We start from the raw sequence: 130,872 nt of genomic DNA on the forward strand, positions 1-130,872 counted from the left end.
ATACAGATCCACTGGATGCTTCAGGTAAGTTCCACCTTTAACATTTATATTTTCTTCTAATGAAGCCTTCTGGTGCAAAATGCAGTGAAATGCAATTCAGCACACATAAAATGTCAAATGATGAAATTCACAGTGTGTTTTAAGCTCATGTTGAGATTGCAAACAACAGCATTGAGAAGGCTGAGTTTGGTGCTGAAGCCAATTATTTCAAACCTGGTGAGGCTCAGGTCAAAATGCATGCTTTAAAAAAAAAATAAAAATTTTTTTTACTGTGCACAGTTTATCCAAGTTTTAGACGTAAGGCAGTAGAAAGTTGTGCAAACACAACATGGGAAATGTAGAGTCACTAATATTTAAAATCATGTCTAGTTTTGTACTTTCTGTATCATATTTCTATTTTATGCAACGCAATATGTTTTCTTCACAATGTTGCATGAAGCTATAGTGCTCAGGGAAAACCCACACAAGCACAGGGAGAACATGCAAGCTCCTCAAAGAATGCGCCCCCCCTGAGGGGAGGGGGGGGGGGGGTCTACCACAGCAGCCTGGAAGTGAGAGAGGCTTTAGAGAATGTTTCCAGGTATTTTTTATTATTATTTTATAATTGTACTCATACTTGCATAAATGACTGAAACTGAAAACTTGATCAAACTGAGTTAACATGTATTTTTTTATGTGCATTGTTGTAGACAAGAACTCCTGTTTTAACAGAGAAAAATCCACATTTTGTATTTACATTTGTTCCACAATATTCATCATTTTGATATAATTTATTATTTGGGGAATGTGCTTTAAATGTAGGTGTTTTAGAAAGGTCGTTTAGATATTTTGCATCCAATTATTAAATAACTTTCTAATACCATGAAAAATAGCATTATTAGTTGGTGGATTTGGAGATATGGCCTATTTTAGTTCTGTTTTGACAATAGGACTTTTGCCAGTAAATGATAACTATTCAAGCCACGTAACGTAATTAAACAATAAGCTGTCGCTTTATACCCCAAAACCAATTTACAATAAGAACACAAACAAACAAAATAACAATAAAGAGGCCAAAACAGCGACTCTCACTTTGATCAGTTTTTAACATGATATGTATTATTCTATTACTTCTCACAAACTAACTAATGTGTCTTGTGGTTTCATTATAAAAACAAACAGCACCAACTCGTGGCCCGGCATGCTCACTGCATCGTTTTTTGGTATGTTTGCCTGTCAGTGTCAAAGGTCATTTTTGTTTCTGCAACCCCGAAACACTACTTTTCACTTGAAACATAATGTAAACGGAGGTTTTAGTTTCAAGTAAAGAAAGGCTTTCAAAGGATGGGCAGGTGGGATATCAACTGGCCGGAAAGGGTTTGGAGGATCTTTATTAAAGAATAGAATTTTATCTTATTATTTTAAAAATTATTTTATTTTATTATTTTAAAAATTACATAACAGCTCCTGTCCTGTCATGAGTCAATACCCAAGTGGAATGACGCTCTCTCTCTCTCTCTCTCTCTCTCTCTCTCTCTCTCTCTCTCTCTCTCTCTCTCTCTCTCTCTCTCTCATGCCAAGACTTTCCCGTCGGACGCGCACGCCGGCTTTTTTTTTTCCCCTTTTTTTTTTGCGTCTCCTTCTCCTCTTATCAAACAGCGTCTGCGGAAACTTCCTCCTGCAGACGCGGAATAAATTACTCGCACCTCCGGGGAGGAATGACCTGAGAGATGTAGTGATGGTCACCGGGAGCCGCGGCTGAGGCGGGGAGTTGGCGGGTGAGCGCCGGCGGGGCCGTGCGTAACGCCGCGGGGAGCAGGTGGATGAAAGGAGGGATGCAGCTTCCCAGCGCCTCAGCGCCGCGTCGGAGCGGCTGGACGCTTCTCTCTCTCTCAACACGTCGCCTCTGTGGACGTGATTTAAGGATGGAGTTTTCGTTGTGAGAGTAAGTGAGAGAGTTTCTAGCTTTTTTTTTTTTTTTTTTCTGTCTGTCGGCATTTCTGTGTGGACTTTGGTTTGTGCTTTGTGCGCACTGAAGCCAAACGCGTTCCTTTCACGTTCACGTCTACAGACATCAGGTTATAAGTTTTATTTTATTTCATCCGACATCAATTTGCCCTGCAGGTGAGATTGTGGCGCGTGGCTTTTCAGCTTTTTGCTCCCATAATTCGTGCCAACATGCGCAAAAACGCGCGGTCCTCGGTGTATTGGGTGTCCTACGGCAGGTGCGCAGCGCAGATATGGAGCAGGTGGAGCGGAAACAGCAGGGAATAATATGACTTGTTTGTAGAAATTCGAAGTAATCTAAGTTTTTTTTTAAAGGATTAGTCACGCCAAAGTGTCCTTGAGAGATAAGGTCTAAGCCTGTGGGAGAGTGCGTCCACAGTAGTGTTGTGTGTGTGTGTGAGGCTGCATCCAGCCATCCAGTCATCCAGTCAGGTGTCTGCTGCTGCTGCTTCCCTGGCATCCCCTCATCCACTCACACAGGCACTGCTGACAGCTGCAGCACTCAATTTAGGATTTTCTCCGAAGAAACCCTGTCTGTTCTTGGTGGAAATGCAGCACTGATTTGCAATTACAATAAACTGAAGCACACAGCTGCCACTCATCCAGCCTGTATCTGTGACACGCTCATCCTTTGATTTCCCTCACTCATTCATCCCACAGTGGTTAGTCCTCCACTGATGTCTGCAGCTCAGAATGTTGTGGATTCAATTGTTTCGTTGATTAAATTTGCAAACTTTGCATTTTTTTAATGACATTTCTTCATTTTTCCCATCTTTCATTTGCAATAGTGCATTGCAGATGTTCTCAGATAAACCCAATCTGAAAAAATAGGTTGTATTTAGGGTAATTTATTCATACTTAAGTGCAATTTACAACATTTTCATGGTTAAAATCATGAATTGCTCTTGAGTTCACCAACATTTTTTAGTGGGAAATTCATGTTTTATATCGATATTACTTTTTTTTTTTTTTTTTTTACTAAATAAAGTAAATTGAATACTTACTGGTGACAATGCCACCTAATGTGGTGAAAACGAAGCTAATATGTCCAGTGGATATTGATTTTTTCTCAACTTCATGACTTTCAACTAAATGTAATTTAAGTAATGTAAATTAGCTTACATTTGAGATGGTATGTGTGTGTGTGTGTGTGTGTGGGGGGGGGGGGTATTTGCGTCAAAGTTGTCAAAATTAAATTTTAATGCATCAAATAGAACCACAATGAGACACTTTTTTTATCTGGAGCTTACTTGCAGAGATGATTTTTTTTTTTTTTTAAGGCTGTATGTTGATTGGAGTGGGTGGGGTAATAAGGGTGGAGGGGGCTCCAGGGAAACACAGGCTGGGAGCTTATGATCTCGTACATATTGGACGGTGGGTTTCAGTGTTGGGATCCGATATTCCTCAATGATCGTACAAGCAGGAGCCAGAGGTGGCGATGACCAGCTGGCATCAAGATTCAAAGCGTACATTTAAGATTCAAGCAAACACACTGGACCAGGATGTTATAAAGGACGGAACAATATTATATTCATTCATAATTGAGCTGTATATGTTAAATAAGTGAGCAGCTTTTGAAAGTTGAGTGACAGATGGTGTTTGCTTCAGTCTGTCTGAGCGTCACACAGCCCTGATGGATGGATGTCATGCGGAGCTGCACGGAATCGAACTGCAGTTTTTATTGGTTTAGTCATTTGCAGAATTCATAAAAAGACAAACGCTGATCATAAACACGACTCGTGTTGTCCTTGAAATACTTTCACTCGACCATTTCCGACCAGCTTCTGTCCCTTGACCACGTAAATCAGACAAACAACAAAAAACTGAGCTGGACTGCTGAAGCCAGAGCTCGGTTGTCACCGCAGGGTGGAAGAGAAAAGTGAGCGGTCCTGCTCCCGTGTCAGAGCTGTTTGTCCCCAAGATCAATTGAATAAACATTTGTCTTCAGTAGCGCGTTGCCCTCATCGTTCTGTGGCTCAGGCTTACCCTGCTGAATGCATGTAGAGGTGGGGGAGGAGTATGCGTGAACCTGGACCGCTGCTGCCGGAGGATTCATGATCTCTGCTACCAGTTGAGAAAGTGAAATGGCATGCAGTGTAAGCATGAACAAAATGGGGATTTTGACTGATTTTAATCAGAAAAGTGTACTAAGTAGAATTTCAGCATTGTATTCAACAAGAGATTGAAGTCAGTCCTTCTCAAACCTGGTCTTGCAGCTCTCTTCTGTGGATGCTCTGGATGTCTCCCTCCTCTGGGATTCAAGAAAATGGTTTGTTATCAGGCTTCTGCAGAGCTGCAGTGAGTTTTTTTGAAGCAGGGAAACCTCTAAAGAGTTCAGGGAGGAGGGCACTGCCAGACCGGGTTTGAGAAAGAATCATTGAAGGTATCCTCTTTCTGTTTCCAGTGAGTCGGTGTTTTATACATCTCCTACAATCCCCCTGGACTCAGTTCTCGCTGAGTTGATCATCTGCCTCTACCACCTGTACTACCTTCCCGGTGGGGTATTTTCCATGTTTTTCAGGTTGAAGGTGTGAAAGCAGTTCAGTACAATAACCTTGGGACTGTTGCCATGGATCTCAGAAGACAGTAATTGCTTTTCCAAGGACCAGTTCCTGGTTTCTTGGCCAAACATGCCATGTTCTTACTCTGTTGTCTCTCTGTCTCCATAGAACTGCTGCTTCATGTTTCTGCTGCTGGGATGTGATAATTGGGAGATTCCTTGTTTATGGAAATCCTCAGACAGTCCAATCCCCTGAGACACAAGATCTATACACCTCAAAGTGTCGAGTTCCTCCCTTGATCCTATGTTGTATCATGAAGAAAAGCCCCTGGAGTCCCTTCAACCTGACTTCTATAGATTTGTGTGTCAAGATCAATGTGTTAATTTACCTTCACTGGCCTACTGCTTGACCACTTTGGCCTGATCCTCTTTAACTATTCAATTCCCTCAACTGCCAGTGAAATACTCAGCAGCCATGGCCTTAGATCAGTGGCCCTACCTCCCAGCTTCCCCAAACATCTCCATCCCCGAGCCCCTCTTGTACGACAGCTACATCCAGGGCAACGAGTCCGATCTCGACCCCAACATCACCAAAGCAAGCGAGCCTCACCAGGACAAGACGAGCTCCGTGGTCATCACGTTCATCTACTTCGTGGTGTGCGCGGTGGGACTGTGCGGGAACACCCTGGTCATCTACGTCATCCTGCGCTACGCCAAAATGAAGACGGTGACCAACATCTACATCCTGAACCTGGCGGTGGCGGACGTGCTGTGCATGATGAGCCTGCCGTTCATCGCCCTGCAGCTGGCGCTGGTGCACTGGCCTTTTGGAGAGGCTCTCTGCAGGGTGATCATGACTGTAGGTGAGTCAAACGCGAAGTGGTTTATTGTGGAAACTAAACAATTCTATTTGACATTGAGGACCTTTGATGTTCCTCAAAGAGGAAATTCAACTTGATTCATTATCTTCTGTAATTAAAAAAACAAAAACACAACCTGACTTTCTACTTTTATGCTTTCTCCACCACTTTCCTCCCTCTCCTTTAACCTGCCCTAGACTCTCTGAATCAGTTCACCAGTATCTTCTGTCTGATGGTGATGAGCATCGATCGATACCTGGCTGTGGTCCACCCTATTAAATCCACAAAATGGCGAAAGCCCCGTGTAGCCAAACTCATTAACCTCACGGTATGGGGCGTGTCGCTGTTAGTCATCCTGCCAACTCTGATCTTCAGCGGCTTGAACAAGGTGCCAGTGTGTGGGATCGTGTGGCCGGAGCCCCAGGACGTCTACTACACTGCCTTCATATTCTACACCTTCTTCATTGGATTCTTCCTGCCTCTGGCAGTCATATGCCTGTGCTACCTGCTCATTATAGTCAAGGTGAGATTCTGCTGCTTTAATTATCATCTCACACCGGTAGGTTCAGGCTAAAGCTGGACCGTCTTTTTCTATGAAATTTGCCTGAATGAATATTCTCCTGGTTATCCATCTTGATTAAACATTCAAGATGGGCAAAATATGTGGATATTTGAGTGCATTTTTCTGTTGTTTTTTTTTTTTTTTTACTTTTCCTTTATGCCTGAGCAAAACCAATTTTACTATATAAGGTAAATTCCTGCTAATGCAGAACCAGGTGTATGATAACATCCCCATGGCAGGATTTTAGAACATGGCTTCCTGAGGAGGCCACCACCTTCATCTGTCCACAGCAAAGTATATATGAAGCCTCAACAAGGGAAATCAGTCTAAATACAATAAAATACTGACTTCAGGTGGTTGATTCAGTGGCGGACGGACGGATGGATGGAAGGACTACATGACTGACTGACAAAAAAAAGACTTTTCACTCCTCATAGGTTGATTATATAACTTGTATATGTTTCAGATTTCTCAGTTTTTTCATAAAATTTTTAGATTGGGGTGCAAATATAATTGGTGTGTAAATGTTTGTTATTCAACCTATATTTCTCGATGTTTACATTGTTTACTTAGTATTCTTTTCATAGAACCACAGCAGTGATATTTTCCTCGATCATTCAGTTAATGATAACCTCCTTTCTCGCAGGTGAAGTCATCTGGGATGCGAGTGGGTTCGACCAAGCGTAAGCGTTCGGAGCGGAAGGTGACGCGGATGGTGTCCATCGTGGTGGCGGTGTTTGTCCTCTGCTGGCTGCCCTTCTACGTCTTCAACGTGACCTCGGTCACCAGCTCCATCAACCCCACCTCGGCCGTGAAGAGCACGTTCGACTTCGTCGTCGTGCTCGGCTACGCCAACAGCTGCGCCAACCCCATCCTGTACGCCTTCCTGTCTGACAATTTCAAGAAGAGCTTTCAGAACGTGCTGTGCTTGAAGAAGGTGGCGGGCCTGGACGAGATCGAGCGCAGCGACAGCAGGGCGGACAGGAGCAGGATGGTCAACGAGGCCATGATCATCTCCGCCAACCTGGAGGCGCACAACGCCGCCCTGCTCAACGGGGAGCTGCAGACCAGCATCTGAAGCGTAAAGAGGCGGCGGTAACTCAGCCGGGACGGAGGGAGAGATTGAGCAACGGCGCTTGGAGCTTCCATGCTGATCGGCTGCCAAGCGCCCCGCCGGTGACCCCTGCTGCAAAAGGCAGAGGCGAAAGGATGATGTAACATCGTACGCGGACAGATGAGCAAAGTCTACGTGAAAAATAAACAATTTTAAATGGTTTGCAAAGGTCAGGAAAAGTCCACTGATTGAAGCTAAAATCTCTTTATAATTGGGTTAATGAAGCATTTTAAGCCAGTTAACCCCGAGGCAGAGCGTATACGACATTTATTTTGACTGATTTTCAGCACCATTGAGACGAGCGATGTCAAAACCAAACATTCATAATTGTTGTTTGCGCTTGCCAGCTTGAGGCTTATTATTGAGCCCTTCTGAAGCGGCCCTGACAAAAGCAAAATCAAAACAAGACGCAACATCTGAGAGCGGACTGCTGTGAGCGGAACAAAGAGATAATAGGACGAGTCTACCTTTGGCAGCAAGCCGTCTGAGAGACTTTGGACCCTCCCCACTCCACTCGACAAAGGTTCTTTAAGCTGAAAAAGGTTTGCCATTGATTTCTCTCAGTGTGGAAGTGCTTGGCCAAATATGTCAGTGGCCAGCAGCCAGCGCTACATTGTCCTTGAGTCTTTCAAAGATAGCAATATCCACAATCAGAGATAAATAGCATCCGACTTACATTTAATCAGATGATTAGACAGCATAACAGCAGAGCTCTTGTTTTCACTGATAAGCACAGGATGGTCCTTTTCCTCTGGAGCAGGCACTTTCAAAGGAGAAGCTGCATTGATCCGCAAACTCTCGCATTTAACATCCTGGATTATTGATCGAGTGTGAGAATGGGAAATCATCTGTGCAGATGCTCTATAACCTTGCTCCTTCGAAACAGCTCGACTTTGTATATAGGAAATGTTTTCCGTCAGCCTCTTGGGGAGAGAACCGCACATGGATGGCACAAATCGAAGCAAATTTGTGAGGCGTACCCTGCCACGGCATTGGGTAAATTTGGGTCAGGGATGTGAAACCCACTGTAAGTACTTTATACTGTGTTCTGATTTTATGACAGCTGCCCCCCCTATTGTGCTGGTGTAAAGAGCCAATACATGCTTGTAAAGTTCTGCATCTTGTGTTTTCATCGTGAAGTGCGCGCCTGAGATTCGCATTCGGTTCAGCCGGCGTGCGCTTGAAGAAAGACGGAAATATCACAAAAGGCAGGAACATGTGTCGTGTTGTCAAACGGGGAGGAGGTGAGGAAGTAGGACGTCGAAGTCAGGCTCAGGCACATGAAACCACGGTATGAGTGAAGATACAGCTTTTAAAATCAGAGTGGGCTGCATCAATACAGGAAAGGTAATAACAGCACGGTGTCTGTGCGAGTGGGTAAATGATAGGGAGGCACAGAAAAATACAAAGTAATCAACCTGCATTTGAGAGTCTCTGCAGTTTAGATGAATAAATCAGGAATCTACAAGCTCTAATGCGGTGTGCTTGAGTTCCCAATGACAAAACTCCAGTAGTCAACACCCCGTGTATAGATCAAAAATAAAGATCATTTTTGTCTATCTTTGCTTTCCCTCATATGGTGGATTCCCTCTGGACTTGCTGTTCCATGGTTTTGGAAAAAAAAAATTAATTTATTATACCACTCTTATGTCACCCAGTGTCTGAAACGAAGTCTCCACAGCCTCTGTGTCTGTGATGTTCGCTGGACTGTGGCTTACTTCTGATTGGTCGGCTTCCAGACACACGAGTCCTTGTAATTTCACGCCTGCTTTATCAAAGTGCAGCTAGTCCTTGTCCACATTTAATACTGTAGGCCCTAGCAGTGCCCAAATATAAATATAGTAATTTATCAGATCCAAACACAGCAGCGTTTCACGAGAAGAAACCTTAAGAAGAACTGACCTTCTAACATGGGTTAATCTTAAAAATATTATCTAACTCGGAGAAAAAAAATGCACATTCATACATTGAAAATGAGATGTTTACATCTCCAACGGGGAGCAAATAGGTGTTCAGCATCTAATTTGTCTTTCATGCTTTAGAAGGACTTTCCCACCAAGGTCACTCTTTGTCCAAATGAAAACAGCTTCCTCCCACACACAGAACTGCCATGCTCAATAAAGTCATACACAAAATGTAGATGTTGCCATTGGCCACTGCTGACCCAGTTACGTTGCTGCTATGGATGACCAACGCATCTTTTCTTAGATCGTGATTAATGCAACTATTTTAAATAGAAAATTCTGTAAATGCAATCATGACTCAAAGCTTCTGGACCGAATCCAATGACCTGGAGGCTGAAAACAGTAAGCAGGAAAACGTAGTTCAGCATCAAACTAACTGCATTGCAATAAGATACTAGATTTAAAATTTCCATTTATCGTTATCTGGTCAGGTTTTCTGATGTATCAGTATATGATTGAAAATTTGGAGGACAGAAGGTATACTTGTCAAACTTGTTCATTTGAAACGTGTTCCAATTCAGTGTTGTCATTTTAAATGTTGAAGAGTTCAGTGCCAGGGATCAGGAAGTTTCCTGTATGGGTCAGAGATTTCATCCAAGACAAGATGACCTTTGATGCTTGTTTATTTCCTGTCTGGGAGAAACGATCAATCAGTTGTAGAAGTGAAATAGAAAGTGCCTCATCCTCTCAGCTCAGACCTCAGCAGATGGTCAATTCACCAAATATTGAACTGCAGCTCACAAGGTCATCAATTTAGTAAGCAATTTGAGCTTTTTAGAAAATCCACTCAACATTGGTAGGTTTAGTTTTATTTCCACTTGAACACTGGCTCTGCACTGTGCGTTAGGAGTTTACATTGTTATTTAATTATGTTTCATTTTATGTAGTTTACTTTTAAATCTGTGTGAGGACAACAAACCTTGACCCACACAATATTCTCTCTAAAATGACACTACTCTTTCTTCATGCCAGCAGATTAACATGCTGAAAACTGATGATAAACAGGAAACAAGTGAAAAATATAGTAGAGACTCATTAGCATGTTGGATAAAAGTGTGAATCCACGAACAGCAAATGGTGCAAACATGCACTGCCCCATTAATGAAGCATCAATTACCTCAATAATTTGAACAGAAAATGGAAAACTTATTTGTGACTTTACTCGTTGACATATGCTAACATGAAGATGGCAGCATTTACAATTTGCGTTGCAACAAGCCACCAGAGGGCAATGACTTGTTTACTGGAAATGCAAATGAAAACAGAAAACTTTTGATGCGTTTTGGATGTCCATCTCCAAGTAAACGGGGAAAAAAATTAATATCAAACTTCATTGTCCATATGAATGTCTGTGCACTCATTGTTCATTTTTATCACGTATAGTTTTCTGTTTATGCGGTTTCATTACAAAATCGACCGACAGCGTGAACTCGTAGCTAACTACATTGTTTTGAGCGTTTCTGCCATTACCTCAGTCATCACCTCCAGAAAAATGTGGTCCATATTTATTTACAGTCATGGTTAAAGCTAGGGTTGGCGATCTGAATGAGATACATTTTTTTAAATACTGGTTAAAATGATTTTTATGACCCGATGGGAAGCAATTCATAGCGTGTTTTTAAATTAGTTTGGAAAATATCCGCTGTCTACAGCAGGAGTAAAACGGGAAAAACAACAACCAATAGTCTTGAGGGGACACCTTTTTTTAAACCAATCAAATTCCTTCGCCGTTCGACCTGCCCCCTGCGCGCACATGTCAATGGCGTGCACTGACCCTGGTTCAGTGCGCGCGTAGAAGGATGGAGCGTTGTTGCAGAATGGCGGAGAAGAATGTTTTAGGGGTTTACTTACCGTTGAGTGCGCCATAACTTGGCGTAGTGCAAATAAAGAAAAACGAAAAAAACGAAGCGCTGCGGACAGGTTACGCCAGGAACGCACTGGATGCGGAAGCGCCCCGCGCACAGCGCGTCTCCGCTCCCAACGGGAGCCCCTCCAATGGGGTGGGAGCTGGGCGGAGCCTTGGGGAGATGCTACATTCGTGCTACATGCTAGTTTTCCAAGATTGCCAACCCTAGCTTTAAGCAATGGCATTTAAAAAAATAAATCAATACTTGTGCCAATAATTTAACACACGTAGAAAGCAATGTATGAACAAACACCCCTTTCAAACAACCGTTTGTTATATTTGTATTAGTTTTTAATTTTCCAAAGTAGCTACTGCCTAAACTCAACTATCCGATGGTGCCATTAGCTTTCTAAGTGAGCTTGTGAGTGATGATCTTGCTGAACTAGACGTTAATGTCTTGTCAAAAGCACCCGCTCCAATAACAGTGCTCTAGTGAAAAAAAAAAAAGGCTTCAATAAAAGACCACATTAACCAGAACTTTTTCGACTTTATCACTCCATAAACGCTGACAGACGGACTGATCAACCGCTTCCGTTTCAGCTGTCAGTCTCTCGCTGCACAGCAACTTCTCTCCGACTCCCTGTTGCTGGGAGGTTCGTCAAACAACCACCGAGGCCCGCGCGGCAAGGCGGCCGGCCATATGCTGCGGCTTCACATCGATTCGGTCCCAGTGCATCAGCCGCGTCAGAAGCCATCAATCTGTGCAATCAAAAGAAATGAGGAAGCATGACAGCGCGTGCCCTGAGAGGTTGCTGCTGACAACCGTTATATCAGACCGCACACACGCACACACACACAAACCAGCAGGGTAGAACCGCTCCTGTTTTCATGCGACGCAGAAAGACACAGCGACTGTTGCAGCGACTTCAGCTGATAGTTCCAGGCTCTGTGTAGGAGCGGGTCCATATGATCGTTGCTCACAGTGTGTCACGCAGACGTCAGCTGTTTTTTTATCATTGTCTTAGTAACGCATAAGATGATGAGGGCGATCAGCGCCGCGCGAGGGGAGTCACTGTGACCCACATGGCTGATGCCCACGAGCAGAGAGATCATTTCTGAGTCGCGGCGGAACGCGCCGCGTCTTTCCGTATGCTCCCGTGTTTGCGTTTGTGCCAAAGTGAAGAACGCGTTGCCACGTCACAGTGGAGGTATTTAGCGCCTTCCAGCCCGCAGTGTGGGAGCGCTCCTCTCCTCATCCACAGTTAATTACTTTTGTTCTGCGTGGTTCCATCCTGCCTCCTCCCTCCCCCTGTTGGTGCGTGCACGGCCGACTGAGGAGTAATATGAGCTGACGTGGGTTTTTACACCCACCCAAACTGAGCCGAGTGGAGACGTACTGAACCATGCTGAGAGAACACGCACTTTGCCTATTGTTGCCGCCGCCGGCTGTTTGGACGGGCATAACGGACTCAATGTACTTAATGGGCCATTCTGATGTTTAATAGATGTCGATAAAATACGGTTTGTGCCAAAGTCAGTGGAAATGTAGCGCTAAGAAGACCGCCCAGGAGATGAAGTATCTGCTTTCTTTTTCATTGTGTGAACTCTCTTCAAAATGAGCTTGTTGTGGAGGTGGGGGGAGAAAAATCTGATCTCGTATGTATCGTACGTCCATGAGGGGCATTTATCTGGACTTCTGGCCAGATCCCACCGCTGTATAGTGTACAGATGGGAGGCGGAAGGCGATGAGGAAATTCCTCTGCCTTCCTGCTCTCTCGATCTCCGAGACGTGCGTTTATTTGTGAAGGGCTACAACGTGCACTCTTGAGGATGCACCGTTTAATATAAACTCATATTTATGGTATCCTCTGTTTGTTCTTGCATGGGGGGAAAGGACTCCCGCCATCTGTGTCTCCTCGCCAACCAAAAACCAGAGTTACACACGTTTTACTGGGTGGATACGCTGGACACACTTCTCAGAAAGCGAAGGTGCAGCTTGTACACTTCAGCGTGGCTTCAGACTCATCAGCAAGGGGTACAACTCTGTAGCGTTTCTTTTTTTTTTTTTTTTTTTTAAGGTGAAATCAGCAGGTTGAGCTTAAACCGACGAATTCGGCGAGCTGGTCATACCTTTGTCTCTGGAAGTGTACAGCCGAGGATATGTACTTTTCTGTGCTGTTACTTTGATCTATGTGCCTTGAAAACCTAAATGAAGTCATGTACAGCAAACCAACATTGTAACATGTTCCCCCCCCCCCCCCCCCCCCCCCGAAAAGCCAACCAACCAAAGGCCTTTGTACACATTAATAACCAAATCACCTGTTGTAAATCACTTCTTCTCTTTCCCCTGCTTACGTAGCTTACGTTTGTGTAATCCAATGTTGGAAACAGATGTTTATTTGTGACTCTTTAATGTTGCATACTGTAGATGATTATGTGATCAATGATTGTAATGGGCAGACCGACGCCCTTGTCTCTGCGATTAAAATGCAGACCATGGTCAAACCTGTGTGTGTCAGTGAGCGAGGGTGTGTGTGGGGACGCCTTTTGACTGATGGCGGCTGCGTAACTTCGAAGGGTTCTTGGAACTGCAACTCAAAGGGGGCCCATCCTCTGTATATCATCCAGGCAAACATTCTTTGGAAGAACTCCAAGTATTTTTTTTTCTTTTTCCTCGATCCCCAAACACATGATGCAGAATACCCTGTGACACAGATGGCACCCAGTAAGCAACCGGTGGAGGTCGGCATTCCTCAACACAGAAATTCTTGAATCTCAATCAGAAAGATAGCACTTTTTTGGCAAATCATCATGTAATATACTACAAAAAAAATTAACTGGAAAAACAAATATGACTGAGCCCTGAATATAAACTGTCTTTATATTCACAGCTTTAGATTATGTGTTGCTTCCATCAACAATATGGTGTTTAGAACAAGACAGGTAGAATCTGTACGACAGTGAGTGTTCTGTAGTTGAAACAGACATTAGCATTCAGTTGTCACACATGAGTGAGATTAGAGTGGATCCAGGAAAAAAAAAAAATCCATGAATAATTTGAATTTATTCGTTTGTGGAGATTAGCGGAGCTGTCGTCAGCCTAATTGTCACTGATTTCTGAAACTGAGCTTCCTGGAGGTTTGAAGATGGACGAAATGCCAGTAGGTTCACATCTGTTGGAAGATGATATTAATTTGGACAAAAAAAGTAAAGTAAAATAGATGTTGGATGAAGAATAAATCCAGTTTACACACTTTATGTCAGTTGGATCCTGACTAACTGAGACCTCTGGTTTCGATGACGAGGCAAAATTATTTAATATCTTACAAAAGGAAGGATGGGCGGCAGGAAACTCGACATGTTAACTCAACATTTAACCACATGATAATGGACTGGAGAAATGCACTCCATTCAAACTATTCTTTTAAAAGTTGGATGGAATCTATGTATCGACACTTTAATCACTTGAGAAAGTACAGAATGCTTTGCAGTCTTGGTCACATCCACTTCCACACCACTCCCCAATGGGTCTGCGATTTAAGGTCTTCAACTGTGCCAGGAGTATCTCATCATTCTATGCCTTTCTCGAGGACATCTCCACACATGCTGGGAGTGATTGCGACCTTCTCGAGAGTATTGTAGTGACTCTGCTGAAGGCCGAGGCGTTTCAGACATGGAGATGGTAGACAGTGGGCAAAACAACAGTGAAGCGTTTTCCCATAGAAAAATACTTCTTTAAAATGAATTACAAGCAAGTTTTTATGCAAGTTTTCATATTATCAGACTTTTCAGTTTTGTAAATAACAGGAAACGTTCTGTTTTTATCCCTACGCTGTTTTCTGAGCAAAATGTTGAAAGAAAAATTTAATATTTCAACTCTGATTTTACAAATTCTGCAATTATTGCGATGACTTTGTAGCTTCAGGTCATTAAATCTTTGCCATCACCATATCTTTTTTTTTTTTTTTCACTGCGCATAAAGGATAAAGTGACTGCTATGGTCATTTTGTCCATAACTTTCTCTCAAGCTGTGATTAAAAATCATTTCAGTGAAGGGTATGTCGCATTGCTTCACCATGATTTTGCATATTTGGATCGAGGAATCAGCAAGTTATGGCACATGAGGCATCTGCAGCCAAGACAGTTCTGTTTAGCTTTACAACTGGCAATCCGTCATTCACTTCAATTCAATTACAGCACTTTACATAATAAGGTCAGGACCTTGCAGTATTACGCAGAGGCTCAGCAATCCTCCCTCCACCATTATCGCCTATAAAACTCCTCGCGTGTCAGTTCTCCACGGTTTATTGTGAATATATTTTAATGTTCCGCGATCTGCTCAATCTGATGCCTCCTGGCAGCGGCAGCAGCAGCATTCCCTCACATCAGTGGTTTCTCCTCCTGCTCACGTCGCCTCCGTGTGACTCACGGCGCCGCAACCGGGTGCCAATCTGCCCGGCTGAGGATCCGCTCCTGTAACGAGCGAATCGTGCACGGGGGCGTCTCTTCGCGGTGGCGAGCAGGTGAGACGATGGGAGGGATTGAGAGCCGAAAAGAAGAAAAAAGGGAGATCGTCACATTGTCCTCTGGGGAGATGAAACGAGGTGCAGGAAGGTCAGGTTTGAATTTCAGGGAACACATTGTCCATCATTTTAATTATAAAGCTGTCAGCGCTGCGGGGCTGTTATTTGAAAATTTCTGGCTGTATGATGATAACCTATCAATCTTGCATTGCCTGAACCAAGTCTTTACAAAGAAACACACCTTAAAAAAAAAAATACTAAAGATAAACGCTTTAAAATAAATTACTAATAATGGAGAGTGGGAGTGAAGCTCGAGACCTGAAGTAGACAAAGCTTTATTCAACTTTCCAGAGAAACTCATCCAAGATAAAAACTTTTTCAGCTGACTCTCTCGAAAAAAGTCTTCAAACACCAAATGAAGTGTGTTCTCAGCCAAGAACAGCACCGAGTTTCAGAGAAAATGTTCGTTTCAACCGTTTCGTCTTGTAAAGAATCCAAGCGTTTGTCCAGGAAGGTGTAAATTAAAATATGTTTGCCAAGCAATGTGAATTTAAATTCATAGTTAAGGTTTCTTGTTGGATAATGATTCAAAAAGCTACATAACAGCACCAAAAGAGTAAAAAGTTACTAAAAACAGGGAATATGTTGAGGAAAAGCAGCTCAATGACCTGAGTGTAGATCAGAAAATGTTATATTTGTACAGTTTGAAGAAGTTTACTGATCACACAGCAGCTAAAATTAGCTTCAGAAGGCTAAATGCTAACACGTTCCCACCTCGAGTACTTGAAAATGCTCTCAATGTCTCCAACAGTCACTCATGGTCACGAAAGCTTTGTTATATCCTCAAACTATTTACAACTGTAGCAGTGTTTTCAGAAAGTTGTGTTTTCAGTGTTGTCGTGTAAACAGACGCCCTAAACGCAACAAAAGTTTTCTGTTTTCACTTGAATACGCCGTTTAAAGGGGTCCTTGACGTGAGCCTTTAAAGTTCAAAGTCCTTGCTCTCGTCGTAAACATGAGGAGAAAATCCAGATCTCATAGGGAAGCACGTTTGTTTTGGTGGAACTACACAACAGCGCTGAAAGCAAACAGAGGTTCTTCCTTCTGCAGATTCTGCCGGCAGCGCTCTGCAAAGAAAGAGAACGTGGAAGCGCTCCGCCGCCTGTTTGATCTGACGATGACGCCCCTCGTGGCTGGAAACATTGTTCAGCGGTCTCGGCGGACGCCTCAGATGAGCTCGGCGCAGCGTGCGCGCCTTTTGTCCTTTGATCATACCTGTTCATACATTTGTCAATCTCTACTTTTTCCTATTACAAAGCCTCTTTTCATCCTCTCCACTCCTCCACCTGAGCACAGCAGCTACCGCAATTTTATCTTTCTGCTGTCTTGGCAACTCCGCCACTGCTGAATGGGAGCTGATGAGTGTTTCTTTGAGATAAAGATGGTCAAACTAAGAGGGGGAAATGGTGCGTGAACCCATGCAGTGAGCAGCTACAGCACAGCTACTGGGGAGGAAGTTAGGAGCAGTTGTGCACTGAGCATGGTGTTTTTATGCACTGAAGGCTGTCGCCCCCTGCTGGGTGTGGACTGAACATGCAGGACTTCAGGGGCAGTAAACTGTGCTTGGAAGGAAGTGCTTTTTTTTAAATTGTAAATTCAGTCCATTCAGACTTTTTTCAAGATTATTTTTTTTTAAGAAAAAAGCAGATTTCAGACACGAAACATTCAAAAGCAACTTTTTGCAACATCAGAAATTCATTTTAAACACTGTTAGTGAGAGGTCTCCAAAAAGACTTAACCTACAGCAGCCTCACCGGAAAGGGGTCCAGGTTGGCCTTTATTGAATAGAAAAGTCTTCAACCTAACCTTAACAACAGATACTGTGCTAACCTCCAAGACTGTATATATATGCACATATTTTATTTTCACAAAACTCCAGGTCATCTCACAACGGTCAGGACAAATGATTTGATACTTTTGTCTGGGAATATGATTGTATTTCCCCAAATTCACAAATTCAATGCAAATTTGTTTTACAATGAACAGGGCTGGTTACAAAACACCCAACAAGAATAAGAGCAGAAGAACAAAGTTTAATTCCTGATTTAAGCCAGCAGCAGAAAAAAATGTAGCTGTTTGGAGCTGAGGAGGAGGAAGATTTGGTATCGAGGCGAAGAAAAGGAGGGGGCATCCAATTTGGCCTGCGAGCCGGAAGAAAACAAGATAAATATCTGGCCAATCAGGCAAGAGTTCGAAGACTGCTCAAGTTGAAGCACAGAGAGACATGAAGACATGAAGGACTTCTGGAATAGAGTTGGTAAAAAAAAAAAAAAACCCACCAAATTAAAACTCTCTTTAGAAACAGATTAATTGTTATTCATGGAAACAGCAGGTGGCTTTTCAAACAGCTCAGAAAGAAAATCCTAGTTTTTCCTAATTAGTAATTAAAAAAGGAGGATTCTTAGATCATCAGGGAGGTAAATATCTAAAAAAAACAGCCATGATTAATATCTTAAAGTGACAGGAGTCCATATAATGACATATGGTCGAGGAAAAGGGCCGCACTGTGTCACAAACATGATGCCGGTTTCCAATTAATACATTATATTAAAAAAAAAAAAAATTTTAAAAGAAAAGAAAGGGCATGTTTTAATCATCTATGAGAATGGTCAAGGAAAACAAGAAAAAAATACATTGAAGACCAGCATGATGAAGGACATAATTAGTTTCTCTGCAGCGTAATTGAGACTGCAGCTCAGTTGTCAGTGAAGGTAATTTTGTGGCGACGGAGTTGTTAATATGAGTAGATGAGATGTTCTTCCTCCTGTCCTCAGGTTCCACTGAGGGGAAACAAGTCAGAGGCAGCTTTGATTTTAATTTAGTTTCTGAGATTAACTCCTCTGCTGGAAATGACTTTGTCTTAAATTAAACGGTGGAGGGTTAATGTCGTCGCTGTGGGATTTGTTGATGAAGGATAATTTAATTAGACTAATACAAACTGGAACCATTAGACCTATTTAGAATACAACGCTGCAATATTGTGTCCTTCATCATGTTTTTAATATAAAAAAAAATTCTCAATTATTGGATTTTATTGAAATAAATAATCTTTTACTCTATACATATTGCTTTTTTTGGAATTATTTTCTTAAAAATGTCACTGATGAACCTTCCGTCACTACAGCTCAGGTCTTTTAGCATCTGTACAACAGCTTGGATTATATTTTGTATTTCTTGAAAGAAGAGAAATTCTCTTTTCTGTTCACTGAAAGCTGCCTTCCTTTTCCTTTTGTTTTTTTGTTTTTTTTTCAGAATTTGACTACCCACCTGCAGTCAGTGTTTTCCGGATGAGCTCAGGTTTCTGTTCACACAAAAAGTTGGGGTTTTTTTTACCCTTTTCTGGATTCACACCTATTAAAAACCACCAACTGTAGAGCGCATTTCACATTCCCAGCATGCAGCAGTCTGTTGTTTTCAATGCTTTCTTTCACCTGCATGTTGAATAAAAAGGTAGACCCGTAAGGATATACTCCATTATTATAATCAATGATGAACGTGCAACTTCTCTGCAGACGCTGACAAACGCAGCGATGCATAACAAACTGTGTCTGCTACCTGCTGCTTTGAATGCTATCAACAACTGTATTTTGTTGTCTCTTTTTTTTTTTAACCTGCAGATCTCAGCCACCGTTTCCCATCAGATCTTGTAATGGCTTTTATTTTTTTCAATATTTCTTCGGGAAATTATTAAAGAACTGAAAGAGCTGAATCATGCTGAGGGTTAAGTAAAACAGATTGACATCTTTTAACTCAAATTTCTCCTTTAAACAAGCTTAAAGCAGGTTCTTATTTGACTCATTTCCCCATTTTCAGATACAGATCAGGGACCATCCGATGACTGATCTTTTGGTTTCACTGTGGCTCCACGTGGAGCCCAGTCATCTTCGTACCAGCTTCCTCAAATTGAGATTTTCAGTATTGTTCATTTTTGTTCATGCTGGAAACAAAATGAGTTTGTGTGATTTGCATGCAGGTGTAAGTAGGTGCCAGCTGATATATTCTAAAAATGTTGATTCATATTGGTCAAAGGAAATCTGAAAACTGAAGTGAACTGGAACACAGGGAATACAGCAACTCAGAAAACACAAAGAAACCGAGAACACAACACTGAACTCAATGTATAGTGGAGCCACCAGGTGAAGACAATCACACAATCAGGCACAGGTGAACGAAATCAGAGCAGAGAACGGCAATCAGACATGAGGCGCCTGGAATGAGAGACGGCGTGAAGCTGGAAGATAGCACAGGAAACAGATGACAGAAATCCTTTTTTCAAATAAGGATCACTCAATGTCCAGAGTGTAGCCTGCCCAAATGACCGTCTCTCATAACAGGTTGTTTGCAAGTTGCTTTTCAACCGTCTTCGACAGTTGTGTTGTCTTTTTAACCGTGCCTCCAAAACCTGCACAAGAATTCCGATATGTCTAAACTGTTGTTTATGTGTACAAATGACAGATAAAATCTTGATTTGTTGAAGAACAACTCGGTCTGATTTTCACTGATTCACCAATTCTACAGTAAATATCCAGAAGTGGCAAGAATGAAACTGTTTTTAATGATGTCCTGACCATAAATAATACCGTTGTCACCCGGTTGAGTTACTGAGGCGATCATGGGAGTTTCGAAATCCAACATCTTCTGAACTTATTCATCCTTACATGTTCAGATGTTTAAAGGTTGACAAACAATCAATATAATATTGAAAGGCTGTCCATCATTGTGCCCGATTACAGATATAAGTTTATTAAGTATTGTTTTTTTTTTTAAATAAATTTCTACAATGCAACATTGGTTGCCACCACACACACACACACACACACACACACACACACAAACTGAACAATCCACTATGAACCCTAACAATCGAGAGTCCACAGACATTTGTATGGACAGACGATGAAGTTGACTCTCACTTGAAAATGCCATACAAACAAGGTCCCGGTACGGTTTTGTAGTTTTCCCTGACAGAACAGATCTAAATGTGATAACCTCGAGCTGACAAAGCCTCAGAGTCAAAAGAAAAGTCATCAAATATCATGACAGAATTGAAGTTTTCAGGAGATGTTAAAGATTAGACGACCACCGATCTCTCCAACCACTCAGGAGAAAACTCCACCTGCTGTTTTCAGGAGCTGGTCGACTTCTCGTGATACCGGTCCCAAATTAGCGACATGTAAAACAAAAGCAACACCTTTTGACGAGTTCTCGGCCCCTCATTTCCATCCTCTCTGACAGCTGCGCTGAGAAGCTAAAGCAGGACTAGCCTCTTGGTTTCACGTGTGGCTGCACAGGTCCGGACGCACAGAGAAGTGAGGCCCGGGCGAAACATCAGAGTTCTGTTTTGTGCTCAGCGGAGGTTGAAGCACACGCAGCGGGAAAGCCCAGCAGTTTCATTCTGATGTGACTGCAGTGGGTCCAGTCACCGCCTTTATCAATCCTGACTTTGCTACAGAGCCAGAGCTGGCCACTGTGTCCATAAATCAGATTCTTTCATGCTAACCTTTTGTTTTATTTTCCGAGTATTAAAATAAACCAATTATTGTTCCAATTGATTAAAAATAGTTACATTCAATTACGAATTACTATGACAACTGCATGATGGTAGCGAATTAGATGCTCCCTAAAGCCCCAGCTGTCATTTGGTGTTTGCCGCCTTTATATTTTAGGTGCGAACACAGCAAATGGTGCGCGTTAGAAAAGGTGGGTGTGTTCTTACGAGGGGTCGTCCTCACATACGCGTGGGGGAAGTCCCAGATCGCACAGAGAGCTCACGTCCAAATCAGCTTCCAGGCTGAAACGGCAGCCTCTCGTCGCTCCGGCGTTCGAATGAAGAGTCCTCACGGCTCCCCTCTCATCGCCTGAGGTAAGTGGTGAACTCTCCGGACACACTCTCAACCCTCTGCAGGGTCTTCCTATTGGCAGGACAGCTGGGCTGATTCCCACCAACTAATCAGCAAAAAAATTCTCAAAGTTCAACCAGTTTCTTCTGCATATTGGCGACACTTACTTTAAGTTCGCATATTCATAACTGGAGTTAATCCACCATATAATCAGTTTGAAAGTGTGTATGATGGAGCTGCTGGGAGCTGCTCATCGAGGTGTGACAGATATACTTGCGAATAAGTCCGATAAGGCTCTTCCGCTCCATGAGTGACAGCAGTGGAGGGTGGAGGAGATTCAGATCTGTGTGTCTTTCACACTCCGCTGACTCAGCGCTCGCTGGAGCAGAGCAAACGGGTACAAAAGGCACGATCTCTGTGAGGAAGGGTGCATATATTATAATATGGAGCAGATGCTTTGATTTCTGAGATTTTACAGGGTTTGCACTGGGTTTATTTTAAGGAACCGTGTCTGAATAACTTCATCTATCTGTGTGTGTTTGTGTGTGTGTGTGTCAGTGATGGGTGGAGACTGCAGCGACACTCAGTTCTGGGATGCCTTGCTCAAAAAATGCGTTGCCTGTCAGACAGTGTGTCGGCAGCAGCACATCATCTCCAGATGCTCCAGTTACTGCGGTGAGTTTTCCAGGTTTTCCCGCTCTCACACTGAGTTTAGAGGAAGTTCAAACCTGAAACTGACCTCCTCTCTGCCTTCCTGTGTCAGTGTTGGCGCGCTGTAAGGCCATGCACGCTCACTACTACGATCCCCTGCTGAAGAAATGCATCAGCTGTACCAAGATCTGCGGCAGACATCCAGCAGACTGCTCCCAGCACTGCCCCGGTGAGCTCTGACAACTCTGGCCTCCATCGCAGGCTGAAATATTTATTCTCCTGCTGCTGTTCGGCTGGAGTTCAGCCTTTGCAGAGGTTTTCTTCCCTGTCACTCAACTTTTCTCCTGACCCTACCTCTGAAAACTTTCTCCACAAAGTTTGCGACGGCGTGTTCTTCCTCGCAGGTCTCTCCCCTGTCGTGACCACCCAGACGCCACGGCCTGAAGTCCCCTCTCGCCGACCCAGCAACAGAGGTCTGTAAAGTGCAGAAAATACAAAAAGAACAGTTCAGAGATTTTCAGAGACGACGGAGAGATTTAAAGTCGACTAAAAGAAGCTTATAAAGAATCAGTGCCTTCATCTTCACACTGCATTTCTGCTTCCTTTAATATCTGTGTGTGTTTGTGTGTGTGTGTCAGTGATGGGTGGAGACTGCAGCGACACTCAGTTCTGGGATGCCTTGCTCAAACAATGCACTGACTGTCAGTCAGTGTGCCGGCAGCAGCACGTCGTCCCCAGATGCTCCAGTTACTGCGGTGAGTGTCCAGGTGCTCAGAAAGTGTCACGCTTCGTGTTTGAGTGGGGTCGTTTGATGGATATCAGTCTGCAGCAGGGGTCTGAAACTCCCAGCTCTTGAGCAACATACGTATTAATTTGCCCACGAGGAATGAGAAACCACCGCCTGTCAAACTGAGATTCATCAACCGGATGAACAAAACGCCACTTTTGAAACAAGGACGCAAGCTGAGAGGAGCGAAATTTTTCATGAATGAAGCGAAGCAACCAAGTACAGTAGAATAACGTCACACAGTGCCAAGATCATGGATGATATCCATCGCCAACATCTCAGGGAATCATACCACCAGTGGCCTGTTTCTTCAGCATCACTGACAACTGTGATCTGAAGAAAATAAAAATTATATTAAAACTGTTTATTAATGAAAAACTGAAGAAACTATGAATGCTTTCAACAGTTGTCTAAAGTTCCAGGACTGGAGTTCAGTCTGGAGAATCAGACGTGGAAGGAGAATATGGAAACTTCTTAGATGGATTTATGTCCCTCTATAATGCACGAATGCTTGAAATAGATAAATACTATTATTATTATTAAAAATTTGAGGTGACTTAATTGATTTATCGGCAAGCTGTGGAGAGTTAGTTAAAAACAGACTAACGTTCCCGACTAGACGCGTGTCTAAAACACCAGGAGACGCTTCATCCTGGACTGTGTGCTGACCTCCTCTCTGCCCTCCTGTGTCAGTGTCGGCGCGCTGTAAGGCCATGCACGCTCACTACTACGATCCCCTGCTGAAGAAATGCATCAACTGTACCAAGATCTGCGGCAGACATCCAGCAGACTGCTCCCAGCACTGCCCCGGTGAGCTCTGACCCCTCTGGCCTCCATCGCAGGCTGAAATATTTATTCTCCTGCTGCTGTTTGGCTGGAGTTCAGCCTCTGCAGAGGTTTTCTTCCCTGTCACTCAACTTTTCTTCTTCTTCCTTTCTACCAAGGCGTGAGGAGTTCGTCCACAGAGAGCAACAGTCTTGGTAAGTTAGGTAACTTGGATGGGGAAGTACTAGGTTTTCTTAATTTTTTTTATTTACTTCTTTTTCTTTTTTTCCTGCTGACCATTTTGGGTTTACCCGCGCAGTTTAGGTCAACGTTGTTGAACTCTCCTTGGAGAAGAAAATTCTGCTCTTTACAGTTTACACAGTCATCTGTTCTGTGTTTTTACCTCTTCCTTTGTTTTGATATGACAGGCACACAGACTGTTAAGGGACTGACAGTTACAAGCTGGAACGTACCGGCCGGAATCAATCCTGTGAAAAGAGGTAAAATTATGAACCAATTAAAGTCATTATTCAGATAGGATCTTCCTGCAAGAGACACATTTAAATAAATAATTCTCATAACAGACTGGGATAAAAATGGAAATAAAAACGATGTATGTCACTCATCCTTTCCCGTTAAAGCGAGGGGCGTTTTGCTCAACTTTTCTTCTCGACCTTGGAAAACTTTGTGACGAGACGCTCTCCCTCGCAGCCCTCTCCCCCGTCGGGACCACCCAGACGGCCCTGCTCAGGGTTGCCCCTCACGTTCCCACCTCCGGGAGCCTGCTGCTGCTGGAAGGCTCGGCCGTCCTGCTCTACTCCCTCCTGGCCGTCTGCATGCTGCTGCTCTTTTCCAGCCTGTGTCTGGCCTTGGCCGTGCTGCTGAGAGGGAAGAAGGCGAAGAGTGCGGACCCGGCGCCGTCTGAGGGCGGGAGCCGCGAGGCGAAGTATGCCGTCCAGCCGAGGCAGGAGTTCGGGTTTCCGGGGATCCGAGAGGGGAGGAACACCAAAGGTCAGCGTGGAATCTGTACACCGGAAGAGCCCAGTGAGGGAATCACAGTGAAAGAATCATCCTATACAATATCTTACTCACTCCTTCCTTCTCCATTTACAGCTTCTCCAACACATCCGGCCTGCCGTACTGGCTCCGAGGCAGCGCACGACTCCATCCCGACTGAGACCTGCGTGTGCGTCCACTGCTTCCCTGACCTGAAGTCCCCGAGTCAGGCTAACGACAGACCGCCGGGGGCCAGGACCTCCTATCAGTCCTCCACCCCACAGAGAACCTACAACAGCGGCCCCCTCTGGACCGAGGGGAGCCCCCACAGCCAGACCCAAGGCCCAGTGGTTCAGGTGGATCCAGGAGCTGGTTGAGATTAACTTTCTCGCGCTATCTCGGCAACATCAGACAAGATTTTCGACATGTGGAACATGTCCTAGACTAGTACAACAAAACCAACTGTGAACATTTAGCAACATCAAAGCAGAGGTGGATTCACTGAAACACAAGCATGGGAAACAGATCTTCAGATTTCTAAGTCCAGGGTAGCAGGTTTGTAGACGGCTGGCACAACCAAGTGCAACTTTGGACTTTATTCTCTGAACGTGTCAGAAATCTGAATAATTCACGTGTACAGCAGCTACCTGCAGCTATGAACCAATCAATCGAAATTCCCTGGAAACTGGACGCATTGATGAGTATTCAAGTTGATGGATCACATCACTGCTTCTGCCATATTGAACCACGGAGGCAGTTTATTTCATTGTCGACAAATTCAGCAATATCAGCTTTTAGAACAGTGCTGCAGGCAGCAGGAAGACATAAAAAACTGCCAAGTGCATGAACAAATTATAGCTTGTGATGATGGCATTTGGGGGTGAATTTCCCATCAGCCACCTGCTATTCCACTGATCAGTTCTCCTGTAAATAATCAGTCAAGTGTCAAACAGCAGCTCCTCCTGGGCTGTAAATGCAATTAACTCCGACCACAGTTTCTTTTCAACTTCACCTGAAGCTCTGTGCAGTGAAAGGAGAAAATGGCATGTCATTATTAGCCACCCCCCCCCCCTCCCACCAGCGCCTAATTAATGCATATATAGTGCATATTAAAAGCCAGTCATAAAAAAGTATAATCTATACTTTATATTCAAGCCGACCTTCATTAAAAAACTTAATTTAATGTATATGATAGCCACTCTGCATGTAAAAACACGTCTTGCATGTTAAAAATACCATATTAAAGCATATGCGTAAGTTTTGTTTTTGTTGTCTGTTGTATAAGATGAACCATGTGTTCATGCCTTCTACTTACTTTGCAGAAAGTTGACTGTAAATCTTTGACGGACCGTCTGCATAAAGAAGACTACAAGTTTAAAGCAGGAAGTCTCATTTTAATCGATTTCCTTCACACAGTGGTAGTAGTTCCTACTTTTGACCACCAGATGGCGGAATTCCATTTCTCCACGGACAACCACAAAAAGCCACAAGACAAGTAAAGATCAGGTTCTTTTTATGTTAGTTCAGCAGAGGTGTGTTGTTTCCGTCTGACCCTCAATGTTGGCTTAAATGGCTGAGATCTGGCCATTAAACATCTGGAAATGTCCACTGTGAGTGCTTTATTTCTACAGTGAAAGGTCCTTTTAGAACCTCACATAACTGGGGTGTATAATGATAAAACTGAAGTACTGCTTGTGAACAATGGAAATAATGAAGCTGAATTAACTTTGTTCGAATGGAAAGTGAAGGAACATGCTTCTGAGCAATTCTTTATGATTAAATGAATTATTTTCTCCTGTCATTGTCTTGAAAACAATGACAATATATTTAGACTGAATTAAATTCAGTGCACTCAAGGTTCATTGCATTCTCTCTGGTCGGAAGACGCCATGTGAAGAACAGGCGATGGTTCCGGTCGGGGGGACAGTATTATCTGAGGGAACCAAACGATTGACATCAGAGCACATGCAAGCTGCGTTCACACCGAACGCGATGCAACGCGATTTTGCGTCAAAAGACAATTGAAAACAAACACTTGGACTATTTCAGCACTCTGACCAATATCAATGATTTTTAATATTTTCCACATTTCTGAAAAATATTCATTAAAATCATCGACCAACAACGTTTCACTTTCATTTCATTAAACTCCCTCAATCAAAATACTCCGTCAGAAAATATTGTCCCCGAAAACTCAATCTATTCTCCCTTTTCTGCTACGGCTTTTTGTTGTGTTGAGTAATTATTTTGTGTGTGTGTTTGTGTGTGTGTATGGGCCAATTTGACTCTAAGCCCTTTATGGTTCCTTCTTTCTGTATCAAGATGTCATTTAGAACTTTCCTGACTGAGGAATTTGCAGCAATGTATCGTTTTAAATGATGTCATCTAATTTGACCTAGATATGCAAATGAGCCTCTATTCAAATTAGAAGATGGCGTCATCTAGAACATTCCTAAGTGAGGAGTTGGCAACAATGTGTCAGTTTTAAAGCTCTTTTTTTTTTTTTGCAAAACGTAATGAAGTGCATCATATTTAATTTAATCATTAAGCATTTAATGTAAATATGAACATCTTTTCACATTATGCACTTTCAGTTAAATCATTTTGACACTGTAAAATGAAAAACACAACTCATCACAATTCAGCACCAATAAGGTTCCTTCTTTCTTTGCCCAAATTTCATATCAGCTCAGGTGGACTTCGCAGGAGGAAAAACCGGGCTGAAAGCCGGCAGCGACAGTTCCACAGCAGTGGCGCACCAGACACATTTACTGGTATTTTTTTTTCAGCGTGAGAAATACAATGTTTGGCGTCAGTGTGTGACAAAAGACTGAAATGCGTGAGACTTGAGAGCCCTGCGAGTCTGCATTTGGCCGACTAAGCCGGGGCCGAGATGGTCGGGGGGTCAGTTTAACATTTTACCAAAAACTACATTTGGATCAAGATGTTTGCCTGAAAATCAGTGTGATGGTCTGACATTCTCACTAAACCAGAACACACTCTCTCCCCCGTGATGACCACAACAGTCATCTGTTTTTGTGGAAGTTCACTTCCAGGATGGTGATCAGACATGTGAGGGGAATTATTAGACACAACCTGAGACTTTAACCTTTTTCGAAACATGATTATTAAAGAACACTTTGAGTTCTGTCATCATTAAGATGTTCACATCAGTAATGTCACACATGCGACTCACCTCAGTCTGTATGGGGGGTGTCCACCAAGGAGTCACACTTCACCACACTCACAGGGGAACCACGGTCTGAACCCCGTCTGTCAGGGAAGACGCCAGACGAAGAGGACAAACAGTAAAGTTTGTGGAACAAATGAGCAGAATCAACGAGTGAAACCGCACATGCACAAACAGCATTTGGTGGTCTATGGAAACCGATGCTGGACAACGACCCAAAACGCTGCTCCAAATCTCTGCAGTTATTCATGCAGAGGAAGCAGGACAATGCTGTGGAACAGCGTCCCAGTCTCCACACCTGAACATCATTGAAAATGTGTGGGTTGATTTGAAGTGGGCTGTCGGTGCTCTCTGACCAGCGAACCTCACTGACCTGGAGATAGAGGAGGGCCCAAACTACCTTCATGCAGACACTCACTGGAAGACACAGGAAGCATCTAGAGGCTTTTATTTTTGATAAAAGAGGCTCGGCGATATACTGATGAGATTTTTCAGCAAGAATACCAAAATCTCTACACCTGTCTAATTTTGTTTTGATGCGTATTTTCTGTTAATTCAATAAACCTCATTTCACTACTGAGACATTAATGTGTCCATCTGACAGATCAACATGAAACCAGTGAAATACGTCATTATTGATCAATGAAAATAATAGAAATTCTCAGGGGTGCCCAAACTTTCTCACACTACTACAACACCAGACGTTCAATGATGGTGGTCACCACTGCACAGTCACACAGTATTCTCAGTATTGTCAGTAAGATGAGCTGAAGTCCACAGTGCAGTCTGAAGAGACACACTTGGCTTAACATCTGTTTACAAGATGTGACCGAATTACCGAGCTGCAGAGAATGAAGACATATCGAATTTCTTTTGTCTAATTTACTTTCAGTAGTTTTTTGGGGGAATTTTGTCATTTTAACATTGAAAGTGACAGAAGAACCATTTGAGTGGTTATATAGGCTTATATTGCTGTTGAATGTTTAATGTGTGGGTGTTATAGATACTTGAGTATACCCTCTTCAAATGAAGTGCTTCAAATAAAGTGAACTTGAACCAATGAACTTCTCTTGATGGTTTGAGGTTGTTTTCATGAAGTAGTGATTTGTTGGAAAACTGGAGCAAGAGTCTCTCTTCTTTTTTCAAATGCAGCGTGTATAATATTGTCAGATTTTAATTATCTGTCAAGTTTACATGATCACTTTGACCCTGCTGAAAACGTAATAAATATATCTACACTATCAATGTCACAGGTTGTTCAGTTGTAAACCTGAACTTTGTTCTCTGTAAACTTTGACTCCTCACATGAGTAGAGTTGCCAACCGTTCCTTGAAAAACGGAATCGTTCCGTATTTGGATGTAAAAATGTGCGTTCCGTATTGAGCTGAAAAGGAACGCACTTTGTTCCGTATTTTTGTGAGAGTCAAAACGTGAGCAATGGAACATGCGCTTTTTTTTTGAAAACTTACGGTAAATTGTTCACCGGCTCTCTGACGTTCTGTGACCAATGAGCTGACAGAGATGGCTTGACAACGATCACTCTTATCTCATTGGTCAAAAAAAGGCCGTTCCTCGGAGGCTACGGCAGTTCATTGGCCAGTAGTCAGTCTCGTCACAGAGCGCGTGTGGGAGGAAGGAAATCAAAACATTACAGCAGCGCGCAGCATGGCTTCCAGAGACATGTAAGTTTGTGCCGTTTCCATATCGGATATATCATGTTTAGTTCATTGATTTGTGCCTGCTGCTGCAGACTGTGGAGTGTTTTCAGTTTAGAAACGAAACCTTGTTGGTTTTTTTGTTCAGAAGGTTTTTCAGTTTTGATTTTGCACTTTTTTAGTTGAAAATAAAAAAAAGAACTTGTTAAAATCCAGAAGAGACAGCAGCTGTTTGTTATTTTGCACATTTAGCAACAAATATAGAATAGAATAGGAATAGAAGACTTTATTAATCTCACAGTGGAGAAATTTACAGGTGTATAGGCTCATAGAACCCACAGCGGGGTGCAAAAGTAATGCACGGTGTAATAATTAACAAGTTATAGTGCAAATCATACTAGGATGGACAATAGAAGCTAAAGACAATGAAGATTTAACTGTATGTACAACCTGAATCTTAAAAATATAACAGGATATATATATATATATATATATATATATATATATATATATATATATATATATATATATATATATATATATATATATTATATACAATATATACAATACAATATGCAATATATGATGCAGTATGATATAATACGTACAATATGTTTTAGCAGAGTGAATGGATGATAAAGTGTCACTGAATTTCTGAAAGGGCGGGTGCAGGATATTATAATGTCCAGGATTAGGTTATATTCTGCACAGTAGAACTGTACAGTCTGACAGCGGTGGGGATGAGAGGCCTGTGGTAGCTCCTTCCTGCTCTGAGGGTCTCAGTCGCCTCTGACGGAGCTGCTGAGCTGCTCTGCCGTCCGGTGCAGTGGCTGAGAGCTGCTGTCCATCATGATGATGATACTTGAATGATAACTGTCTCACTGTAGGCCTCAAATACAAACAGATCAAGCTGATCATGAGTTATTGCAGTCTTGCCACTGTAGGTGTAATGCAGTAGCCTAATGTGTTTTTATAGTCTGTAATAGGTATAACTGTGGCAAAATGCTGTTATATGTGCGTTTTTCACCCCCAAAAAACCTTGTTTTTTTCAGCTGCCCGCGAGAGGCGTTCCTTATTTCAATCTCTGGGAGTTGGCAACCCTACACATAAGTCAGGTTGAAATGAAACAGCTCCAGCGGTTCCACAGAGTTCCTCCTCCCCTTCAGATCTCTCTTTGGAAGATGGGTGGAACCAACAGAGGTGAAGAGCAGCAGCTGATTGGCTCCATGCAAACACATGACGGGCTGATCACTTGTCAGAGCAGGTTCTCTTGTGAGGAAGTGAAAGTCACACAGTCGGAGCCACAGAGAGGAGACATGGCGCAGAAAGGAGTTGAGCTGGACAGAGAGAGCTTCTCTTGTTCCATCTGTCTGGATCTCCTGAAGGATCCGGTGACTATTCCCTGTGGACACAGCTACTGCATGGAGTGTATTCAAAGCTTCTGGGGTGAAGAGGATGAGGAGAAAATCCACAGCTGCCCTCAGTGCAGGCAGACGTTCACAGCCAGGCCTGTCCTGGTGAAAAACACCATGTTAGCAGCTCTGATGGAGGAGCTGAAGAGGAGCAGACTTCAAGCTGCTCCTGCTGATCACTGCTATGCTGGAGCTGAAGATGTGGCCTGTGATGTCTGCACTGGAAGAAAACTCAAAGCTTTCAAGTCCTGTGTGGTGTGTGTGGCCTCTTTCTGTGAGCAGCACCTTCAGCCTCACCGTGATGCAGCTCCACTAAAGAAGCACAAGCTGGTGGATCCCTCCAAGATGCTGCAGGACAACATGTGCTCTCGTCACGATGAGGTGATGAAGATGTTCTGCCGCACTGATCAGCAGTGCATCTGTTTCCTCTGCTCTGTGGACCAACACAAAGGCCACGACACAGTGTCAGCTGCAGCAGAGAGGACGGAGAGGCAGAGGGAGCTGGAGGAGAGTCGACAGATCATCCAGCAGAGGATCCAGGACGCAGAGAAAGACGTGAAGCTGCTGGAACAGGAGGCGAAGAACATCCATGTCTCTGCTGATCAGACAGTGGAGGACTGTGAGAAGACCTTCAGCCAGCTGATCCGTCTCCTCCAGGAAAGAAGCAGAGATGTTGAGCAGCAGGTCAGATCCCAGCAGCAAACAGAGGTGAGTCGAGTGCGAGAGCTTCAGGAGAAGCTGGAGCAGGAGATCGCTGAGCTGAAGAGGACAGACGGCCAGCTGGAGCAGCTCTCACACACAGAGGATCACACAGAGTTTCTGCTCAGCTTCCCCTCACTGTCAGCTCTCAGTGAGTCCACACACTCATCCAGCTTCCACACTGCTCCTCTCAGATACTTTGAGGATGTGACAGCAGCTGTGTCAGAGGCCCGAGACAAACTCCAGGACATCCTGACTGAAACATGGACAAACATCTCACTGAGAGTGACTGAAGTGGATGTTTTACTGCCACAACCAGAACCAACGACCAGAGCTGCTTTCTTCAGATACTCATGTGAACTCACACTGGATCCAAACACAGCAAACCAAAGGCTGTTATTATCAGAGGGAAACAGAAAAGTCACATTAATGAAGGATGGACAGCCTTATTCTGAACATCCAGACAGATTCACTAGGTGGAGGCAGGTTCTGAGTAGAGAGAGTCTGACTGGACGTTGTTACTGGGAGGTGGAGATCAGAGGAAACGTTTGTGTAGCAGTCGCATACAAGAATATCAGCAGAGGAGGAAAACATTGGACTGAAAGCAGTTTTGGTAATAATGACAAATCATGGGCTTCAGAGTTTTCCGACAACAGTTGTAGTTTTCGACACAACAAAGTTAAAACTCCAGTGTCAGGTCCTCCTTCCTCCAGAGTGGGAGTGTACCTGGATCACACAGCAGGTATTCTGTCCTTCTACAGCGTCTCTGAGACCATGACTCTCCTCCACAGAGTCCAGACCACATTCACTCAGCCACTCCTCGCTGGAGTCTGGTGTATGGGCAGCGTTGGAGCAAGTGCAGAGTTGATGAAGCTGAAATAGACTGAGGTCACATCAGGAGCAGTGATTTGGTTCCTTCCTGTAATTTGACTCATTGAGTCTCCGTCATGGTTGCTGAGAGCTCCTTGTTGTTTTCTTTCTCCGCTGCACACAGATCAGCTGTCAATCAAACAGCCTTTGTCAACACTTGTTCATCTTTTCTTCTTCTGCTGATGTTTGTTTCTGCAGCTTCTCCACTCTTATTTTGTCTCTCACAGCTTTGTCACAGAAACATGGACAGAGTTTGATGTCTTTGTATTCGGAAACGTTTCATCAACTTTCAATGAATCATTTGGTGTGAGGAATAATCTGTAAATCTGGAAACAGCCCCATGTGCAAATGTATGAAGAGGTGGTGTTTTTCACTGGGAGGGTGTTTGGCTTCATCTCTTTATTTGAAACATCACTAATTTGTTGTTTGATCTCTGGGTGAATTTGTTTTGCTTGTGTTATTTGTATGTAAGATATTTACATGTGAGTTTTTCTTTTGTTGCATCTTGGACTTCATCTCTTTTTTTTCTCCTCCAACGTAGTGTGTGAGCAGGTGTCATCCGTTTGTGTGGGATTGTGGTAATTGTTTGAAAATAGTAACAATAAATATTAGTTTTCAAAAGGGAATCACTTGTTGAGAGACCGAAACTGACTTTTTTCAAAAAGTTTCATAAATTTGATTTGTTCATCTTTGGAAACATTTTCCATCCTCTCATAGATCAATAAAGAAGATCTGATGATAAATAATGAAATGTAATTTTCTGTACATATTGATCAAACCCTGAATAAAAGTGATTAAAAAGAGCGGGCACCGTCCTCTCACCTTTTCACTTCACCATATGCACCTCAGACTTATATAATAAGGACAGCTGTCACCTCCAGAGGTTTTCTGATAACTCCACCATTGTGGGCTGACGCCGCCGTCTGCTGGGGCCCGGGCAGCACAGAGCGGGACAGGAAGAGACTCAACCAGCTGGTCAGGAGGGCCAACTCTGTCCTGGGCTGCACACTGGACTCTGTGGAGGATGTGGGGGAGAGGAGGATGTTGGCCAAGCTCACATCCATTATGGACAACAGCTCTCACCCACTGCACTGGACAGTAGAGGAGCTCAGCAGCTCCTTTAGTGGCCGACTGAGAGTTCGATTGCTGCTCATCCAATGGGACAAACACCTTTGGAGTTTCTGTCATCTCTGACACTGGCTGTGTTGTCAGATATATTAGGAACTCAAGCTTTGATTGTCAGATTTGCAAAACTCTGGAGAGTGTACGTCGTAGTTAAGGTCAGAAACTCTAGTTCCAGTTCAGAGTGGTAGGCTGTGAAACATCGTTGCAAAAGAAGTAAATTCACACTCAGTTTTTCCATCAGTAATTAAAAGTAGCACATTGTCTTGGACTTGGTCTGAGGATGCACTCAGCGGACTCCAGGACTGCTTCCAACACACAGACTGGAGCCTCTTTGAACACCAGGACCGGGAGACATATACAGCAACAATACTGGACTATATTAAGTTCTGTATGGGAACTGTGTCTGTGGACAAAGTCATCTGGGTTTTTCCAAATCAGAAACCCTGGATGAACGGCCAGGTCCACTCACTCCTGTGACTCCGCCTTCAGGTCAGGCGACAGAGCTCTGTCCAGCGTGGCTCGAGCTGACCTGACAAGGGGAATTAGAACAGCCGAAGCGGACAACGACAAGAGGATAGAGTCCCACCTCGCCAGCAACAAACCACAAGAGGTGTGACAGGGACTGCAGAACATCACAAACTTCAGAGGACGGGATGTGATGTCAGGAGACCTGAGCCTGTCACTGGCAGAGGAGCTCAACAGTTTCTTTGCCCACTTTGAAACACCGCAGCGACACTCATCTGCTCCAGCCCTGCCCCCACCCCCACCAGGCCCCGCCATCCCCCCGCTAACTGTAGGAGGGCACGATGAGAGGCGTGTGCTCCTAGCAATGAACCCCAGGAAGGCCCCGGGCCCTGACGGTGTACCTGGAAAAGTGCTCCGGGCATGTCCACACCAGCTGTCCGGAGTCTTCTGCAGGATCTTCAACCTCTCTCTGGCCCAAGCAGTTATCCCCACCTGCCTGAAATCTGCCACAATCATCCCCATCAGCTCGCAACATCATCAAGGACAGTTCACACCCCGGTGCCCAGCTGTTTGACCTGTTGCCCTCTGGCAGGCGCTACAGGTGCATTAAAACAAAATTGGAGAAGCTCTTCAATTTTGTTGTGCACTTGCAAAATGACAATAAAGGCTATTCTATTCTATTCAATGCTATTCTGAATATAAATAAACGAGGTGACAGCAGTGCAGTGTGTCATGGTGGGACGTGGCTCCTCAGACTCTCAGACTCTGTCGTCACTCGATTTGTCGCATATAATTGATTGTGAGAAATTCAGATTATTAACTTTCTACTTCCTTCTGCTCTTTTTCTTTCAGGACATTGGAAACTTCTGCTCTTGATTTCACTTTTCGTTTCTCAATGAATAAAATCATAAAGAAGGCCAGAAACAATATTCAGATGAAGACGAGCTGTTTGGATGAAGGTGACAGCACTCCAGAAAACTACATATAAGAAACAGAGTGGTGTAACTTGACCTTTGACCCTGAAGTAAAGCGACTGAATTTCACCTCCTGATTCCTGCTCGTCTTTTCACCACAAACTCCAGCCATGTGAATCCAGACCCGACACCACATCCATCGGTGCTCAGCAATACTCAGATTGGGGATACAGTCAAGTCGGCACCAATACAAGTCAGCACTGCCCAACTCGGCACCGCACCAAGGATACAGTCAAGTCGGCACCTAGTGAAGTCGGCACATCGTCAAGTCGGCCTCGCGGGGGGGCTCTCAAGTGGTCAAGTTGGTCTGTGCCAACTTGACTGTAAGCTGCTTACCAACTCGGCCAAAAGCCTCTTTTTAAAACGATTTGCACAGTTGTTTTTTGCCAGCTGCGCCACTGCTTCCCACGTAGTGGGCAGGTGGGCGGCCGGTCCAGGTTTTCAGCTCCATCACCTGCTGAGTGTTTACCAACACTTCTCCAGGACAGTTTGACCAATCAGCGAACTGGAGGATGCCAACATCCACCTGCAGCTGATCGTTCACCTCAACCACTAGCTTCTTCTACGATCCATCGCCCGCAACAGCAATCTACACCAACAATTCACACATCAGTTTGATGCTGAAAACTCCTGAGCACATCCAATAACATTCATTCTGGCTGCACATTCAATGAAATGCAAACAGACTGAAATGTCTGGCAGGAAAATGACAATGAGAAATTATGTGTACAGATGTTTTTCATACTAAAGAGGGACAAATTGTCACATCTGATACCGGCGCTGATCAGAGCATCATGCATGTGGCATTGTTGGTTTCCCTCTGAAGAAATGTCTTCAAATGATTCTGTTGTATTTGACAGTATAGAAATCCAACTGAACTGAAAAACCAAGAAATAAAATCAGCAACGAGCCCCTCAGTCAGATATGTTTGTTGTTGCTATTTCACAAAGTTCACATGTAGATCAGCTTCAGCTGATCCTGGAAGATTTTTCAGTTTATCAATTTACCAAAACTTGGATCAAGACGTTTGTGAACATGATTGTTGATTTCTGTCATAAATGAGACAACGTCAGTAATGTCAGAGATGGTGTCTGACTCTCTTCAGTCTGTATGGGGGGTGTCCACCAAGGACTCACATGTCACGACACTCACAGTGGAACCACAGTCTGAACCCCGTCTGTCAGGGAAGACGCCAGACGAAGAGGACAAACAGTTCAGTTGGTGGGACAAATGAGCATCAAGTTACAGCTCAGCGATAATAAGCACTAAAAAAACCCTCCGCTACAATTGGATCCAAGTAAAACACACCTGAAATCAAAGCCCAGTGTTTGATCAGGCAGGGTCAACAACATTTGGTGATCTGTGGAAACCTATGCTGGACAACGACCCAAAACGCTGCTCCAAATCTCCGCAGGTATTCATGCAGAGGAAGCAGGACAATGCTGTGGAACGGCGTCCCAGTCTCCACACCTGAATATCATTGTCTGGGATGATTTGAAGTGGGCTGTCTGTGCTCTGCGACCAGCGACCCTCACTGACCTGGAGATAGAGAAGGGTCCAAACTACCTTCATGCAGAATCAAGACACTCCTTGGAAGAAACAGTCAGGTTAAAATAAAGCAGCTCCACCGGTTCCACAGAGTTCCTCCTCCCCTTCAGATCTCTCTTTGGAAGATGGAACCAACAGAGGTGAAGAGCAGCAGCTGATTGGCTCCATGAAAACACATGACGGGCTGATCACTGGTCAGAGCAGTTTCTCTTGTGAGGAAGTGAAAGTCACACAGTCGGAGCCACAGAGAGGAGACATGGCGCAGAAAGGAGTTGAGCTGGACAGAGAGAGCTTCTCTTGTTCCATCTGTCTGGATCTCCTGAAGGATCCGGTGGCTATTCCCTGTGGACACAGCTACTGCATGAAGTGTATTCAAAGCTTCTGGGGTGAAGAGGATGAGGAGAAAATCCACAGCTGCCCTCAGTGCAGGCAGACGTTCACAGCCAGGCCTGTCCTGGTGAAAAACACCATGTTAGCAGCTCTGATGGAGGAGCTGAAGAGGAGCGGACTTCAAGCTGCTCCTGCTGATCACTGCTGTGCTGGAGCTGAAGATGTGGCCTGTGATGTCTGCACTGGAAGAAAACTCAAAGCTGTAAAGTCCTGTCTGTTCTGTGTGGCCTCTTTCTGTGAGCAGCACCTTCAGCCTCATTATGATTCAGCTGCTTTCAAGAAGCACAAGCTGGTGGATCCCTCCAAAACGCTGCAGGACAACATGTGCTCTCGTCACGATGAGGTGATGAAGATGTTCTGCCGCACCGATCAGCAGTGCATCTGTTTCCTCTGCTCTGTGGACCAACACAAAGGCCACGACACAGTGTCAGCTGCAGCAGAGAGGACAGAGAGGCAGAGGGAGCTGGAGGAGAGTCGACACATCATCCAGCAGAGGATCCAGGACGCAGAGAAAGACGTGAAGATGCTGGAACAGGAGGCGAAGAACATCCATGTCTCTGCTGATCAGACAGTGGAGGACTGTGAGAAGACCTTCAGCCAGCTGATCCGTCTCCTCCAGGAAAGAAGCAGAGATGTTGAGCAGCAGGTCAGATCCCAGCAGCAAACAGAGGTGAGTCGAGTGCGAGAGCTTCAGGAGAAGCTGGAGCAGGAGATCGCTGAGCTGAAGAGGACAGACGGCCAGCTGGAGCAGCTCTCACACACAGAGGATCACACAGAGTTTCTGCTCAGCTTCCCCTCACTGTCAGCTCTCAGTGAGTCCACACACTCATCCAGCTTCCACACTGCTCCTCTCAGATACTTTGAGGATGTGACAGCAGCTGTGTCAGAGGCCCGAGACAAACTCCAGGACATCCTGACTGAAACATGGACAAACATCTCACTGAGAGTGACTGAAGTGGATGTTTTACTGCCACAACCAGAACCAACGACCAGAGCGGCTTTCTTCAGATGCTCACGTGAACTCACACTGGATCCAAACACAGCAAACACATGGCTGTTATTATCAGAGGGAAACAGAAAAGTCACATTAATGAAGAAAGAACAGCCTTATTCTGAACATCCAGACAGATTCTCTATATGTTGGCAGGTTCTGAGTAGAGAGAGTCTGACTGGACGTTGTTACTGGGAGGTGGAGAGGAGAGGAGACGTTTGTGTAGCAGTCGCATACAAGAATATCAGCAGAGAAGGATTTTCGTATGAAAGCGGTTTTGGTAATAATGACAAATCATGGGTCTTACATTGTTCCGGCAACAGTTATAGTTTTCGACACAACAATGTTGAAACTCCAGTGTCAGGTCCTCCTTCCTCCAGAGTGGGAGTGTTCCTGGATCACACAGCAGGTATTCTGTCCTTCTACAGCGTCTCTGAGACCATGACTCTCCTCCACAGAGTCCAGACCACATTCACTCAGCCGCTCCTCGCTGGAGTCTGGTGTACGTGCCACACTGGAGGAAGTGCAGAGTTGATGAAGCTGAAATAGACTGAGGTCACATCAGGAGCAGTGATTTGGTTCCATCCTGTAATTTGACTCATTGAGTCTCCGTCATGGTTGCTGAGAGCTCCTTGTTGTTTTCTTTCTCCGCTGCACACAGATCAGCTGTCAATCAAAGAGTTTGATTTCTTTGTGTTCAAAACATTTCATCAACTTTTGGCATAACGAGTCATTTAGTTTGAGGAATAATCTTTTAATCTGGAAGCAGCAACATGTACAAATGTGGGAATAGGTGGTCTTTTTCACTGGGAGGCTTTTTGGCTTAATTTTGTTTTATTTGAAACATCATTTATTTGTATTTTGATGCAGATAGGAGCAGATATTTGTTGTTTGATCTCTGGGTGAATTTTTTTTCCTTGTTTTATTTGTCTGTAAGATGTTTACAAGAGATTATTTCTTTAGTTGCATCTTGTACTTCATGTGTTTTCCCTCCAATGTCGTGTGTGTGAGCGGGTGTCATCCGTTTTTGTGGGATTGTGGTAATTGTTTGAAAATCGCAACAATAAATATTAGTTGTCAAAAGGGAATCACTTGTTGAGAGACAAAAAACTGACTTTGTTCAAAAAGTTTCAAGAAGTTGATTTGTTCATCTTTTGAAACTTTCTCCATTCTCTCATAAAGACGATCGGATGATAAATAATGAAATGTAATTTTCTGTACAGATTGATCAAACCCTGAATAAAAGCTTTCCAGACAATGTGTCTTTTTTGAATAACGCTCTACATACTTTTACTGTTCAGATACTCAGATTAGAAAGATTCAATCTTCATCAAAAATCAAGGAGAAAGTGTAAAAAAAACAACAAACAAATCTTAGATTTTTTTCAAAGTTAATTTGTTGACCAGAGTGAAATTGAACAGAAACAGTGGAAGAGGAAGACACGCCGTGCCGACTCTCTCATTCACTGAGGCCACAGACTGCAGGTGTGTCTGTCTGAACTCACCTGTGAAGTTGATCTCTGGGAACTCGTTTCCTCCATCGCGTCATCTCTGCAGCTTGGTCACCTCGTCATTTCGATTCTTTTGGGCAACATCCACAATGCCAGCAGATGACCGAGGAGGAGTCCTGGAGACGGATGGAGAACGACGTTCGTAAGACAAGCAGAATATCGTAAGAAGTCCGACAACTGGAGTAAACCAAGCCTTAAACTCGTCTGGGGCTGAACTTTTTGAGGAAAACATCTAATTGTGATTCTCTCTATTGGCATATATTGCAATTTCAATTTGATTTGCAATATCTCTTTAAATCAAGCTTCAGTGCAACATTCACCAGGTACAGTAACAGATTTAAAATATGACAGTGACATTATACCACCAAAACATCACATGCTATATGCTTATATTCATCTCATAAGTGTTAAATTTGTGTATGCGTACACAGTATGTTATATTTAATGCGCACTGGTATACTCTTTGATTACACCACTCTTCCATTTAGGTGTTTTTTGTTTACACTGACATTTTGCAGTCCTTTAACATGTGAATATGTGTGTGTATATCGTATGCTGCTGCTGTCAACATTGAAGTTCTCCACCAGGTAAAGGCTTGGCTTGTCTTCAAAGGTCATTGCTTCCTAATCCGTGTATCATTCGTTCAATTGATATTCAATTAAGAATCAAAAAACAAAATACTGAAAAATGAGTCGTTTTTCCTTTTTTCATTTTTAAAATGAAAACAAATAAATGAAAATTGGTTTGTTTTTCGATATCCCGTTTGTTAAGACAGATCAAATAAAGGAAAGTTGAAATGCGGCCACAGAGCAGACTTTAATGTGATTTTTCAATTTCTTCGATCTCTGTGACCTGGAAGTTCTATCGTCTGTGTTTTGGTTTTTTCCCGGCGGGAAAGTGGGCGGGTCACGTCAACCTGTGGGCCAGTTTAAGCCCAGCACACACTACAGAATGATCAGGCCGAATTTTGCCCCGATCTTCTCCTCCTGACCGAAGCCGACAGGGTCCGACTGTGGGAGTATGATAATGAGTTCGGGTCCGATCTTCGTGTAGTGTGCGGGGGGTTCAGAGAGACTTTTTCCGGTCGGAGCCTCTCGGGAGGCGTCGGAAGGGGAGATCGTAGATAATGAACATGTTTAATATTTCTGATAGCAAATCCTATTGTGTGTGGTGCTCTGAGAGGGGCCGATCAGCTCCGAGCTGACCTGTCCACACCCTCGAAATAAAGATCCTGATTGGCTGGTGCCGCTGCTTAAAAAAAAAATCCCCTCTCAGCTGCCAGAGATGGGGACATGTTTGTGAAATATATTCTTGACATGACAGTGAAAGAGAAAAGTCAGAACTCCAAAACTTAGCAGTGCAGAAAGTGAGGGGTTAATCCTCAATAACTGGATCGCTCCTGGATCAACTGTATTTCCTCCATTCAGACCCAAACTCCGATCTGATTCATTCATCTGCATCACCAGTCCTGCAATAATTCCAAAGTAATAATTCATCTCCATTATTAACCATCACGGAAGAATGAGGAAAAAAATACATGAAAAAAAGTCAATGACTCCGTGACTTCAGAGCGACAGAGCAACGCATAATGAAACTTAAAGCTCAATGAGATTTTATTCTGATGTAAACTATCCAATCTGGGGACAATAAGAATGATTTAAGATATTTGCTGATTCAAAAAAGTACCACAGACTGCTACTAATAACTTTATTCTACTGCTCCACAAGTAAACAAAAAACAAAAAAACCGCACACATTAATAAGCTGAATTATTGTAAAATGCAGAGGTTAATTTATATGAAAATCATCTCAAACTATAATTCCCTCTTCAGTAGCCTACTAGAACATTTATTTACATTTTCTGACAAGTGATCTGTCCTCTGTTGTCTTCTCATGTGTGGTCTCTGAATCAGGGAAGATTGAAAAAAATCCTGTAGTGTGCCGAGTGGAGCAGTAGAATAAAGTTATTAGTAGCAGACTCTGACAAATGAAGCTACTTTTTTAAATCACCAAATATCTTAAATCATTCGTTTTGTCCCCAGATTGGATAGTTTACACCAGAATAAAAACTCGTTGAGCTTTGATTAGGTCAGTTTAATGATGCGTCGCTCTGTCTCTCTGAAGGCAGGGAAAGCTTTTTTTCTCCCTATTCTTCCGTGATGGTTAATGGTGGAGATGAATTCACACATTGGGATTATTGCAGGACTCTGGAGATGCAGATGGATGAATCAGATCGGAGTTTGGGTCTGAATGGAGGAAATACAGTTGATCCAGGAGCGATCCAGTTATTGAGGATTAACCCCTCACTTTCTGCACTGCTAATGTAGTGAAGGCTCATGTTAGTCTATGATGTTTGAAATAAATCAGTTAATAGTTTCTATGTGAGTCTTCTCTGCCCTTCATGGTGAAATGGTATCGCATGTTTCTGTTTATTTGTTAACTTATGTTCCTTGAATGTGAAATACCTGAAAGTTAATTTGTCCTACTTTCTGTGTTGTAATTGAATGCTTCCCGTGTATCTTTTTTATGTGCGTTCCGGGGCATTGTGGGGAAGTTTCTCATCCTACATGTGCGGATGTAACTCAGAGCACGGGAGCGGGTACTACCTTTTTTCGTTTTGTTGGCTGCTGGTGTGGACTTTAATGAAGCTGGAGCTGTAGCTGTATTGTGTGGACTTTCCAAGAAGAGATCTCGTGGCAGCGTCAGCGCGCTTGGTGTGCGTATATGAGGAGAGATGCTACCGGCTAATTAGCTGTAGCTCACATCGTCGGCTGATCGTCCATAAATACCAAGGTGGCGAGTAACAATCGGAGTTCGTTCGGACCTTGTCACTGCCAGTGGATTATTATCGTTCGGGACATCAGCACTTCGCCCCTCTGCTTCGTTTCGGCCCGCTGACGGGCTGTCTGCAGTGCCGCAACTATCGTCATCGTCATCATCGTCAGCTTCCAGGACCTTCGTCGTCAGCTTCCAGGACCTTCGTCGTCAACATCCAGGATCTTCGTCAGCTTCCAGGACCTTCATCCAAGTAACGAGCTCCACCCGGCCGCAACGGTATCATTTAATTAGAAAGAGAATTTGATTTGTTTAGTTAGTTAGGAATAAGACATTGTATTGTGGTATTACATTGTGTGTTTGATTCTGATCATTTTTTATATAAATATCTGTCTTCATAATTTTCATCCTGTCTCCCTCCCCAAGTTATTTAGTGGAGTGTCCTCTTTAAATTTCAAGTACATCGCGGTACGCCGGTGGCTGTACACAGCGCCATATTTTGGGTTTAGTGAAAATACAGTCCTTGATTTAATTTTAATAACCGCCAGTACAATTTTTGGTCCTTCGAGCCGGATTATGATTTAGTATAGCTACTATGGCTAGTAATGGACACTCCAGAGACAGATCAGACAAAGCCCCAGTACGCCCCAAACGAACCCTGAATAAGCCCAGATATCTAAATGAGTATGTCACAGGTCCCCTTCCCAGTCATGGTTCAATGGGTCAGCGCACCCATAGCTCTGCCAGTCTAGCCTGTCGTAAGATGAGCACGCGAGCTGACTTGCCCATCAGCAGGAGTGCAGATAATGTAGCCAGACTGCCAGCTCGGTTCGATGCACCTGACTACCCTGACAATGACCTTGTAGACGACCAGGACCACAACCAGTGTAGTGTGGTTCAATCCAGACCTGACAGCCCGAACTCAGACAGCTCAGTTGGGTCAAGGAGAAGTGAAGCCAGACTGTTTGACATAGTCAGACGTCAAGAGGAGGCTGCTCTGGAGAGAGAGCGCCGCCAGGATGAAGCAGCTCTGGAAAGAGAGCGCCGCCAGGATGAAGCAGCTCTGGAGAGGGAGCGCATACAAGCTCAAGTTATGACCCAGCAGGCTGAAATCGCACTGGAAAGGGAACGCATACAGGCTCAAGTTACATCGCAGCAGACCCAGGCCATGTTCCAGGCAATGAAGGAGCTAACAAAGCAGAGTGAAAACACCATGAAGCAGTCTATGCAGTTTATTGGTGAAGTCATTCAGAGCCTCACGCCACGGTCTTCAGCCCAACCCTCGAGGAGGACTTCACAGAGGCCTTCTAGGGAACATTCTCCAGATCATCAGGGTGAAGCAGAGTACAGCAGAGAGAGACATGCACTGGACCAGATTCAGGAGGAACCAGATGGAAACGGACTGCTGAGCCGCCGCCTAGAGGGACTGGCAGTCGAGCAACAGAAGTGGACGGTGCCCCCACTCTCAGCCCATAACCTCAACTCCTCAGACTCAGCCTCAACCCCCATCAACTTTACAGTCCCTCAGAGAGAGCAGCAGCAGCCCCCAAACCCAGCACCCCCCTCAGTGGCCCACCAGTGGTCAGGACCTATACAGGCTGACATCATAACACCTCCACCCAAGAACAGCCAAACTCCAGTGACCCCCACTTCGCCTAACCACCAGCCTGCGCTCTCGTATGTCACCCTGCCCACTTTCCCCAACTTCGAAGTAGAAGATAGAGCCCAGTACCTGGAACTGCGTATGTGCCTAGACTCCCTCCTCGCTGACACCTATGATGAGAGGTACAAATACACGATCCTGCTGCAACACGTCAAAGTCCCCAGAGCCCGCATGATGATCTCAGCATTCGGCTGGTCTGACAAACCCTACTCAGAATCCATCGCAGCCCTAGATGACCGCTACGGCCGCCCTTGGGACTTCATCCTCACAGAGATCTCCATCATCGAGAAATTACCCCCAATCCGTGACAACCAAGCACTGGAGGACCTGTTCGTTAAGGTGCAAAACCTTGTGGGGATGCTGAGGTGCCAGGGTGAGGAGGGATTCTGTGAGCTCAACAGCAGCTCAAGCGTAAAGCGCATCCTGGAGAAGCTCCCTCCATTCAGACAGGAGAGGTTCCGACGCCTGCAGAATCGACTCCACCCTAACAAACCAGGATCCTCCCTGATCGATCTTGCAACCTTTCTAAAGGATGAGGTCCGCAGTCTCAGCCTGGATGTGCTCCTTCCAAGTCCGTCCCTAAGAGAAAAGAGGGACAGCAAAGCAAAGGGTCAATGGAGAACTGCTACTGTAATGCACACAGTCGGAGAACCAGAACGAGAACAGTCACACGCCACCAGCAAGGGAGGAGTCTCAAAACAGACTAAAGACAAGAAGAGTCCACATTGTCACTACTGCGACAAAGAACACTGGCTCTCGAGCTGCGAGGCGTTTAAAAGACTGAGCACTGAACAAGCAAGAGACTGGATCCAGAAAGATCAAAGGTGTTGGAGGTGTGCTCGTAAGGGTCACAGAGCTTCAGAGTGCACCCTGAAAAGGAAATGTGGTCGTTGTTCTGCTGTGCACTGGGACGTCCTGCATGATGTCAACCAACGGACCAAGGAGAGGGTTGCTGACAGTGAGTCCAAGATCATGTATGTGGACCCAGCTAAGAGTGGGAGCTCGAAAGTCATGTTGAAGATAGTGCAAGTCCACCTACATTACCAAGGACGGATGTTGGACACCTATGCTGTTTTGGATGATGGTTCGGAGAAAACCCTGCTCCTCCATTCAGCAGCTCTTCAGTTGGGTGTCCGGGGACCAAGAGAAGTGCTAACCATCCGCACGATTCGTCGAGACGTCAAAGAGATCAGCGGTGAGCAGGTCGCCCTCACCATCTCACCAGCTGGTCAACCAGACAGACAGTACACCATCAGTAACGTATTCACCAGTCAGCAGATTGCACTCTCTCAGTATGACTACCCCATCTCACAGCTCAAAGAGAAGCACCAGCACCTTCGCAACCTGCCCATACCACCGATCAGTGGAGCAACACCAACGATCCTGATTGGCTCAGACCACATCGACCTCATCAACCCAGTAGACACCGTCTACCTGGGACCCAGAGGATGTCCTGCCGCCATCAAAACCAGACTGGGATGGACCCTACAAGGTCCATTTCACATCTCCAACCAGAGACCTGCCCCGACCCAGTGCCTCTACAGTAAAGCAACTTCAGCAGACGCAGCCCTCCTCAGTCACGTGGAACGGCTCTGGCAGTTAGACATCCTGCCATTCAAGAATGAGAAGGAGATGGTGCGATCGAAGGAGGATAAGTACGCTGTTTCTCTCCTTGAGAAGAAGACCGTCAGACTAAACATCGAGGGAGTGCAGAGGTACGCCACCCCACTCCTGAGAAGAGAGGACATGCCCACCTTACACGTCCAAAAGGAGGTGGTCAGCAACTACCTCAAGAGCACCGAGAGAAGGCTGGCCAGAGATCCTCACCAAGCTGAGATCTACAGAGAGGAGATGAACAAGTTGGTGGTCGCTGGTTATGTCAAGAAACTCGACAGCAGGGCTGAAATCTCAAAGGAGGCCTGGTACCTGCCGCACCACAAAGTTAGCCACAATGGAAAGAACCGGCTGGTTTTCAACTGCAGCTTCCAGGTCGGCAATCAGTGTCTCAACAAATGTCTGCTCCCAGGTCCCACCCTAGGACCATCCCTTCTTGGAGTCCTCCTGCGATTTTGCCAGGACCGCGTGGCCATCAGCGGGGACATAAAGGGGATGTTCCACCAGGTCCGGCTTCTGGAGGAGGACAAGCCCCTACTGAGGTTCCTGTGGAGAGATGACCCTACTGACGAACACCCATCAACCTACCAGTGGGAGGTGCTACCTTTCGGGACGACGTGTAGCCCATGCTGCGCGACGTTCGCGCTACAGCGTCATGTCCTGGAAGACCCTGAGGCAACAGAGGAGGCTCGTCACAGTGTGGAAAGGTGCTTCTACGTAGACAACTGTCTACAAAGTGTCGCCACAGAAGGAAAGGCCAAGAAGCTGGTCATGGAGTTGAGAACCCTACTGGCCAAGGGGGGTTTCGACTTACGCCAGTGGGCGAGTAGCAATCCTACCGTCCTTAGTCAGCTCCCACCTGATGCCAAGGCAACAAGCAGCGAGACCTGGGTGGCACAGGGCCCCGGGGAAGCGCATGAGATGACCCTGGGCCTCATTTGGCGCTTCAAGTCGGACACTCTGCACTATCGGAGCACCCCCACAGAGACACAACCGACCACCAGAAGAAGCATCTATCGCACGCTCGCCAGTCAGTATGATCCGTTAGGGTACATCCTGCCTTTCACCACCAGAGCCAAGGTCTTGGTGCGGGAACTGTGGACAAAAGAGCAAGGCTGGGATGACATTGTGCCTGGTGATCTCGCCAGAAAGTGGAGAGAATGGGAGGAGGAGCTTTCGATGCTTCACAAGGTTACCCTCCCCAGGAGTTACTTCCCTTCGACCGTCGACATGGACAATAGCAAGATCGATCTGCATGTGTTCAGCGATGCATCCGAGACTGCCTACGGGTCAGTAGCGTACCTCAGAATGACCGATGGAGCTGGCAACGTTCAAGTAGCCTTTGTCTTGGCACGTTCCAGAGTTGCCCCCCGGAAACAGCAGTCCATTCCCCGGCTAGAACTCTGCGCAGCACTCGTCGGAGCCCAGCTGGCCAAGATGGTCCGGGAGGAACTCACTCTGCCACTACGTGAGACCGTGATGTGGTCAGACTCGACAACAGTGATCACCTGGCTCCAGTCCCAATCCTGCAGATACAAGGTCTTTGTGGGAACACGGATTTCAGAAATCCAAGACTTGGTGGGGGTGAAATGCTGGAGATACGTCGACACAGGACGGAATCCGGCAGATGTCATTACGAGAGGAGCAACCCTCTCTACCCTGTCGCAAGTAAACCTCTACAGCAATGGTCCAGACTTCCTCCTGCAGTCCGAAGAGGAATGGCCGAGCCAGCCGGTTGTGACGGAGGTGCAAGATGAACCAGAGTTGAAGCAAACCCCTTTCTGTGGGCTAAGTCAGGCCCCGGTCTCTGAGGGTCCCGACTTGGAGGACTGCCCCTCATTGGAGGACCTGGAGAGGAAGACATTTTTCTGGCATCATAAAGACCTCCCCAACACTACAAATCTCAGTGCTGCTGACCATGCCGAAGCAGAACTGCTCGTGTTGCGGAGAGCACAGTTGGACTCTTTCCCCGAGGATCTTGAGTGTCTGCAGAAAGGGAAGCCTGTCCCGTCCGACAGCAGACTTCTGACGCTCGCTCCAGAACTTGACTCTCAGGGCCTGATCAGAGTGGGGGGTAGATTGCGTCGTGCAACTGATCTGCCTGATGATGTGAAGCACCCCATCGTCCTAGGAGCCAAACACAGAGTCACTGAACTGATAATCCAGAAGTACGACAGAGCAGTGTTCCATGCAGGATCAGAGAGGGTTTTCGCAGAGATACGGCGAAGATATTGGATTCTTCAGGGAAGAGAGGCGGTCCGTCGATTTCAGAGAACCTGCGCTGACTGCCAAAAATGGAGAGCCCAACCTACGATACCACAGATGGCAGATCTACCACCCTGTCGCCTCAAAGTAGGAGAGAAGGCATTTCACTCCACAGGAGTAGACTGCTTCGGGCCATTCTTGGTCAAGAGAGGAAGAGGCACCGAGAAAAGATGGGGGATAGTCTACAAATGTATGACAACCAGGGCGGTGCACCTCGAGGTGTTGCACAGCATGACCACCGACTCATTTCTGATGTCGTTTCGGCGTTTCCAGTCAAGAAGAGGGACGCCACACACCCTCCTGTCAGACCAAGGGACGAATTTTCGGGGAGGAGAGGCAGAGCTGAGAGAGAGTTTCGGAGCCATGGCAGAAGAACTGAAGCGCCAACTGGCCTCCAGTCAAGTCCACTTTCAGTTTAACCCGCCAAACGCCCCACACTTCGGCGGGACATGGGAGAGGGAAGTGAGGTCCATCAAGACGGCGCTGTACACCATCCTGGGTGCACAGACTGTAAGCGACGAGGTCTTCGCCACAGTACTTACCGAGGTCGAGGGAGTACTCAACTCAAAGCCCCTGGGCTATGTGTCCACTGATGTCGCCGACGTTGACCCTGTGACGCCGAATTACCTCCTCATGGGGCGGCTTGACCCCACCCTCCCTCAGACTGTCTACCACCCTTCAGAGGTTCAGGGCCGGAGGATGTGGAGATACAGCCAGGTGTTGGCAGATCAATTCTGGTCCCACTTCCTACTATACTACTTACCCTCCCTGCAGGCAAGACAGAAGTGGACTAAGGACAGAGAAGGCCTAGTCACAGGAACAGTGGTGATGATAGTCGACCAGTCACTGCCGAGAGCAATGTGGCCGGTGGGCCGTGTGGAAAAGACCATCCCAGGAGCAGACGGAAGAGTGAGGGCAGCTGAGGTCTCCGTCAGGGGGAAAACCTACACCAGGCCAGTGGCTCGGCTGATTGAGCTGCCAGCCTTTCCTGACTCACCTCCAGACGAATAAGACTCCTGACTCGATCCCTGATGTACTCATTCGCCTTCATTTAGTTTGCTAATTCCCACAGAGAATTAGGGGGCGGCTGTAGTGAAGGCTCATGTTAGTCTATGATGTTTGAAATAAATCAGTTAATAGTTTCTATGTGAGTCTTCTCTGCCCTTCATGGTGAAATGGTATCGCATGTTTCTGTTTATTTGTTAACTTATGTTCCTTGAATGTGAAATACCTGAAAGTTAATTTGTCCTACTTTCTGTGTTGTAATTGAATGCTTCCCGTGTATCTTTTTTATGTGCGTTCCGGGGCATTGTGGGGAAGTTTCTCATCCTACATGTGCGGATGTAACTCAGAGCACGGGAGCGGGTACTACCTTTTTTCGTTTTGTTGGCTGCTGGTGTGGACTTTAATGAAGCTGGAGCTGTAGCTGTATTGTGTGGACTTTCCAAGAAGAGATCTCGTGGCAGCGTCAGCGCGCTTGGTGTGCGTATATGAGGAGAGATGCTACCGGCTAATTAGCTGTAGCTCACATCGTCGGCTGATCGTCCATAAATACCAAGGTGGCGAGTAACAATCGGAGTTCGTTCGGACCTTGTCACTGCCAGTGGATTATTATCGTTCGGGACATCAGCACTTCGCCCCTCTGCTTCGTTTCGGCCCGCTGACGGGCTGTCTGCAGTGCCGCAACTATCGTCATCGTCATCATCGTCAGCTTCCAGGACCTTCGTCGTCAGCTTCCAGGACCTTCGTCGTCAACATCCAGGATCTTCGTCAGCTTCCAGGACCTTCATCCAAGTAACGAGCTCCACCCGGCCGCAACGGTATCATTTAATTAGAAAGAGAATTTGATTTGTTTAGTTAGTTAGGAATAAGACATTGTATTGTGGTATTACATTGTGTGTTTGATTCTGATCATTTTTTATATAAATATCTGTCTTCATAATTTTCATCCTGTCTCCCTCCCCAAGTTATTTAGTGGAGTGTCCTCTTTAAATTTCAAGTACATCGCGGTACGCCGGTGGCTGTACACAGCGCCATATTTTGGGTTTAGTGAAAATACAGTCCTTGATTTAATTTTAATAACCGCCAGTACAGCTAAGTTTAGGAGTTCTGACTTTTCTCTTTCATTGTCATGTAGAGAATATATTTCACATATGTCTCCATCTCTGACAGCTGAGAGGGGATTTTTTTAAGCAGCAGCACCAGCCAATCAGGGAGCTTTATTTCGAGGGTGTGGACAGCTCTACTCGGAGCTGATCAGCGCCTCTCAGAGCTCCACACACCACAGGATTTGCGATCAGAAATATTAAACATGTTCATTATCGATGATCTCCCCTTCTGACGCCTCCCGAGAGGCTCCGACTGGAAAAAATCTCTCGGAACGCACCGCACACTATACGAAGATCGGAGCCGAACTCATTTGTATACTCCCGACAGTCGGACCTTGTCGGCTTCGGCCGGGAGGAGAAGATCGGGATTCTGCAGTGTGCTGGCCTTAAACTGACCCACAGGTTGACGTGACCCGCCCACTTTCCCGCCGGGAAAAAAACCAAAACACAGATGATAGAACTTCCGGGTCACGGAGATCGAAGAAATTGAAAAATCACGTGAAAGTCTGCTCTGTGGCCGTATTTCAAATGTCCTGTATTTGATCTGTCTTAACAAACGGGATATTGAAAAACAAACCAATTTTCATTTATTTGTTTTCATTTTAAAAATGAAAAAAGGAAAAACGACTCATTTTTCAATATTTTGTTTTTCGATTCTTAATTGAATATCAATTGAACGAATGATACACGGATTCTTCCTCCGTGGAATTATTACAAAGAAATGCACATTCTCTAAAGCCCTTGAACAAGATACTAAAAGAGCCTTCTAGACTGTCTTCATTTTCAAAACCCTTAAATTGTAAGAACCACCCCCCAACCTTGCACGCTATCCCCTCACGTCTTGTCTCCTCCCACTAATCAACCATTTTCATCTTTGGCTAAGCCACGCCCCCAAATGCGAACCAACCAATAACATTCAAGTACTAATTTCCTGGAAATGTCAGACACACACACACTTCTTCTGTTTTCAGGGATATTAAAGTAATTTCACTCAAAGAAAATGGCCAAAGCACTTGCCTGGGCCACATTCAACAGCAATATACGAAAAGATAAATCACCAATTCAATCACCAAAGCCTCCTTTTCACTGTTTGAATTGGCTCACTAGCCGAGCTTAGCATGAGCATCAGCGATGGCTCCCCTGTCCTCCTCAATGTCCTGATATGTTCTCAGTACTCTGCCTCCTTCAGTGATAATGGTATCTGTATTTAGTGCAGACCTTCTTCGCTGGCTCTTGGAGGAGGCGGACGCTTTTTCTATCGCTCCTGCTTGTTTCTCTCCCTCCCTACTGTCTCTGCTGCAGCACTCTGTCTCGTCTGTTGGACTGGAACAACCACCTGTCTTGATTTTCTTCGAAGAATCAAAACATGTCCAAAATGATCAGCTGGTCTCTCAATGCAATTGATACGATTTTCTCACAAAGAAGTGCAGGAGTGGGGGAGCCTGTCTACCCTGATGGAACTCGGCATGCTGGGTATTTGATGGTATGCCACGGAAGTTGGACAGCCATCATCTGTCTGGCAAATCTGAGCGTCGAGGATGCAGAAGATGTTTACATTTTCGGATGTATGATGATCGGTCTGCTGCTGATTGGCCTGGTCAGTGGTCTGATCCTCTGGAGGATTCAGAAGACTGCCACGTCAAAAGACCGTCCAAGGGTGGACGGTCTTTTCAAATCAACGGGCAAAAGCTGAGGCTGACCGAGTTTGCAAACTCTTTCGAAGGATGGACAATTTTGCTGGGATTATGGACGATCTGAGGCGCAAGACGGATTTGACCACGGGAGGGTACAACTCAGCTTTGGTCTGAAATGGTTGAGAACCAGCGATAACGGGAAGGTCACAACGGCTCCTCAGTGTTTTGTCGGCTCCTCCCCTTTCTGGACTGCTTCTTTGGAGGACATCCCCATGGCAACGCACACCACACACGCATACACGGAATGATGAACTAATAGCAACACCCCCCCCCCACCCCAAACTCGGACTAGTTCAAAATGAAACCTTAAATTAGTCCAAAATCTAGCCTGACAGAATGTGAGTTTGTGTTGAGAGCGTGGTTTCCCGCGTGAACGTCGGTGGAGCTGGAACGAGCAGCTCCGCCTGATAACATCCACAGATCAAGTGTCACTGACATCCATGCAGTGGTCACCCACTACTCTACCTCTTAATGTTTAATCTTATGGTAAAACTGGAACAACTCACACACCTCCTGCTTCTGGTCTGCTCACTTAGGGCAGGGGCGTGGCGAGAGCAGTCATATTTCACCTGTCTAACCACTCTGACATTGACATATATTGACAGGAGGGCCAACTCAACATAGACATTCAGGTGCAGTCAAGGCTTTAGAAAAAATGAACCACACTATCTCCATAAATACATTCATGTAAGTTTCTCACTCCAGTACAGAACAACAGTCACTTCTGCATCGGCACTCCTGTAAACACATATAGAGATGACACTGGTTTCATTCTCAGTCAGGATGCAAATGTATTCATTTTGAGAACGCCAGGCTACTCTGGGTATTTGGTTTGTTTAAATTCTGTGTGTGTGTGTGTGTGTGTGTGTGTGTGTGTGTGTGTGTGTGTGTGTGTGTGTGTGTGTGTGTGTGTGTGTGTGTGTGTGTGTGTGTGTGTGGTGTGTGTGTGTGTGTGGTCTGACAACAAGAAATTATCCATCATTAAACCAATGGACCACAGAATTATGGCAAATATTTACACCGACAACATCTTAAAACAGGATACAGTGTTGAACAGGAAATGAGTTGCAGCGGATGTTGTGATCAGCTGCTGCCTCAGAAAGTGAAAGATGAGTCTTACAATAAAAATACATTTTAATGTCCAATATTAGAATATGAGAGCCTTAGTTTATTGGAACCACAAGGGAAAAAAACTGGTTGAGAGTGAAGTAAATCTAACTTTACAGCATTACTGTAATTAACAGAATTGACCACAGGAGGACAGCAAAGCACTTGTTCTGAATCTGGATCAAACTGATTCATTTGTTTTGTTTTGTTTTTTGTGATTTTCGGTCAAAACCTGTTTTTACTCATGTTAAGAAAATCTAATTTCATCTACTGATGAAAATATATTGACAAAATGTACTAATCTGTGGATTTTTAAGATCAGTTGGACTTCAATATTTTCAAAATCAGGCATATTTTTGTACTCTACACGTTACTTAATGTAAGAAAGTATTTCTTCTGTCTTCAGTGATAAACAGAAAATCAACTGATATTTCTGCTCTGTACTCTTTATTTGTAGTCGCCAAATTGTCCATTTTTGATTTAAATATAATTGTTCTCTGGGAATTATCAGTGTTTGTTGTAGATAATCTAATAACCTTTGAATTTCTCTCTATTAACATATACATAAACAGTTTATTTGATTGTCTGAAAACTCTGAAAGTTGTGGAGAATAAAGTGAATCTGCTCTGTTGTCTTTTATTCCTAACCTCACAATCTCCACTAAATAACAGCAGGGGTCAAACGGTGATTAATTACACTGAACACCAAAACTTAGGTTTACACGTTTACCACAGCATTGGGCAGTCTTGCTTTAAAGAAGCTAACAGGAAGTGTTATGCTTATGTTACATTTCTAATATTTTTCTTTGGTTATAGTTTCCCTTAGTGGCCACAAGAGGGCGACTTTCCACCCTTCAATGTAACACAGCAGCGTTAAAGGGCCGTAAACAGTTGAAATGTTCATTTATCTTTGCACTTTGCATAAAAATGTCTTTTCACAAACTCCCCATCGTGTCGATTGGATGCTAATGCTAATAGCTTGAACTGCTCCATTCATCTTTCAGCTACGTGGCAAAGGTGGTTGGAGTCACTGAAAACTGCCCGCCGAGGTGGAACTTTTTGAAAACACTCCATCTCTGTGGACAACTAAACTTTTTGTGTGTGGTTTCAATCAAAAAAATAACCAACAGCGCCAACTTGTGGACTGACATGCTAACTACATTGTAAACGGGGCCTGGAATTGGGTTCTCAGTGTTGCATTGCGACTTTGACTGAAACGGCTCCACAGCTGTCATTTTGTTCAGAAACTGCAGTTCATGTTTTTCTTTGTTATTTTGGAACTCTGCAAGGTAATCCTGCAGGCCGGATTGCACTCTTCTATTACAAGCAGATTTTGGCACATGATTTACCCAAAGGAATTTGCGATGTGTAGACCAAACCTGCACAGCAGAATTTAAAATGAAATGATCAAATATGCAGGAGAAGGGAGTTCAGTGTGTCTGAAAAAGTAGAGAAACTGTGTCCGTGATGAAGAAAACAATCGGTGGGCTAAAAAGTGTGCATGGACAACGAAACAAAATGAGTCCATGCGTTCACAGCTTACAGATATAGAGTTTTCTTTATTTGATGTCTTTCCATCACTGTGTCCAGTTCTTGCAGCAGTGTGTGCGAGGAATGACTGACCGGCTCAAGAAAAAAAAAAAACAAAAGTTCTTCCAATTACAACCCCTTCACCCCTCCCTGTCCATCCCCCCCACCCGCCCCGTGGCTGTATCCAGCAATATAGAAGAACAAAACTTTGAGGTTTCACCATTTGTCTTCTACATACAAACTGTACATATATACTTTTACATACATAATCAACATATGGAAAAAAAAAGAAAGAAAAAAAACCAAACAAACATCCTATCAAACTGTGATACCCAGCTCAGACGGCATGCTGAATGCAAGTACTGATTCAGTACACGAACATACGGTAGGTTACATCCGCACGCGCACGACACACGTGCATACAAACGGTAACACATACACACAATTGTTTTTTTGTTTTTTTTTATCCCCGCCGCTTTTCGCACAACAACACATTTTATACAAACACACCTGGTTGGTTGAACTTTTTTTCTTCTTCGTTCCTTTCATGGGCACATACACGTGCACACATTCACACACAGATGAACACATCAACTTAGAGCAACATGCGACCGACAGTTAACACTGCAAAACTGACGCATTATACAAACTCTCGGGGTTTTTTTTTTTTTTCATTTATTTTTTTTTGTTGCTATTTACCTGAAAGAGCATCACAACAAGGTGTCTTGAATGTAGAGAAAAAAGTTTCTGAAAAAGGCCCAATTGGGGAAAAAAAAAAAAAAACCCAACAAAATGCAGCAGTTGAATGAAGATAGAGGATGTGGAGAAACCTCACATCATGCTCCACAATGGGACGAGGGCGCCATCTAGTGAGGGTCTACAGGGACTGCCATTCAAGTGATCATTTAGGAAACTCGTCCCTCTGAATGACTGATGTGCGACATGGACGGGCCCTTTTATCAGTCCAGTCTCCAACTAGATTGAGCAAACTTGACTAGCTCTCCACCAATCAGGTGAAATTAGTAGGTGGATGGAGGCAAAAAGGGAACAAAACAGGTTGCGGAACACATGATCGTTTGTTACGTTCAGATTCTATGAGACAAGATTAAGCATCTTTAATTAATTAGGTCTTTACTTACAGGACTAAAATTCGATAGTTATTTTGGGGGAACATTTTATTTTCTGGTTCGTCTTCGGTACCAAAGGCACCAAGACTCGCTGTTAGATTTCAAAACCCAAATCTCTTGAGTTCGGTTCATTCAGATCACATCCAAATGTTGATGAAACTACATGTTTATGGTGTTTAAACTGATATTTCATAGAGATGCACGAAGTTGAAAAGAGCGCCTGCAAAATAAAAGTTTCTGGTGTATTCCATCACCTGCTCACCCAACCCAAACTCAGTCGATACTTTTTACACTTTGGCACTTTTTTTTTTTTTGTCCCCCTCAGTGGAATTTAAGAAAACAAGCCTTGTGGGTAACCATGGTTACGCAGCACACCTTATTGTCCTGAAAAGCTTTCTGCGCCCGTCCCGTCCAGAGCGTCCCTCTCTAGATGGAGCCCCTCTTTCAACAGCTTGCGTTGTCGACTTTGCATTTTGTGTACCGACGACATGATCGAAGACGCGACGTCACACGAGACGAACAGAAGTTGAGAGTTTCGGGAGGATGCCAAAACCGTAAACAAAATTCTTTTTTTTTTTTTTTTTTTTTTCTTCTTTGAATCTCAGTGTGTATAAAAATATATTCTTCACTGTGTGTTCTAATTCCTCCCTGGTGAATTATTGGAAGCAGCAAGACAGGCAGAAAAAAAACAGACCCTTCACATCCGACAAACTGACGAGTAGTTAATGGAATAAGCTTCAGAATACTATTAGTAATGTTTTTTTTTCTTTCTTCTTCTTTTTCCCATCACAATATCTACTCTGAACAAAAAAAAAAAAAAACATAAGACAAGTTCTGTCCTTGAAGTATTTGGTCTTCTGGAGGAGTGCGGCTGCATCAGGACGAATGTGCTTGTGCCCAGAAAAACTGCCAGTTGGAAAAAAAGAAAAAAAGAAAAGAAAGATGAATCTGTCTGTTTTGCTAAAGCGGAGCATCGGTTGGAGGGCGGCGGCGGCTCGGCCTCCCAGCAGCCCCTGGGTGTCGTGATTGCAGCTGTGCAGGTGTAGGTGTGTGTGTGTGTGTGGCAAAACGTCGGTGAGCAACAGCATTCGTGATCAAGTAAAAACTTCACCGGGTCGACGAGGAAAACAGAAGTCCTCTGTCTGCAAAGGAAAAGGAGGCAATGTGAGACTCTTCATCTGTTCCTCCAGTAGTGCCGCTCCTGCGAGCGAGCTGTCACGTTTGCTTTCTTCCTCGCCCTCTGAATTCAAGTGGAAACTTCAGTCCTGCTCCTTCAGGGCGCCGGTCGAATCTCCCTTTCAAATGTCCGGTGTTTTCCGTCGGCGGTTCTTCCCCGAACGTGGTACAAAGATTGTAGGTTAGCGTGTAGTCAGGGTGATTCTGGAGACGGCTGCGGCCTCGAGTGACGGCGACGGGCCAGCGTTTCAGTTTCTGCGCCCGTCTCGCTCCCCGTGTGACCGAACCTCGCAGCTTCCCGTGGCCTCGGCGTCAGGCTGGCGGAGACGGCAGCTACTCGTACTCCAGGAACTGTTTGTGGTAAAACAAGAGATACCTGTGGGAGACAGGAACGCCTTAACGTCAGATACTCCACTCAGCATCGTTTCTTCAGCGAAAGCAGAGCTGAAACACGCAAACATTCCTTTGCTGTGAGGTTTAGATAGAATGAGTTATCTTATGATCCCAGCGCTCACCCCTCACTGTCCAGGACGTCCTTGATGCTGGCCTTGGTGATGATGGCGTCGTCACACTTGAACCACTGGTCCTTGTGCTGCCTGATGAAGGTGGTGTAATGGCCGCTCTCTAGTGTCCCCTGGTGGTTCACCACCGCAAACAAACTGTACCTGAGAACAGAGAGCAGTGTCCACGAACAGAAACACAAGTGCGGTGTTTTCCAAACTACAATTTTACTAATTCAAGACAACGGCAGAGAATTCTCCAGGGTAAAATCTGCTGAGGACGGCAGTGCAATAAATGCAAAAGCAGCATTGAGAGGGAGAAAAGGGAAGTTGTGAGAGAGACTGACAGATTTCCCCGATCAATCTGCTGCACTACGCACTAAATATCGTCTTTCAGGTCCGTTCTCATGAGGCGGAACACAGAACCATCCTGATAAACACTCGACGGGCACATTCGTTGCAGGCCTTACTTGTTGTCGTTGTTGAAGGGATCGACGGTCTGCTGGTACTGCCCATTCATCCGACTTTCTTTACTGAAATGCAGCAGGACACAACAGACTCGGTCAAAAAAACCTCGACAGTGACATGTGATTGTTTCATGGAACGTTTCTACATTGACAGAAGGGTGAAAATGCAAACAAAGACTCAGAACAGGGATACACTGAGAGCAGAATCAGGTCCACATTTCGCCTACATGTGGCCACGGATTCCTCAGTTTCCCCACACTTTTCAGACTGCTCTCACCTTGAGGCCATGAAGGGAGTCATGTCCAGCTCCAGCGGAAACGAGACGTACGTGGTGATCTTCCGCCGCAGTTTGGCGGAATGCTCGAACCTCTGAGAAAGAGCAAACACCAGTCACAACGGCGCCCCTGCTATCTCCCCGGCGGGCGGGCGAGAACTCTCTTACTTTGAGGTGAAAGCAGGCCACGATCGGCAGCTTCTTCATGGTCAGCTGCTTGGTGGACTCCTGGTAACTATGGCAACCACTACACTTGATCTTTGCACTGCTGCCAAGGTGCTCCGGTCTGGTGAATCTGGAAGGGACACAGGAGGGGAAGATTTAGCTCTTCCCTCTGCTCCAGTGAAGCCGAAATCCACTGAAATTAGTTTGGTTGCGCTGCTCCTGAGTTTGGCGATTCTGGGAAGCGGTTTTGAAAACGGCTCAGGGTGTGATGTATGATCGACGCACTTCGTCGGCGTTTCCGTTCGAGGCGTCTCAGTACCTGCGCAGGCAGTCCGTTAGCGTCGTGGCTCCAGTGGCGTGACTCTCTCCATTGAGGGCCGATCCGTCGCCCCCGGGGCTGAGGGGCCAGAACGGTGTGGAGGAGCCCGGCAGATCCAGGCTGATGTCCCAGAACGGGTCTATAGTTGTTGAAACTCCCCTGAGGAGAAAGGATTAAAAACAATAAATAATAAAAACAACACAAAGTAACAAAGAATCAATCCGAAACTAATTTAAACCTTAACTGTAAAAGTCATACAGTGTTAAATCCTTGTTTATTATTAGTTTCTCTGAAAGTGTGATATATCTGTTTTTTGTCGTACTTATTCAGTTTCTTAGAAAGGTCCTATAATGGCATTAAAAGCTGTTCCCATTTCATGTATTCTATTGTTATTAGGTTCCAAATCTGTTTCTTTGAAAGAGCAATAATACCCAGATTATGGAGGATTTTTCTCATATTTACTGATGCAATTTTGGCTAAACCTGATTAAGTTGGGGCCTTCCCACCAACACCTGGCGTGAGCGCAGAGCCCATCATGTGGCAGGTGGATTAAAACCCGGGGGGGGCGCACTCTGTGAAATGATAATTGCTGAAACTGAAGATTGCCTTTTTTTTTTTCTCCTTCAGTTGAGATACCTCTGCAGAAACATACCCCTTCAATAAGCCTTATCTTTCAGCGCCGCCGAATCGTTCATAGGTTTCTTGGTATCCCGAGCAGCAGATAAAAGACTCGGCAGCATTCCTCTCCCGCTGCATGGCTGGCTTTGTTAGACCGACTCGCTTTTAAATTGAGCCTCACGACTCTGCTCGAACAACTTTGGCTCGTCGCGGGGCCGCGTCCTGGAGTGACGCAGAAACCGCTAAATATTTCTGTATTTTTTTTTTGCCACAAGGTAACTTCAGGATGATTTGTTTCCGCTGAAACCTCCGCGCGCTTTGCTGTGGCCTCAGGTTGCCTCATTACGTGACTTAAAACTTTGCGGCTCGCCTAATGCCGTCAAACGGTGACTAATGTGGTTTGGGCTGCGCTGCGTGCCGCAGAAGATCTGCCGTGGATTTTCTCTCGTTAAAAGAGGAGATTGAGTGGGATCCCCGTCATGGATATTTGCTTCAATTACATTCAAAATGCCAAAATGAATAAATCACAAATTAGCAAGAAGCCCCATTTGAGCAGGATTTCCCTCAGAGAGGATAGAAAGGGCTTCCCTCTGACAGGATAGAAACTAAACATCCGCATTTACAGCTCAGAGCGTTCAGCGCTGCCGGGTCTGTAGTTGAGACGACGCCAGCCGTGGTTCACTACAATATCGAGGTTTGAAAAGGTTTGTTAAAAAAATGTTTTATACTCTTTGAGGGGTGAGTTTCAGGGGTAAGAATAAGTGATCCCGTATCTCATAACTATGAGAATTGGTGCAAATCACCATTTTGATGGTTGATGTCTGCGCCGTCTTCGGCCTCGTTTCCTCATTTTCATGTGGAAACGCTTCATTTTGGCCTTTTCACTTCAGAAATGTTTCTAACTTATACGTCAACAGATGTCCGTTCACACAGAAATGACAGAAATGTTGAAAACCGTGTATTTTAATGTGTCATCTTTTGAGCTCCTGCTCGTGAAGGCTTCAGTGGACTCGACCAACCACCAGGTGGAACTAGAGACCAGCTTTACATCTTTGTATACCATGAAAGGCTTTTCCTGTTGCTGCAGTGTAGGAGTTCAGTGTGTGTGTGTGTGTGTGTGTGATTGATGGTGCAGTATGCCAATGCTGGGGGAGAGCGGAGCGTCGAGGAGGTGGGGTGTGTCTGTGTGTCGAGGGGCTGTCACCTCAGGGCGAGGAATCACGGAGTTTTGAAGCGGGTGTGCTTTGAGTGGAAATTTTGCACTGCGGTGTCTTACAAGGCCGCGGCTTTGTTCTGTTAGACTTTAATCTCTTTATACGGTCTCCACAGAGCCACAAATGGGTGTGTTCTGCCTTCCACACACACACACACACACACACAGTCACGTCTCCTAGACTTTTAGGGACATTACGTTCACTCCTATTCCATTCCTGAGAGCCGTTTTCTGAGTCTTAACTGCTGCTTCCTGAAGCCATTATGTCTGAATGACTGACGGTGTTTTTTGCGGATCGTCTCCAAAATGCAGCTAGTCCCCGCACTGCAACACAGGTCCCCGCAATGTTAGCCAAACCTGTAGGGAAACACACACTTACTGGCACACTTGGCAGGTGACGTCAGACTGCAGGCCCCCTGTGAAGATTTGGTCGATGATGCAGTTACAGTGGTTTGGGTTGTTGGCTTTCTTCCCGTTGTCATCTGTGTGAACACACACACACACACACACACACACAGTTACAGATAGTGACGCTGTGTGGCTTTACAGACACTCACTCCAGAGGGATTTGTGATCAAGTGCCGAGTCTGTCAGGCTGTACACCTCTCTCATCCCATCTCTCTAACGAACCCTGCTCCTCTTCCTCCTTCCCTGTCAGCATGAAGCCTGGGTCTGACCTTTGCAGTGTCTGTGCAGGACGTCCAGCGCCGCGATGAGGAACTCGTGGGCGTCCTGCTGCTCGTAGCCGGCGAGGTGCCGGGCGTGGGTCCACACCAGGTGGAGGAGGCGGAACGGGATGTGAGGCGAGCGGTGGCCTGAGTAGAACTGAGGAGAGACGGAGAGAGTGAGGAAGTAAAGGTTCTCCTTCCACACCTCCTACCACCATAAAACCATCGAAACACAACTCAGCCGTCCACACCAGAGCGGTGTGATACTGAGGGCTGGAATATCAATATTGTATCATTCATTAAAATATCAATATAAATCCAAATGTCAATATTTCTGCAGTCATGAAGAGCAAATGTTTTCCATTTTGTCTGAACATTACCACGAATCAACTAACGAATGAAGATGAGTTTCCTCTACTTTGATAAGTTTATATCATTTGTTATGCAACACTGTAAATTTTGATTAATCCCACGTAATAAAAGAAATTCATTATAAGAATAAATAATAGGTAACAAAAACAAATATAACAAAAAGCTGACAAGGCACGATGGAGCATTAAGATTAGGAGCACGGCTGATAAAAGATTCATTTAGCATCAGCAGCTGAGAATGGATAAATCTTGACTTGAACAAAGTTATTACTTCCACTCACAAACAGCTATAAAACAACACAGTTAACTTGTTTTATTTCTGTTTAAAGTGTAGAGTAGGTCTGTATTGGTAACAGTAAAATTAGTTCCAGCAAAACTTTAATCTTACCAATGGCATCAACAGTTACCGATAAGATAGCACAATATATACCACGTTTATAGCGATCGATATTTCCATGCAGTGTATGTCAACATATTTGATCAATCAGTTGATGCTCATCGTGTCAATATTACATCAGACATGGTGTCAACAGATCCACAATCATGCAAAAAACAATTTTTTTTTTTTTTTTTTTTTTTTTTTTTTTTTTACAAAATCCTCCATTTCTGAAAGTGTTATTGGATTTCATTGCCAAATCAATATCAAGCAGTCCTACTAACTAACATGGCACCATCTTGTGGTGTAAACTTGTATTACAACAAAGGGCATCAGGCTAGTTTGGTCTAACTTCAGTCGAAAGTATCTTAATATAGCAGATATTTTAATGGTGGCATCATGGCAGTTTGCTGATGACTGAGTGGTGTATATTTATATTTATATATATATATATATATAAAAAAAGTTCACAGTTACCTCCTGGAATAGCTGCGACATCTCGCACACCAAGCAGGAGTTGCTTTGCATCTCGCATTTGTGTCGGTCTGAGAGGAAGAAGTCTCGCAGCAGCGGCGTGTGCGTCAAGGCCTGGACGATGCAGTTCATGAAGCACGTGTTGCCCAGATTTATCAAACCACGCAGGCCTGAACATCGAAGAAGATGGAGAGAGGTTAAAAGCACACGAGGGAAACATTCAACACAAAACAATGAAGAAGAGGAAACAGGAAAGATCATCTTCCTTGGCTGCTGCAGTACTGATACTGCAATGCCGTCAACCTAGAAACACACACACACACACACGACAATGTCCGAGAGGCAAAACTGGACCGCAAGCTGGGAAACCCTCGTTAAACTACACCACAAAGAAGAGAGGGAGCGAGGGAAGAAGGAACCAGGAGGGAGGAAAGAGGAGGCCTTCTCTCAGATGAGCAACCAGGCTTGTAATTTCCCCTCATCGAAGACGGTGCCAGCGATGTTAATAGTGCTCAAGCTGATCCCCGCAGGCTGCTACAAGGTGTTAAACGTATGCCAGCTCTGCTCGCTCCCACAGGCGGCCTCATCCCGCCACCGCAGCGTCACTCCCATATTCCCAGTCACTTCGAGCTGCGCGCAGGCGTGTTTTATTGACACAAAAATAAAATACTCCATGCAGTATTTATCCAGCTGGCTCGGGCTGTGATGAATAGGGTATTGTCGTTTACCGCTTCTGCAATATGCAAGCGACGTCTCTCTGCCTGTGGCTACAAAATGGTAGCACCGCGTGTGTGTGAGGGAGTGTGCATGCATACAGGTACTCACCAATGGTACAGTTGGAGGTGATTCTCCTTCTTTTCGGGTTGTGGCGGAGCAGCTCCAGCTCCCTCTTGGTGGGTTCCCATGTTGAGTACTTCTCTCCTATACCTGGAATACAACACACAGTCGATATGGCTGCTTACCTATTACTGTCAGAGCAAGGCTACGATTTACTTGAGTCTGTGATTCAGTTTTTCTGTATTGAAAGAAGTCAGAAGGCAATGGGTTGTTTTTCCTGCTCCCTTTGGCTGTAGGGTTTTCTCCCTCAAGCACTCGTGGGACATCCTAGTTTTTCATTGGGTCTATACCTCGGTGTATTTTCATAATAGGCTATAAATCCCAATTATAAGTTCTATTTTTAAAAAAGATTCATGATTTGCAAAGTATTCAGTTCACCAACAAAGATTTCTTTTCACGCTTAAACTGCAACACATTTTCACTTGTCAGTCAAGGAAACGGATTTACAAAAAAATAGTAAATGTTTTGGTCTCCTCTGAAAGGTTGAAGAAGAAACTTCCTCACAGAAAAGGGGAACTTAAACTCAACAATCCACGACAAAGACCAACACATAAATAATGTGTGTGTGTGTTGTGTTTGTGTGTGGCTATAGGGGCTGATCGTCGTCTACCTTGCATTTTCCATGCTTTCCTTTGTTCCTCTTTGGCAATCTGTTCCATCTCTTTGTCATAGATGTAGTCTTGGCACATGAAGCAGTAAATGCCCCCGTAGAGCAGGTCGATGGCTGGAAACAAAGAAGAGACGCTGCGTTTTATTCCAAGGCAGAGATGGCTCGGTTTATGCGACTGTGTGAAGGTGATCAAGGGATCGTGCGCCGCTTCATTTCCTCGTTCATTTTCGTCCTGTTCAGAATGTGTTGCCATAGTGCTGCAATGCTAGAAAGCTGGGCTGATCGGTTGACGTGCCCCGGTCGGCCAGAACATTATGAACACGTGACTAACATCGCGTGAGCCCCGTGTCAGAGGTTCTGAGACGAGGCCTCCATGGATTCAACTTATTATGTTACTTGCTTGATTATATTCATTATGGTCTTAACTGGCAACCTTTAATCAACTATTGGATATTTCCAAATAATAAAAAAAGCAATCTAAGTCAACCTGAAAAGAGAAATGGTTATTTCTGTCATGAGAATCTTTTCACCAACTCATCCTTTCAGTATGAATTGATGCGACTGATCGTGGTGAGAAAAAGAGGTGGATTAATTTGGGTCATTCAGCCGTTCACTGATCAGGTCTGTCTTGTTTTTAAATTGGAAAAACTGAAATTACGGTAACATTGTACATTTTTGCAATGTCTTCCCAGAAGACCATCTAGTGGCCAGGTTCTGGTCAGATTTCTAGCATTGAAGGTCCTCTTCTGAAACGATGCAAGAGAGATCGGAGCTACAAGGTGAAGTAATGTCTTCATTGATGGCAGGATTGAGGATTTCAGAGAGGAACTTTGCTCACGGTGTCTCACTGCCTCTCTTGTTTTCTTTGACCATTTTTGAGAGGTACTGTCCACTGTAAACCAGATTACCTCATCAGAGCTGCAGTTTCTCACCTCATGTTTTATCAGTATATCAGCTCTCTTTTCCATGAATGACAGACAGAAGAAAGAAGGAGAAAAGTTTGATCTCTTCCTGCAGATCTCACGCTCACCGACTTGTTCCTCTCCTCTCCTCACCTGCCCCATACCCTGCAGCTACCTGCTCGCTGTTGTTGCAATAAAAACCTGCTTGTTGGAGGTTTGGCTTTCATCCCCTGCGGCTATGAAGCGAGGAAGGGGTGGGAGGTAAGGAGGCTTCACCCTGGGACAGACAGACAACACTGGACGAGGCCGACGGTACCGTCGCACCGAGACAAAGTCCTTCGACAGTTCTGGATATCGAGAGGGTCATCGTGTAACCATGGGAACAAGAGGAGGGTTGAAGAGAGGAGGATGGAGACGGAGAGATTGGAAAACACCAAATGGCTGAGTGGATATGGACACAACAAGCGCGTGAAAGAGACGAAACGGCAAAAACAAACAAACGAGGAGGAGAAACAGGAAGGAGGAGGAGGAGGAGGAGGAGGAGGGGCTGGGGTTTAATGAAGGCTAATTCCACGGGGTTTGTTAAAGACGACTTAATTACCTCCTCACCGTTCTGGTGAGATCTGCTCCTTCTCTCGCTTTTCCCTCCCCGCGTGTCAGACGGTTTCTCACTCTATTTTTGCAGCAGTAATTCAGCTGCTAACCTAATTAATCTCACAATTACACTCTGTGGGACTCACACAGACACACCCGCCAGAGGGGGGTGGGGGTGGGTGGAACGGGGGCTTTCCTGAGCTGAGGAGGCTTCATAAAGCATTAAAAAAAAAACAAACAAATGGCAAATTCGCAACACTCAACATGTGCGGGAGACAGGCCGAGTGGCTTCGCTGTGACTCCTCCTGAAACGCTGCAGTGGAACACACTTCAATCGGAGCCCAATTCTTTCATGTGGAAGGGGGGGGGGGGGGGGGGGGGGGGGGGAGCTGCTGGCTGATTTCAGACTAAAAGGATGAAGATAATGTCCTGTTTACACCGTGTTGCTCCGTCTTAAGACTGGCCTTTACTTTGTCTTCCAACATCAAGGTTGTTAACATTGCTGCTCAAAAGCTTGTTTTTACTGCATCCCTGGCAATTTCAGCCTCAAACAGAAGCTCTTCTCATTGCTATTCCTCTTCAGGATTTCTATTTCTTATATTTTAATCGTGATTTATTGTATTTTTAGCTCCATTTGCTTGGTAACTTTCTCATTTCTTTGAGTTGCTTTGCGTAATCCACTAACAATCACTGAGTACATGAGTCATTACTTGTGATTTTCCATCTACTTATGCATAGCACGACAATGGCGGCATCCAGAGTGTCAAGACTCTCACTCTGTATTGGTCGTTTTATATAGTTGAGAGTCAATTCAGCTTGTTCTTCTGTCCGTTCGAATGTCCGTGTCCTCGCCGTGGTTAACGTTTGAATTGTTCTTTGCGAGCCGTTGTGTGCGATTTTGTTACAAATCAAACAACAGCATCAACTCGTGGATGAAACGAAATGGAAATCCTTTTCAAAATGATTCCGTCTAAACGCGAAAGTTGACTGAAAAGAAAATGCAAAAAAAAAAAGAGAGGCTCCTCTGTTAGTTTGACGCTGCTGTGATCTTCTCTCAGCCTGATCTCAACCCTTACGAGACGTTTGCATTCCTCCCAACAGCAAACAGTTGGAGAATTGAGAATGAGGAACATTGAGGCTGGATTTGTGGAAACGCCGAGTCAAAAAAATACCAGTGTTTAATATAGTGTTTTTCCTTATTTATTGCAACTGTAATGATACATTTTTTTTCAGATTGTTGATTGTTCAACAGCTGTGTTTCCTGCCCGAGTTCAGATAATATTCTGTGGTTTTTTTCCTGCAATAAATGCAGTCATGTCTCCGTGGTATTTTGACTATTACAGGCCATGTGTTCCTGTGGGAGTTGCAAAGACGGAAGGGGAAAACAGCCAACTGTTCCTAATGTTCAGCAAACACCCACGACTTCGCTCGAATCTGCAGCCTTCCAGATTGTGTCTGTTTGATGCAAATATTTAATTCGGCGCATCGGAAAACACAACTTTCGCCGTTTCTTCTCTGAAGCAGCTTCGGCGCGGCGGTTTTTCAGCTCCCGCAAAAACAGAAGCCTTCAAGGGAGAACATTTGAACAAATCCTATGCAAATCAGCGGAAGCGGTTGCGTGCGGTATTTCTGAGTTACCTCCGTGACCTGGAATATTAATCCTGTCAAAACAAGTCAGAGACAAATCTCATTGTTGTGCCTAAAAATACATGCGCTTGCGAATGTTTGCAAGGCTTTTGAAAGAAGCTGGTTGTAAAAAAGCAGGGAGGTGTATTCAATAAACTGGTCGACTCGATGCTCTTTATTCTATTCGGTGCCAGACCTCTCCTTCTCCTCATTAGCAGGGCCGCTAATGTGTGTGTTGTCTCTGATGGGTTAGATGAGGCCACAACACACAGGTGGCATTCAAATCTCCCTCCGGGGCCAAACCCTCCCGGACTGTGTTGCACTTCTGTTGCACGAGGTTGCGTAACGGCCCACGGCCATGCTGCTCCTGATTAGTTGGTTTGATTTAAAACGCTTCGCAAACCACCAACGTATCACATTTGGCCTGTGAAAAAAAAACTATTCAATAAATTTGTACAAATTCACTCAACATAATGGATGGATGAATTGAAATCCCAAACTCTCGCATGGTTTCTGACTGATTTTTCCATTCTGGTTCCGGTACGGTTGTCTAACAACGCTTCTTTTGAGGCAGTTGGAACTGGGAGTTTTGTTTTTAATCCCATTGTTGTGGATCGATCTACCTTGCAACAGAGCTTTCACCACCGGTGCGTGAGTGGATGCGTGTAGAAAGCGACATACCGAGGTTATGCCTTTTGCTCTTGGCGTGTTCGTGGATGTGTTTTTTGGCAAAGCAGGCGAAGAAGACGCAGTAGAGGCAGGAGTGGAGTCTGTTGAGGTGGGCGCCGCACATGTGGCAGATGCATGACTTGGCCTGAAAGAGAGAGGGAGGGGAAAAAGAAGAGTACGATCATGAAGGTACCTGCAGTGTGATCTGGAGATGAAGTCACAAATTCATGTTTTAACATATGAAAATGAACAATGTGGGTTGTATTCAAGACAGACCACTAACCAGTCAGAAGCTGAGTTACTGAACTGAATTCAATTGAAGGTTAAAATTAGACTAAAGAGTCCTTACAGTGCAAACAAAATACACATGCTAGCAGAAATCTATCAATATATTTTGCACCAAACTACATGTTCGGGGTATCCAGGGTCACTGAGTATGGTTTGAACCTTTTAGAGGCAGCGAGATTGAATTGTACAGTTCATCCAGGGCAGGCCGATGACAGCCTGTCATTACCTGGGCTGTGGTGACAGCCTCCGGCGATGGCCCATCAGTAACACCGATAAGTTAAAATGTTCTCTATGGAGCTGTGACAAAAGGCCAACAGCAGTTTTTGTGGTAAGAAAACTCAAGAAATGCAGTTTCTGCTGTCATCTTCACGATGGCTGTCGTGGTGATGCCAGACGTCAGGTTATTCTCACCGTCACTCCTAGTCTGAGACCCTCTTCAGAATCTCCAACTCTCTTTTTACTCCCTCGTCTCCTGCTTTGTCTTATTGGTGTTCACAATCCAACCGATCTGTCTGCACATCCATCGGCCATCTTGACATGTTCAAGGTCATAGCCATTTTTCAATTAATCCACACAAACAAAATTCAAATGGACGGCTGATAAACCCAGTCCTCACTTCCTCCAGCTCCTCCCACAGGGGCCCAAGCTGCACTGAGACCAGCTGGGATGGGTAATCTCTGGGATACCCTCAGGCTCTTGTCCCAGTTGGTCGTGCCGGGCAGGCCTCCCAACAGAAGTTTAGCAGGGGCGATCCGAACACTGCCTCTGTACCAAGTGGATCGTCAGATCCAGCACAACATCCATCACGATGGGTAAAGTTTGCGTCTTTGATCCAACATAATTTGTGCTCCATTCCACTTAAAGGCTTCAAATACTTTCAGCACAATATCCTCTTGCTTTAACCTTCAAGTTGACAGAATTATGGGGGACGGTGGGAACTGAAACCATCTCCTGTAGAACAAGAAGACATACCACTTTGCATTTTGTTACGTTTCAGGACGTCATAATGTATTTTCCTTATTCCTACTTTTTTTTTTTTTTTTACCTTCATTGCGCCTAAAACACTGAATTTCTCACAAAGTAAAAATGAGAAGCATAGGTGGAGGATTTCTTTGATCTGTAGTGACGTGTTTGGAATCACAATCGGCTTCGGGAAAGCAATCTAACCGGGTCACTGTGGGGGAAAAAAGTATACGAACAAAGCTTCAAAAAGCTCTGCGCATCCAAATATAGGATGGATTGGAAATTAATTCCGTTATACCCGCACGTAAAACATGATGGTACAGATGAAACTCGTGTAATCAAAGTATAGCCTTGAAATACAGGATCAAATTATCAATTATTAACTGCTTCCTATACATTCTGTTTGAAAGTCACTCTGGAAAGGCAAAAAAAAAAAAAAAAAAAAAAAAAAAAAAAGAGGGCGGCGTGACTGTGGATGGAGGGTAGATAGTGATAGTTCAAAAGCATGCAGATGACAAGCTGGCATGCCAATGAGGCAGCGTGAATATGAGGAGGTGAGAAGAAATGAGCAATGCCTTGAAGAGGAGAGTGAGGAAAATGAGAAACAAAGGGGAAGGGAGTCGAAGAACAGAGGCGGAAAAAAAAAAAGAAAAAAAAGAATGATGGCTGGGACTAAATTAACTGGGTTAACTGGCTGTTTCATGAAAATACCCAAAGGTTGCAGAGCAGAATGCAGCTTCACAAAGCGGCACAATAACGGAAAAGCAAAGGTAACTTATCCGTCTCTGACAGCTTAAGTAACTCTTGTATCCGTCCAGAGGCTCTTTGATCCGGTCTGTTGCTACCAAAGCTTTTACTGAGCAGCACGTTTCAGCTTCCCCTAAAGAATTTCAGCGTTTTTTGTGTCACGTTTCATTGTCGGCCATTTTCACACGCTTGTGTTCTTCTCCGACTGTTTCGTTTTGTGCTGTTGGATGTTAGCTTTGGCTCACTGTACAATTTTCTGGCACCGACTGACACCCTTCTCCCTAAAATGGATCAGTGATCTCCTGATTTCACCACATCCCTTTGATATGACTTCCAGTACCGTAAGCAGTTGAAGAAGTGCCACAGCACACTCCTGCCTTTTTGTTTTACAGTTGGCGGGCTGGATCTTTCGTCTTGGGCGTCAATTGAAGGACTTCCAATTGTGTTCCAACCCAGAAAAAGACAAAATACGGTGCATTTCTGACACTTTTTGCTTTTTTGTGCCTTGATTTCTCTTTGGGTTAGCATTTGATGTGTTGATTGAAAACAGTAGTCCCCTTTGTTCCAGCTCAGTTGTTTAACGTTTCAAGCGAAAATGTTTGTTTCTATAAAACCACCAAGTTCCAGGAGAATATGGACCGGAAGTCATGTCACTCTGGAAGCGGCCATTACTGAAAGTGTCAGTCTATTCACACATGTGAAAAAGTATTTTACAGATTACTATTTTCGTGATGTCGCTTGAAAATGTAATCTATGTGGCGGTCTAAGTCTCTTCCCATGTCCTGCTGGTTTTGAATGCTTCATACGTGAAGTTAAAAAGACAGTAGAACAACAGAATAATATTGATAAAGCAATTTCAGGAAACTTTATTCTGAACTCTTGTTATGCTTCAATGAAGCTCTCCATTTTTGGCCATTGTGAGGAAAACAATCAAACAAGCTACTTTTACTGCAGCGAGACCATCATTTATTGATTGATTCAGGCCGCACCGACACTGAAATTCAAGCACAGCATTTTAATTCTGAATACCTCATTCAAATTCATCAAAAAGATGCCATTGTCTGCTTTTTTTTCCCCACAAAGCGAATACACTTAGTTTTTAATAATTATTCCTGAGATTGCGTAAGAGTGATTCGTCGATTTCTGAAGACAATCTTAAAGTCCCTTAAAACACGTCTGCTCAATCACATTAGGTTATCTTTGCCTGAATGTTTACAGATCTGCTTTCATTAGAAGAGCATCATCATTGAAATGCAGTGAAGAGATGTACAAATGCACGTATTAAAGCACCAAAGCTCATAATGTTGAAACACGTCGAGCAATAACGCTGGGAAAAGGCAACGCCCGGACCCTCAGATGCTCTCTGGTGCCCCCCAGCGAGAGCCTGCCCCATGCTTTAAAATCCCCCGGACAATATGATAAGATCTGAGTTAAACATTGTTCTCAATCCAGCGCGAGCTTTGCCACAAATACAAAAATGGAGGCCCGACTAAAAGCGATTCTCATTCTCCACACGCAGACGCACCGCTCTCTGTGTAAGTGCTTAGACAGCACATGAATTATGAAAACACGCATCAATATGCAACTATCTTTCCTCACTCGTTCTCCTAGCTGTCAGGGTTATGGCGCACGCCGCTGGATTTCTCCCCCCGTCCCTGAGGGCGCTGGATCCTTGTAGGAAATTGTCTGCTGCTTGTCTGCGGCGCTTCTCCGCGTCCTCGGCTGTCAGGCTGACGGCACGCGCTTAGCGGTGGCTGGCCTGTTGTAGGAGTAGCGGGGCGACGGCTCCGAAACAGGAGAGGAACCGCGGGTTTCTCCGGGACGGCGGCGGGCCATCTGCGGGCGGGATGGTGTGTTTGAGGAGGTAATGGGCTGAAAAGATCCCGCCTTGACAAGTGTGAGCAAAGAGATTATTTACACTGTGAGCCAAACGCAGCAACACCTGAAGGAGGCGGCTTGCAGCCAGAGTAGGACCGAGTCCAGATGAGCAAGAGGAAAGACAAAACCAGCATCTCGGGGGCTCTGCGCAATATGTGCTGCTTGTCCACCAACAGAAGGATGGAAAACAAACTTCAGCCTGCAGTCCTGTCTCTTCACCTGCTTGCTTGCAAACGGCACTTAAACGGCACAAAGGGGAAAGGGAATGAGTTATTTCTTTGTTGCAACAATGCTTTATGGTCATCAATCCGACAATGCTGTCAAGCTTGTTTAATTCCCTTTTGAACTGGATCACATTTGGAAGAAACGTGCGTTTGTGAAACACACCTTACCCGCCAAAAGGCACTGTTACAAAGAAATCTAATTTGTTTTAAAAAATAAATAAATAAATAAAAAATACAACCAAGAAAAGTTCCCCAAGAAGAAAACTCAAATATTTTTATGAAAAATGCAACAACAAAAATCGTAATAATAGAAAGTCGGACCACTGAAAGTCTATTCTTGTGTTATACATTTGCTGCTCATTATTTAAGACTTTAATCGGACAGGAATTCAATATTCAAGCATCAAGACAAGGTGAGCTGCTGAAGTTCAAACCAGGCCTTATAAAAGGGAACAGGCCGATCTGAGTCGTTCAGAAACGGCTGGGAATTTCAGACAACCAATGTCTGGAGCAAAGGAGGCCAACCCAGTTCCTGGAGAACACCTGTCCTGCATCTTTCATCTCTCTCCCTGCTTGAACAAGCTTGAATCTCGTGATTCTGTCATCATGAAGCTCCTAACAAAGCCCAGTAATGAGCCTGCCACTGCAATCAGGTGTGTTGAAGCAGGGAGGGGCTCTCCAGGAACTGGGTTGGGCACAGCCAAAAAATTAAAGAGGAAACATCGACTGATGTGGGAGGAACATTGACAGACTGGTTGGAGATGAATGAACAACTTTCCTCTTTTCCTCAGACCATCTCTGACCACAGTCACCACACATCGCGTTGAACCTTGAAATAATCAAACATTTCAGAGCTGTCAACAATAAAAACTGTACTTTTGGTAAAAGGATGCCCGAGCTGGTACTCATGAGGTTTGCCTAATATTTTGGCTGTTGACTGTATACATGCACATTTTAAAAAAAAAAATTGAGGAAGCTTAAACACATAATTTCAAAACACCAATATGTATACTTTGGCTATAATGACAGGTTCAGGGATCATAATTAAAAACACACACACACACACGCCCTGAGTTTAGTTCATGCAAATCAACGACAGCCTTGACAGTCTTTGCTATAGCAACAGGAGAAAACTGCACTGTGGGAGAAAAGGTGGCTGACTGGGAGAGTTTCGTTCTCACTTGTCGTCTGCGAAATACTTCACTGACCTTGCGTCGTTTTACCACCAGCGCCGAGCTCAAGGCTCAAAGGGCCTCTATCGAGTCAACTGCACTCTGTGATGTTGAGCTGAACAGAGAAGAAAAGAAGCGGGCGGACCTCCGAAGCGCAGTGGGAATGTCTCAATAGTGTTGTGGGGCTTTAAGGGCTCAGACGAGTTGGTAGAAATGATTAAAAAATATAGATTACTACTTAATAGAACCTGAAGAACCGCCTTGTAGTTAATGCAGTTTTTCATCCGTACCCATACTGACACAAATATGAATCATAATCGATTTTTATTTTTGTGGCTTACACAAGCGTCACTTGGAGCAGAATATCGTTTCAGTGAGATAAATGGATGCCGCAGAGAGCAAAGAGATGCAGATGAAGAGAGACGCCAGACAACTAAAGAGAAAGAAGAGGGAGATGGAGAAATTCAGGGCTTGTTTATACCACAACAATGGACTGGAATCATTGTTTCCCAACGCTTTCCTGTTCAGATGAAAGCTTTTAAAGGCAAAATGCCAGAAATGCTATAAGCCCCGTTTACACGACAACATTTCAAACTAAAAATGCGTTGTTCTTGCGTTTTCATTTTAGAAAAGTTTCACGTTTACATTTTGAAAACAATGCCGAGTTCACAGGAAAACAGAGAACGGTGTGTTTTGGTGACTCCCAACGCCGTTGGCGTGGAAACCAATAGCCAAAATTAAAAAAGACGGGCTGTTTTCACTTGAAAACATTTTGCCTGAACAAGCCTGAGCTCCACCTAGCCTGAGATAGAACTGGACCAGCAGTATCATCGCACCAACATGGGTACTTTACAGCCACCACCAAACCTCTGAAACAGCCCAACACTGAAATCCTCCAGTCCACTAATGCTACCCATAAGGCCTGAAACTGACAATGTATTATCTTTCGGTCGACGTTTTCGACGGAGGCGTCCGGGGAATCAGTTTGCTTCGCGTTGGGCTGATAAAATCCGACGCGCCTGTCATTCCGATGGTGATAAGACCGGTCCGTGATCGGAGATAAAGCTCGGAGCGCGGAGTCTGTAACTCTCAAGGTGAACGAGCGCTTAAAATTCAATGTGCAGCCCAGTGGTCAGCAGACGGATGCAGTCTGTCTGTGGATGGTGATGGAGAGCAAACGAGACAACTGACTTTTTTTTATTTTTTTTTTAACATTATCAAATTCAAGGTGCATTCGCAGCATTTTCCCTCCACCTCTGCAGCATCCTGAACATCCAGCTGAAGTCGATATTAAGCGGGTTCAGATTAATATCCAGTTACAGTTGTGATAGTCAATAGTAACACAAGAAAACCTGCTGTTCAATTGGACTGCACTTATCTCGTACATTTTAACCTCTCATCCATCGGGATTTTCAATTCTGTCAGATTTCCTTCACCCTCTGGATTCAGATTTGACTTTTTGTCAGACGATCCAGTTATGTTTCAAATCACGAGGCTACAGTGTCACTAAGTGACACAGAAACTTTAAAGTGAAGGAAATCAAATGGCACACAGCATGACAAGAGGCAGCCTGCGAGTAGACCACAACAAAAAGCTGTAATTATGGACAAATCCCTGTCACGGCAAGAGAGCAAAATTCACTTTTAAAACAGAGCTGATGGAGACTTTGGCCTGAGGTGGAGGTGAAGACAGAGACATTTATAAATCCTTAACTAAATACACAAATAGTTGAGAACTTAACGTACAGTTTGCCCAGTACTTGTTAACCTTTTGAACTACCTGATCTTGACCTAAAGGAGCTTCACGTTCCACTTTACATGACAATGTTTAAAGTGGAAATTTCGTGCGTTTTGAAAATGATGTCCATTTACACAGAAACAGAAGAAACACTGAAAACGATGCTGTTCACATGCCATGAGTTGGTGTTGTTTTGAAACCACGCAATGTGCAGAGAACAATACACGATAAACAAGAACAATGGAGCGTGCATGGACATCCATAAGGACGGGTGGCCAAGTTGTATTGCTTTTCTGAGTGACTCTCAATGACAAAACTACCAAGTCCTACGATGATATGGACTGGGCATCATGAACTTCATTGTAGGTCCATCCAATGGCAAAAACAGTTACTGCTGTTTTAATTCTTTTACACAAGTCCATTATATGGATGTAGGAATTGTGTTGCATAACAGCAGACAAAGGTCATACATTTGCATCTTTTTGAGTTTCAACCTCACTTGTTTCTAGTCGGTGAAATTAACTGAGAAGTCTTCAGGAGACTGGACTCGGTTAAATCAGGTGGGAAGAGAAACGGGCTCGGGGGTACTTGAGGACAAGAATCGAGACAAGAAAAAAACATCACGTACCATCCACACAAACTGAAGCTGTTCTGCAACTGCAGTCGAACAGAGGATTTCAATCTATAAATGGGGATGACTAAACAAATGTGTGGATGATACCACCCAGAGCGCTGTAACTATCAAAGATACTGGTGGAAAACTGAGCTGCAATCAATAAAAAATGGTGTGGCACACGAAGATAATGCCAATGAGGAGGCTGTGCCAGCTTTGTGGAGATTATTTGCACCCTGTATTAACGTGCTTGCTGGACATGGTGCAGGCTACAGAGGCAAACACAACATTGTAGTATTTGTCGGCACATTATGGAGGATTGCTCTTCTTGTAACACATGGGTAGACAAGCTGTACTCATGCAAGAGAGAAAGAGAGATTGTTGATTAGGAGATGCAGCCATGCATCTCGGGCTCTGATGTAAGAGGAAGGTTTGGGGATGTCTCGGATTGTGATAACAATGGCAATAAAGGCAATAACCTGCAGGGTGCTGGAAGTAGGTAGTGGGAAGTGGAGCTCGGCTGCTGCAGCACCAACAGATGTACATCTCATCCACATCTCTGCTCTGATGGTGGGGTGGTGGGTTCCCTGTACTTTCTGACAATAAGTGTGTCGGATGTGTGTGTTGTTGTGGAAGGGCGGGGAAGTGTCCACGCCACACACGCTCGGATCCACCTTCCTCCGGGCTTCCCCCCCTCTAATCACCCCCAGCCTCGCCGTCAATCCCGTCTTTACCTTGCGTTTTCTGGTCTCCGCCGAACCGCTCCACACGAAACACTGATAGATCACCCTCAGGTTCTGCTTCCAGTTGTCCACTTTGAAGCCGCTGACATGGGGGCAGCCTGCGGGACTCATGGCAGTCACAGCATCCGGCTCGTCGCGGTCCTCGCAGCGGCGGTAAAGACCTGCACGGGTCCCCGCAAACACAGCACTCGGAGCCGCGGTTGGGGGCTGGTTAGCAGCGCCGCCGCCGCCGCCAGGTTCGTTATCCGTCGTTCAGGCTAACTGCACATGTCCCCAGTTGCAGTTGTCGAGACGCACATTAAAATTAACTTCCTTAATGGCTTTAAGCGATGGGTGTTATTTGAATGTGCGCTTCGTTGAATTACATGTTAGCACGCTGGCTAAAGTTGGTTAGCATTGGAATTTCAAGAAGAGCGTCCTCAAGTCCCGCCTCGTTCAGCGCGGCGGACCAATGAGAGGCCAGCATTCACTGTGATTGACGTGAAACCCACAGTTTTATAAAGACGAAGTCCCGCCTCTTCCAAGCAGATGCCGCGACGTGATTGGTGGATATTTCCCACATCCGCTCAAGAGGAGGTGCTGATTGGCTGAAGCTAAAAATCAGCTTCAACCAGACAGCCGTGGAGTTTCAGGTAGAAGAAGAGTCCATAAGGTCTATATTCTTAAACAATTTATTATTAACAGATCCACAATCGCAAAGCTCAAGCTCCCCAAATGACATGACAGTTTGGTTTCATCTGCTGACTTTAACCTCTTGTGACAAACAAGGCTTTTTCTGTACAGTGCTCTAGCGACCTCTAGTGGATCCCACCTAAAAAAGGAAAAAAAAAATAAAAGAAGAAAACAAAAACAGTGCACCAGATTGTGAATGATTCCTCCATTGTGCCGAGTTTTGGTCAAGGGCATGTCCATGTGTACAGATTTGCTATTGATGATATCTACATTCTAACCCAAAAAAAAAAAAAAGGAGAACGATCAGTCTATGCCTTTACAAATGCAGAATATAATCGGATTTATTCCTCATTGATACCTCACATGTTGTGCCCTCGAGATCACGGCCGTCATGCAGCAGAACCAAAACAAACAGTGAGATTATTCACACATGTGTTTGGAACAAAGAAGTCCAGTTTTTATTATTGTGGATTCTGTTAAAGTAGCAGTGGCGCTCCAACCTGAACATTGATAAATAAACACCGACAAAATCTTTTTTTTGTTTTTTTTTCCTTTTCTATAAGGATTTCTTTGTTATCCTTAAGACACGGCGATGTAAGAATAACCAAATTTTATCATCATTCCACACAATTAGATTTTCCTTGACCAATGTCCTTTTTTTTTATGCAATAGAATGTTTTTCCTGTTTTTAAAAAAAAATCCAACTCATCCTGGGAAGAACGTGTTGGGGGGGGGGGGGGGGGGGGGGGGGGGGGGGGGGGGGGCGTGGGGTGGTGGTGAGGGGATGGTGGCTGCAGCGTTCTCTCCGTGTCCGAGGCCCCTCAGGAATAACTTGATGTTTTGCTACCAACATCATCCTCCTGCGATCCCATACTCTGGAGAGGGGAGAGGAAAAATATATATTTAAAAAAAAAAAACTATGTACAAATATAGTAAAATATTCAAAGAAAACATTGTTTTGTTTTTTTTAAATACACTTTTAAAGAGTAAAACCATAAACATATAACGGATGGAGTCCGATGCAGCCTCACCTTCTGCACAAATTGTGGGTTTACTGTAATTTCCTGATCCATAGACTTTAGCTTCTCATCCAGCTCTATACATTTCAACATCTGGAAACCAGAACACAAGTTAAAAGCAGCAATACAAGAAGACAAAAGATTGTGCCGAGAAGATGAGCGCTTACCTCTTGGTCGATTTTGTGGAGCATTGCCGGGTTGTTGTATTTCTCGGGGTTGTCATGGAAGCAGACCATACCATCCTTTTGGTTAATGCTAGCGTAGATCTCTCCGTCTTCAATCTGGCAGAGAGAGAGAGGAAAAGAAGCTTATTTCTCAAACCAACATTTGGGATCACCTTAACAGAACTCGGTTCATTCAGCGTTTGAGTCCGGACTCACCATGTGTAAGACGTATTTCTCTGCTTCCTGGGGGCCTGAAAGCTGAACTCGACTCGCCATGTCTTGCAAAGACAGCGTCAGGAAGGTCTGCGGGAAAAACAAAGCGATCCCGTTTTCAGACTTAGCTTGCCGAGAGAAGTTTGTTCCACTTCCTTATATATAATATAATCTGGATAACAAAAGGATTCAGAGAGAGAAACATGTACGTGTGCAGTTTGCCAGCTAAGGCATACAACACTATATGACTGAGAGGCTTTAAGTGTCAGAACAGATTTTGTTCTTGCCAGAGGAAGAAAAAGTGAATCTTTGAAAATGCTGCGAAAATGATCTCTGCCGCTTCCCGCGCTCACCTTCGTTAGCCTCTGGATGTTCTTCTTGTACAGGGAGGAGAGGCACTGCTTGACCAGGCCCGTGTTGTTGTCTCTCGTGAACGTCTCGCTGTGTTTGTTGACGAGGCTGCGCAGCTCGGCCGGGTTGTTGGTGGTGTAAACCTGAGCCAGCTCGTGGTACGCGTTGCTCAGCGGCTGAGGGGGGGGGGGAGAAAAGACAATCAAACTATGCGGCAGAACAAACACAAAGCACAAAACACATAGGTTCAACAAAGCATCTTTTTTCCTGCCTTGGCCCACGGGCCTCATGTTGGACACCCCTCACATGCATGTCACAAACAGCCACATACAGTAATTCCCCGGTGTGTCCCCTCGCTCACCTTGATGAACCTTCCTACTATCTGTGAGGTGTATTTGGGCAGCGGCTGCACTTTCCCGTGGAGGATGAGCGACACCAGGATGTATTTCTTATAGGCTTCCAACATGATGTGGCTCACCGCCATGGCTGGAGTGGTTATTGCCTGCGGGAGGGGGAGGAGCGAGAGAGCGAATGATCATAAAGATGTCGGGGCGGAAGTGAGAGATGTGTCACGAAAAGTGCACCGTACCTGTTCATAAAAATACAGTGCTCTTTCAAAGTTTTTCAGGCCCGTGTAGATCATGCCACCGTAGTAGTAGTAACATAAAAAGTGCTTTGCGTCGTAGGCGCCGTTTTCCTTACAGATGTCCATCATGTCCAGCTCCAAGAAGGGCAGGGCGGGCTTGAAGCACTTCGCTAACAAGCACAGCTGAGCCGGAGAGGAGAAATGAGACAGGTCAGGCGTCACGCCTTGAGGTAGATTCACTCGTTTAAAGCAGACCTAAGAAGAGTTTTTCCATAGTTTTTAATTCACTTCTGTTGGTGTTGAGCGGCTAAAATCCCAATCTTCCTTTACTTTAAAGATCAAGAAGTACATGTCAAGAGAAAAAGCATCATTTCTGTGTTTGTTTTTTTTGTTTCTGGAAAAATTCATATTTTCAAAATGATGTCAGTTTCCATGGAAACGGTAGAAACACTAAAAATTATGTAGTCAGCATGTAGGACCACAGGTTAGAGCTGTTGACTGCTTTTATAATCAGACCACACACACACACACACACACACACACACACACACACACACACACACACACACACACACAAAACACAGAATTCTGAGAAGGTGAAGCGAGCGGGACTCACCTGACACAGGTCTGCATGAACTGAGGTAAGTTGGTTTGTGTTCATCTGCATTTTGTCTATTGCCTGTTTTAGGACGACGACGCCTCTCAAAGGCTGCGAGGGACAACAGAGACAAACACAGGTGTCACTCACATCCTGAGACATTATACAAAAACACACAGAAAATACTGTGATAATACATAAATAGGGCTGCATTTCTTGAATTTTTGTTTCGGTTGTTGCATGATTTATATACTGGATGAGAGCTGTCATAATCAATCAGTAAGAATACATAATCGGCAATCTTTCAGTTCCATGACATTAAGAAAGGCAGAAAATGATCATGCTATTGGTTGGTATACATGTAATTCAGATTATTACTTAATCAGGAAAAAAAGAAAATCTTCTCCCAGATAAAACTGCCCCTAACAAAAAAACCTAAAACAACTAAAATAGTTAAAACTGCTTGAAAAGGGACAAAATAGGAAAAATTATCGTCATGAAACCGAAATTTAAAACTGTTTTGTGTTTCTAAAAAAAGGTGTGTCAAATAAAAAAAATCATCGTATTTTGTTGTTATTGATCCGGATCGATGAGAATAAAAGCTTTTTCAAATTACTTTATTATGCACTCTCTTCCTTCTCTTCACCCTTTTTTTGTCGTTTGCTTATCTGTTCACTTATTACTTTCACTTTCCGTTTCTTTTACTTTCTGCCCCCCCCTGTCCAGCATAATCATGTATCAGTACTTAAATAGAATAAAATAAATTAAAAAAGCATGGTACAAAGAGGAGCTTGATACTTCTAAGCTCTTCTTGGAAGAGCAGCCAGAACCTCCATTCTGCTGCTTCCATGCTGGACAGGACAGGTTTAACAAAACAAAAACAAAAAAAGACTTTATTTGAAATAGTGTCACCTCAAATAGGATTAGCAATCATTAAATGCATCATGATTTTTTGGTAAAAACTTGATGGATAAAAGACATCAACCATGAATAAACCTCCTCCTCCAACATGGTTATAACTAAACCGAACCAAGATCAAGAACTGAACCTCATATTTACAGAGAGCACAAGGCAGAAATCTGTCCAGCGCCAACAAATCAAATGACTGGTGATGGTTTAGGTTTGGAGATTAGCACTGCCTGATCTGGAGTCTGACAGAGAAGTTTTACCTGTTTCCGCTCTACGAGGGCATTTGTCAACTGGTGGCAGAGACCAGCAACTGCGAGGTGAAACAGAGGGGATGAGAAGAAACAGTTTGGGTCACATAGCATCGCAACACACACATCTGTGAGATAACCTATACAAGGAGAACTACAGGACTTCCAAAGGAGAGAGTAAGTGAGTTTTAAAGAGTCGTCCGGTACTCACAAGTGTCTGTTGCATATCTAATGTGCTCCCCGTTGCAGGTGCTGATGAAGAGCTGGACTTGGGAGAAGAGCGTCTCGAAGTCAGGGATGTTTGGCATGGAGAACTTCACAAATCTGGAGCGGAAGAGACAAAACTTTCACACAAACCTAACGGCTTCAACAGCTGACAGGAGAGACAGCTTTTACCCCAGGACCATGATCACATTAATAAACTTACAAATGAAATAAAAGTGCACTAACTGACCGTCGCATACTGGAAGACAGTGTTCTTTATAACCAAGTGTTATTTTAGAATTTTTATTTGTTCTTTTAATAACATTTTATTTCTTTTGTTAAATATATTTATTGCATTTTTTATGCATTTTCTTTGCTCCATTTTAAATTTTCTAAATCTAACATACCGTAATTAAAATGTGGCAAATGCACTGGCTGCAATGACAATAAATACCATTCAGATAAAACAGATCAAAGTACACTGAGAGAGAAACTGCGAAGGTTCAGGAAGTTCAGGAAGCAGATTGAGAATTTCCATGTCATTTATATTTCTGATACAGCTTAAGCCAGTGGTGTCAATCAAATTATAGTTCAGGGATTGGTGAAATACTGACATAGTAACCTTGAAATTTCAACTTCTCAATTTCCCTGTATTCCATCTATATTTTCACAAAACCAAACAATTGCAAAGAAAACCTATTGCAAAATACAATAAAACGTCCCAGCCACCCAAAAAAAAAAAAAAAAAAAAAAACTCTCTCCTGTAACTATTGCATTATGCATGTTTATAAAAACTCATCCCGACACCCTGGCTCTGAGGCGAGTTTGAGGATGTATTTAGCTTCCAGCGCCGCATCACTGATATCTCAGCTCGGATCTCAGTCTGCTGTTGTGGATGTTGCTCTTGTTTTTTTAAAAAAAAAAACAATGTTTTCTTAGAATATTTTACGATTTGCTGGGTGGTTTGGTGGACCAGAATGGCACCTCTTGCAGGCCACTTTTGGCCCAAGGGCCTTATGTTTGACACCCTGGGCATAAAGTCAATCACATTGTTGTTAAAATATCCAAAATAATATTTGCTGACTGATGAAATGACAGGAAATTGTGACCTCCACTGCTGTAGAGATGTATTATTAATTCAACATGCAACAGGTAGCTTTTCAGTTTCACAATTCTCACATAATTTCACCTTGTAGAAAAACTTTTCATGCACAAAATACAGTTGAAAGTTTAATTCTTATGGGAGAAAAAAATGTAGGTTTTTATGATTTATTCTGCCACAGTGACCTTACACTTGACAATACTGACCTTCAAAAGATACAGAAAATAAACTCTGTGTACAGTGAAAGTGATAACACAAGACAGGATAGGTTGAAACTTAATGTGGGAACTTACAGCACAGCGAGCACGCCCAGGGAGTGCTCCTGGATGTCCAAGGCCCCCAGCACCGTGTCCAGGTGGGACAGATTTTTGGCCAGCAGCTCCCCACTCTTGTTAATCAACTCGCATAGCTGAGTCATCTGGCCTGGAGTTTGTGAAAGAAGGAAAAAAATGTAAATCAAACCACTTAATATCCTTGAAATGTTTGACAGACTAAAACCGAGATCTCAGAATGTAAAAAGGACCTAAAATTAGTCCAGACTTTATTGAATAAATCTTATTTTTACATTCAGATTTATCATAGTGTTACACTTCAGTTGCTTGGGATTATTAATGTAGGCTCTTACACAAAAGCAACTTCTAACCAAAACATAGCTGAAGATGGTATTGTAACTGTTTGTTTACTGAATATTTTATGTCATGAAGATGACACATTTTAGATAATAAGTGTTTTAAAAGCTGAAATCTAAATATCTCGGTTTCGCATTGACAAGCGTGTTCCCAAGACGTCTGTAAAAGATAAATTTAGTCATAAAATAGATTGAATTTATCGATTTGTGGAGCATTTAATGTAGAAACGGACGGTCAAGTGTCCTGTCAAGGCCTTGCAACAGAGCAATATAAGTGAGACTGACAGCTGCCTTATAGCCTATCAGAATCGCGGATTCAGTACACCAGCGAATCAGAGTCGGTCGGGGGCGGGACTACCGGTAGGCAGTCCCCAGAAATTATTTTCTTGCTCAAAAACAAAAAGTATAATTTTCACATTTAGTTTGACAAGGTGTTCCTTAAGAGGGGGTCCCCGGTGTCCCTGCGCTCTAACGCTCCTCCTGGTGGTGGTTTACGAGACTCCCCGGGGCGCGGAGAGCGATTTTTGGCGGTGTGTTTACATGATAAAGCAGAAAAAGAGGGCTCTGAGCACTGGGTAGCACATGCGAGCTAACTGGCTAACAGTTTCCTCACTCCCGGAGAGTTTCCGCCAACGTACCTTGAGCGGAGAGCTGCCGCACGTTGTTCACGAACTGCTCCAAGGCTGAAGCCATTATTTCCCGGGTCCGAAGTGGAGGTAATTCGCACTGTTTTTCATTCAAACGTCAGAAACTACTCCGTCCGGACTGAGACTGGGGGCCACACAGCCGCCACTGGGGAGAAGATATCGCGAGACCTCAGAAAGAGGAGACACTGCAACGAGATTTACCAAAACATCGCTGGATTCTTAAAGGCACCTACACACTATTTTCTCGACACATAATCAGTGTAAATTTAAATTCGTGCATTTTAAATCAGAAACAAAATTAATACTGACACAGTTTTTCTTGTGCAAAATATGCTATCTATGATTACTAAAAATTTGAATTCGAAATAAGGAAGTATCCTTATTTCGGACCGAACTAACACAGGAAGTGACGTGTGTCAAGGCTATAAAGAGGAGACAAAGATTGTCTATAATGAAGAGCTTCCCTGTAAGACACTGTAAAGCAGCGGCGTCAAACACATTTTATCTTAGAGGCCCAATCTCATCTCAAGTGACCAGTAAAATGGTGCCATTATCCTTTCTCGTCACGATGTTTCAATTATTGTATGTCACTAATTGTCTGTCTCTCCAGCATAGGCTCTTTTTCTCGACAGTGGAACTGGAAGTTCAAGGTCTTCCCTATCAAGTGTGCCGCAAGTGGACTTGTCAGCTTGCTTGTTGCTTTCTGTTCCTGTCCTTTTTCTCCTATTCTATCTTCCAACCCCAACCAGATCAGCAAAATGTTCCCACTTCTTAGCCTGGTTCTGGAGAAAATCACCACCGCCTTGCCTGGTTCTGAAACAAGTCCCCACCTCTGTGTTTGCAAAAATCAGTGTGTTCATCTCTTTGATGATATAAATGGGTTCATCTAAGCAAAGCAGAGATATGAATTTGTTTATTATGCTCATTTGTTGAATTGTGAGAAGGCACCAGAGTACTTAGAACATTTACACACAATGAAACACGTGAACACTATGCAGAAGGGTCTCCAAAGCATTTATCTGATTTCTGCATGTCAGTCTGTATTCGTTTGATAAAAATAAAATTTTTCACTTCACTCATTGTCAATTTTATGCCTTTCTTGATTACTTTGTTCTAATGTATTTCCTTGTAAAGCCTTATTAAGTGTGAAAGCGCCTGTAGAAATACATCTGCCTTGCAGAGTGAGCTCTCGTCTTCATTTTTTCGATCTTTGCGCAGAGGGGATTTGTAGTACAGTGTGTCCTCACCGCTGCTGCATCAGTTGTTTACTGCTTCCAAGCCACAAAACCTTCAACAAAAAGCATAACACAACCAAACTGGAAGTGCAGAAAGCACTTAAAACGCTCATGAGGACTTTATTTCATGTGTCCAGAGGCCGTTTTGTGACCGATATTAGCAGTCGGTGGGGGGGTGGAGGGGGGGTTGTGTGATGTCGCTGCTGAGCACTGCACGCCTCCTCGGACGAGGGAAAACTTTCCTCCGTTATCCGGTTAAGAGGATTTCCGTGAGCATGTCGTCATCCTCCGGTAAGAGACGACTTCGTGTCCTGGTGGACATGGACGGAGTCATCGCGGACTTCGAAGGTGGCTTCCTGAAGAAGTACCGGGCCCGGTACCCGGAGGCGCCCTTCATCTCTCTGGACCAGCGGAGGGGGTTCTGGGTGTCGACGCAGTACGGACAGCTGAGGAGCGACCTGTGTGTAAGAAAAACCCGCAGTGTTTGAACATTTACAGAGATACAAGTCACTGTTCTGAAAGTTAAAGAGGATGCTCAGTTAAACCAAAGTTCCGGGTTGTTTTGTTTTAGCAGACCACGCCCCCTTTCACACCCACTGTATGGTGCGTTCATAGTATGTGGGAAATTTCCCTTTCTTAGTGATGTAAATAAAAAAGGTGTTCACAAGGGTTATATCCTGGGTCCCCTGCTTTTTAATTTATGCATGCTCACAGTTATGCAGATGATACACAACTTTACATTGCCATGCTTCACATGGACACTTGTGAGCCACATCTTACATCTCAGCCAGCACAAGACTGAAGGCTTAGTCTTCGTGGAAGGCCTTATGACATTTTCAAATGAAAATGGCCAACTTCCATTGCATTTTAGGTGTCCATTTGCATGAAAAAGGTGCTCAAAGCCAATGAAAACACAGCTTTTTGTAAATGGTTCCCAAGGTTGACCTTGATGCAAACGCTCTGTTTCTGTCTTGTTGGGAAAATGCTTTTTTTTTTTTTCTGAAACACTACAATTACACATACACACCACATTTTAAAATTGTTTTAAGGATAATAATAATTAGGAATGCTGGAAATGTAAGCTAATTTCTCTCTCTTGCTGTTGTGCACACTGTTTTTAACTTCCCAGTCACTTCTCATGTAATGGAATCAAACTTGGAGCATCCAGCTCAGAAAAGAGGAAATTCTGCTGAGTTTTGAGAAAGAAAATGTAAAGTCACTTCGCATGGCAGTGTTAGCATGTTTATATGTTAACTATTACATCTGATTGCAACATAGCTTGTCATGTCTCAAATGAAAAAATGCCTGACTTTCCAAGCCAAGCCTTCAGGGATCCAACCTGCGTCCTGCTTCAAAACAGGTTTTACCAGGATTGTGACATTTCCAATAAAGCATGATGAAAAAAACAAAAAAGAGGGCATAATCCATTCAAAATGTTAAGCAGTTCTGTGAGTTCTGCTAATTTCATATGGAATGTCAAACTGAAATAAACAGATGGTGAAATGATTAATTTTCAGAGCTTCAGTCTTTTAATAGGTACTTCACTCAAAACTATGACTATTGGCATCCTTGGCTTCATCAATACTGTCATACGTACTTGAAGCAAAAAGCTGAATGTATGAATGAAAAAAAAATAGTGTATTACAAGATAATAAAATATAGTCCATGTCATTTATCTGAACTATGCCAAGGAATGGCAGCATATTCTGACCCTTTTAAATGATTCACAGAGTGCTTTCCACAGTAGAGACACATTCATATTTCAGCTGGACTCGGCTCATAAAAGCTGAAGACACATCAAGGTGCAGAACTTTAAGCATGTGTGTTTGTGCTCCGACTGCAGGAGAAAGCCATCAGTATCTGGGAGTCCAAAGACTTCTTCATGGACTTGGAGCCGCTGCCAGGAGGCGTGGAGGCGGTCCGGGAGATGGCCAAGATGGATGAGTATGTCCCCGCTCATCTGACGCAGAAGCCGGCTTTGGCCGAAGCTCATAGGCAGGAAGATGTGAGGGAGACTGTGGGTTTTGAGAACAAATTGGAACGACTTTCACTGAAGAATTTGCCCATAAACCAACCGGCCTCATAAACACATCCAGTGATTGATTCATTAGCAGCAGAAAAAGTGTCAGTTGTCAGATACTGCAGCTCCTGTGGGTTGTCCCCAGTCTGTAGTGGTCAGGATTGAACAAAATAATGCAATCATGGAAACTATAAGTAACTGTGCGACAGGGTCATTGGTTTAGAATACCTCCATGATGCATGTTGGGAGTGAATTCTGCCTGAATTTGTAAAAGAATCAAAGCAATATCTTTGGTGTTGACTCTAAATCAGTAGTCCAACATCGCACTGTTCAAGGACAGCCACTGTCATGGTCTTGAGGCCAAACGCAAGCTTTTTTGTTTTTTTTTTTCTTTTGTTGTTTTGCAATTCCATATATGTCCTGGCTGATTGCAGCACCTTCAAATTACAGTCAACCTACTTCCAAATTACTTGCACTTGTAAGCCTGGCTTGATGCTTATCTACATGCAATTGTCATTGTCAGAATTGTTATAGATCTAATTTACTGGTGTGATTTTGGACGTTTTCCTACTATTTCGCCCTCTTATTTATGTAAATAGAATTTCTGTTTCAAAGTTATTATTACAGTTTACTGTCATAATATCAATCCTGTATGTAAAATGAGACCCTCTGCTTCTGATTTAAATCAACATTATTATAACTTTGTACCCGAGATGTGCCTAAAGAAGTGTCTAGTGAGTGTTCATGGACTTGTGACACTACACCTCCTTTTCAATATCTCACCGGTCTTATCAGGAGCTCCTGTCATTGACGCCGCACTCCGAGACACGATTACAAACCAGCCACGTGCATCATATTGCTGGGATGCGTTCCGATAACGCTCTCTTTGTGACGATATTTATTTGTTCCAGTGCGATCTGAATCAACGTGAAGGAGGCGGCGGCGTGTCATTTCCGGCTCCTTTCTCCGAAACTCGGCGGATCTAAAAATAACCCGAACTGTTAAGAATTGTGTGTTTACGTTTGCGCTCCTACTGGAAATGAATGGACATTTTTAGCCACCCGTGCCTGATGGGACTTGTTCCCTATCGGAGGGAAAGCGCGACAGAAATATAAAAGCCACAATATATATTCTTCACAAAAGAGTTTGGCATATTTGGCTTTCAGGTGAAATTGCCTTGTGCCCTTGAGCATCAATTCCAGCTTGACAGTGTTCATTCTGTTCCCAAGTGGACTTATTGCCTGCTGAGGCCTGAAGGGCGGCCCTCAGCTCAGTGAGGTTCTGGGTTCAGAGTTACCAGCTGATCCAGAGGTTTTCTGTGGATTCAGGTCTTTTAGAAAGTCCAGGTCAGTCCGCTGCCGTGTTAACGGTGACACCTGCCAGGTTTATGTTTTAGTCATGTTGAGCTTTTTGCATTTCATTCCCATTTTCATGGATTTCACTTATGAACAGCAGACGTGTTTTGGATCAGATTCAGGAATCTGAAAATAACTTTCATCTTTTTTTCTTTCTGCAGCACGGACGTCTTTATCTGCACCAGCCCTATCAAACATTACAAGCACTGCCCGTACGAGAAGGTGACGCCCTCCACAGATCAGCAGCACGTCTCATTTCCTCCGTGGTAATGATTAAAGGGTTGCGTTTATCTGATGAACTGACCTGCTGTGTGTGTGTGTGTGTTTTTTTTAGTATGCCTGGGTCGAGAAGCATCTTGGTCATGACTTTCTGGAGCAGGTCATCCTGACCCGAGACAAGACGCTAATCACCGGTGACATCCTCATCGATGACAAGCCGGACATCATCGGTGAGGGCGTGCATGTTTGTTTGGGTGCACTGCGGACTCAGTGGTGGAACACCACAGGCTCTTTCTTCTCATAATAGAAACACATAATTGATCCTGAACAACCGACTATGCCTCCCGCACCAGAGTCTTACATGTTACTGCTGAGTTTATCTCAATTGCAATCCAGCTTCATCGTCTGTCCCTACAAATATCCGTGGACCCCCGTCGTTAATGTTTACAGTGTATTGTTCTCGTGTGAGTTCATTACAAAAAAAAAAAACAACAGCGCCAACTTGTGGCCCAAAGTGCTTACTGTTTCTGCCTTTTTTGTGTAAACAGACGTCACGAAAACATGAAACTTTTCACAAAAACGATGTGTTTTCACTTGAAACGTGGTAGCCAGGCACCTCCTCCTCCTCCTCCTGTTAATCTGCTCAGCCTGTCCACACTCAGCTGTGGGATGGATCCTATTCTTTCACCAGTGTTTGTGACAAATCAAGGAAAACTGGCATCAGCAGCAGATCCTCTAAAGCTGTTTGAGCCCTTCAGAGAAGATTTGACTAATTTTTCTGGACTCTTAAGAGAAGAGATCGGGCTTTTTTGTTGGATGCGTTTTACTGCAAAGAACCATTGGTACAGTGAAGACATTACACCTCAAACACACATTTTTTGACTAGACTCTTCATGGTTCACCTGTTAACTTCTGAAGATATAGTCACAGCAGGGCTCATATGGTTGACGAACAGAACGAAGTGTTTTTCTCCAAAATGTCTCATTTTGTACTTTTCGACTGTGACGATTCGTTCGAATCCAATAACACGCGCTCCTGCATGCAGATGGATACTTTTTTTATGGAGTAGAACGACCTCCAAAGCATACAATCACCACAATTTTGATATTTTTGAAGCACTTCTAAATTTTCATGCCCACTTAGCAAAATATTAGCTAAATTGTCAAATTAACATCGGCGCTAGCTCCCGAATTCAGTTTCTCGGCGTGAATAAGTACAAGTAGTGACATAAGAAGATGGAAATGCGGAGCTAAAACTATGATTAAAATGAGAAGCATGCAGCGTGCGGACGGAGTGAAGATAACGATTGCATAACCTTATTTGTGTGCCGTCGTGTGGGTGTTTTAATTACTTGGATTTGTCTTCAAAGCTTCGTTGGAGACAAACGCTTTTGAAGCCTCTGAGCCGGTGTGCTTGTGTGTGTTCTGTACATTTGTGTGGTTGGTTTGTTACGTAAGGTTTATTTTATGTGTTTGAAACCGACCAGGCGTGGAGTCCCAGCCCACGTGGGAGCACATCCTGTTCACCGCCTGCCACAACAAGCACCTGGTGGTGGAGCCGTCCCAGCGGCGGCTCCTGTCCTGGACCGATGACTGGAGGGCCATCCTGGACAGCAAGAGGCAGTGAACCCCCCCACCACCACCGGAAACCCCCTACCTGGGGCAAAAAAAAGGCCTCCCAACAAGCTCAGAGATTTCAAACTTTTTCCACCAAAAAAGGAAGGTACGAGTTGTTAAGAGAGGACATTCATGAGTTTGACCACAAGGTGGCACTGTGAGACTGAAGATGACAACCTCTGCAGTTCGAAACAGTGACAGGCTGTCTTTATTCCCTCTGAAGGCTCCTCCAGTCACTTTTTGTTTTCTCTCTGTGTTAAACGAAGAGGTTCGTCTGTGGCCTTCATCACCCGTCGGTCATTTTACAGTGAGTCAGCGGGGCCGTGATTCACTCCACAGCAACAACACAAAAACTCACTCAGACGTATTCACTGGTGACTATGTGCAATACATAAACACAAAAAAAAACAAACAAAAAAAACAGCCTGCCGTGTCAGGTTTATCCATGTACCAGAGTACTGTTGGGGCATATTTACATACAGGGCTGGAGTTGTATCCAGCCGGAGCCGTATTGATGCCGTTTACACCACACATCACTCAGATCTATGCATTTTATCAAAAAAAAAACAAACAAAACAAAACACACTTTTCCATGAACACATGCATGTTGCCAAAAACAGTTGTTAAATACACGAGGCACATAAAATGCATCTGACACTTGTTTTTTCCATGTCACAAATGCATTTCAAGGAGAAAACATCTGAAGCGCGGCAGTGGGTGTGTGTTGGTTTGTCGTCATTTCCGGTTCGATCTCGCACAAGAGTTAAGCTAACTTGTCTCGTCGTCGTCCGTCATGTTTACAAGTAAAGGTTTAAAGGGGTTTCTAACCCGGTGCTACCAGAGGATCTAAATACACTCTTTATGTTGATTTTAGAAAAAAAAAACATTTAATATTTAGACATATTTTAGTAGGGAACTGTTGATTTGTAACTTTAACTAAAACTTGACCTTTCATTGCAAAGTGAAAAGACTTACGTAGCGACTCAACCATTATTTTTCCAGGAGAGAAAATGCAGTATAAGCTGAACATGCGTTGCATTAAAGGTACTTAGTGTTATGTTGTGATGTGTCGTTCGATGTACACATTCTGTATATGAGATGTTTTAAATGCTGTGTTTTGCTCCAAACTGAATAAAACACTTTGAGAGGGAAAAAAAAGAACCTACGTAACAGGAAATGTGACTTTTCATGGTCTTTCTTGTATTTACAGAGGTTTATTTGACCTGCTTCATTCATGTAGTACCTTCATACAAAACCTTTAAGATAGTATTATTTGATCAGGGATAATTAATATTACCCAACGGTTACCTTAGTGTTCCAACTAGCTTAGTCCCACGTGACTGACTGAGAATCTGAAAATGTGCAACCGGCTTGTGGCTCAAGTTTCTGTCGAGAAAATGTGTCTGCAAGCGTTCCAGAGTCAATTTCGATGAAAGTTTCACTCTCCGTGGCCCACTGTGTCGACACCCTCAGACAAGTCAATGAAAGCTGTTTTGCCGTCGTCTCTCAGAAGGACAGGTGACAAACGTGACAGTCCGCTGTAATTTCCGCTGGTTATATCAGTTAAGACAACACGATAAGACCGATGAATATGAGAATTATTCCAGCCTAGGCCTTTCATAAGATTTTCTTCTCCCTATGGTAGCCGTGACACTTTGCTCTTGGATGTTAACACAATGGCTTGTTTCAGAAGTGCTCTCGCTTCCTAATGAAACTCATTACGGCTTGTCTGCATCTATTGAAAATCACTGTAATGAAGCAATCAGGAACCAGCTAATGAACCCATGAGAAGTCCGGCATTCGTCACGTGACCTTGCACTTACAGTGTACCGTGGTGTGAGAGCGCCCACTTTCATGGTATTACATAATCAATAGCGTGTATGCTCAGACATGGATTTAATCTGCGACCCTGCTCTCATCCTCTTGTCCTTACACCTATTTTATTTTTTATTGAAAGGATTATCAGCGACAAAAGATGAAGTGACACTTGAAAATACAGTTGAATCGAGGCTGCATAAATTAGAAATTGGCAACACAAATAGGCCGCTCATGAGCTACACTGCTCAGCACTGCCCCCCACAGGTCATCAGTGGGATCACACTTCTGTAATCTCCACGCAAATGAAGCAAATTACAGACGTAATGAATGCAGAAGGCAGAGTTGCAATTTGCGAGCAACTGTTGCTTCTGGATGCTCCAGAGTTTCCTGAAGTGCTCTATGTTCCATGACGAATTTGCATGACGACAGCAGACAAGCGAACCGTTACACAAACACACTCATGTGTGAGTCTTATGAAAACTTGCTGATGATTTAGATGCGTTTGTTTGATCAAATCTGTCAAGTGCTGCAACTGAAATGTGTTTCTACCCGTTTTGTATTCTTTCCAGTGAGACTCCTCGCAGTGGGAGTGCGTGCGTCAGCCGCAACGCGACCTCATGCCTCCTTATTTCAGCAGCGCCGCTTCAGGTGCTGGAAGGTTTGCTCAGTGGTCTTTCTGCTGGTCAGGAGGTTAAGAAACTTGATTTCACACAGCTCAGGTCCCTCTGGAAAGACAGAACAAAACCCCTTCCAGTGGATGACTCTTTTTTTCTTATTCTTTTTTTTAATGAAACTTATGAGGAGCTCAGAAGGAAGTGGTTTAAAAGGTTTCCTTTTTTTTTTCTTCCAACAGGGTTAATATCCATTGAAATGAGCATCCATCCTAAACTGTATTGAGCTTCTGTGGGGTATTCTTGTAAGGATGAATGCAGCCGTTCTTGAGCTCCTTTCCAATCGTAACCGAGCTATTTTTGATGACACTCATAAGAAGAACATTTCACGCGTTCCAAAACCAAAGCTTATGAAACATGAGATGTCTGCTTATTTATAAATCAGGTTGAAAAACAATGTTTTTATTCATTTCTTTAATTCATTACGTGTTAATTTACAATGTGGACATTGAGAGGTTTTCCAGAAATAGGTCAAACAAACGAAGCTGATGAGAGATCAGAATCCAGACAGCCTGAAAAGAAGCCTGAAGCCACAGTGCAAAAAGTTAAGCTGCCGAAAGAATACAGCGAAAAAGACCCATCCATTCACCTTTTAGGCCTGCGTCATCGTTAACTGGATCGTCGCTCTGCTTACATTGACTGAAAGGTTCGTTTCGTCCCGGGCAGGTTTCCAGTGGAACGTCTCGCCGATAATGAGGTTACGAGGTTAACCACCAGTAGGTCAGTAACGTGTCCGAGGCCAATTAGAGCCTCCAGGAGCGGATTGGTTTTCTGCAATGAAAGACAAAAGGCTGCTCACCACCCTGTGAAAGACTGCATGGCTCAACGGTGACGCGTTCGTCAATACAGGGTTGCAAAGGAAATCCGCTGAATAGCATCATTAAATTCCACACAGTCTCCGCTCGATTTCCACGGCGTCTTCTCAATACCGTTCCTGTGTGAAAACAGTTTAACTCTGCATCTTGAGTTAAAATACAGGCGTACCAAGAAAATAACCCTTTAGAAACATAATTCAGAGAAGATACGCTGTTCTCCGGGTCTGGATTCATTGAAGATGAGACAGAGAAAACAGAGAGAGACTGTCCTGAGACCCAGTAAATCTGAACTAGAAACATGCATCGAATGTTCTGAGTGTATGGAGCTTCTATAACTGACACTTTTTGTAAATGTGACATAATAATGTTCTGCCACTCTGAAAGCTGCTGCCGTCGTTACTGTCCTCATTTTCAAAAAGTTGCATTTCCCCCGGTTTTCATGGAGACACAGGTTTTCAGTTTTAACTTGAAAAAGAAAAATACTGAAATATAGCAATTCCAGTTGTTTTTTTGCGCATTTTTTTTTTTTTTTTTTTTTAATCCTTAAAATCAGCTCTGAAGCTTTATCACATACTGTGTAACATGTAGTAAGGGTCAAGGAGAGTGAAGCCCTGTGACATGGTGTTGTTTTGCCATCAGGTATAAGTGACACATTCAGGAGAAATATGGCTGTTTTTCGTGGTCATGCTGGAAAAACTGGAAAATCAGACACCGGCGTTGTGTGTGTGTGTGTGTGTGTGTGTGTGTGTGTGTGTGTGTGTGTGTGTGTGTGTGTGTGTGAAATCGTGCATGAATTTGCATGCAAGCTCCCACAACCGTTTTAACTTTCATCTACCTCGACTTATTGAAGTGCATCAGCAGCTCTGTAATTTTAGTTTCTATCTTTTCTGTCTTACCCAGAGGAACTCCGACAGCTTCCCTCACTCTGCGCTCTATTTGTGAAACACTTCAACGTGTTTTTATTGACTGAGAAGCTACACTGGACGCACGAGGCACGGTATATTTTTGGTGCGGTGACGCTGGAAGCCGCAACGCTCTGGTTTCATAATCACACAGATTTGTCATCCATTACTGTTTGGGATTACAAATGATTTCTCTCAGCGTGTGGAAATCGCTAGCCACGTCCCAAACTGGGTTGACCCCGATGTGTCTTCGTTATGTATCGTTGAAATGAAATAGGCCAACCACAATCTGAGAAGACGCGTTTAACCCCCTCCTCCCGCTGAAAAACACACGCTCCACCTGCACCTGCAGCCCACGTCGCCTGAACGAGTCTCACAATCGATCACAGCAGAAGACCGTCAAGCTTCAAGATTATATATTTAAACACAGACATTTAAAAATGTTTCCCATTGTGAACAACTAATTGTGTTTTGCTGTGTCGGCTCTATTTTACCATGAAGTGATTAATGGACGCAACATGAAAACCACATTTTCTGCCGTTTCCGTGTTGACGGACCTCGTTTCCAAAACATTTCTGAAACAATGCATTCTCTCCGGAAACATCATGGAAACGGGGACAAAATGCCAGTTTATGGATTCAAAAGTTGTTTTTATTGTAAGAAAAAATAAATCATTTAACATTAATTTTTAGGTTTGCGTTTCCTTTCTTTTTTTATTTCTCTGCCATTACTTGATAAAATCATGCATATTGTAACGTCAGCATTTCCTGAAATGTCACAGCTTTGCTGCTTTGTCTTTATCTGCCTGCTTTCATACAAACACCTTTGAGCATCTTTCCGAATCCGTCACCTTGATATCCGTCTAAATTTGTCTTGAATTTTTTTTCATTTTTTTCAGTTTGCCTTCTGACCCAAATGTTCTTTTTCACTGGGTTTGTTTTTTGAAGTTTGAACCTTTAGCCTTGTTATTGTGGTTTAGAATCTCTTGCCTGGAGCTTACATGTGTGTTCTGTTATTTTTGTTCCTCCCCCTCCATCCACTGTAACTATATTAAAACGTCTTTCTTCATGTCCTGCTTTCAAGTTCATTTCATGGGAGTCCGACTGCTGCTGAAGCATGTCACTCCGCGGGATGCGGATGGAAGTCACCGGAGCTACCGCAGGGTTCATCCCCACCATATGCTCCATGCAAACGTCAAAATCGGAAACTCTTTACATAATATGTATGATCTATATGGGGCAGATGGTCGTCGATGGGTGGGATTGACAATAATGGACCAGAATGGAATCAAAAATAGAAATACAGTTGGTTATGGTTTTATTTAGCTTGTACATTACAATCAGAACTTTTTCCCAATGCAATATTGGAATTTCCTCCATATTAAGCCAGATTTTTAGTTTGTTAAAAGGTTTTCATTCAGAGACCTTCAACTGCTGCTTGCAGCCATGTAATATTATGTAATATTTCTTGCACTAAAACAAGACATTTTGAGAAATTTCTGCAGCGTTTGTGCGACTGGAGCAGTGAAGTGACCTTGCAAACAGACAGCGCTCCCAGAAACGGCCCCCAGCTCATCTGAGACTTCGGGTGTGCAGCATGAAGAGACGTAACAAGCTAATGCTGGGGGTTTTTTCTCTCTCTCTTCAAATCTACAAGCCACAGACATCTTTAACACCTCCCTGAGGCAAGCTATTGTGCCATCAGGCTTCAAAGCTACCACCATCATACCTGTGCCCAAGAAATCATCTCCATCCTGCTTCAACGACTACCGTCCTGTGGCACTGACATCCATTATCATGAAGTGCTTTGAACGACTAGTCTTGTCACACATCAAATCCACCCTGCCCCCCAGCCTGGACCCGTACCAGTTCGCATACAGAGCAAAACGATCCACAGACGATGCAATTTGCTCTGCCCTCCACCCAGCGCTCACCCACCTGGAAAAGAAGGACTCATATGTGAGAATGCTGTTCATAGATTTTAGCTCAGCGTTCAACACCATAATACCACAACAACTCATCTGCAAACTGGACAAACTGGGCCTCAGCACCTCCCTCTGCAACTGGCTGCTGGATTTCCTCAGCCAGAGGCCTCAAGTGGTGCGTGTCGGCAACAACATCTCAAGCAGCATCACCCTGAGCACAGGGGCCCCACAAGGCTGTGTGCTCAGTCCCCTCCTCTTCACCTTGCTGACACATGACTGCATATCAATCCACAGCTCCAACCATCTTGTCAAGTTTGCGGATGACACAACACTGGTGGGCCTCATCACCAACAGCGATGAGACCCACTACAGGAAAGAGGTGGAGTTACTGACCAGATGGTGCACAGACAACAACCTCCTGCTAAACGTCAGCAAGACCAAGGAGATTGTCGTCAGCTTCCGGAGAAGCCACACCCAATACCCCCCACTGACCATCAACGGTGTTGCAGTGGAAAGGGTGAGCAGCACCAAGTTCCTGGGTGTGTACATCAGTGACGACCTCTCCTGGACCACCAACACAACAGCACTGGCCAAGAAAGCACAGCAGCGCCTCTACTTCCTGCGCAAACTGAAGCGGGTAAGCGTACCACCACCCATCATGATCACGTTCTATAGAGGAACGATTGAGAGCATCCTTACCAGCTGCATCACCGTGTGGGGCGGGAGCTGTACTGACTACAACAGGAAGGCCCTACAACGCATTGTGAGAACAGCTGAGAGGATAATTGGTGCACCACTCTCCTCCCTGCAAGACTTATACACCACCCGCCTCACCCGCAAAGCCATCACAATCGTCAGTGATGCAAATCACCCTGCACACAGCCTGTTCACCCTCCTGCCCTCTGGAAGGAGGTACAGGAGTCTCCGATCCCGTACCACCAGACTCACAAATAGCTTCATCCACCAGGCTGTGAGGCTGTTGAACTCTCTTCCCTCCCGACTCTCAGCCCCAGCCAGAAGGAACATCAGGCTGGCAGGAGGAGTCTAGGAATATTGGACTCTCCCTCCCCCCTTCCAAGCTGAGACTCTGCACAAATATGCAAATTGCACACATCTGCTGCTACTGTTATATTTACATTTATATTTGAATTTTAGCTACTGCATTTTATTTATTTATTTATTAACTTAGGATTTGTCTTGTTGTGCACTTGCACTTTTTACTGGTGTCCATGTTAAACGCATAGGGATAGTGAGAAACGTAATTTCGATTCCTTTGTATGTCAAGTACATGTGAAGAAATTGACAATAAAGCTGACTCTGACTCTGACTCTGACTCTGACTCTTAAATCCACTTTGCTGCATGCATCATGTCACTGTCGTAGCCATAACATGTTTCCTTAGCTGCTCTAATTAAAGTTAGACATGTAAGGAATCCTTTTTTTTTTCTTTTTTTTAAAGATTATGAGATCAGATTAACACAGGTTTAACAAAACTAAAGTAAAACTCCATAATCTAGAATCCTTGCTGTCGTGTTTTGATAAATCCAAGGCCAGAGAGCGAGTTTCTTTGCAGCCATCTGGGAAATGAGGTTTCCCGTTGAGGGTCTTGACTTTGCGCTCCACTCGGAGTTGTTTTATCTCAGCTCAGATTATCTTGTCTTGTCTCCAGAGTTGTGGATTTAGGGTCAGCTTTAATTCATTTTTTGATTAAGCCGCACTTATTGTGAATTTATAATCAAATGACCTGTTCTTCACATGACCAGTTTGACTGCTGCAGCTTTATTTTCCAGTCCATGATCATTTCCATCAAATCAAAATATTGTCCTTACGCCATTGCGGGGATTTCATTTTTATTTGTCGTCTCGCTCTGTTCCCACTGCAGCGTTCCACTTTTCTGTGGAACACAATACAAACTACAATACTAGCTGCTTATCAGGAACAGCGGACGTCAAAAATCTGCACAGCCTTGGGATAAAAGCGCACGGCCGGGTCTGGACTGCCTCGATCTGTGCAGAAAGATCTGTCTTTGAAGGCCGAATGCGTCAGAGCGCCGCGGGAATCCCTGAAGAGCAATAAAAACCGGGCCTGGGCAAGAGTTTCTGCAGAAGAATGAACACAGATTTCTGATGGGAGTCGGCTCACATTGGACGCATGGAGGAAATACCTCCCTTCGATGTACAGTTTGTATTGTTTGCACAGCAGAGATGGACAAGATGTCCTGCTGCAGTCAGCGCTTACGGTTAGCCTCGGAATCAGCGCCATGTTTAGATTGGACTTGAGGTTAACCGCCAGCTGCTGATGGTCGAGGTTAATCATTACAGGCTGGCATGTTCCACAGGAGCCTCTGGAAATTTTAACACACACGGCTGTGTTTTGTTGATGCATGCGTAAGCCATTTCTATTAAAAAAGCGAGAGGCGTGGCGCCAAACTGCAGGACCGGAACGCTAAGTGGAAGTACAGCGGGAGCAGATGATCGCAATAACCAGCGGGGTCAGGTGGTCGCCTTTTCCTGTTTGCACAGTTTGTTTTCGTTCCTTCGTCGGGCCCGACGCCTGCCCCTCCCCCCCCCGACTCGCTCACACTCTTTTACCCTCTTCTGTTTGTATTGCCGTCCTTCCGTCTGTGTAATTGCTTTATGGCGCAGGAGGGAAAGGTGTCTGCGCTTCATTCGCTTTACTTCCTCCGTTCCTGGTTTGGTGACCGTGCCAAAGCCGTCTCTTTATGACCTGCGCCGATGGCCTTTTTGTCTGCATCAAAATTACATTCTCAAAAACTTCCGCCGCCGTGGAATCTAAAGCCAACTGTGTTTTTGTAAGAAGTGAACTGAAGTGGTTGTGCTTATTTTTCGACAGACAGTGAATTAGCAGTTGGCGGTTGGCCGGCCATGCTGCGGTCAGAGGAGAAGCCCCAGGAAAACGATGCTACGTTACTTAATCATCACCAAGGAGCAGATGGACACAGCCAGTGACTCACCGTCGAACAAAGTGTTGTGTTAAGCGCCTCGTGAGAAAACTTGGGTCACCTCCAGATATACCGAGGAGTCCGGGGAGACGGTGGCCTGCACCGAACGGCTGCAAGCAGGACGTGGAATCAACAAATTACATTAAACAGCCTCAACGCGGGCCGTAAATTCACAATTTTCACATTTAACCAAGCAATAAAGACAAATTCCAGTTGATGATTGCTACGTTTGTTTGTTTTGTAATGACTCTTGCTTCAATCTGGTATTTGGTGCTAAAAAAAGACGTGGTGGTATGGAAACTGGGATTGGCTCCAGCATGCTGAGTGGGATGGATGGATGGAATAATGCATTATATTGCATTACAGATAAGATAACAAATTATATATATGTTAGCAGATAGAAGATGACTGAATGTGAAACATGAATCAGGCTTCAATTTTCTTTCTTTTCCTTCATTTTCATTGTCTGTAATCATGCTAATCAAACATTTGACCCTTTGACTTGGTATTTGCTCTGATCTGAATGATTCACTGAAGTGAGAGAAAGTTTGTGTAACTTTTTTTTTTCTTAACTGGTCCGACTGTGGCTTGAAAAGAGAAGGCAGGATGTGTCTGGAGGGAGGAGTGTGCCGTCTGTGCAGATCAAAAGATCAACAAGTGGGAGAGTGTCGCTCTACCCAGTCAGCACGACCCGGCCTGCTGATTTTCACATCCTGAAAATTAATCGCCCATCACTCAATCCCAGCAGCGCCGACATTCTGGTCCTATCCCTGCTTTGTTATAGCAACTCCCCTCACTTTGATCTCCCCCATAAACTGATTACCAGAACTCTCCTGCCTGCAGCATTATCGGGTCGCCATAATTCACGTCCTGGTTGTTATTTATGATTGCATGGAGCTTAAATCTCCGCCTTACATGGTCCGAACCACCGAGTCAACCGTAGAGACGATCCCACTCTCTGATCCCCCTTTTGGTTCTGGACATATGTCAAAGTGTGCCTTAGCAAGACAATGAACCACAAGGTGTGTGTGAGTGAGTCTGATTATGTAAAGACGCTGCTGAAGCGGTAAAAGTCCATTTACCATAACCTTACTCCTCTGTCAGGCCTCCTCTATCTATACCCAGACTCTCAGGTCTGTTTTGTCGATCGGTGTTCAAATGCACTTTGAGGTAAAATGTGATATCATCAATAAAGATAATGACAACAATTTTGGTTTCCAGAGATGACAATCGTTGGATTACTGCCACAAGTTTGACAGAATTTTGAGCTTTAAAAAGAAAGCATGAAAGAAAAGTGTGATTAAATGTGAATAATCTACAAAGATTATTACCTGTTTAAAAAAAAATGCAATGTCTGAAAACCCTAATAATAGTAAAAACGCACCAAGAGAGTGCCAATGGAACTTTAACATGTTTTACAGAAAAAGAACAGCATTTAACATCAGTTTTGCACGTACAGTTGTTTAAGGTTTGCCATTTTCATACAAAAGCTATTGATTTTGTGAATGAATATTTACTTACATTTGGTTTTTTTTGCATGAATTTTACAGTTTCATAAATGCTGCCATCATAACCTCAATTATGTGAATTATAAGACGTTGCTTTAAACGGGGATATCTCATCAGCTGTTGGCGCAACAGCATGAAGTCATGAGGAGACATTCACACACATGATTGGATCCTAAAGACTGAATATGAAATAATTTGGGGGCAAATGATACCATATATGGCCACTAAATCTGGATAATGTGCAAAGAACAACATTGAGGGAATTGTTGATCTGGGTCATTACTCTGTGTTGTGTTCTGCAGTGCACATGGGGACAGCTACTTGCAATGCATGCTCGTGAAGAGGCTTTGGATGCTGCCATGTGGAATCTGAGTCAGTGGTTCGCCACGTTTCTGTTGTTCTGGCTTGCTGTCAGCTGATGGTGTGCCTTCCTCTCTTCCGCAGCACCTATTTTCCCATGTGTGGCGAACAGGACAGAACTCTGTGTTTTGATGAGCTGGTGTTATTGGTGGAAGTCAAACATGGGAGGTAATTACGGAAAAACACAGACTCCCGAGGCCGCTGATATTGCAGTAACACTGATAAGAATGTTTTATGGTTTTTGTGTTGTTGGGTTTTTTCCCTTCCCCTAAATGTTTGCACCATGCACTGCTATGATTGGCTTTGAATGAGTTTGTTTTCTCTGGAAGAACACAGCCTTGTTTTTCATTTCATTTCAGCCTGTGCACATAAAGATGTTCCAAAGATCTACAGCAGAAGCAACTCTCTGCCCGCTGTGTGACGGAGGTGAGATCTGAGGAGGGGGAATGTTTGAACTGTAATCAGGAAGGCTGCCAAAGCGCCGACTGCGAAATGTGGGTTACGCGCACGCAGCTTTGAAACACACAGAGGGAGTCCAGCAGGACTTATTATCTATCCTGCATGACAACTGGAATTCAACAAGTAGTCTGACTTGCATTGAAAGGCGCATTCCCGATTGTCGCGTTATGCGTCACTGGTGACACAACATGCATGTAGTTTATGAGCACACGGAGGCAGTAGAGATAAGCTCGAAGTCCTTTTAAACCTGGAGAATTTCAGACAGGATCAGGCGATAATACATGGGGATGAATATCAAAGACTTACTCCCAGTTTTGCTACCGAGCCAGTTCCAATGTTTTGTAAATGCCAAGATGTGCAAGTTGCGAGAGACCCTCAAATAGTTCTGATCAAGGAGGACAAAAAGAGCTTAAATGCACCAAAAACAGAGGGCAGGACACAATTAAAAAAAAAAAATAGAGAACGCAATCCAGATAGAGCTGAGAAAGGCATGAGGAAGAAACATACGATACGTACAAATAATGACAGGCAAGGAAAACAGATAAACTGAAAAGGCAGTCTGTTTATACCCAACAGAGAAACAAGGCACAGGTGACAGCAATTGAAGGCAATCAGGAGGAGAGGGAGGAGTAAATAGAGGGAATCTGAGCATCAGCGGGAAATGTGGAATCACAGATGGACAAAAAAATTAAATGCAAAAACAAGAACTGCATAAAATATGAGCACACAGGAAACTCTGATGCTTCACCTGAAATATCATCAAAGGTGTGATTTAAAAATCTAATCGACTTAAATCATGGAATCAAAGTACGATGGAACAACAGAAACACATGAGAAATGTGAGGAAATGAAAATGCAGATCTCGTGAAAGGATGAGACACAACAGGTGAAGAGCAGAGAAAAGGTGTGTGTTTTGTTATTCTGCCATGAAACGCTTTAAAAAAACCCACTAATACTTGTCATCCTTTCGAGTTTCTTTAGGAACAACTAGAATATCATGGGTTCAAATCCAGGATGGGTTGTCGATGTGTAGAGTTTGCATCTTGTACCTGTTTCTCTGGGTATTCTGGTTTCCTCCCACAGTGCAAAAACCTTCACACCAGGTTAACTGATAATCTGAAATAACATACGAGCAGCGCTCTGTGTCCAAAAGCAGGACGGGAGATGGATGAAGGGAGTTTTCACAATTTCCAGGAAAAATATTGCATCAAATCTGAACTCCCTTCATCCTCCCATGTACTTTTTCCTTTGACTCTTGAAAACATATTCTATAGTGTTAGAACAATCTGTACAATAACGTGTTTGATGAGAGAAAGTTTTCACTCTGTTCTTTCCTCTTCAGTCGTCATCATTGTTCACAGTTTTAATAAAGTGTTTTCTTACACAATGGAACATTAACACTGACTGGATACCTCACACCACTACCATTCAGATCTATAAGACTCGATCAAACCTTTCATATGGCGTAATATGAAATCCGAACAACGAGCCTGGAAACATTGGAAGTCTTTCACTGAAGTGTTGTTTTTCTCCACAGATCTTTTCTATTTTTTGCGCTGGTTGAGAACAGATTGAAACCGACCGCTCAATGAAGCAGATATAGATTATTGGGTCAGGAAAAGAAAAAGAAAAAGAACCGTGTCAACCGCAGACGAATCCAACAATGTGCAATAATTGTGAGTGGAGAATTTTATTGAATAAGCTTGTTGAATAATCGCGTGGTTTTCTCCTTTTTCCCTCTGAGTCATGCTGACGGGATTTTTTTTTTTCCACGAAAAAAGCTGCTGTGAAGAAAGCATTAGCATGCTGGCGTCTTACAAAAGATGGGCCGGCATTGTCTAGTCGGAACGACATGGTGGAACATTTATTTAAGCGGAAAGACTCAAATAATTACAGTCCTGCATGCAAAGTCCATCATTCCACCTTTTCTTTTTTTTCCACTTTTTTTCTGTCAGGACAGGAAAAACAGTCTCGCCGTCACACTTTTTCAACCGCCAGTTCGGTCTTTCTCTGCGTTACATCCCTGGAAATGTATCTCACTTCCCAGTAAGGCTTGATTAGTTCTGTAGAACAGAGAGAAATTAAATGTTCAGCCAATAAAGCTCAGTGTGCGTCTGAGATCTCGCCGAGAATATCTGAGCGGTGAGACGTTGTGGTTTGATTGAGCATAAAGGGGAGTTGAAAAGGGTTAGACGCCCTGTTCTGTGTGTGTGTGTGTTTGTGTACAAATGGAAAGGAGAAGCAGGTGAAATTCCACGGCCGAGCTGCCACATTACCCAGCCATCCATCAGCGCAGATTGCCGCCGATGGCTCTCCGAGGCCACGTCTCTTTATAGAGCGGCTTCGGTCCTGACCTGGAAAATTTTTCACGTCGGGCTGCTCACGTCACACACAGACACACTCTTTAATTAGGTTTTTATGTCTGAAGGGCCTTCTTGTGGGCAGACTTATAATTTATAACAGCCAGTCGTCCACACACACAGTCAAACGTACGTTTTCCTCATTCGCTCCTTAAAAAGCCGATTCTGTTGAGCCAGCTCTCTCCTGGGTTGACCGTGTGAAGTGTTACGACTGGAGTTCAGCGTACGGAACTTTAAAAAGCCGTCCACGTCGGTCCCTTTATCTATTTGAGCCGCTGCTAATCTTCAGTATCTCAGCTGAAGTTACATTTGCAGGGTGAATCAGAGCGCCGATGTAAATGTTTTCTCGCTTTGGATCGTGGAGCTTGATAAAATGGAGTGGCTGAGAGGGGGGCTCAGGTAACAGGCTGCACACAGTATGACTCAACGGGATGTCAAGAGATTTCATTTGGTTTCAGTCAGGCATTTATTTTTATTCCCAAGAGCAAACCAGGGTCCTCTGGCACGGCTAACTGCTGCTGCAGCATTCCAGGGTAAAGTTGCGAAGACATTTTCGCATCGGCATCATGGAAACGGACACGGCCCTTTTCACTTGAAAACATTGTTCGGACGGAGCCTAAATGGAACTGTGTCATCAGTTTCATCATGGATCAGACGCTACGTTGTTGCTGCCAAAACTAGCGGCGTTGTGGTCGCTCATTACTTAACACGTCCTTTCTGAACGTCGTCCAGGCGATTCAGACGTGACGACAACACCCGTTCAAACTGGGACGCTCAAAGCAGATCTCCATTGAAGAGAGAGATAGAAAAAAAAAATCATTCATGGAGCTGTGAACCAGAGGAGACTCGGGAGCAGTGGAAATAGAAGATGACGCAAACGACACACATCTCTGTGTGTGTGTGTGTGTGTTTGCGGAGCCCGTGTGCAGAAAGAATAAAAAAACGATTTCTTTCCTGCACGCCGCTCGGATTGACTCACAAAGTCTCTGTCTCTCTCGCTCGTGTGCAATGTGTGTGTGTGTGCGTGTGTGTGTGTGTGTGTGTGTGTGTGTGTGTGTGTATAGGAAAACGCGTGAGCGAAGAGGAGGAGGAGGAGCTGCCAGCAATAATCCTGAATCCCTGTGATCTGAAGTCAGGCAAAAAGTGCCAATGCTGGCAGGAGAACGCACCGGACAGAAATAAAGAAGGTGACAAAAATAACTTTTTCAGATCATGAATCATATTTAGTGTGAAAAAAAAAAGCAGATCTCGGTGGAGCTACTGCTGAGTGGGAGGAATTTCACAGGGATGTCCTGTGGATTTTAAAGATGGGGAGGCGGGGGTGTGCGGCGAGACAGGAATAGCAACTTGTGCTAATTGCTGGTTGGGAGGGTTTGAGTTTCCAGTTAATTGTGTCTCTTTGTTTTAATTTTGCTGGATGGAACTGACAACGCTCCCGTGGTTTCATTGAAGTGCAAAAGCACATTTTCTATAATAATTCCTCATGCAAGAAAACCAACTAAATACGTGATAAAATCTGTCACAGAGTTAAAAGTTTTAAAAAGGGAACAGATTTACATTTTCTGTCTGAAACGGGGGAAACGCAACTTTTCTGAAACGCTGCTACTTCTGCTCGTGTGTGAGTAGATGAACAATAACAGTGGAAACAAAAATGCAAAAAAGGGTCACTGCTCATCTTCCCAGGATCCGTGCTTATTTACAGCCTGAGGGTGAACAGCCAGATAAGACTCTGGAAAACGCATCAGCTGTTACTTTGTGCATTCACATGCCAATGCCATTTCCACCGGGAAAGCCCATCCTGTGTCCCTGAGCAAGACATTAAACCAGACGTTGCTCGCAATATTATGCAAGCACCTTGCAAGGCATCCATTGTCATTGCTGGCTGAGTGAGTGAGTGAGTGAGTGAGTGTTGGCTGTGACTGATAATATGAAGCACATTGAGACTATTCATGTGTAAAGTCTGTTCATCCTTTATCTAATAGAGTATAGAATGTGGCTTTAACCTGTTTAAAATTGGCCGTTGAACCTGACAGCTGAAAGCTCTGACTCTGCTTTTCCATTTAAATACCTTAAGCATAAGCCAGTAAAGTTTTCATATGTTTCATTTTCGTCGCTTGTTTCGTCCAAAGTGTCGGGTCATGACAAGCTGGAGCCAATTCAAGACAGCACCGGGTGGAAGGCAGGATAAACCCTCAGAGTTCACCGGTCAAACGGGGCCAAGTATTCAATGACGCCACACAATGAAGCTTCTGATCTGATGTGAGACGGTGCTTGACCATTAAAATCACACTAATGTGATTTTCAGTACTTTCTGTGCGACATTTTGGTTGTAGATACACTGTTATACAATCGATTCGGTCTTCAAAGTGATTGATGATCAATATAAATGGTAGGTTCCACAATGAATTAACTCTGGTTGAAGATCAAACCAATGTGCTCAGAAAAACTCTAATAAATAAAGTTCCAAGAAAAAGAGCTTGGAGGGTGTTCAGACCCTAAACCAGAGGTCACTAACCTTCAACCGCCCTCTTAGCTACTTTCGCTGTTGTAGCAGTTTGGCTATTTTAGCTCCATATATACCAAACGGCATCAGTGAGCTTCCAAGTAAAACACTACTGGCCTGTCTTGCTTGGAGTTTGTTTGTTTGATTCATCTCACCTCCCCACTCAGTCAGTATTTCATGCACGCGGCCTCTGTGCTCGGCGTGCGTGCTTGTGAGTGAGAATGAGGAGCATCTTCGACAGCAGCTGCCGCTCAGCTTCACACGCTGACGTCCGCGCCGGACAGATTGAGGCTGCGATACGCGAGGAGAAGGCTCACACAACGTGACGTTGCCGGGCGATGCCAAGTCGGCGTGCATTCCTGTTTGTGCGTTTGCGTGCGTGAGCGCGCCGTCGGTATGAGTACGGCAGTATCCTCTGTTCTCCCGGCGTTTCGTTGTTTTTAGCACTCGGACTGACGCCGAGTGGCGTCAGGAGAGGGCGGGACGCCTCCTGCATCCTCCAGCCAGAACACACCCTGTCCGTGTGTGTCTGTGGATTGTATGCTAATTGAAATAAATCTAGTGTAAATAAATGTGGGCTAAAATAGCTCCCCTCTGATGTAACATTTAATCTGCTGCAGACTAATCAGCGGCAGAGTTTGCTTTGGATGTCAAATCAACTAATTCTTCGGAGACGTTGTTTACCATGGGCGTTGCAAAGGTGCAGAACACAAATAACACTCCTGGTATCGTGTTTAATTTACTCATCGAGAAATAATCAAAGTGACAAAAAGGACTGAAAACTATCCAAACAGCTCTGAGATAATAGCTAATAACTACATTAAATAGGAGGCTGGTAACATAAACCGTCTTAATTAGAGGAGACAAACATTAGCTCAAGGTGAGCTGTTTTCTTTGTTGTCAAGGGCGGCTTTGTTTACGTAGCATTGCTCTACTCTTTCACATGCCTCCGAGAATCGAACCAGGCAACCATTATCGGGAAAACACAACAAGGAGCAGGCGACAATAAACCCACGCCGCCACCGAGTCGCTTCTCCTGAACCAGGCGGAGACGAGACGGACGGCAGTGTATCGCCACACCAACAGAGTAACACATGACAACAGGCTCGACTGTAAACACTCGGAACGAGACGCCTCGTCCGTCAGGCAGCAGTTTCTGAAAATTTCAGGTATGTGACACCACAAGTTCAAACAAAGTGACTTATACAGCGTTGAGCGGCAACCACTCTTTTAAAATCTAAATAGGAAATAAGCCCAACTCCCGCACGAGTTGCTCAGTCAATGCAGTTTGTCAGCTACTGGGAACATCTCCACGCACGACTAGTCCGCTGGCAGAAGTTGGTTTTGCATGCAGTATTTAGGAATGACTTCTTTTCAAACAAGTCAATTTATGAGCGCTAACTGCTTCTTATCGTAACGTTTGCAGTCTTCTCAAGACCTTTTTCCAGTGTTTTGCTTCAACTGCAGTCCATGTTGGCTGTCTCTCACGAGCTGTAAGCCTTTCATCCATTGTAACTCTTACCGTTTCATTTCTAATTTCTGGTGGTAGTAGCATATACTTAAAGCCTTAAGTTTAACTGAATTTTTAATAAAATTGCCTTTCAGATTCCCACTTATTGGAAATAAACTAATGGCTGAATATTTTACCTCACTTCCGCTGCCAGCCCTCCCACCAGCCTGCTGTCTTTAGAGGAGATCAGAGACGGTCTGCAGGGGACAGAGCATTATTTCCCAGTGTCAATCATGATGTTCTTTTTACGTAATTCCACGGCGGACACACACTCCCTGTAGCTACTGCAACTCTGTAAGACCGCCTGCGTTGATTCCCCTGTCAACCTCTCCCCGCTCCTCTTGATTTTCTGGGCCGCCCAGAAACATAGAGTCCAATAAGTGATCCATTAAGATCACAGACACGCTCACGTGCGCCCAAATTTCTCAAATATCGAACCAGGATCACGTGCGCGGATTGGATGTGACACTCGGTTTACTCCCACCTAATGACTGAGACATGTGCACACATGCATCTAAGAACAGGGATTTATTTCCTTTTTTGTTTTGTTTTGCCACTGTGTACTATATTACTATGCTGTATATATGAGCCCTGTATACACTTTATCCTATAGAAACAGGATTTCTGCTTGTGTTTGTGACTGTATTCAGGTTGTTTCTATTTTCGGCACACGTATTGATTGAAGCTGTAGTACTACATGGACTGCATTGCTCCAAGGCCAGATTGGCCAAAAGCAAACCAACTATTGATCCCAGTGGTGAGGGGCGTTGAAGTGCAATAGCCGTTTCATCAAAAATGTTGTGGTTCTGTCATGAATGAATAGATTGACTTCACTTCACAGAATATGCCCTCAACTTCTACATGCCAACCTTTTTGGGAGCTGAAAGAAAAGATGGTCATTTTAAGAGTCGAACATGGAAAACTATGATTTCTTCGATGTTTACAGAGTGTTCTGGTGTTTGTCAGGGATTTTTTTTTTTTTTTGGAGGGTTTTCATTTACGGGTCACAGCAATTTGCTTTCATTAATCTTGCTGGATGAAAACAGGAGATAGATGTGCTGAAAAGTGTCAGATTAATGGGAAACTGGTTGCTGTTTGACGCCAATGGATTGGTCATGGTCGCAGTTTCCCACATTAGGGTTTGAACTGCCTAAATCTTACTGCTAATAACAGGATGTAAGATTAGTTCTTGTTGACTTTTGGGGTTTTTTTTTTTTGGGACATTTTGCTAAGAAGTCAACCACTAAACTAATTGGCATATTGTTTGTGATATGTGTGATAATGTTTTTCAGGTCTGAATTAAGTCATTCTGATGTGTGCGTCTGATAACACAGTAGTATTTCTTTGTAGGCACATTTATTGATGCCTGAGAGCTAAATCAACCCGGCCGGCCTTGTTAAAGACCTTTGTACCATCTGATTTTGTAGTGAATTACTCCCACGTTCAGTGCATGCAAAAGCAGAGGCAGCAGCAGTTTACAACGCTCGGATTAATAAATGCAAGTGATGTGTGATATAATTGGTTTTGATTTGTTAGCCAGTAAAGCTGATATTGCTGATCGTCATATAATACTGACTTCACAAGCTCTCTATGGGATGACACTAAGGGTCTGGTTTATTTTAGATTTGTGCCTATAAAAACAGGGAGAAACAGATCTACTGACGAGAAGCACTGAGGATCAAGTCTTTCAAAATAAGCCATCAACATTCTCTGCTCCTCTGGACGTCGTGAGTCTTCCAAGGGGGTTTAGAAGACTGTTAATCAGACTGATGCTGATCAGCTGCCACATAAATCCACGGCTGCACCAATCAGCTGTCTGGTTCTGTCAAGGTGTCTGTTCAGCCAATGATGTTTGGATACGCCCCCGACAACCTGCCAGAAACCCTCCTTTATTCTTTTTTACTATTGAGACAAAAACTTGTCAAATAGATCTTTATAAATTGTGGATGCTTCTTTTGCTCACTACTGCCACCTGATGTCCTGAAGTGGTATTGCGTAAATGTGACATGGAGTACCTTTGATTACAAATATCTCGAAGAGAAACCACTTTCTAACAATTATTCGTCAGCATTGTTAACGTCTCAGTATATTCACATGTGCAAAGGCGTCAGCTTTCTTTTCTCTGAGTGCTTTACAAACTGGAAAATAAATTACTTCTAAATGCAAGAATTGTGGCTTGTCACTTTGTTGTTTCAAGATAATTAATGAGAATTAAAGATAAGCTAAAATTACCCCACAAGCTTTTCAGCTAGAAAAATAAAGCATGAGTCACAGTGAAACAAAAAGGGGGTCAGTGTGATTGAAGCGTCAATACTAATCTGACGTCAGACTTTATGATTTAACTAATGAACTCATTTTTCTCCATTAGGTTGAGGAGAGGACAGCATAAAAACACCTCTCATCAGAATAAACAGGAGTCAAACCCAGTGATTTACGTAATGAGACTTGAAAGACAGAGTCTGTGTTTCTCTGAGTCGCTCTTAGGAAAGATTACAAGTAACACCAAACACTTTTGGCTGTGACTGAACTGGAAATGGGACTCATGTGACTCCGCTGCTTGACTGGATGAAGGGTTCGCCGAGGTTTTGTGGTCTCTTGGTGACGGCTCAGCGGCCCGTCCAACAGGCTCTCCATTGTGCCGAATGAAAACAGTGTTTGTCTCACCGGTGAACGTGGACGGGGGGCCTGAACGTTGCCGTGATGTCAGCGTGGCGTGCGGTTTGTTCGGCCTCGCGTCGCCGTCTGACGTAAAGCCCCCCGCTAAAACAAACAAGAGCATGTCGGCGGGACCTCCGGTCAAGTGGACGGGCTGAGTGGAGGAAAGCGGAGCGTCGTCTGGTCTGACATCTCAATCACTCACCTGGCTGCTCCGCCAACAAGGCCCATTTTCCTCAAGTGCCTCAGTGTTATTTCAAGGACCAGACTGTCGCCTTAATTGCTTTTGATTTAGAAAGTGTTTTTTTTTTGTTTTTGTTGTTATTTTTTGGCTTCAGCTTTGTTTTTTATTTGGTAATGTATATTTGGTAACTTCTTTATTTCTTCACGTCTTGCATACCGAATGGCATGTAATTGAATCAATGATTAATTGGTTGATAAAAAAAATTATGACTATGATTGTTGTGTCATCCACTGGTCTTTGGCCAAGAGCAGAGATGAAGCATTGTTCTGTAAACTGGGCCTGAAACAAGAGCTGTTTGTGTTTTGGTGTGTCTGAAAATTATGAGTCAGACATTTTTCAGCAGGCCAAGAAAGGAAGATTTAACTGAGATTTGTAATTACTGACTGTTGAGCGATGGAGATTGTACCTTCTGAGACTCGAGATCAAACAGTCTGAAACAGATTAGAGGAAACTAATGGAGTGGATACCAGACAGCAGGAGGAAGATTCGAGAAGCCGTATTGTGGATTTCATGCACGTCTGGTTTATTGCGTGGAAGTGTTTCATGTCAGCTTGTGTGATGTTTTGGATTTTTTTTTTTTTTTTTTCTGTGAAATGTGAGATGAATTCGTTGCAGGCTCTGGTGGATAACAGTTCAGAAGGCACTAACGTGAGAGGGTTTCTTATTCTCCTGACACGTCATGTGCATTACTAAGGTTATTTATTGAGATAAGAGAAGAAGGAAGCAGTTTCCCTCCTTAATTCCAATTTCCAAGAACCAAGTCTCTCTTTATAAACGCCATAATGAAAGTGTAAATTTATTTTCCGACACCTACTGACAAAGTATGTCTCCATGGAGATTTTGACTTAACTGGTGAGTTTTCACTACGTTGTAGTGAGATTAAATAGCATTTGTTATATTTAACACAATGTGTCATCATGCATTGCGCAGATGAAACAAACGCAGTGGAAAATATCAGTTTTTATGTGCAACTTAGACATTGCAAAGCTGTAGCCTACCAATCAAAAGCAAACCAAGCTTGCAGGGAATATATCCGAATTATATTTTAAACCATGGATTGTGAAAAAAAAAAAAAGATTGTTGGACATTAAGGTAACTATTTCTTCATTTTTTTTTTCTTAAGCAATTTTATTGTGAGCCTTGTGTCTAACTTTGTTTGCAATGCAAACATCACCCAAATTAGTAAAATCTCACCCTTCATCATGTTGACTTTGTCTGGAGAAAAACCTTTCGAACAAACACATTCCTCAATCAGCAGTCATGGGAAACACATGAACACACTTTGCTTCACAGCAAAATTGACTTTCATGCCTGGACGCCGACTCCTGGTCAGCACTCTTCACGTGAAAAGAGATACTGAGCGTTCGGAGAACTTGCAGCTAATTGACTTTATTCCATGAGCGTCTTTGAAATCCCTGTGGGACCCCGGCTGCGCTGGAGCTGTTTATTATCAGGATTCTTCGTCATGTCCCTGCCGGTGCTGCCTTGGGTGACTAATCCAGCTCTGTGTTGTGTACTGCAAGACCTAAAAGAAATAGGCCTGCGTAATTATAGCGACTGTCACAGCCGTAAAGCTGCAAAGATCGCGGTTCTGTGGCTGAGAGCAGTGAAACACGCTGGACATCAGTGTGGCAGGGTTAACAGAAAACACCAAAGAAATGAGGAATGGCACCAAAAACCCGATTTTCTATTGAAATGACATATTTGCAGGACAGTGTCAATCCATAAATGCAATGCATATATCACACTTAAGTGACGAGCACTGAACCTGTAAATTACTGTCAGAAAAATGAAGAGAAGATGAAACATGATGGAGATCAGTAAGAAATTGGTGTTAAGAACGACGTCACACACTGAATGTGGATCATTGTTCTTCCAGCCGTGACAGTACTTTCTCAAATATTTTTTTTGCAGCACATATTCTTGATTTTTGGAGCATAACAAGAGTAGTTTCACAGAATCTTCACTTTATTGCCCTAATTCTCTGAGGATGGAAACTAGTACATTAGTGAGGACAACTATTTTACATTTATCAAAACTTTTCTTGCTCGACTGTTGAATACCAATGAGCGTAAATAACTTCAACTGATCATCATTTCAGCAGCTCCCTACAGCTGTTCCCTACAACTTCAGTCTCACCTTCAGGAGTTCTTGGTGATATGAAAACACCCATCAGTGATATCGCCACTCGGATCACGTTAAAAAAACACCGTGTTAACAGCCACTGTGTAAACTTCTGACCAGAAGGTAATGAGCGTACACTCAGTTCAGCCGGCTGACTGTCCTTGACACATAAATGACTGGCAATAACTCAGAGTTGGGTGCGAGCTGGAATTTTACCAGCTCTTTCCTGTTCCTCTTTCGACGGTCAGCAGGAAGTCGATGGTGGATCCCAGGTTGACGTGGAACAGACTGGCACCGACCGTTCAAAGACAGCCTGGTGCAATACAGAAGAGGGCGGCCACACTGATCAAGGACTTGCGAACTGATAAGGGATTGTAATAGACGTGGGACCATATTTATCACGTGCACACACGCTGAGGTAAGCAGCTGGAATAACAGCTGAACTTCTCACACAGTAGCACGTTTTATTTTTGTAATAAAGCCATTAAAATATCCATCAGAGACAGGCTGAAACCCTGTGGAACATTGAACAGTTTATCTGTCATCAAACGCACACAGCAATGCCGGATGTACGGCAGCAGTCATCAGAATAGGATGTACTGTACGTTGCATTTGTTCTTAACTCGGTAATTTGACGATTTATGAGCAGGACGGTGACAGTCACATGTTACACTTAGCTCTTCAACCACTTGTTTTCCATTGATTGGTTTCAACTGGCCTTTCATTTGCCATCTTATCGCTTCTGAGCCACATCGATCTTCCAAAATTTCTGGGCTGAGCCTCACCGTTGATGATTTGCTACACTAATTATAAAACTGTGCTTTGTCTGTGTATGTTTTTGGGAGACCATGGACAAGTATTTAGCTTTTTTTTCTTTTCAGGCAAGCAGGTTTTCAAAAGCACATTGTTTGCTTCTATTTTCATCATGAGGCCGGGTTTAATAAGCTGATGCATCTTCCTACTCCCTCCTGATCATTATTTTGTTTGTAATATACTAAAGGAACAAACAAACGAATGAAGGAAATGTTGATTACTTTTCTCATAATCAAAATGGAGGAACAGCGTCGAAACAAGTCAAAGGTGTGCTATAAAAACCCACTCGCCTGAAGAGAAGAAAGAAGAAGAGTTAATTAAGCCTTGATTACTGACAAGTGACAGTTACGTAATTCTATATATTTTCTCCTGTTATCACAGCACACAGATGACTTCACTTTGACTGTAGTGCACACAAGTGACACAATGCATGAATCATTCACCCTCAATCTTGGCTCAGATTCACAAATTCGATGCTGTGAAGATATCACAGACATTTGAGGACCAAGTGAGTCCAGAGAATCATGCAGTCATATCCTCCGAGCGACTAATGACACAAACTTGCGTTTGTGTGTGTCGTGCCGAGCACTTCCTGAGTGAGCGTCTGTTGACCGTCTCCTCTGTGTGGAGGCGCCGGTTGTTTTGACGATAACAGTGCATGGAGGCGGAAGCGCTCACCTGCGGGTCCGGCCTGCCGATCAATGAGCAGAAACCTGCATGACGACATGCGCCTGAGTTACCTCCTGACAGTGGGTCACGAGCAGCACTTCCTGCTGCTTAAATGCCATGGAAAAAAGAAACCGGTTTCCTGGTCTGTGTCCAAAACAAACCCAAAAAATCTTAATGAAGCACGGTGGTTCCCTCAAAAGGGAGGAGATGATATCCCATATCTGTAAACTGGAACCAGGGTTTGAGCCCCTCCCAATAGTCTGTCCGTCGCCTCCTGATTCCGAAGAAAGTCTCCTCCCCCGAGTCTGATTCTGAAGAAAGTCTTGTTGTGACCCCCGTCTGGGAGCTCTGGGTCACACCATGAGTTGGAATCCTCCCACACTTCCTCCTGCCAGGAAGACCAGCACTCAAGTTTGAGACGTAACAGAAACTGTTTATTTCTTAATAAAACTTGCAGGGTGAAAATCCAGGAAGCCAAAACCTAGCGGGGTCTCTTCATTCGGGCTGCCAACAAGTTTTAGAAAGCAACGAAATTAGGACAAAACAGCTCAATGAAATTATCAACATCCAGATAGTTCCTAGAAATGGGAAATAACATCGACTGAAGGACTCTAATGCATCACAGCGACCGAGGATACGGGCTCATGTGAGGGAACGCTGCCGTCAGGAGGATTGAATCAGGTTAATCCAGTAAACAGTAACGAGTGCCAAAAACAGAGACGACAAAGACACAACACCGATTTTATCTATCCATCCACTCGGGCTCCATTTTTGCAATGTTTCATTTGAAACTACATATTTTTTGCAGTTTCCTTCCAGAAAGGTTTTGCATTTGCATTGCAACACACACATAGGCGTTTGTAACACACTCAACTTGTTGTGTTGACTGGGAATCAACTCCTACACTGGAAATGAGGGCAGATGCAGGCGTCACAGCCCGGAGGTGTGTGTTCCAGCCCGCCGTCCACCACACACTCATGTTTGCTATCTGAGAGCCAAACAGACGACGTGCGCGCCTGTGAAGCGGAGCAGCCGGAGTCCCGAACGTATGCGCGCAACGCATCCTCAGGCGGCCTCGTGCCTGCGGCCTCACACACCCACGCAGCGACGTTTGATGTGCAGCTGCTTAATATCTCAGAGAAGGTTTACCGAACGTCCGAACAGAGTCCAGCTGTACCGCAAAATGACCACAAATAGATGCAGAATGGTGAAATTCTGGACCCTCACCCTCTTGAAACAGGAAAGAAACATTATTTTACGGTCCAGCATGTTGACGGTTTGATAAGATGTTTCCAAAAACTTCAAATACAAGCCGAATAGCTAAATCTAAAGCACGAAGTCTTATGTAAATAGCTATGATGAGTATCCTCTCTTTTGTTTTTGCTGTTATCGTCGGCAGCCCTGACTAAAGCACTCTGTGTCTCACATGTTTACTTGTATATCAAGCAAATTTTGCTTTTGGCTTTTAAGATTAGTCACCAGCAGTTGCCAAGGAAATGTCGGGAGAAACACAAAAGCGGAGAGTTTGAGGGGAGGCAGAGGCGGAGGCGTCGGTTTCGACCCGTCGCACGCTGAACAACTGGTGAGACTGAACAGGGTTTCGCCGCAGAAGCAGGAGCGCCAGCGCGCGTCTGAAGATGTAAACATTTGCACGTGGCTGGTAGGATATCCCGGCTGTGAGACCGTCCACACACTGCTGTTTGCCGAGGGAGGAAGAGCAAACTCGAGAGTTACTCATTGATCACAGCCCATCATTTAGATATTGACCGCAGATACAATCCTGAAACATTCCAGCATGGAGGACACAGACATCAGTGAACACAGAGGCACCTGAAATAAGACCATACATTTTTTGTTTTAGCTTCAATAATGTGCATTTTTTTAATATTTTGAAAAAAATACACTTTTGGCTGTGGATTTAATCAGCTGCATTGGTTTATTGACATAATTTTGGAACTGAAGTAGCAATCGAAATAACACTCAAAAGCTCACATTTATCTCCAGTTGAACCATGAATGGAAAATAAAATAAAGAAATGACAGATAAATAAATTCTTCCTGCTTCTACATAACTTAGTTTATTACTATAATAGGATAACACTGATCAAAATGTTGCACTTCAGATTGTATTATGTTTTCTTGGAGGGTTTCCAGGATCAGAAGCTTGAATAATCCAAACTAAATCTACATTATCAGCTCATAGTAACTGTAATTAATGGTGAAAAATGTCACAGAAAACTTGATTTGCTCGGCAGGAGCAGCTCTGCACAGAGGTCGTCGGTTCGGCGAACTCTCCCGTGAAGTTTAGATGCCTTTGCGTCTCAGCGCAGAACCCATGATGCTGAAAACATGACGACACGGTCACAGGCCGGTGAATCAGCAGAGCAGCCGCGGAGCAGAGTGACGGCTGTGGACGACACGTTGCGTTGTGTCCTGTGTGATTCACATCGAATCGCCCAGAACACTCGATTTTATCTGGATTTGGTCATTTCTGCAAAACGCAGCCGTGACAAATGAAAAGGTCGCGTTTCATTTGGGCTCTGTTCTTCCCTTTCTCTTGTTAAAGTCTCCCGTTTGCCACCTGGAGCTACAAATTGAAAATCCTTTTGAATATTCTGTGCCGTGCCTCAAAATTAAAAAGATGAAAGCATCTAATCACGTCATTTTACCAAACCTTCAGGAAGCCGCTGCAGAGCAGAAGATGAGCCGCATGTATAATTTTCACATCTGGGGTTTCCAAACCTTGTCTGAAGTTTGACGTGAACAAATCCAGCAGAGCTCCGGCGCGCTGCGACCTCTGTAAAACTTTTTAAACCGTGAATTTTGCATTTGAATGCTACTTTTCTGCTAACATATTACACAACACTGGTTCGTGTCACCAGTAGGTTTATATAATAGGAATTACCGCTGCTGCGGATCCTTGTTTTTAATACTGCGAAGGGAACTTAAGGTGAAGACTGATGCAAAAACAATCTCAGAGGTTTGATTTTGAAACAGCTATATTTTGTCTGCAGCGTGTCATATTGATGAATGATGGACAATCACAAATGTTATTAGGCTTGTTTTGCCTTTCATGATAAAATCTGCTCCTTCCCGATCACAGTGACCAACGACAGGAAGTCAAGAACGAAATCCGTCACGTGCTGCTTGGTCCCGTCTTGAGTTTCACGTGTATGTGTCATTTCTCCTCTATCTTATGTATAAATCTCTTTTTCTGTGTTTGGCATTTTCACATTTGTCTCATTTTTGCCCATACAGAGACGACAACACCTATGTGTCATACACTGCTGAGCAGCCTTCAACGGTTTACAATAGGTAGTAAAAAGCATGAATGTCCCTTCATACCTAAAGCAAAGAAAAGGTTCCAGCTTTCCTTCTGAATTTAATTGAATGCTTATTTCAGGTATTTTTAATCGTCACATTCTCAGAAGTGAAAGTCTGAGCAGAATATCCACGTGCAGCTGTTGTCAACACTTAACCTGACCAAAAAAAGGCCTGTTTTTCTGCACGTGAGGTCCTGACGCTGTTCTTTTATTAGAAATCTGGCCCGATTTGGCGTGTTAGAGCCGGAGCGCTCGGCCCTGATGGAGTGTCGAGGAAGGAAATGAGGAACGGCGCGCATAATCCGCCTCTCCGCCTTGAAATTCTTCAACCGAAAGAGTGCATTTCGACATTATTAAAAATTACCCAGAAGCCATCAGCCGAAACGTGCCACTCTGTGGAAGGGTAATCGCTCTTCCAAGCAAATCCGCCTGATTTTATAGTCCATTCACAGAGACTGCCTGTGTTTAAAGCAGCACTCAGGACGGCAGTGGTGTGTGTGTGTGTGTGACCCCCCTGAACACACACTCCCCAGCTCACATCAGACGCCACTTTGATAAAAGCACCTTATGTCACTCTTAATTGAATTTCTTTTCTTGTCTGCTCCCATCTGAATCCTTTGAAGGAGGAGATTATCTCCCACACGCGGGATCCATAAATCATCTGTTTCTAATCAGGAGTCCTGTTCGTCTCGTCACCGGCCGACGCCGCGAACGGCTGCGTTCGCAGGAAGCCGTCATGAATCATGCAAACGCAAAATGCAAAACGAGTCACTTATCGAGTCCCACGACGTGCGGAAGATGCAGCCCCAGACAAAGCTGCTTGATCACCTATTGGGGGAAGTTAGCAACAATAAATGTGGAATCATGAATTTAATATAATATTAACCAGCATAAACACAGAAATCCTTTTCACATCACTTTAAATGTTCAGTAAGACTTTTCCTCTTTTGAGAACTATGGTAATTTAGCAACATTTACAGTAGCTGTTTGGTTTTGTTTTCGTGTCTCTGTTGTTGATTTTCAGCAATTTGTGTGTTCTGTTGTCTCTTCTCAGTCTCGTCCTTGCTGTGAATGATTTCCTTATTTGTTTCACTTTTGTTTTTATCATCACGTTCAAACGAAATGCCAAAATTTGGCACGTCTTCATTGCGTTGTTGACTTATTTGTTGTATTTTGGTGCTCAACAGCGGATTTGAGATTGAAAAGGTTCGTTGTTTGAAGTTTTTGAAGTGTCTTGGTGGTTGTTTTGTGTCTGCTTCTCAAACGTTCAACATTTGAGGGATTTTAACAGCAACTACACAGAGTTTTGTTAAACTTCTTGAATGCGAGTAAAGATTTTCAATCACATATCAGTTCAAATTTCTGATATTTTGCAAACTTTTCATGCATAAAACTGTAAAAAGTGATTTGAAATCATGCATCGTGCCCCATAAATATCTCCCGGTTTTGACTCCAGCTCATGGAGAGCGTGCACTCAGAAGTGGAGAGCGCGCCGCTCCTCGCTCCGTCCGCCGCTAAGTGAGGCTGAGAGCACTATTTACCAGAGTGTGTGAGGAGGTTAACGCGGTTAACTCGTGCCGAACGGCGCTCTGAATCGATGCTTTCTGCGGAACAATGTTAAATTTAGACAGAGTCAGACACAAACAAGGTAGTACACACACACACACACACCCAAGCACACACACACACACACACAGCACGGCTGCACAGAGCCCCAAAATTAGATCCATGAGCAATTTTCACATGTGTGTGTGAACATGTGAGTCTGAGCATTTTTCCTGTTTCACATGTGAGAGAAAGATGGAAAACAGAGGCTGAGGCATCATTCAGAGCCCAGGTTCAAGGTTCTCTTCTGTTTACTGATTCTATCTTTGAACTGTTTACTGGGAGTTTATTACCTTGAAAGCAGAAATAAATATTGAGTGACATTTATATGAGTTTGTCCAACTCTTCATCTAAAAATAAATTTAGTATTTCCCTTATCAGTCACGCATTGTGTTCTCTTTTTAAATATTTCTGCTCCTTCTCTCATTCATTCTAACTGAAGGTGCATTCAGGAACATTCAGGACATGGCCGTATTTCATTTCCCAACATGTGTGAAATAAACACATAATAGAAAATCTGGTAAATTCTAATTGAATTTAGAATTTCCAAACCAGAAATAGGAGATGACTTGTTTGGTTTTCCGAAATCAGAACTTGGACCATGCTGAAGCTCTTGTCCTGCTGAAGAGTGATGCAGCGGTGAGCGAGGACAGACATCCGTCTGCTTGAGGTTTTATGCTTTACTGGAAGCAGGAACTTCCGTGTTTTTTCAAAGATGCAAATCGTTTTTATGAGCATGCAAACTTGAATTATTTGGGCTATTTTTTTTTTTTTTTTTATGTGATAGCAATTTTGTGCAAACATTAGTTTACAGCTGCAAAATATTTATGGCCTAATATTGAGGCTGTAAAGAAGACACAGCCAGCGGTTATCATTCCCATGGTGAAGCACGGAGGAGGAAGCATCATGCCGTGTGCCTCTTTTCTTTCCACAACACCAGGTTTCAGTGTGACTTCCACTGGGAGCAGAGTCTGCATTGGAATAATTACCCCTAACGTTCTGCGATATTCGGCTGATTTTAATACAAATGTAGTTGCAGAATTCATTTAGAAATCGATGACATGAAGACAACATGAGATGAAAGAAAGAAGTTTTTCTTTCTTTTTTTTCTTTTTTTTTTGCATTAAAGAAAATGCTTTTGCATCTTTGAATGTACTTAATTCCAACCCATGAAAGCAGGAATCTTCTGGTTCTCTGCACTGTATAACTCCCTCACACTAAAGCAAACATGGAGAAGCACGTCGGCGTTACAGTTTAACCGCCGATGGCTTCCTGTGGCTCCGTTACAGCCTGACCGCAGCCGACCGACCGTCCGCAGGTGGACGTGGGCGACTGCACCCTCCGTCCTGACGGTGAATCAGCCGTCTTGTTGAGCGTGTTCCATTCAGCGGTCACGCATATACCCACAATGCAGCTGCACGTGCACAGAAGCGGAGGCTGAACGCAGACGAGCTGCGTGTATGGAAGGAGGTACAGGCCGTTACTCGGTAAACACTTCCTGTCGGCGTTCAGACACTCGTGGAATCATTACTTCAGAGGGGCAAAGTTTAATCGCAGGTCGCTTGGACTAAATATTTTCACCCTCTCCGAACTCAGCGGAGCGTGAAGAAACACCGACAACAGGATGGACACCGGATGGCTGTTATGTACCTCAGTTTACAAAGAGGCAGTGTGCAATCATGCATGTGTGAAAAAGTCCAACATTCTCTCTTATTAGATCTTTCTTCTCCCTCTTCTGTTGCTCATGTTTTTTAACTTTATGATTGATCGCCTCCAGAATTCGGATTTATCGTGCCAACGCGTTTCACGAACGGGCTTGCGTCACTGTGCTGCCCAGGCCGGTCCTGTCGGTTTCATCTCAGCCTGGTCTGACTGTCCTGAGGAGCTCTGAGGAGATGTAAATACATTACCGATTAAGACAGACGCTGCCAGACACCCGGGGCAGCACTTCCTGCCTGCACCGCTCCGCCACAGTGAGTCCATTGAGCTCAACAAGTGTCCTACAGACGGGTGCTGTCAGCCTGAAAATAGACGTGCGGGTATCAGGAGGCCGAGAGGATTCCGTCGCCGGTTTCTGAGAAAACATTCCACGCCGAATTCAATCTGTCTGTCTATGCCCGGAGACGTTGCATAAGATCTTTAGGGGCCACCGACGAATCCGGATGAGCTTTTAATTTATTTCAGCCCAATGACAAGTTTGAGTAAATAGTTTTCTGCTTGACTAATCAGTTCAGAGAAGAATTAATTCAAGTCACATCAGACTGAAGGCCACCGTTCCGTCTTTAAGGACTCCATCAGTGGAAGCAAAAAGGCCTTGACAAAAAGGTTTCACACACATTGTGTAATTTTAAAAACATATTCCAATCATTTATGCAGGAAATCTTAAATTCAAAGTTCAATTACCGACTTTGAATCAGAGCTCTCAGACTCTCGTCGGACCTTGGAGTTAAAGTCAGACCGCTGCGTCTCACGAACTCAATCGTTTCCTACTCGAACTAATGATCCAAACACGGGGCGGATCTGTGGACCTCAGGAGAAGAGGTGATTCACGGAGCTGTCCTTCATCTGAAGCAGCATTTAAATACCAAATAACAGGGTTACCGGTCATTACACAACCATCTTGAACCCATTTGGATTCTGCTTCATCAGTTCACTACAGCTTCCATGAATGGGTTTTCATCAGGGCTTCACGATATTTATTAAATGTGATTTAAGGAAGGAAAAAGTTCAACACTTGCTCACAATTTTGCAAATAAGCCTGAATGTTTGTGTAAATGTCAGCTTGAGGGAGAGTGGGGTGCCTCCATCGAGTAACTTAACGTTTTGTAAAGTTTTGAAAATAATGCCGATTTACCATGAGTTCTTCCGGGTGACTGTCAACCAGGGCTGGCTCTCGGGCGCCAAGCGGGGGGGGGGGCGGGCGCCCGGGCCGGCCCTGCTGTCAACTGTATCAACTGTAAAACTAGCAAATTCCCAGGAGAACCGTTTTCCGTTTTCCTAAAAGTTGTGTTTTCAGCAACTCCGAGCACCGTCGTCGTGTAAACATGACATCCAAAACACAAGGAAGCGTTTTGAGACCTCAGTCATGACCGTTCTGTGAAGAGTTTGCATGTTTATGCAGGTTTTACCTTCCACAGTCCAAAGACATGCTGTCTAAACTCCAGCTCTTATTCTACATTTTCAGAGATTCTGTTGTTTCGCATCAGATGAATTTGAACTTACAAGGCAACGTAAACTCCTGAGAGGGGTAGATTTTTCTCTGTAGGTCATTTAGAGTTTCCTCGAACTCGGGAAAGATCACGGTGAATAAATTGGATGAGATAAACAACTGAGAGGATAATAGTTTAATCCAGTTTGGACAAACTCACAGGCAGTGTTTTGTTTACTTATTATCGGATTTAGGTCTGTTTTTGAGCTCATGTTTTGAGTCTTTACATTCAGTGTATCAGCATTTTGAGGTTTTATTTCACATATTAGGTTTTATTTCAAGAATCAATTTAACTATTTGAGCAAATGAATGAGTTGCAGTATTATTTTAAAAGCTTATTAGCTATGAGTGTGTGTATAGATCATGTTAAGGAATGTTTACCTTGGTTTGCATTATATATTCTGTCTCGTCCATCACTGGAGTCCCTGACTGAACACAGGTTAATGTGCCGTGTTCTTCAGTGGATACAGTATCCAGGATCACCAATAGCAGCGCCACATCACCGGGGAAAAGAACTGGACATCATGTCTCTGCCTCATTTCAGACTTCAAAAGAGTTCAAACCGTGATGGGAACAACCTGCAGGATGTAATCCGCCGAGGCGTCTCGCAGGTTTTTGTCTTTGCTGTTGTTCCTTCCATTAAAATGCATGAGTGCACTCCGAGAGAGGCTCGGTATTTTGACGTCAAAGGCCTGTAATCTGACAATTTGGGAGGCAAGGAGCCGCTCCTGAAGGAGTGTGTAAACAGCTCTGAGCTCAGGATTTAGCAGAGGCAGGTGAGTTTTGTGTACTTCCAAAGGTTTTCCATGATGGATTAAAAAAGAAACGAGGATTACGCTCTTTGTTTCCATTACGTTTATTGGAGGGGCGCTTGATGGTTTCGGATTACTGCAGAAAACCAAGGAAGTGTGTGAGGCTTGTTTGTATTGTTAAGATACTCGAACAACAGCTTAGAGAACAAGACAACCTGGAACACATTCATCCAGAGTAAAAAAAGATAACATCAGGTTAACAGACCCAAATGTTGAAACCTTTTTATTTTCACTTCATATAGAGGAGGGTGAATGTTTCCTGACAGTTTCAAGTGACTACGGATAATTTTTGTGTTTCTATTTTAGTAAAATTTCATCTTTAGACTGCAGCGTTTTTAAAACTAAGTTCATTTTACACAGAAACGGCAAAAATGCAGGGAACATTGTAGCTTTCAGGTCACTGGCAGGTTGCCGTTTGCTGTTTTCACACACACACACACACACACACACACACAGAACAATGGTGCAGGTACACACTCATCCACCTGGACAGATGACAGTTTGGATTGTTTTTACAGGGTGACTCTCAACTCCAAATCCCAGGAGAGCACGGATTGGTTGTCATGACACTCAGAGGCAAACACTGTCGCCACTGTCCATGTAATGAGTTTGTGCAGAAGAAGTGTTTGCTACTGCCGCGGCTCTGATCCCTGTTGTTGTGTGTGTGGAACCCAAATGCTGTGAACCACTTCGCTGAGGCCATCAGGTATGAGAAGATTCAGGCTGTTGTTTCGAATAAAATTTGAATTTGCTTTGCCAAAAAGTGGAGACATAAACGAAACTTGGTATGAATATTAAAGAGAACCCCCACCAATGCCCCCCACCCCTTTAAGAAAAGATCTAGCTCTGCCCCTGCGCTACAATCTGCCCTGACCTTAAAAGCCTCTTTGACACACATGTGATGCTGTCACATCTGTTCAAACACTGGATTTACACCCTTTAGTTCAAACACTGTATTTTCTTTATTTGATGTTTGGATAAAAGGCGTGACATAACTCTCAGCTCTGGATTTTGTTCTTGCAAAACTTAGATTGCGGACTAATAAAATCCCAGTGTTCTTTTATAGCTATGTGGAAAAATATGTTTGGCACACTTCTGCTTTTTGCTCTCTGGTCCTTCTCAGTTCAAATTTAATGCCAGTGTGCTTTCATGATGGAGTCAAGGTGCAACAGAAGTGTGATAATTATGCAAATGTGCGTTTTGCTCATTGTGAAAAAAGAAGAAGAAAAGAATCTTATGCAAAATATACTTTGTTTTATCCATGTTTTATTACATTTTCAGATTTTCTTTGACTTAATTGCAAAAAAGAACAGAAAAACTTTGACAAATAAATATACATTCACAATAAAAATAGATTGCAACAGAACATTCAAGTGTACTTAGCAGTTACAAAATTCATAAGATGTAAACAACTTGAGTCCCCCCCTCCATGCCAAGAGTCTCTCTCCTCTCCTCGTGTGTAGAAAGGCAAAAACGTCAACAGAAACAGACTTTTTCACGCAGCATATCGCGCGCGCATGAAGCCACGTCACACACTTGACAGAACAAGCGAACATTCTCGGATGTCTCGTGGGCAGTGCTTTGGACTGATGATTTCTGTTTTTTTTTTTAAATTCTACTTTATTTATTTACTTTATTTTTAATATTTGGCAGTTTAAAGCAGACTCGGCGTGTCACAGTTCAGTGTCCCTGCAAAAGGGCGCAGCGTCAGAGCGCACGCCGGCAGCCGGGCGGCCGCGCGGCGTCTCCACACCTCCAGTGTCCGGTGTGAGCGCAGCCGGGGCGCGCGCGGCGCCTCTCCAGCCGAGGCGCGTCGCTTCTCAAAAAACAAAATATCGAGTCTGGTGCGCGCGCCCTCAGCAGATCACGCATCTCTCTTTGTCCTTGCCCTGGCCGCCTCCTATCGCCTTCTCCTTGATGTACATGAGGTCGCTGTGCACGCTGGGTCTCCGCGCGCACGGCGTCACCATCCCGTACGCCTCCCCAATGTCCTTCAGCTTCTTGTTTTTCAGGGACTTTCTGTGCAGCATGTCGCAGTACTGCACGGACACCTTCCTGTGCAGGTCGGGGCTCATCTCGTGAGGTAGCTTGGCCAGAGTAAACAGAGTCTGAAACATCTTATCCACGTTCTCGTTGCGCTTGGCGGAGATCTCGAAGTACGCGCACTTCTCCTCCCCGGCCACCAGCTGCTCGATCTCGTCCTGCTGCACCTCCCGGTGGAACTCGCGGTCCCCCTTGTTCCCGCAGATCACCAGAGGCACGTCGATGTTCTCCTTGATCTTGTTCTTCAGGCACGACTTGGTCTCGAAGATCTGGCGCTTGAGCCGCTGCACCTCGTGGAAAGAGTCCCGGTTGTCGAGACTGAAGACGAGGATGAACACGTCGCCTGCAGGGAGACAAGAAGGATTTTTGGTTAAACTCTCTGTGCATGAAAGAAAACACTTTCTGCAAACACTCGTGCATGCTGCAAAAAAGCGCGGCGCCTCCAGACGCGCTTTACGCACGGCTGCAGGATCGGGAGGTTGTGCGTACCTGTCAGTATGGAAAGCCTCCTCATGGCGGGGAACGGGTGATTCCCTGAGGTATCCAGTATGTCCAGCTGGTAAACGTCTCCCTTGATGCTGTACAGTTTCCTGTGAAAGTCCTCGATGGTCGGCGTGTACTGCTCGTCGAACCTCCCGGTCAGGAAGCGCGACACGATGGCCGTCTTCCCAACTTTGGTGGAGCCCAAAATCACCATCCTGTAGCAGTTCTTGGCGGGGATGTCGAAGTCGCTCTCAGATGGTGACATTTTCTTTATCATCGTTTCTCCCTGGGTTGTGTGTTTGTTGTGCGTAAAAGAAGGCGAACGCGCTGCTTTTTCTCTGTTTGTTCTCTCTTGAGCAGAGATCTCCGGCTTTGCTCCTCCGTGCCTCGCTGTCTGAAATCCAGAGACGGAGTCAGGTCGTATTTAAAGCGCGCGGAGGATCCCCCTCCCACCCGTGCGCGCGTCACGGCGGAGCGAGTAGCAAAGGCGGGCCAGTCTCCCTCTGGTGCGTCAGTCTGTCATTTCCAACGAAGCCTGCACAGTGCCAAGACGCCGGTCCCGTGGAAAAGTGCTGTTTTCTGCAAAACAATATCTTCCATGGTACTGAAGAGCTGTTGACTGACGCTCTTTCCAGGGTATTGTTTTTGAAAATCAATTAGATTGGATGCACGTGCCCAGAATGTAAAAGTAAACTGCATTTCCGTGGGAATCCAAACTGTAAACTGGAAAACAGGAAGCCTTTCGTGTGGCTGTGATGATCTTGCATCATGAGAAAAAAAATATGCACAAACTTAAGAATGACCCGTGATTTACAGTCAAAACCAACTCATTGACAAACTCAGATGTTTGATCTCCTGCAGTCCCCCAGCATGACCAGAAGGGGGCAGTGATACTACTGACATTACCTATAAGTAAAAGACAGGGCACCTTTTCAGAAGGAGGGGGGTGAGGGGGGGGGGGGGGGGTCAATATATGTGCCCATTTGTGTGTTTTGTGTTTCTATGTTTTTTTCTTCACCACAGCTGCTGAAATTTATTGTAAAGAAAAAAAACCAAAACAAAACAAAACAAAAAAAAAAAAGCATTCCCACCTTCACTATCTGTAATGAGCAACATCAGTAATTACTGAGGAGGAGAAAGCAGAATGGAGGTGGTGGAGGAGAGTGAAGTGTCAGCAGCAGCTCATAATACTGAATGGAGAGGAGGAGGAGGAGGAGGAGGAGGAGGAGGAGGAGGAGGAGGGGTAATTGGGTTAGACTGCAGGCTCCGGAGCTATCGATTCCTACCTGTGACACACTGACACAGAATAGTGGAAAAACAGGGAAGATTGTAACAGATTTCTGCTTGTTATGTTCTTCCAGGAAGCGTCTCTCTCAGTGCTTCTGGATGTAATTGTGCTTCCACAGTGTTCGTCAGTCACACTCGCTGCTGCGCACGCTTTGTTCGGGATGCATTCTGGAAAAACCAAACAGCTGCGATCAATTCCAGCACACTGCGGTTTAAAGTTGGAAGACTGATGAATGGATTTTTTTTAATGTGCTTTTTTAAATTTCTATGTAGGGATCCATGACCCCTTTTTGAAGGGTCCCAGGCTATTCATAATTGACCTTTCTTGGCTGCTACTTGTCGTTTACTGTTCAATCCTGATCATCCACTTGTCAGACTGTTCTAAACAAGTTACTTGCAATCCCTTTCTTCCTCCTTCCCTTCCAACTGATCTCCCGATGGGGAGACTTTGATTACCAGCTGTTGACAAAGCGTTGATCCACATTTTTTGGCACTTTTTTTCTGAAGTGTGTAAATCACTTATTAGAGCAGTTTGGTTGATAGAAGAGATAAAAGCGCCACAGCGGAGGCTTGCGATTCAGTTAAACCAGGAGCCGATTGGCTCAAAAGCGGCTCTGTTTCTAAGAGACGTGTCGATAAAACCGTCAGCTGAAAGAAGCCTTTTCAACACACACGCAAAAAAAACATTGATTTTTCAAATGATGGATCACATGTTCTGAAATCCAGCTTTTCCCTGCTAATCGATCATTCTTGCTTATTTTGTCAGCGGGGGAACTCCTTCTGGTGTTCTTATGTGATTTGAATGAAGCCGACGATTTAAATTCTGGCTTGAATCAGGTTCAGAAAGGCGACCGTCATGATGACCTGACTGACCACCTGTAGGGGTATGTTGTCTTTCTGAGTCATGATCCAAAGAGTTTCAAGTGTGTGTGTGTGTGTGTGTGTGTGTGTGTGTGTGTGTGTCAGGGGGTGCAGCTGCGCTGCAGAAGGAATAAACTGTTCTTGCGAGTGTGACAGTGTGTTCCTCCTCCGGCGGGCCGTCTGCAGCGATCCCCAGTAGGGTACTCGGCCAGGGCGAGAACATGAAGAAGATTTCCTCGGAACAGAGTCCGTAGTTCAGGGATGAAACGAACACGAGGGGTTTGATTTTGAAGACGAGAAAGAAGAAGAAGAAAAAAAAAACCAACCTAATTGTTTGTTTTGTCACAGCTACTGTACATCACGAGGAAACTAAAAGAGGAGCGAGCACACACAGTTCAAGCCCCAGCGGTGCCAAGTCGAGCAGCGTCTGGACCAGCAGGCAGCGCCAGGATGTCAACGGCTTCGAGTCATTTCTAATCTACTGTACATTTGTTCAGTTTTCTTTTCGATGTCCGGGGTGAATATTGTGAAACTGCAGCATCATAAAAATAACTCAGTGCTCACACATCACTTCTTATAAGTGCTTCTTAAAAAAGTGTGAACATTTATGAACGTCTGCTTTCTGGACTTGATTGCCATTGAATTGTTTTTGATTTGTGTTCAAAATAATACAGACTTTATCCCCATTTGTCTTCCTTTATATTGAATTTCTTGAATAAGTGCTTCACGGAGAGAAGATTTTCAATGACTGAGCATAAGAAAGGCTGATCTGCAGCTTCTCTGTATGTTCATGAGATGTTTTATTCACTTTTAGGTTTGTTTCACAGCTTCAGGCAGATCTCATTCAGTGGAACGTGGCAGAAATGTCCTTTTCCGTCAGATTTTTTTTCTCCTCTGTTGCAGGAAACTTTTCTCCTCTGTAATAATGCTTGTCACTTACATGTGGCGTCCCGTGGAGTCGCCACACTTAAAGAGCCCGATTGAAGAAACCCGGTGATGTGAGTGGTTACGAGGACGCGGTGGCCTTTCAGAGCAGCGGAGGGCCTGATGGGTAATGATGCCACGAGGAGGTAAAGAGTGTGAGACAGGAAGAGTGGGCATGAATGGGTGGTGGTGGTGGAGATGCACAAAACAAGACTTCTTTTTTCTTTCTTTTTTTTTTTTTTTTTCAGTTTCTGTTACTGTAGCATTCGCCTGTCGGAATCTGAGTCCGGCCTTCGCTCTTGTCTGTGATTCTCTTCGCTGCAGAGAAAACCCAGAGAAACGCCGGCCGGCCGGAGTAATCAAAGAGCAGGCTTCATTCTCATTCAAGAGTGAGTTCAAATGAAGTCGAGTGAAATTGTGCGGAGGTCCTTAAACACCCAGCGAAGGCTGAGAGGGAAGAATGGCGGCAGATGGAAGCAGGTTGTTGCAGCTGTGACTCTGACCTACTTCTGAATGTGGGGAGAAAAAAAACCTAAAAAAACAACTAAACAGCTTTTTATGATTTTTTTTTTTTGTGGGTCACCAAACGGCTTGAAAGTGAATATTATACGGTCGATTTGTGAGCACGGATGAAAGGTTTCATGCTGTATGGGGTCATAAGCTGTATTGATCAGGACTAGAGAGAGGGGTTCAGTTCCTGTCGATAAGATGAGGTGGGATACTTCATCGACCACACTCACAATGCACTATGAAGTGGTTTGATTAGCATACACTGCAGCTTAATTTGGCCGTCTGCATGTCCTTTTGTGTCGTTCAGACACGGATCGGCCCATCTAGTCAGTCTCATATTGCTTATTGTGCTTTATCTATGACTTTCTTGAGATGCCCCCCGTGCTCCATGATCAATAAAACATTATTGGACTGTCTCAATACTGCCAAGATCTTGAAGAATTCTTTTCTATTGACTGTGGCTCAGAAAAACCTGTCTTCATCTTGAGCTCTGGAACATTGTCTCTTTTTATGTTCCGGTCTCAAGAAGGCTCCAATCAAACCCTTCCGAACCCGGTCTGGAGAGGAGGCGGCGGCGCCGTGAAATTCATCAGTTCTTCAGATCCGGACCGTCTTCACGCGCTCTTCATCTGCAGCACGAGAAGGTTGAAGACCTCTTGAAGGGATTGCTTCTGCTCTCTCAGGGTTTATTTAACATGATCGCTGTGAAAAAAGCTGAAAATGCGAAGAGCAGGAGAAACCAAGCGCCTTGTTATCCTTAAGAGCTGAAGCCACGTTGCGCTCCATGTTTTTAATAGCTGTTAGGATTCAAAGCCAAGAATAGAGAAACTCTTCTCTTTTCAAGTTAGCTGACAACAGAAACTGCTGTGACCAGTGCTGTGCTGATGGTCTTCGGTCTCGACCTCTTTAAACCTTTGCGGTCCGCCATTGAAAATCAGCACGAAAAGAAAACGGTTGTGTAATGTCCACCGTCTTTCTCCTCCCGCTTTGTCGGCCGTTCATCTTTGAAAGCGCAATCACATTAGCCTGCTGTTTGACAAAATTACCCTTTACTTTTCCCAGATAAAAGAGGGAGTTGTCACACTTTCAATGTAGACACAGAGGAGAGCAATCGCAGGCTGAATGCAGACGTTTGAAGAGAGTTTGCAGTTTTGATCCATTTTCTGGGACTTTGTACGAAAACAAGGCGATGACACAACACGAACACAATGACTCCATTTACTAAATGTGTTCAGCATTAATGCTAGCATGGCATGTGCCCAAACTGTTTTCAGTTTACTATAGAAGGATAAGAAAAGGGATGATTTACTGTTAAAATGGGCAATTCGGCCTCAATGAAGTTAACACGGTTCTTTGGTGAAGAATACAGTTATGCGCATGCTTTGCAAAGAAAACTAAAATTCCCAAAAAATACAAAGTCTTCAAGATGAAGGGAGTAATGGCGTGCAATCCAAACGCTCCAGGAACAGCCCCGTTCATACCGCCGGCACCAGCTGATGACAATCAGCCACAGGTGAAGGACATCAGGGCCGCGAACAGCAATCAGGCACGAGGAGGGGAAGCCAAGGGGCAAGACGAGGTTAGAATTTCACAAAAAGCATAGGAAGAAACCAGCATAACCAGATTTAGAGGAGATTTGCCTCGAAGGTGGCAGCAGTTCTGCTGTCCATTTAGGGTTTGGGGATAGAAAGAGAGAAATCCCAAACCCTGGATCTAGTAGGCTGTTCACTAAAGTAGTTTTTGCTAATTCCACATCAGAGCACCTGTAGTTTTCCTCTCTGAGGCTGCTTCAATATGCTGTAAATCTGACTTTTTGCACATTACAGAGCGCAAGCCATTTCCATAATCACACTACTGATCTCAAAATAGCAAATTACACAAATATGGGCACCCAGAGTCTGAAAATGAGGTTTGATGTGTGTTGCTGCCTTGGTTAGATGCAGCGCTGTAAGGCAGAACGTGACAGGCGTGACGAGGAAGCAGAAAATGAAGCTGAATTAGTCCTTGATGACCCATGCATGTGTGACACAGACTTCTGTGGCTGCTTCCAATAAAGCTTAATGCTGCTGTTCTAAAAACAAACATGGTGTCAGTGTTGAAAAGAACAGGAGATCATTTCATCGTCTAATTAACACCTAATATAATATTTAGTCATCGACATATTTTAGTTCTCACTATATTAAAGTAATTTATGGATATTTTTGATGAACTGATCATGGATAAACAGAGCTTGGAAGCTCAAGTATTGAAAAAAGAACCACTCTCAATCAGACCTTACATCATCATCATCATCATCATCATCATCATCATCATCATCATCACAACCTCAGAAAACCTGCTGTTTCGTG

The 130,872-nt window shown here is 44.2% G+C and overlaps 8 protein-coding genes across 8 annotated transcripts; 5 read left to right on the top strand and 3 right to left on the bottom strand.

Annotated features, from left to right (window-relative positions):
- Nucleotides 1-4,718: 4,718 nt before the first annotated feature.
- On the top strand, nt 4,719-7,033 carry LOC115393416 (somatostatin receptor type 2-like). The gene is made up of 3 exons (XM_030098399.1): nt 4,719-5,349; nt 5,544-5,869; nt 6,555-7,033. Exons 1-3 carry the CDS (start codon nt 4,962-4,964, stop codon nt 6,984-6,986), a joined length of 1,146 nt encoding a protein of 381 aa, XP_029954259.1. The 5' UTR covers nt 4,719-4,961; the 3' UTR covers nt 6,987-7,033.
- Nucleotides 7,034-21,194: 14,161 nt separating this feature from the next.
- On the top strand, nt 21,195-25,934 carry tnfrsf13b (TNF receptor superfamily member 13B). The gene is made up of 10 exons (XM_030097596.1): nt 21,195-21,278; nt 21,814-21,930; nt 22,019-22,135; nt 22,311-22,379; nt 22,545-22,661; nt 23,387-23,503; nt 23,638-23,673; nt 23,887-23,958; nt 24,170-24,469; nt 24,572-25,934. Exons 2-10 carry the CDS (start codon nt 21,816-21,818, stop codon nt 24,829-24,831), a joined length of 1,203 nt encoding a protein of 400 aa, XP_029953456.1. The 5' UTR covers nt 21,195-21,278; nt 21,814-21,815; the 3' UTR covers nt 24,832-25,934.
- Nucleotides 25,935-30,585: 4,651 nt separating this feature from the next.
- Nucleotides 30,586-33,076, top strand: LOC115392918 (tripartite motif-containing protein 16-like). The gene has a single exon (XM_030097594.1). It carries the CDS (start codon nt 30,616-30,618, stop codon nt 32,290-32,292), a length of 1,677 nt encoding a protein of 558 aa, XP_029953454.1. The 5' UTR covers nt 30,586-30,615; the 3' UTR covers nt 32,293-33,076.
- Nucleotides 33,077-36,638: 3,562 nt separating this feature from the next.
- Nucleotides 36,639-39,013, top strand: LOC115392919 (tripartite motif-containing protein 16-like). Its single transcript, XM_030097595.1, has one exon. The coding sequence runs from the start codon at nt 36,649-36,651 to the stop codon at nt 38,320-38,322; it is 1,674 nt and encodes a 557-aa protein (XP_029953455.1). The 5' UTR covers nt 36,639-36,648; the 3' UTR covers nt 38,323-39,013.
- A 15,475-nt stretch (nt 39,014-54,488) lies between these two features.
- On the bottom strand, nt 54,489-75,797 carry usp22 (ubiquitin specific peptidase 22). Its single transcript, XM_030098587.1, has 13 exons — nt 75,379-75,797; nt 67,036-67,168; nt 63,233-63,346; nt 62,611-62,712; nt 61,789-61,955; nt 60,574-60,721; nt 60,276-60,378; nt 58,066-58,224; nt 57,750-57,876; nt 57,585-57,676; nt 57,311-57,373; nt 56,856-57,005; nt 54,489-56,716 (listed from the first exon to the last, which is right to left on the bottom strand). Exons 1-13 carry the CDS (start codon nt 75,496-75,498, stop codon nt 56,674-56,676), a joined length of 1,521 nt encoding a protein of 506 aa, XP_029954447.1. The 5' UTR covers nt 75,499-75,797; the 3' UTR covers nt 54,489-56,673.
- A 726-nt stretch (nt 75,798-76,523) lies between these two features.
- On the bottom strand, nt 76,524-82,894 carry cops3 (COP9 signalosome subunit 3). Its single transcript, XM_030098622.1, has 12 exons — nt 82,720-82,894; nt 81,747-81,876; nt 80,359-80,471; nt 80,160-80,209; nt 79,009-79,101; nt 78,396-78,575; nt 78,168-78,308; nt 77,809-77,982; nt 77,459-77,545; nt 77,246-77,359; nt 77,091-77,171; nt 76,524-76,934 (listed from the first exon to the last, which is right to left on the bottom strand). Exons 1-12 carry the CDS (start codon nt 82,772-82,774, stop codon nt 76,881-76,883), a joined length of 1,272 nt encoding a protein of 423 aa, XP_029954482.1. The 5' UTR covers nt 82,775-82,894; the 3' UTR covers nt 76,524-76,880.
- A 1,059-nt stretch (nt 82,895-83,953) lies between these two features.
- Nucleotides 83,954-89,792, top strand: nt5m (5',3'-nucleotidase, mitochondrial). Its single transcript, XM_030098083.1, has 5 exons — nt 83,954-84,427; nt 85,807-85,907; nt 87,500-87,560; nt 87,673-87,787; nt 89,044-89,792. Exons 1-5 carry the CDS (start codon nt 84,158-84,160, stop codon nt 89,181-89,183), a joined length of 687 nt encoding a protein of 228 aa, XP_029953943.1. The 5' UTR covers nt 83,954-84,157; the 3' UTR covers nt 89,184-89,792.
- Nucleotides 89,793-123,913: 34,121 nt separating this feature from the next.
- On the bottom strand, nt 123,914-125,322 carry rasd1 (RAS, dexamethasone-induced 1). Its single transcript, XM_030098020.1, has 2 exons — nt 124,949-125,322; nt 123,914-124,802 (listed from the first exon to the last, which is right to left on the bottom strand). The coding sequence occupies exons 1-2, from the start codon at nt 125,217-125,219 to the stop codon at nt 124,273-124,275; spliced, it is 801 nt and encodes a 266-aa protein (XP_029953880.1). The 5' UTR covers nt 125,220-125,322; the 3' UTR covers nt 123,914-124,272.
- Between the last annotated feature and the right edge of the window lie 5,550 nt (nt 125,323-130,872).

Source organism: Salarias fasciatus, chromosome 8 (genome assembly GCF_902148845.1).
Source record: "Salarias fasciatus chromosome 8, fSalaFa1.1, whole genome shotgun sequence".
Taxonomy (NCBI): domain Eukaryota; kingdom Metazoa; phylum Chordata; class Actinopteri; order Blenniiformes; family Blenniidae; genus Salarias; species Salarias fasciatus.

What these genes read in the sequence shown, in the direction of transcription:
- LOC115393416 (XM_030098399.1), top strand. Translation starts at nt 4,962, where the DNA reads ATGGCCTTAGATCAGTGGCCCTACCTCCCAGCTTCCCCAAACATCTCC. An exon ending in CAGGGTGATCATGACTGTAG is followed by an intron (nt 5,350 to 5,543) that starts GTGAGTCAAACG and finishes AACCTGCCCTAG; the next exon opens with ACTCTCTGAATCAGTTCACC. An exon ending in ACCTGCTCATTATAGTCAAG is followed by an intron (nt 5,870 to 6,554) that starts GTGAGATTCTGC and finishes CCTTTCTCGCAG; the next exon opens with GTGAAGTCATCTGGGATGCG.
- tnfrsf13b (XM_030097596.1), top strand. Translation starts at nt 21,816, where the DNA reads ATGGGTGGAGACTGCAGCGACACTCAGTTCTGGGATGCCTTGCTCAAA. An exon ending in CAGATGCTCCAGTTACTGCG is followed by an intron (nt 21,931 to 22,018) that starts GTGAGTTTTCCA and finishes TTCCTGTGTCAG; the next exon opens with TGTTGGCGCGCTGTAAGGCC. An exon ending in CTGCTCCCAGCACTGCCCCG is followed by an intron (nt 22,136 to 22,310) that starts GTGAGCTCTGAC and finishes TCTTCCTCGCAG; the next exon opens with GTCTCTCCCCTGTCGTGACC.
- LOC115392918 (XM_030097594.1), top strand. Translation starts at nt 30,616, where the DNA reads ATGGCGCAGAAAGGAGTTGAGCTGGACAGAGAGAGCTTCTCTTGTTCC.
- LOC115392919 (XM_030097595.1), top strand. Translation starts at nt 36,649, where the DNA reads ATGGCGCAGAAAGGAGTTGAGCTGGACAGAGAGAGCTTCTCTTGTTCC.
- usp22 (XM_030098587.1), bottom strand. Translation starts at nt 75,498, where the DNA reads ATGAGTCCCGCAGGCTGCCCCCATGTCAGCGGCTTCAAAGTGGACAAC. An exon ending in CCTGCACAGACACTGCAAAG is followed by an intron (nt 60,379 to 60,573) that starts GTCAGACCCAGG and finishes GTGTTCACACAG; the next exon opens with ATGACAACGGGAAGAAAGCC. An exon ending in TGGCCTGCTTTCACCTCAAA is followed by an intron (nt 57,677 to 57,749) that starts GTAAGAGAGTTC and finishes GCTCTTTCTCAG; the next exon opens with AGGTTCGAGCATTCCGCCAA.
- cops3 (XM_030098622.1), bottom strand. Translation starts at nt 82,774, where the DNA reads ATGGCTTCAGCCTTGGAGCAGTTCGTGAACAACGTGCGGCAGCTCTCC. An exon ending in TTCATGCAGACCTGTGTCAG is followed by an intron (nt 78,576 to 79,008) that starts GTGAGTCCCGCT and finishes TCTCCGGCTCAG; the next exon opens with CTGTGCTTGTTAGCGAAGTG. An exon ending in ACCCACAATTTGTGCAGAAG is followed by an intron (nt 76,935 to 77,090) that starts GTGAGGCTGCAT and finishes TCCCCTCTCCAG; the next exon opens with AGTATGGGATCGCAGGAGGA.
- nt5m (XM_030098083.1), top strand. Translation starts at nt 84,158, where the DNA reads ATGTCGCTGCTGAGCACTGCACGCCTCCTCGGACGAGGGAAAACTTTC. An exon ending in GAGATGGCCAAGATGGATGA is followed by an intron (nt 85,908 to 87,499) that starts GTATGTCCCCGC and finishes TTCTTTCTGCAG; the next exon opens with CACGGACGTCTTTATCTGCA. An exon ending in AGCACTGCCCGTACGAGAAG is followed by an intron (nt 87,561 to 87,672) that starts GTGACGCCCTCC and finishes TGTTTTTTTTAG; the next exon opens with TATGCCTGGGTCGAGAAGCA.
- rasd1 (XM_030098020.1), bottom strand. Translation starts at nt 125,219, where the DNA reads ATGATAAAGAAAATGTCACCATCTGAGAGCGACTTCGACATCCCCGCC. An exon ending in GAGGCTTTCCATACTGACAG is followed by an intron (nt 124,803 to 124,948) that starts GTACGCACAACC and finishes GTCTCCCTGCAG; the next exon opens with GCGACGTGTTCATCCTCGTC.